Below are 137,447 nucleotides of genomic sequence, written 5' to 3'. Positions count from 1 at the left end.
GGCCAAGTCTCTGTTCAGTGGGTGAATGCAGAGGGCTTGCTGGTGTTTCCAGTTCACACAGAGCACTGGGCAGACTGGTGTGCGGGCAGCAGGCTCTTGTCTCCAGCAGCTTTCAGCTTCCTGACCCCACTGGCTTGTGGTAGAGCAGGGAGAGCTCATCACTTGAACTAAGAATGAAGCCAAGGGCTGATCACGTGCTGTGGTCTTGGGAAGTGACAAACTGGCTTTGTGGCACTGACAGAGATTCAGGAGCAGAGCTGGGTGTGATGGATGTGCGCACTGAAGTTCAGCACAGCTGGGAGGTGCTGAGCTGTAAAAGAGGAGTGATGCTCTAAAGGGATGTGTTTCTTTAGGAGACCTTGGATTGAAGGTAGTTGGATTTTCCTGTCTCCATCTCCATGTGATTGCCCTGTTTGCTGCTGGGAAGTTCATGAGGGAGCTTGAATCCAGCAGTGCAGGGGCAGGGGCTCGAGGAACACATTCATAGGGCTGGCTGCTCCCTGGGAGCCCTACACCCTGCTGCAACATGGTCAGGCCATGGACACAGGCACTGATAGTTCCCCCAGTCTTGCAAAGAAAATAATGTTTATTTTTGAGGCTGGAAAGGTGAGGAAACCAGTCACCAGCCCCACCAGTTAGCAGACACTGGCTGCTTGATTTCTTCCTTTCTCTACTGCAACTCAAAGGAAATCCAACCACTGGAGATGCCAGGGAGGGGCTGTCACTGCCCTGGCCTGGGGAAAAATGTAGTGACCCATCAGGAAGAGCTGTCAGACCAAAGTGTGTCAGGTCCTCCATCACTCAGTGCCTGGACTTTCTCCTTCCAAGGACTCTTGACTCCTCATGAACTGCCCTGGGGTGCCTCAAACTTCCAAAACCCTGGTGTGAGGAAGGAAGCAGAAGAATCTTCCCATGCTGCTGCTTGCCCCTGGAGCTTTCTCTCTTTTCTCTTGGTGCAGGTGGAGAGGAGAGTGACAGTGGTCAGCTCCTGTGTGGTCACTCTTGAGCTGGACCTTTGTCTGAATGTGTTCTCCCAAAAGTGTGAGAATTTGCAGGATTTATCCCTGAATCATAGAATCGAAGACTCATAGAATCATTGAGGTTGGAAAAGACTTCCAAGATCATCAAGTCCAGCTTTTGATTTAATACCACTGTGGCCACTAAACCATGATCAGAAGCTGCTTGTGAGCACCCAGTTTAACCAGTCTCTGAGGCAGCTGGGACCTCGTGGTTTCCTTTTGCCCCTGTCATGAATTGAGGGTTATCACTCTGATGGAGCTGCTGAGTGCACTTGGTGGTACCCAAAATGTCTGTAAATATGAGAGGACTTCCAGGCCCAGGGCAGGTGCTGATGGCAAGGGTAACCAGAGCAGGCTGGCAGGGGAGAGCTGGTCCAGACTGCTGGTGGGAGGAGAATGCTGAAGGTGATGGTGGCTACTGGGACGGCTTTGCTGCCTCTGTATTTTCCTCTGAAGGTGACAAGTCTGGGTTTGGAAAAGTCCAACCTCTGTGCAGGCACAGCTCCCAACTCCCTGCTGCCCTCGACCTTACTCTGGGAGGAAATGTGTAAGGTTTGACTCTCACTTCTTGCTTCCCAAAAAGTGAATCTTGTCAGATTCACCAGAGGGCTCTGGGCACACCGTGCTGTGAATGTGGGGCAGAGCAAGGCTGAGCCGGGGTTCTGCAGGGGAGGATGGAGCCGTGTGTCCGCACACGCAGCTCTGGGGAGGCGCTGGAGGCCAGGAGAGGAGGATGCGAGCAGCTCCTGCTCCAGAATTCCTGGCACGGCTGCGGCAATGCCGGAGGGATCGCGGGTTGGGAGCAGGACGGGCTTTGTGTCCGCGCCGGGGGAGCGGGGACAGCGCGGCTCCGGCCCGAGCTGCGGCGGGGATGGAGCTGCCGAGGCTGGAGCGGGCGGTCCCGCAGTGCTGCGTGACAGTGACGGTGACAATGACAGTGACACAGCCCCGACACTGCCCTCCCTCCCTCCCGGCAGCGCCGGGGCCGTGCGAGGCCGCGGCCGCCCCGGCTCAGGGTGGTCCCGGGGCTCACAGGGACGGGTGTCCCCTCCTGGCTGATGCCAGCTACTGTTCCACTCGGGATGCTGGCGGTGCATTCCCGGCCGCGCTGTGGTGTTATTACATTGCAAGGGTTCTGCTGTCATTATATTGCAAAGGTTCCATATTGCTAGAGTTTTGTACCTCCTTGATAGTTCTCATAGGCAGCTCCTCTAGGCACTGACTCTTCCTTCTTCTCACAGCAGCCCACTGACTCCAGTTCCCCTCAACCAACCAATCCACTCTTTTATAACACTCTTCTTATCATCGGCTACAGCTGTGGCCTGTTAAAATCAGGCCTGCTCCTAATCTTTAATAATTAACCCAGCTGCAACTCTTTAGGGGGTAAAGATACTACCTTTATTTATTTATATTCTATCTCCCTACACTGTGGCACCACAGGAGTGTCCCTGTTCCTGTCCTCAGGCAGGCACAGCAGGGAAGAGGTGACAGGAGGGTGGGATCAGCACCTCTGGAAGGTTGTTTCAAAATCCAGGGGGATTTCACTGCATCTCTTTGGGATTTGCTTGTCGGGGGTGGGGGACATCCCGGGGCTGCTGTCACCCTCCTGATGGGCATGGCCTCTCAGGACCCCAAATCACTCACAGGTCACCCCAGGCACAGCTCTGGAGGTCAGCCCACCCCTGTAGTCACCAGTGTGGCTTTCAGAGCCATTCTCGGGTGGTTGCTCCCCCACTTGTTCTCTGTCTGTTCAGCTTCCCCCATCATATCCCTGTTCTCATCACTCATTATTTCTCTCCAGGTGAAGGCTTTTTAATAACAGCTGACATTTCAGCCATTTTTGAGTCATTTCCTTTCTTCTACTCCAATTTTCTTCATCTTCTTCAAAGCTAGGAAGCCTTTCTTTGTCCTTGGCCAGAGGGGAGGTGGCTGTTATTGCCTCTGTTATCATATTCCAGGAGGTTTGATCGGGTTAATGAAAATCTCTGGGTTTTTATGTGTCACTTCCACTCCCATCTTCTTTAGCCTGGTTTCTTAAGGAAATTAAACCAAAAGCCTTGTTCCATTGTGGCCTTTACTCTCCCCCTGCTTGCTCTTGATTGTGTTGGTCTCTGATGGGGTGGAGAGCTCGAAATGCTCAAAGGTTTGTGATGGTTGTTGGAGAGGACAGAGCCAGGGCACAGCCCAGAGGGACATGGGGCACAAGGCCAGTGGTGCAGGACTGGGGCTCAGTGCCCAGAGAACAGGGCTGTGAATCCAGCCAGGAATATGAGGGACAGCGGGGCTGTATCCCCCAGCCCATGAGCTGGGATAACAGGCCATAGCACTGGGCTCTTTGTGCTGCACAGCAGCTTTTCTGAGCTTAGGAAGGGATTCAGAGGAGGATCCAGCCTCACAAATGCAGGGTTAGCCTGGGATTTGGGAGGCCTAGGCTGTGTTTGCAGGTGCAGACTCACACGTGGCTGTGCTTGAGGGCTTTTCCTGCAGCAGCAGGAGCTGCAGCTGCTTTAAGCTGGTCTCCTGGAGTGTAAACTGCAGTGACAGGGGAGCCAGAGGAGATTTTCTGCTCCTGCCCATGCTACAGCAGGGAGAGGCAGTAGAGCTTTCCCAGTGGCTGCTACAAATCTGATTCCTTTGGTAGTAATGTGTGTATTGTAGCAGCGCTGGTGAGGGAAATCTTGGGGGTCCTGGGAGAAGCACGGTGTGGAGTCAGGAGCTCAGGTGTATTGGTGGAAAAGGACCAAGGTGCTTGTTGGGGTATCCTTGGAGCTTGTTGCCCTTTGCAGCAAGGGATGGGGCACCTGTTGTGTGTGTCCCCTCCTGTCCCAGCCCAGCCTGGGGACAGGGATCATCCCTTCCAGCTCAGAATATTCTGTGAGTCTGTGCCAGGCTGGCGAGGAGAGTTTGCTGGGAATTCATGCAGCCTGGAGAAGCTCTGCCCACACCTCACTGTGAGGGAGCAACGTGTCTGCCTGGCAGTTCAGCTAGGGACTCCTCTGCTGTGCAGGTGAGCCCCTGCTCCTTGGCACCAAATCTGCTGTGGAGCTGCTCTCTGAAGGTTTCCCCCTTCCTTCACTTTGCATCTACCTCTGGTGTTTATTTTGGCAGCCTGTTCTGCTGATTTCTCTTCAACCAGGCCTGGCTTAGCCCCAGGCCTTTGCCCAGTCCCTGCTGGAGGAAATTGGACTTGCCATTTCCACCTCCTGGTCCCTGCCTGGTCCCACCTCCCTTGTGGTCCCTCCCAAGGTGAGGAACCTCCTGGGTGATCCCCAGCATAAGGGCACTTGTAGTCTGGCAGTGGGTCCTTACCAGGTCCCCACAGGGTCCCTTCTGCTGGGGGATCCCCAAACTAGTGATCTCAATAGAGGGGGATGCATAGAGGTAGCTCCATGTCCCAGCTCATCCCATGTCCTTTTCACCTTGCTTGTGCTCTGCTGAGCACAAAGGCCTGGTGGGAAGACAGGTCACATATGATGCAGCTCTTTGGGTGTGGTTTGGAGTGAGGTTTCCTGTCCAGCTGTGAGAGAGACCTGGATAAACAGAAAAGGGCTTGGCAGTGACCCCTGCTTGTACAGGTGCTTCATAGTTCCTCTTTCCAGGAAGCATTTTGGGCTTCCTTTGTTCTCTCCAGCCTCTTTTGTGATGGTGGTGAGCTGGGCTCTGTAATTGAGGAGATCTGAATAATCCACTGAGGAAGCTGCTAATTTGAAGACATGTCTGTAATAATTAAATCATTATCTGGAGGGAAGAGAGAGCAGATACCAAAACGGGGCTAATTAAAATCCAAACCCAGGATGACTTGGGCTCTGGGCCAGAGCAGAGCAGAGTCTGTTGGGGATGTCTTCATGTGTAATTGCTTTTCAGCATCAGTCCCCACCAGAAAACCCATCTGTTTCCCCTCAGGAGACTCAGACTGACCCAGAAACCCTCTTGCCTTGCCCTGTCCCATGTTCCCCTGACCATACACAGCTGGAGGAGGCCACATACTTTGTAAAGGGCAGAGGAGATGGTGAGACCCAGTTTGGGAGAGTGTTTGGTTCTTGAGCTTCAGGAACTGGATTCCACCTTATCTCATTTCAGCCCTCAGAACTGGCTGATGCTCTTCAGAAATTTCTGAGAGCAAGGAGCAAGGTGGGCTTGGATCTATCCCTGCTCTGTGGAAGGATTTGGACATGCAAAGGTGCCAAAGGGACCCAGTGCCTGGGAGGAAGGTGGCTTTGGCTGTAGGGAGAGATGAATCCTGTTCAGGTTCACTCCACATCTGGGGTGGGAGCACCCTGGAGAGGCTGCATGGCCTGTAAGGATGCAGAGCACTGCTGGATGTGAGCCCAGCCCTGGAGCTCCCTGTCAGCTCTCAGCAGGTCCAGGCAGGTGAAGGTGGATCTGCTGAGATGAAGGATGGTGACCAACAACTGTGGTTGTGATGTTGGAGGGGAGAAAGGGCCTTTGGACAGCCCCTCATGCTGTGCCATGAGGGTGGGAGACCTGCAGGGTGGGTGTTAATGTACGTTCCCAGAGCTTCTGGGAGTGCTTTGCCTGTCAAGCCCAGAGTCCACCACGTTTTCAGAGTCCACCATGTTCTTCAGCAGGGCCAAGCACTTTGCAAAGGGCAAGGCACAAAAATCCCACCTCCAGTTACATACCAGTTGGATGCAGGGTAAATTCCATCCTTCTGAGTGCCTGCACTGGGTGCATTCCCAGGGAGCTGCTGCTGCTGTGTCTGCATGGGCTGAAGGTCCTCTTGTGGTGGTGAGGTCTGGAATTGCTGTATTTTGGCAGGGAAGTGATTGTAGCTGTCCAAACCAGGCACCTCCCAGAGCTGGTGAAGATAAGTTGGTGCATTTACCCCGGGAGACAAGGTCAGGGGCTCTGTCTATCAGGTGTTCACATGAGAGCATCACTCAGTGAATGTCTCTGGATCAGCACGACAGGTGAAGGTCACCTCAGGTGGGCTGGTGCCTGCAGGCAGCTCTGAACTTGGGGAGGTGGGAGGAGGGCAGGAGGCTGGGCAGGGAGCCACTTCTGCTTGGGTGAGCATCCCACCAGTCCTGACACATGCTGGTTTTTCTGCCTGTACTGCCCTTTGGGGCTGCAGCTCTGCAGCAGCACAGCCTGGCCCTGCTGAGTGCTGGGGCTCAGGGAGGGCCTGACCCCCCCAGCCAGTGCTGCTGGAGCTGGGCTCTGCCTGCTGCCACATCTGCAGGAACAGGCACTGGGGGGTGTGCAAGGTCCAAAACTGTGCTGTAAAAGAGCCAGAAATTTAAAGCTGTCTGCAGAAATGGTCACTAAACCCTCTGGAAAGCGTTGGCTCGGCTGCTGTTCTTGGGTTGTGTGTGGAGAGAGATTCCCAGCCCCACATGTGTCCTTTTGCCTTGTGAGCTTTGATATGCTCTTGGCTTTTAACAGAAAGCACACAGCATCCTCAGCTCAGGCAGCAGATGTTTTCCAAGGCATTGGGATGTCCCCTTGCCTTCATTCCTCCCCCAAGGGCGTTTAAGGCCCCCATGTTTTTGAGTGCCCACAGGAGCAAACAGGGGGACCAGGTAGAAAACCACCCCACTTGCAACTCTTCCCACCAGTGGTGCACCAGTGTAATCACCCACATTTCATTCCTTTGAAAGCCTGCTGAGCTGCAGATGTGTCCCTCCTCCTCTGGTGATGTCTCATGGATTGGCCACATCCTTCTCTGACCTCCTGAGGTGGTTCAGGGGATTGTTCCTGGGGCTGGGATTGGAGCAACCTGGGATAGTGGAAGGTGTCCCTTGGCAGGGGGTGGAACAGGATGGGTTTAAAGGTCCCTTCCAACCCAAACCAGTCTGGGATCCTGTGAACTCAGTATGCAGGAGCCCCCAAAGTACTGGGAGTGGCAGAGTGCTGTTCCCAGGGGCTTTGGGCCAAAGGGTGAAGTGGGTTCAGTGTTTTTTGGGTTCCCTTTGGGTGTGATGGGTGGAAGCAGGGGTCAGGCTCAGTGATGCCATGGCTGGGGCTCCCCTTTGGGTGAGCTGGGATGGCAATGGGAGCCTGTGGGTGGCACAGGGAGGACAAGGGCAGAGCTCCTGGGGCTCCCATGCCAGGCAGGGCAGTCCCTGGGGACACTGAGGACACTGCACTCGCTGGGCTCCATGGAGCTGACATTTTGAGAGGGAGCAAGTTAGAAATTGAGTTGAACTAGTGCCTGGTGTTGGATTTTGAGATGATACATGCCCAGATGAGAGCTCTGCTGCCATGGGAGAGGGCTGCCACCCCTCTGCAAACCATCACACTCCCTACACTTTCTGGAGCAATTTGGTGGTGCCTCCCTTTGTCTGTTTTATCCAATCCCCAAACAAGGGGAGCAGTGGTGGGACATGGTGATTCCTCTGGTCCCTCCCTCTGCTCATTCCATGCCCTCAGGGGCTCTGCTTAGAGCTCCCTGCTGGATCCAACACAGCTCTTCACATTGATGCAAACCCTGATTTATTCTTCCTGATCTTTTCCAGTACTTGGGATTTCTGGAGGGAACTGAACTTTTATATCCCTTATATCTTCCTTGTGGCCTATATCCAGGAGGAATGAGCTCCAGATGGAGTTTTTCCTTGGCAGGCTATTTTTGAGGTGCTTTTTGTGGTTCCTCTGATGCTTAATCAGGGATGAGCTAATCCTACAATTCTCCTAAAGAGGAACAACTTGAATTTTCCTTCTAAAGCACAGCATCTCCAGGCCCTCCACCTTGCTGGTGCCACAAGTGGGCACATCCTCCCCTGTGTCAGGAGTTGGGATGTGCAGGGCAGAGACTTCCCCAGAAAGTCCTTCTTGCATGAAACAAGGCCTTAAATGCCAGACAGGAGTAGGATGAGTCCTTCCTGCAGCACTGTCACTTTGGCTGTGCCAGGTGTACTGGGTGTGCCAAGTGTGCCAGGTGGTCTTTGGCTGGGGCTCATTTGGGGGCTCACTTTGCACCTGAAGGGTGTGGGTTGAAGATGTGACCCTGCTCAATGTGGATTTGGACAGAGCAGACAGGGCTCCAGTGCCTGAGCCTCGCCCCAGCCAGCCTGTAATGTCCCTGTCCCCAGCTGTCCCCTGGCTGCTCCTGCCAGGCCCTGTGGCTGTCAGGGCTGAGACATTGGGAGCTGACACTGCCCTGGGCTCTCCCTGCACAGGCACTGGGATCAGCACCAGGGCCATTCCAGCCTGGACTGGGGGCTGGTTATCTCCATCTCTGCCTGCTCCTTGCTGGGATTCATCCACCCATTCCAAATCAGCCACAGTGCCAAAGGAGCCTGGCTTGGCAAGGGAGGGCTGTGCTTATCCATGGTGTGAGGGTGCTTGGGAGGAGGAGCAGGTTTCAGTCAGGCAGGGATTTAACCCCACAGTCCTGCCTTGTCCTATGTGGAGCTGAGCACCCACATGTCCCAGTAGGGGTGGAGATGCTTGTGGTAAATCCTGTGAGGTTTCCTTGCCAAACGTTGCAGAGCTGTCCCAGTGCTGGGTCTGCTCATCCTCAAAGCCTGAGTGTCCAGAACTGAGAGTCCCACTGATGTCCCACTGCATCTGGGCAAAAGCTCTTCAGGAACTGGCTCTGCTATCAGCAAAGGGATCAAGCAATTGCTAAAGCCCCTTAGCACAGGCAAGGAGCAACAGAAGGGATGAAAACAAGGGGGAATCTTCCCCACTCCCCATCACCTGAGTTACTGAAACCATCCCAGTCACCTCTGCTTGGGGTCATCCAGTGCCCAAGCCACGATGGAACAGGATGGACTAAAACCTTCTGTGCTTCAGGAGGGTGGAGGAAAGGGGAGCCCTGCCTGGACTGTCTGCAGGTGGCACGGGGAGCACAAGGGGAACTTGGGGCACAGTCTGGCTGCTGTTGTCTCTGTTTGTGTGCTGGGGTGGTTGGTGGTGAATTGCTGAATTCTGGAGGCCTCCCCAGGGCCAGGGTCATGCTCCAGGACCATTGGTGTTCCCTTGCAGGTTGTGGTGCCTGCAAAACCCCAGAGTGTGGTGCAGGGATATGTTCCTGAGCCTGCTGTGGTCCAGCCTGAGGCCAGCAGCACCGGACACATCCCTACTGTGACTCTGAACACCCTCTAACACTTCCTAAATTTCACTGAAAGCCCCATCTGCCTCTCCCCCAACTCCAAACTCCCTTCCTGGGCTCTTCCTCAACCCCACTCATAATTTAGAGTCTGGTGAGGGATGGTTCGCCAGGGCTTGGAGCATCCTGGCCTTGTGGACAGTGTCCCTGCCCGTGGCAGGGGTGGAACTGGTTGAGCTTTCAGGGTCCTTTCCAAAGTGAACCATTCCATGACTCTGTGCTGGCAGAATGCTGGAGACCTGCTCAAGCAGGCCAGGGAGTGGGATTTCACTGTGGGCCTCAGGGAGCTCACTGAGCCCCTTTCCCTTTCCACCAGTCACGGAGTTGGTGGCTGAATTTTACCCTGGGATTGGGCAGATGTGCAGCTGCTGTGCAGGACTGGCTATCACTGCTGAGGCTCCTGGCAGGGAGGGCCTGCTGAGGGTGCGGAAGAGACTCCAGTGGGATGGGTGGTGAGGGAAAACCCTGGATCTTGGGCAAACCAGGCATGGCAGCTCCTCAGGTGCACGTGGGGTTTGCCCCGGGGTTTCTCTGCAAGCACAGCCTCCGCTGTGCCCTGAGCTGGGCACGGGCTGGGCATGGGTGCCAGGGCTGGGTGAGTGGAGAGGCCCCTCCACAGCGTTTGGCAGGGCTCGGGTGCACCCTGGCACAGATTTCCCCAGCCCCCCTCGGAGCTGGTGACTCTTCCCTCGTCGCTGAATAAATTAGCACCACAAGTGCTCACGGGGTGTGACTAAAGCAGGGCAGCGCTAGCGAGGGGGAGGCCCCGGCTCCAGCCCGGCAGGCTCCCAGATGAGATAACTCCTCAGCAGAAGTGCGACGGGGGCGGGAGGGATGTACCCGTGGCAAAACCTCTAGTGAAATCATGGAAAATCACCAGCCATGCCTCTGTGTCTCAGCAAGGATTGAAGCTGTGCCGTGCTCGTGGGGAGACTGAGGCACAAGGCCTCACTTTCCCAAAGGTAAGGGGACTTTGCAGCGATTCTCCCTCTGTGACAAGCACAGGATTTTCTCTCAATGGTTGTGGATCACTTCCCTGTCAGAGGAGTCTGCATCCACCTTGGGCTGGAAACCAGCCCTATTGCTGGGATGGATCCCAGTGCTGTGTTCCCTGGCAGAGTCAGGGGCTGCTTCACCTCCATGTGCTGCTTCTGTAGGGAATGCATTTCCTTCTGCTGCTGTTTAAAGCAACCTTCCTTGAGACAGAAATCAAAGACTCTCAACACCTCAATACGAGGAAGAACTTCCTCCAGAGAACCAGAACAGCTGCCTGGGGAGGGTGTGGAGTCTCCCTCCCTGGAGACATTCCAAACTCACCTGCATGCGTCCCGGTGGCACCTGCTTGGGGTCTGACCTTGCCTTGAGAGGGTGTTGGACTAGATGATCTTCAGAGGTCCCTTCCAACCCCAACTATTCTGGGCTTCTGGGATTCTGTGACTTCAGCCTAACAGAGCAAAGGGCAGGGGGTTTGGTTGCAAAGTCATGGAACAGAAGGATGGATGAGCCATATGACACACAGCAGAGCAGCAACTAGAAAAGGAAATGGTTGTAACCGGAATTGTGGCTTTTTTGTGTTGGTTTGGTGGCTGCTGAAACCCCTCCTTGTCCCTGTGGATGGCTCTGAGTGCAGACCACATCCTGGAAGAGCAATGTGAGCTTGGTCTCATGGATCAGGTGCATCTGTCTCCTCCCTGCCAGAGCACATGGTTGTTTTCCAGCCTCTTGTGCATCAAAGGAATTGGGATTTCTCCAGGATTTCCACAGCCCTGTCTTTCAGTGATGCTGCTGGGTCCAGGTGACTGGAGTGGGGTGTGATTACAGGATTTGGGGGTTTGGTTTGTGTTTTTGCTGGTTCGGGTGAACCCCTCATGCCAACTGGGGCAGCTGTGCCAAAGAGTGAAATCCAGCTTGTGTTCCAATCTCGAGCTCCTCCAGAACACTCCCTGTGCTTCCTCACAGCCCCTGGGATCCTCGGGGCTTCAGCAGCCTCCTCAGACCTGTGGTCCTCCTTGGGATACCCTGAGATCCCACCTTTCCCTGGGGTCAGGGCAGGACATGTAGCCCACTTTGGAAACAGGGAAACTTGAGTCAGGACCCCCGACACAACCCCCACAGCACATCCCAAGGTGACAAAGTCCTGTGGATTCCTGTGGGTGTCTGTGTGACTGTGTTTGGGTGCCAGCCCTGGGGCTTCAGCTCCCTCCTCCCCCCCAGGGCCCGGCGCAGATTTTGGCTCCTCGTCTGACAAGGTTTTGCTGAGGAACAATTGTGTCTCTGCACAATGAGGAGCAGGTGGCTGTCTGAAAATACCCTCTGGAAGTGGTGTGTAATGCCTCCCCTCCCACTGGGAAGTATAAATACCAGTGCAATGCTAGCATTTACTGCTCCCTGCAAAGAAACCGTCAGATCTGGACATTTTTCCTTGTGGATTCTCCTCTGGTTTAGCAACTTGAATGAGCAAGGGTTGAGGTGGGAACTGCTTCATGGGTTTGGAGCAAGTCTTTGGGGCAGAAGTGTGTCCTTTAAGGTAAGATATTGGGAGTAGCTGCCTTTTATTGCTTGCAATGTCTCCTGTCCCCTCTCTTTAGGGGCACCCAGGGCTTCCCAACACCTGAGACAGCTCCAAACCCTGGAGAAGCTGCCTGCATGTCCTGTTCTGCCACTGCTGCATCTCCAACAAGGTTCAAGTTGGGCATTGTCCCACTGGGGGCAAAGGACACACTGCTGCAGGTGTGGGGACCGCAGGAGAGAGAGGAGAGAGGAGGCACCTCTGTGTCTTTGCTCAGGTCTCTGCCACGTTCCCAGCCCCGATCTCAGCAAATCCATCTCACCTTTTGGAACAGGAATCCAATCCTGTGCTGCTCAAAAATGGCACCTTATTTCCAGCCAGAATGCCTCATTTCCCTTGTTATCCCTGGGTGTCCTGGCCACGGGCAGCCCCTGGCAGCAGCCAGGGACCATCTGTGCAGTTCCCTGTTGGTGGCAGGGCTGCGTTAGGGAATTCAGGAGCGCTGTTACCATCCAGGCCCCATGGAAAACTGCATCTTCCTTGTCCCTCTCAGGGGACTGCAGGTCCCAAGAGGCCACAATGTATCCTGGGAATAAATAAGGGGGCCTGGGAGAAAAGCTGGGATGAGGCTGTATCTTTTCCCAACCTCTAATTACCACATCTCTCACTGAGGGTAGGAGAAATGGGCTCTATGGCTTGGTAGGGATGGTGAGGAGGTTCCCACCCTGCCATCCCACTGCTCAGAGGGTCACTACTGACCTTCCCTGGGGTAGGCAAGGGTGGGTTGGTGTCTCAACATGTCCTGGCTGCTTCCAAGTGGTGTCTGACTGCAGTGAGGGTGGGCAGGACTTGTGCTGGGATGTGGCTCTGTCTGCAGGGGCAGTGTTAGGGATGAGCTTGCTGGGAATGCCAGGATGTGGCACTTGCAGCCTGTCCTGGGGTCACAAGTTCCTGAAAGGTAAAGCTAACAGCAAAAGGGCATCAGACTCTGGTCCCTCCTAGATCTGGCAGAGAGGGGTCAGTGTGGGAGGTCAGTGTGGGTGCTGGACCCCGAGTTTGGCCGGTTGGGCAGAGGGGAGGCTGTTCCTGTGCCAGGGAGCTGGGAGTGACGGGTGCTGGTGTGGGCTCTGCCACCCCAACTCTGTGCGTCCAAGGCCAAGCTGGGCAGCTGAGAAGGATTTTCCAGGAGCAGAAAAGATTAGAGTGACATTTTTATGGGATGATCAATCTCTGAGAGCTTGTTGCCTCCAAGGAGTGTGTTAAAGCCTCTTTGCCAGCTGCTTGCTGGGTGATGGTCCTGCTGACAGAGCCACTGAGGCTTTTCTCTTCCTCTTGTCAGGGCTGGGATGGGAGTGGAGCTGTTCAGAGAGGAAACACGAGGCTGTCTCTATCCTCTGTGTGTGGGTAAAGCTGCAGGTGCTTCTCGCCCTAGTTGGGAAGGGAAAGCCAGGGTGCTCCCTGGGACCCAGCATCCCATGGGCAGCCTGACTCACTGCAGAGCTGGGCTGAGCAAATCATCAGCTCCAGGGCAAAAACCCCTTCTGCTCCCCATCAGCTCCTCCACATCTGGGCACCTTTGTGAGGAAGTGGCCTCTCTGAGCAGGCAACATGTGATGGTGCTGTTTTCCATCCCCAAAAGTGGGGAAAGCATCATTTTGGGGTGGAGGGGGGAGGGATAGTAAAGCAAGCACGTTTTCCCTGGCAAGAAACCTGCTCCCAGCAAGCCTGTGCCTGGCAGCCCCATGGGACTAAAAATACCCAGCAAGGGCTGGAGCTGTGCAGTGTGTGTTTGCTCAGCTCCCAGCTGTCTCCTTGCAGCCTCTACCCAATGATTATCCCAGCACTTAAGGCCCTCTAAAGCCAGGCAGGAGCATTTAGGGAGTTCTCCGAGAGACCTGTGAAAGGTTGAGATTTACAGGCACTAATTGGGAGCGAGCTCAGGCCCCTCTGACCTCCAGCAGCACAGAGCTGCTCTGGGTGTGTCCTTGCTGCTGCTGCAGTCACAGCAGAGTGGGGGGTGTCTGGGCTGTCACCCACACTGACGTCCCCAAGGTCCTTCAAAGTCACCACTGGCATGTGTGGTGGGAACTGGGAGCTGCTGAGCTTTGCTGGGGAGGGACAGAGCCTGGGTGTGCCCCCTCAGCTGGGCTGAATGGGAGAGGCACCTGGGAATAGGTGAGGTGGAGCATGGAGAAAAGCCCAAGGTTTGAGGTGGGACAGAAATGAGGGGAGCTGACTCTGGAAAGGAACATCCTGCACATTCCTGCTCATGTGCACATCCCTGGCTGCATGGATGTTGCTGTATCCCTGTGTGCACATCCCTGCACACTCACCTGTGCCTGTTGCTTACTGAACTCACTCCCTGCTCCACAGGCCTTGAAGACAGCAGGGATCAAACCCAGCCTGGTCCTGGCTCCTTCATGTGCCATCCCAAATAAACCCTTTGCATCTGCCCTGACTCTGGGTGTTGGCCCTTCCCAGAGCCTGGGCTACTCCTGGGACTCGTGGTGTTGCTGTGAAAGCTGCAGTGGTCAAATCCAGAAATGATCACTCACAAATCCATGTGGTCACAGAGTTCCTGTGGTTGTTAGAGGAGTGGATCCATGATGGGGATGCTGGAAGCAGCTCAGTGTCTGTCCATGGAGGTGGACAGTCCCACTGCAGTGCAGGGACTTTCCCACTCTTGGATTTTGCCATGGTTCCAGCCAGGATGGGCACATGGGGCTGGATTGTGTCCAGAGCCACACTCAGAGGTGGCAGAGCACCCCCCTGGATTTCCCTGCCAGGGGCCCTCTGGCAGAAGGATTCTCAGAGTGCCACAGCATCCTGGGAGGCACAGAGAGCCCTGAGAGCCCTGGGCTGGCTGTCCCCACCTGTCTGGGGCTCTCAGGCCAGGCCAGGGGGGCTTTGGCTGCTCTCTGGGGTGGTGGGAGGTCTCACCCTGCTCATAGGGCTGCTCCAGCTGCAGGGGTTTGTAGCAGCTGCTGCCTTACACCTCTGCTGGTGTCCTTGGTGGTTCAGGACAAGTCAGTGCAGACAATCCCAGGCCCTGGGCACAGAGGAGCTCGGGGTCACCAACGTTGCTTTGTCCAGGAGAGTTTGATGCTTCACTGGGCATCCTCAGGGACAGGGCACAGAGGCTTTTGGGGACCAGAGGAATGGGATGAGTCCACCCTGGACCAGCTGTGTAAGATCCCTGTGATTCTGTGATCACCCTCCCCAGGCTGAGTGACTGGCTGTGCTCATCTCCCCATCTCCCTGCACAAGCACACAGGAATAACAGGATGTGACTGTGGGCAGGAGCAGGTTTGCAGTGAAACAAAACCCCCCCAGAACAACTCGTGCACGAGCTCAACCATGGGGGAAGCAGAAAGAAAATCAGCTCTTGGATGTAAATCTGTGCCTCTTGCTGCACTGTGTGGGTCCAGCCCCATGGGGGTGTGGGAGGCTGCCATGGCCCTGCTGGAACTGGCATCTGCAGAGTCTCCTCATGGTAAGGGTGTCTCTCCTTTGCAGCTGGGATAAATTTCCATCCCGTCATCGCTCAGGTCAGATTTATGTCTTGGTCATTCCCTGCAGCATTTCCCTTCCCTGAGGGCTTGCAGGGCTCTTCCCTCCCTCCCTTGATTAAAATCTCTTAATTCATCTGCTAATTTCTCCCAGTTCCCCACCAGCAGCTGGCTGGGGGCCATGCCCATGGGGCTCATTTTGCCATTCAAATCGTCCTTAGGAGGTGCCAGACTTTGCCCAGCCTGAGTGTTCCTTCTCCATGCTCATCCCTCAGGCAGAGGCACAGCAGAGGAGGGGGCATGCAGGTCACCTGCTTTAGGCTTTGCACCCAAATAACAGGGCTTAGCCCTGGGGTAGGACTGGTTTCTGCTCTTCTTGGCCCTGGATCTCCCTGGAGTCTGGGACCTCTTAACCCCAGGAAAGCTGGCAGGGAGCCCCATGGGTACCCCTGTGGGTACCCCTGGGGCTGTTCATTAGGGGCGTAGAACTGGAAAGCATTTTCCCTGCTTAATTACAGGGAATTGGATGAGGCTCATGTCCAGCTCAACCCAAGCAGAGCAGGGGCTGGAATAGTCCCTCACTCTGTGCCTTTTGCTCCACCAGCCTTGTTTTTGTGGGATCCCACTGGGATGGTATCCTGGTTTAGGGCAAATTGGGGAGAAAACTTCCAAAAGGGCCCCCCCAGAAAGCAAACCCACACAGCCCCTCCCCACACCTGGTTTGGGAAGGATTCCTTGGAAAGAAGTGGAAAGAACCTGTTTATTTAACAGGGAAAGCACCCCCCAGCACAAAAAATGAACAATACCAGATGACAAAGCTCAATCGCCGCTCTGAAGAGACGACAAATTCAGAAAGTCTCTCCTGTGGATGCTTGCTCTGTTATCAATCCCTCCGGCACTGGGAAAGGCTGCTGCCCAGAGTAGGCCCCCATAGGCCACAAAGTGCAAGCTCTCAGTGCTCTCCAGGTCCCAGTCCAGAGCAGGTTTGAACAGTTCCAAGAAAAGGGAAAGAAAAAAAGACAGTCCAGGGAAAACTCTGCCTCAGCCAGCTAAACCAACTGAAAAGCAAAGGAGGGCTCTGTTCTGCCCTGTCCGTGCTCAGACACCACAGTGGAGTTCTGAGTTCCAGCAGCCTGTGGAGGAGTGAATGCAGTCCCTGATAACAAACTCCGTGCTTCTTCTTCTCCCCACCTTGGCTCTCAGAACCAGTCTTGAAGGCACAGAATAGAATATCCAGCATTAACAGAACACATGATTGGGGATACAAGCATCATAACCTCACCCTAGGACAGATGGGATGTCCTCAGTGCAGTTATCCCATGAATCCACAGTTACCCCAAATCCCAACAGCCAGGACAGAGCATGAACAACCCTCAAAGCTTCAGGACAGTGTCACATGTCCACAACAGGTTTTATCCCACTTGAGGATCCAACCTTGAAGGGAGGGGAGGACACCACCTGTGGGACAGCCCTGTCCTCTGTCCCCTGAAGCTGGCTCAGCATCACACAGGAGGCACAGTGAGGGGCTGCTGCTTTTGCCAGAGCCTCTCTATTTTTAGAGAGTTTTTTGTGTCAAACTTCCTCTCAGCTGATGAGCCAATGTCATCCAAAGAGCAGAGTTCTGATTCCCCTGCCCTGGCAGTGTCTGGTGTGACAAAGGCGCCTCCTCACAAGTGTCACCTTTCATCAGGGCAGGTCCCTGCTGTGCCACTGAGCTGTTGGGCACAAGAGCTTTCATCCCAGCCCAAAGCACCAGAACAGGCTGCTCTGGCCCAGGCCTGTGTGCAGGTCCTTTTTATCCATGTGTGTGGGGGAGAGTTTGAAGGGGAAGTGACACAGAATCCCAGCTGGTTTGGGCTGGAAGGGACCTTAAAGCTTATCCAATCCCACCCCTGCCATGGGCAGGGACACCTTCCACTTTCCCAGGTTGCTCCAAGCCCTGTCCAACCTGGCCTTGGACACTTCCAGGGATGGGGCAGCCACAGCTTCAGATGCATCCACAGACTCAGAATATTCAGACCTATCCTTGAGCATTTCATCTGCAAAGTTTAAAACTGGAGCTGGGCCTGCCCCAGAAGCAGCTCTAGACCAGCACTGCTCACCCTGGGCCTGCCGTGTTGTGTTTTGCTGCTCAGCTTGAGCCTTGCTCATGGTTTGTCCCCTGGCACAGATGGTGACCGGGGTGGGCAGGTCCTCACTGGGGTGGTAGTGTCACACTCACCCTTGCTGCTGGGGACCCTTACCCAGCTGCAGAGGGCTGAAGTTCCCCCACAGGACTGTGAATCCCCACCTGGCACCTTGTCTGGGATGGTTTAGGGAAGGTGGGGCTGTGGGCTCCAGCATCAGCCCTGGGCTGGGTTCTCAGGTCCAGCCATGCTTTAATCCAGCCTATATATTGCCCAAATGCCAGCTCTGCCTCTTCCCTCCAGCCTCTCATCCGTGGTGCTTGTGCTTGGGCAGGAATTTGGGGATGCTGCTGCCTTCGTCCCATGGGAGAGGTTTGACCAAGGGAAGATGTGCTGGAGTTCAGTTGTCACTGAACGGCTGGGCCCAGCACATCTGTCTAGAGGAGGGGGGAACATAAATCCAATCATTCAACTCATTTGTTGCTGTGACTTCCTGCCAGGTTTGGGCTAAAGTCAGCTGGAGCCTGATTTTCTGCAAGCTCCCTGAGGCTGGGGAACAATGGGGCTACAGGGGCCCTGGGCAGCCAGGAGTTCCACAGAGGGCATGGGATCCTGGCCCAGGATATGTGAATGCCAAAGACAGGTGCAGGATTTTGGGTGCCAGGGTTGCTGTTTCCTGCAGCTTGGTACCATCCTGGATTTGGGGTAGTGGGTGCAGGAGGTACAACCTGGCACAGCCCATTCCTGTGGGTGCTGAGCTCAGCTGGTGCAGCTCTCAAGGGTTTGATGGGGGGCAGAGGGGGCTGGGCAGGTCTCTGGGCATTTTGGGGCCAGCAGGAGGGATCTGATCTCTGTCCCCTCTGCCACAGGTCACTGCTGGGTGTTTGAAGAACTGTGCTGCTCAACGGAGACGCGCTTCCACGTCAGCAGTGACACCTCATCCAGCTTCAGGGAAAACATCCTCATCCTCATCAGAAAACAGCTCATCCTCACCAGAGCCCCCCTCAGCATGGCCAGGCAGCCCAAACATTCCCTGGACCCTCCCTGTGCTGGCTTGGGCTCTCCATTGGGACAAATCATCAAGGATCATTTTGTCCCCCTCTGAACAGCCCGGACGCTGCAGCCCCTTGGAAAGGCATCAGGGAGGTGACACACGGGACCCAGCAGAGGTGACACACAGGACCCCAGAGAGGTGACACACAGGACCTAGAAGAGGTGACACACACGGGACCCAGGAGAGGTGACACACACGGGACCCAGCAGAGGTGACACACGGGACCCAGCAGAGGTGACACACACGGCACCCCAGAGAGGTGGCAGCAGGAGCTGGCAGTGACAAGCAGCAAGCAGGGCACTGGTGACTGCGAGGACCCTGTTGGTGCCCAGGAAATCCCTGCACCCTGCTGGAGTGATGCCAGCTGCTGCTTAGCCCACAGGAGGAAGGGATGGGGAGTCCACCTCCTTGAACACCCCCCTGTCCCCTCCCATGCTGGCTCCCCTGGCCCCCGGGAGCCCGCAGTGATGTGACTGTGCTGAGCACACCCCCAGCCCCGTCGGGAGCCTCCCCCAGCCAGCCCAGCCATGATGTGCGAGGTGATGCCCACCATCAGCGAGGGGGACCCGCTGGGCCCCCCCCAGGGCTCGGAGGCGGACGCTGACTTCGAGCAGCTGATGGTGAACATGCTGGACGAGAGGGACAAGCTGCTGGACACCCTGCGGGAGACGCGCGAGACGCTCGCGGTCACCCAGAGCCGCCTGCAGGAGACGCTCCGGGAGCGGGACCAGCTCCAGAGGCAGCTGAACTCGGCACTCCCGCAGGTGAGGACCTGCCCTGGCACGAGCCTGCCCTGAGGCACACGAGGGGCATTGGATGTGGGGTTTAGCTCATGGCCCTGGGGGGTTGGCTTGGTGTGACAGCGGTGATGCTGCCGCGGGTGCTGCACCTCGTGTCAGCAGAAAATCCTGTGGGTTCTCTCAGGCCAAGCCATGACCAACTGGGACATCTCCCCTTCTCCTCTGTACCCTTGCTGGTCTTTGAGGAGGGGTAGGAATGCAATGCCCCTGTCCACATGGGAATGGATTTGGAGAAGGGGCAAAACCTCTCCAAGGACACCCCGGGGTGAGAGCAAGGCAGGTGCAGACCCTTCGCTTCCTATGGGGACAGTCAGTCTGCTGGGGGACAGCACCTGGGGAGCAGATAGCTCATTTTGGGCAGCAGATCTGGCTTTCTGCCTCCAGTCAACTTCTTGGGATGTCAGTAAGTGCTGAGCCCACCGTGGCACTTTAGATGGGGACATTAACCATTCATCAATCGCTCTCCTTCCCCACTGTGCAGAGCAGCCCCACTACTGCCCCTTCCCTCACCAGGAGGGCTCCTTTCCATCAGCCCCCTTTCCCAGTGGGGCAATGAGACTTCTGTGTCTCAATCTTGGTCCTGAGAGGGGACACTGGACGCAGAGCTGGTGCAGGGTGGGGACTGGGACATCTCAGGGAGCAGAGGACAGCGAGGCTGCCAGGGCCCATGCTCAGTGGGCAGCCCAGGGCTTGGGGAGTCAGGGCTTGCCTTGGGGCTCTGCTGGTGCTCTGCTCCTGGTACCTTCACCTGCAGGACCCTCTCCAGGTAGTCCAGAGGCCTGGTCTTGATTTCCACAAAGATATTCAGGCTAGAAGAGGGTGAGGTGGATGAATCCAGTGTCACAGGGCTGTGCAGATTGAGTCTGAGCTGCCCACCATCCCTGTGGGGTCTTTTGAAATAGCACAGTGTCCCAGGGCTCAGACTTGGGGTAACAGGGGTTTGGGGGGGCTGTTGCTTTGTTCCGCTGTGGGTATGGTGTGGGAGGAGCCCAACAGCCAAGGGAAGCAGGAGGCTTCAAATGTTTGCATCTGTTCTACCTCTGCAGTGCTGAAACCTGAGATCCTCCTTGCCTGGGTGTTGGGGTTTGGAGCACCTTGGAGAGATGGGAAATGGGTCAAAAATAGTGGCATGACCTAGGACAGAGCTTGGGCTATTGGCTGGCCAGCTCTCTGCATCCCTGCCTTGTCTGGATGGAGGAAAGCAGCTTGGGAACAGCTGCTCCATACACAGAGCTCAGCTGGTCCTGGCTCTGCCCAAGAGCAAAACACCCAACAGTGCTTCCCAGGAGCTCCTGGGGTCCCTATGGATGAGTCTACCTTCCTGAAAGAGTTGCTGAGACATACCCAGGTGTTGGGTGCATCCAGTCTCACCACCACCTCCCTGTGCCGAGGGCTCGGTCCCTCTGCTCCCGGCTCTGGAGAGAGCAAGCCGGGTCACCCTGACGCTGTGCCCGCCCCAGCGCAGCATCCCGGATTAAGGGATGCGCGGATTTAGCCTCTGCTCCCGCTCCGGGGATGGGCCCTCGGAGCCTGGGGTGTGCTTGGAGCAATCTGGGTCAGCACTCAGGGCCGCCGGCAGCGCTGTGCCCCCTGTGTGCCCGGCTGGGGCCGCCCTGGCCCCTCGGCCCCGGGATGTGACTGGGGCGGCTCCCATGGGGAATCCCCCGGAGCTCCTGCTGCCTCCCGGTCCCTGCGGGCAGGGGGCTCCGGTGCCCCCCGTGCTCTCCCCCGGACATGAGTGCTTGGCATGAACACGGGAAGCAAATCCAGAGGTGCTCACCTGCCCAATGGGATTAATGCCAGCATGTGCATGTACCAGGTAAGTGGGACCAGGACGCGCGGGTCTCTCCCCAGGGCACTGGGGAGCATCCCATAGGTCTGTCCCATCCTCTTCCTCCTTCTCTGTGAGCTCTTTTACCCAGGAGTGGTAAAAGTGTCTCAAACCCCATTGGGAATGGGATGCAAGCTGGATTTCTGGGAGAACCCCTTCTTTGAGGGCAGGATTGGGCACCGAGGCTCATCAGTAGTGTCCCCTGAGTGCAGCCAGGCTGGGGGATGCACTGCCTGCTGAGGCTGGGATGGGTGGCATCTGGGGATGTGGCACTCTGCAGCCTCTCAGGGCACAGTGGCAGCTGGATGCTGCTGTGTTCGCATGGGATCCAAAGGGACAGGCTGGGAATGTGCATCTGGTGCAGATCCAGGCATGGGGCAGGCAGGGGATGTTCCTGTCCAGGGCAAACCCCTTTGCAGGGATGCTCCAGGCATGCTCCTGCCTGTAGCTCCCATTCCCCCTTGCCTGTGCTGCATGGCTGAACCATCCCCACTCCCAATCCATGGGGGCATCCCTCAGCCCCCAAAAGGCAGAACTCCAGGGCGATTTCCTGGGGAGACTAAGCTGCCTTAATGCTTCTTACATGATTTATTTATTCATGTGGCAGTGCTGAATGTGACTTAATCGGGCTGAAAGCTCCAGCTCCAGCCCCCCTGTTCTGCAGGGACTTTGTGGCCGAGGACTGAGCCCTGAGCAGGTTCTGGGTGCTCTCTCTCCCCCAAGGCCCTGGCTTTGCTCCCAGCTGCCTCCTGCCCAGCCCCCAGCTCAGTTTCTCCCGGGGGCAGGCGCCACGAGGGGATGTGACACTCAGGGCTCCCAGTGCATCCAGACGTGCTCCCAGTTCAGAGTCCTGTGTGGGATGGAGCTCCTCCCTGTCCTGCCATGGCTTGGGGGTTTGGCAGGAGTCCCTGTCCCCAGCTGTGTCAGGGGGAGAACACGCTCCAAGATTTCAGCAGGGCTGAGGGCTGTGGGCTTCCCATGGCAATGCAGACCTCCTGCAGTTCCTCCTTCCATGGAGCTCTGCTGCACCTTTGCTGCCTCTTGGGCTGCCTGTAGAGCTGAGATCTGGCCTTTTTGGGGTGAGCAGACCCCCTAAGACTGCCCAAACTCCCAGGAGGTCCCCCAGGAGCCAGGGCAGATCCTGACATCAAACAATCACATATAATTTCAAAGTATATCTCGAGTTATCTTGCAAAGACCAGCAGGTAAATGGGAACCTCAGGAGCCCCAGGTGGGGGAAAACACCCACCGGGAAAGACCCTTAAAGCATCTCCAGATTTTGGGAAGGATGGAGGGATCTGGCAGCTGTGTGGGAGCTGGTTGTGCTCCTACAAGACTAGGATGCTGAGATGTTGGATTCCTGCTTGCCTGGCTGCACAATGCTCCTCCCTGAGCAATCCCAGGTGGAAATACACATCCTGCTGAAGGGAGGACCCTGATTCTCCATGGATGCTCTTGCAGAGGCCCAGTGTTGTATCCTGGAGGTCTGGGAGGTGCCAGTGTCCAGCGCTGGGGGTGGGTGATGGTCGAAGCCCTGGGTTTACCCAGCAGGATTTAATCTGTGTAATCCCATGCTACAACTGCTGGGGTCGTGTTTATCCCCTCATCTCTGATTTGGGGCTTTCTCTTCATTCTGCTCCACTCCTGGGAGAGAAGAAGTGGGGTGGTGGGGCTGCCACACGGGCAGACAATAGATGGGACTGTCCCTCTTGTGCCGAGTCAGCAGCGCTGGTTTCCCAGCGTGGGCATCCTTCCCAGCCATCCCCTGCCGCTCCCTCAGGAGCAATCTCTCCAATTAGGGGCTTTAAAATGCCATTAATCCTACAGCTGGAGCTGGTTTGTCCCCAGGCTTGGGTGCCTTGGAGCAGCAGCAGTGCTCCTGCCACAAACAAGGAATTTTGCTGCCTGTGGTGTGATCCTGCTGCACTCCTGTCTGTGCTGCAGACGGCACTGGGAGAGACACGAGAGGGCCCTGGGCTGAGGACTTTGGCATTCCAGCTTTTCCATGCTACAGGCCTTGGAGCCTTCTCCCCCCAAGCTTCCTAAACCTCTCTGTGCTTTTCCAGCGATCTCCATGCTGCTGGTTCCCGGCCTGCCTCCAGCTCCTTTCTGTGCCTTCCCCCCTGATGCAGCCAAGGAGGAAAACCCCAAACCCCCAACATGGCAGGTGCTGACTAAAGATCCGAGTCCCAGTCCACAGCAACCCACTTCAACACCTTGTGTGGTGCTCCAGGTCTCCCTCCCTGCTCTGAAAACAGCATCTCTATATCCTGCTCCTTCCCTCCATCCTGCTCCATCCCTCCATTCTGCTCCATCCCTCCATTCTGCTCCTTCCCTCCATCCTGCTCCTTCCCTCCATCCTTCTCCCTCTCACCCCAGGACTTGGGGCCAAGCCCAGTCAGTCACTTGGTGGAGGTTTGGTTTTAATCCAAATTGGCCCCTTCCTGAACTGCTGGGCTTGCAGGGCTCCTGGGAACTCCCAGGCTGTGTTTGTCCACCCTTGGACTGGAGATCAGGCACCTCTCCTTCACTTTCTAATCTGTTTATAGGCATCCCTGCTTAGTCCCAGAGCCAATCAGAGCTGTGCAGGCACCTCTGCCTTGCTTGGGGGACTCCTGGCCATGGCCAGGGCAGAGGAAAATCATCTGGATCCTCTTTATCTCCAGTTTGCTGGGATGGAGGGCCATGGCACACCTGTGGATGGGGGTGGAGCCTGCACTCAGTGTGACACTGCAGCCGTGCGCTGGGACAGCCTGTCATGGTCCCCAGCTTGCCTGGTGCCCACCAGTGACCCAGAGCAAGGTGGCAACATCGGCATCTGGCACAGCTGGGGCTCTGGGAGGTGGCTGTAAGCGGGAGCTGCAATGGTTTATTCCTATTTTTTATTCCCAAGGCATCATACTCAGGCCCTGTGTACTTGGCTGACCTCACTGCTGGCCTGGCTCGCCGCAGGGCTGTTGCTATTTTTGATGTAAATGTTCATTTTTGCAGCTTTCCCTGAGGGGGGACAGTGACTGAGGGCTCTTTGATTTGCCATGGGGTGCTCCAGGCCTGGCACAGGATGTGGGACACAGAGCACAGGATGCAGGCAGCATTCCTGTCGGGATGAAGGGCTGGGAGAGGAGCAGCCCTGGGGGAGGGCTGGTGGCAGCTCTGTGCTGTGCCCACCCTGGCTGTGACCCGCTGACCGCCTGTGCACTGGGCTGGCCGCAGCAGGGGCTGCCTCTCTCTCCAGAGGATTTGCTCCCTTTTAATCCCCTCTTTCAGGATGAAATCCTGATTGCAGGAGCATCTGTACAGCCTGGCCACCACAGCAAGGGAATGTAGGGAGAGGAGACCAGGTGCTGGTGATCTCTGTCCCCAGCACTGGCCAACCCTGGGTGCTGGTGATCTCTGTCCCCAGCACTGGCCATCCCTGGGTGCTGGTGATCTCTGTCCCCAGCACTGGCCATCCCTCATCTTGCTGCCTCCAATGCCTTGTCCTACCCATCCCGCACTGCCCTGCTCTGTTCACTCCTGTGGGAAAGAGCATCCATGTCCACAGCCAGTGTCCCCTTCCAGCCAGACTTTGGATCCGCAGGGTGCTGGCCTGGTGCTGGAAAAGCACAGAGCTGATGCATCCCCCACGTTTTCAGCTCGGGCTGCTGGAAGCCATTCCCGGGGCCATCCCAGTGCCAGGATGCTTTTCCCAAGCTCCTGGAGCCCTGCCGCCTGTCTCTCGGCGTGCTGAGGGACTGGGGGAGTGACAGATCCCTGAACCTGTGGCGATGCGCAGGCACCTCTCTGGCACATCTCCCTGCTGCTTTCTGCTCGCCGGCATTCCCAGCCTGGCTCTAATCCGCAGGGATGCTCGGGAGCTGCTGGCAGCGCTTGCATAACGCACGGAACGCGCACGTGTGCCTGCAGCCGGGCCTGATTCCCTGAGCCCGCCGGGATCGGGGTCGGGATCAGGATCGGGTTTGGGGTTGGGATCAGGATCGGGATCGGGGTTGGGATCGCATGGAGATTGGAATCGCACCGGCATCGGCATCAGGATCGCACTGGGATCGGGATCGGGATCGCACTGGGATCACACTGGGATCGGGATCACACTGGGGTCCCAGCGCCAGGCAGGGCACAGCTCCGGGAAGGGCTGGGCTGGCACAGCAGGATCCCACTGGAGCTGGGTCTACCGAGGGTTTCCTGTGCTCTGGAGGCTCTGGGATGGTCCCAGAGCAAGGATGGGATGGGGCATGGCAGAGGTTAGTGACGAGGTTTGGGGTGTTGTGACAGATTTGGGGGAGAACTGGTGGGGAGAAGGGTGATCCCAGGGCTGGAGGGATCCCTGGGGAAGGGATGGGGCCAGGGGTGATCCCAGATTGGAGCAGTCCCTAAGAAGGGATGGGAAGAGAGAAAACTGCAGGGATGGAGTGGTCCCTGGGGAATGGATGGGGCAGGAAGGGGTCTGGGAAGGATCTGGGGACCTCAGGCCCTGGGGCAATGCCAGAGCAGGGATGTGGAGCAGGCATGTGGAGCAGGGTTGTGGGGTGGCAGCTGCCTGAGGCAGGTGACAGGCAGGAAAGCAGCTGTTTCTAGGATCAGTGATTCTTTCTCTTTCCCCTCACTGCAACCTGCTCAGGTCCTGTGCCACTGTGGGGGTCTCAACTGCACCAGTGGCACCAACATCCCCACCAATCCCAGGCTACAAACCCCAGCAGTGGGACAGGTTTGGGGAGGGGAGGGAGAGGGAAAACCTGGCTGGGGCAAGCAGATGTAAAAGCTCTGGATTTCTCAGAGCTTCAGCTGTCACAGGAGGTTTCACTTGGAGCTGAGCAGAGCATTTGGTTCAGCCTAAGCCTCAATGCTTTGCTTCGGTTTGAACGGGTTTTATTTGGTAAACCTGAAAATTAAAGTGAAAAAGAATTTCATGCTGTAAAGCAGCTCTCAACCCCCTCTTGAAATTTGGTTTGTTAATGCTCCATCAAATCCTTCTTGGCTTCTTCTGAAATCCTTTGCCTTTTAAAATTCTTTCCAACACTGAACATGGTGTGAATTCATGGCACGTTCCTGCATTTGCATTTCTCACCCTAAGAAATCCCAGCTGCAAAACCTCACTTAGGCCTGGCACCATTGAAGAGACACTGGGAGTAATGGGAGGTGCTCCTGGGCTCACCCAGGTGCCTGGGTTTCATTTTTTATGGGAAAGGGAGCCCTCCTGCATCGAAGGGACTTCAAAGTGAATTTCCCTTCCCCTCCAACACAGCCACAAGTGTGATTGTGGCTTTCATCCTGTCTCGAGGGATGTGCTGGGTGTGCAGCATTCCTTTGGCATTGCTCTGGGCTTGGCTCTTCCTTGCTGGCTGTCACATCCCTGGAGGAAGCAGTGGCAGCAGCGAGAACTGGTGGCACCTGGCTGTCTCCTGCTGTGCCCCATCCCTCTCAGCTGGGACTCGGGACCTGGGGGTGCCCCATATGCAGCCCACTGGGGCTCCACGTGCTAGACTGAGGCAGCAACCTCTTTTTTGCAAGGAAGTTTTGGATGATTCCAGGTCCTGAGGCCATGGCAGAGGCTGGCTGAGGGCCAGGGGACTCATCCTGACCAACTGTGGCTTTGTGGTGAGTTTTAGCCTGGTGGGATGCTCCGAGGTGGGATCTGCATCCAGGGGACTGTGGGAATGGGAATGTGCTGGTGGTCTTGACTGGGATGCTTTCAATGCCATCAACCACCTCTGCAGCTGTAGAACAGTTTCTTGTGCCATTAGACATCAAACCAAGTGGGATAAATCTTGAGCTGCTGTGTTCTCCTTGTCCAGAGCATGAGGGAAGCCAGGAATAAATCCCCTCCTGGCCTGGCTGTGCCTCTCCACTGGTTTCTCCACATTCCCTCAGTGCTACCCTGGTTGGGTTTGGATGGGAAATGCTGTGCTGGAGGTCCAGCAGGGCTGACTCCACCATGCTCTGTCCCTGCTCTCCGCAGGAGTTTGCGACGCTGACGCGGGAGCTCAGCGCCTGCCGGGAGCAGCTCCTGGAGAGGGAGGAGGAGATCTCAGAGCTGAAAGCCGAGCGCAACAACACCCGGGTAAGCCTGGAGACCCTGCTGGGAGGCCCTCAGCCCTGGGACTGTGGGAGCCCAGGGGCTGCTGGGCCCATCCTGGCAGTGACAGCCCCTCTGTCGTCCCCCTGCAGCTCCTGCTGGAGCACCTGGAGTGCCTGGTGTCACGGCATGAGCGCTCCCTCAGGATGACCGTGGTCAAGCGGCAGGCCCAGTCACCTTCTGGGGTGTCCAGTGAGGTCGAGGTGCTCAAGGCACTCAAGTCACTCTTTGAGCATCACAAGGCACTGGATGAAAAGGTGGGAAAGCTGCTGGGACCTCTCCTGCTCAGAGTTCCTTCTCCCACCCCTCCATTCCCTCTCTGCCACTTTGTGTTGTTAAGGTTTGGCTATCCCAAAGCTGCAGTGAGGAGCTGCTAGGGCTGCCCAGCATATCCTCTGGGTTTGAGGCTGTTGGGGACAGGGAACCCTCCCAGGTCACTCTTGGGGTGGTGGCATTTGACACCCTGGGTCAGTCTTCGTTGGTTCTCCTCATTCATTCACCTCAAGCATCTCCTTCCTCTGCTAGGAGACCTCTCCAGGCTGTTCTGGCCATAGATCTCCAAGAATTGACCCAGCCGGTTTTCTCCAACACAGTTTAACCCCCTGTGATGGCCTGGATGATCCTGAACCTGTGAATCCACCTGAGCCTGGCTGTCAGCCTAACAAACAAGCCTGGGAGCATGCCTAAATCCTGGATACCCTCATCCTGGATAAATAACAGACTTTCCCATTGTTTCACTCACCTGCAGGTGAGGGAACGCCTGCGAGCAGCCTTGGAGCGCGTGGCCACCTTGGAGGAGCAGCTTGTGGATGCCCATCGGCAGGTAAGGGGTACCTGGGCACCTGCTGGGCTGGGAATGCTCCCCATTACCTTGGGCAGTTCATGTGGCATTTGCATTTGGTCAGGTTCTTTGTAAGGCTTTTGTTCTAAAATTGCTGTTTACTTGAAGGTTTGTCTGTATTTAAGGAAACCCTGTAAAGATTCTGAGAACTATTTGTCTCACAGGTGACATTTCCCTGTTGTTTGCTGTTTGGAATTCATGTCACTGACAAAAACAGTCTGAATCTGAATCATTCCAGGGGGCTGAGGGTGATGTGGGATTTGCCCTGATTTGGCAGAGACCCAAACCACGCTGTTACAAGCACCTCATCTTGCATCCCCCATCTTCTTCCCTGCTGGAGTCTGGGGTTGTCTTGTTCACTGTCCCCAACCTCCAGCCGTGGTCATCTCAGAATCCCAGACTCATTTGGGTGGGAGGGAACCTTAAAGCTCATCTCATTCCGCCCCCTGCCATGGGCAGGTATGCCTTCCATTATCCCAGGTTACCCCAAGCTCTGTCCAACCTGGCCTTGGACACTTCCAGGGATAAAGTGTTCTTGAAGAGACATGAACTCTGTTTTCCTTCCTGGAATTTGTGCCCAGCCACTAGTCCCAAAAGGAAGGAGCCATTCTACAGCCTCTGCTGGCCAAATTTTGCTTCTCTTTCCAGCTCCCAGGATAAGTCTCATGGTATTTCCCAGGCTCCTCTCCTTTCAGGGACCATTCCCCACCCTCCTCTATCAGAGCAGGACACAGGGCCAGTGTTTACCCCCTTTCTCCTGCTGCACTGGGTTCAGAATCTGTCTGGCTGTAAACCAGTGAAATGAGCTGGGAGGGAGCCCTGGGCTCACCAGGAAAACCTCCCTCAGTACTGAGCCTTCCCAGCACTTCTGACTTCCTCTCTCTTAGAATCATGGAATCATTAAAGCTGGAAAAGTCTCCAACCTTTGACCTTCCTCTTAGAATCATGGAATCATTAAAGCTGGAAAAGTCTCCAACCTTTGACCAAACACCCCCATGCCCACTGAACAATATTGTGAAGTTTCACATCCACTTGTTTTTTGAACACTTCCAGTGATGGTGACTCCATCACTGCCCTGGGTAGTTGTGCCAGGGACTGACCACCCTTTCAGGGAAAGGCTTTTTCCTGATGTCCAACCTGACCCTCCCCTGGCATAGCTTGAGGCCATTTCTTCATGTCCTGTCCCTTTGTTCCCTGGGAGCAGAGCCTGACTGCCCCCCACCCTGGCTGCCCCCTCTGTCAGGGAGTTGTGCAGAGCCAGGAGGACCCCCTGAGCCTCCTTTTCTCCAGGCTGAGCCCCTCCAGCTCTCTCAACCACTCTTGGTGCTCCAGTCCCTTCCCCAGTTCTATTCCCTTCCCTAAACATGCTCCAGCCCCTCAATGTCCTTCCTGAACTGGGAGGCCCATAGCTGCCCCAGGATTCCAGCTGTGACCGTGCCAACTCAGGGCTGTTCCTCACCCGCTCCCTCTGGTCCCCCCAGCCACGAGCAGGACTCTGGCAGGGAGCTGGTGCAGCCCTGGCTGCAGCAGGACTGGCCTCAGCTCCTGCTGTCCCCAGTGCTGAGTCCCTGTTCCCATGCAGGTGGCAGCTCTGCAGCAAGGCTCTGCCCGGGAGCCTGCGGCGGGCGAGCGCGAGGAGAGGGAGCCCAAGGAACCAGCAGCCAAACTTCCATGGAAGGTGAGAGCCCAGCAAAGCCCTGCTCTGACCCTGCTCAGTGAGGCTGTCATTTCTCCCATCTCCTTGGTGCTGGCTCCAGGTTGCTGAAAACCGTTTTCCCTCTCCTCTGGGTCCAGTCCCATGGGAAATGCCCTTCCTGGTGGATACAGGCCATTTCTGAGTGGGGTGCACTGAATTTGTGCTTGGGTGCTCCCGGGGGTTCTACTTCCCAGAGGTCACAGAATGGTTTGTATGGGAAGAGACCTTAAAGGCCATCTTGTTCCAACCCCCACCATGGGCAGGGACATCTTCCACCAGATGCTCTGGTAAGCCCTCAGCCACCCCTATTCCATCATTCCTGTAAGCAGCCCCATCCCTGGCTTGTGGAGGCTGTTGATGGAGGTCCCAGAGCCCCCTGTTTCTACTTCCACCCCTTCACTGAGTCCCTGCAGGGCCACATTCCCACTTTGAGTAGCTGCAGGCAATGCCACAGCCTGGGAGCTTTGGAGCATCCCAATATCCTCCTCCCTCTGGTGCCTTGCAGCGTCTCTCCAATGGCTCCGTCCACCCGGACGACGAGGCCGGGCGGGTGGTGGAGCTGCAGGAGCTCCTGGAGAAGCAGAATTTTGAAGTAGTCCAGGCCAAGGAACGAATCTCTGCCTTGGCTGCCAGCGTGGCCGAGCTGGAGGAGGATCTGGGCACTGCCAGGAAGGATCTGATCAAATCTGAGGAGATGAGCAGCAAGTACCAGAGAGACCTCCGAGAGGTGAGTCCCTGTCCCCTTGCACTGCCCAGCCTAGGGCAGAGACCTCACAGCTGCTTCCACTGGGCTGGGAGGGGATTGGAACTCCTGTTGTGTGCAGGGTGTTCTCCAAAAGAGGCCACTGCCTTTGGGAAATTGTCCCCAAGTCCATCAGCAGGATTTCCCTGAGGTTACAGACAGGTTCTCAGGTGTGCAGCACACCTGGTGCAGTGACCTGTGTCCTCTCTAGAGGGTTTTCCTGTGATTGTTTGACTCTCCCTTTATCACTGTCCCATTCTGCTGTCCCTCATCCCCGTGTCAAGGGGACTCAGGGTGTCCCAGGCTTGAAGGACCTAGATGGCCTTGCGCTGTCACAGAGCAGGATGTGACAGCCCCATCACTTCCCCAGGCCCTGGCACAGAAGGAGGACATGGAGGAGAGGATCACCACGCTGGAGAAACGGTACCTGGCAGCCCAGCGAGAGGCCACCTCCATCCATGACCTCAACGACAAATTGGAGAATGAGTTGGCCAATAAGGAGTCCCTGCACCGCCAGGTACTGACCCTGGGCCCTGAGTGTCCCCTTGCCTGGGGGCTGGGGCAGGAGGGGTGCTGGGGGTTGGCCATGCCGGGGTGGCAGACACCCTGCTGTCCCACAGTGCGAGGAGAAGGCGCGGCACCTGCAGGAGCTGCTGGAGCTGGCCGAGCAGAAGCTGCAGCAGACAATGAGAAAGGCAGAGACGCTGCCCGAGGTGGAAGCCGAGCTGGCCCAGCGCATTGCTGCGCTCACCAAGGCAAGTGGCAGGGCTGGGGCCGGGCTGGAGGGGCTGGACTGGAGCTGCAGGGGAAGGCAGAGACAGGAGGGAAAGGGAGGAAAGGGATCTGAGAGGGAGGGCAGGGGTCAGAGAGGGAGGGCAGGGATTGGAGAGGGAGGGCAGGGATCTGAGAGGGATGGCAGGGGTCAGAGAGGGAGGTCAGGGATTGGAGAGGGAGGGCAGGGATCTGAGAGGGAGGACAGGGGTCGGAGAGGGAGAACAGGGGTCGGAGAGGGAGGGCAGGGGTCGGAGAGGGAGGACAGGGGTCAGAGAGGGAGGGCAGCACTGGGACCGGGGGATGAGCTGGGTCTGGCCGCCCCCTGCAGCAATGGAGCCCCTGGCAGCCCAAGGCATCCCACTTTGCTTCCCAGCTGTGGCCTCTCTGTCCCCTGCTGTCCCCCCCTTGCAGGGACAAGGCACTGCCTTTAAAGGACACCTCAATTTATCCTGCACATGAGGGGTTTGCTCCCTTCCCTCAGCCCCTTTCTCCAAGGCAGGGATGGCCCTGTCAGTGTGGATGCCCTTTGGCTTGGGTGAGACCACTCTAAGATGAGGAGAAAGAGGAAGCACCAAGCTGGATTTTGGCGGGTGCAGGCCTGCAGGGAGGAATGGATGGGGCCATCCCTGCCCTTCCTGGGTTCTGGAATGGTGTTTAGGTCCTCACAGAGCACCTCCAGTTCCTGTCACTGTGCCAGCAGGGCTGGTTTGGGCTCACAGGGAGTCCTGGCAGGGATGCAGGCAGTGGGAGAGAGCCCTGCATCCCAGGAAGGACTCACATGCAGAGATGGACACCAGAATGCAGCAGGGCCCTCATGGCTTTGGGGAGCATCATCCGAGAAGGCTGCTCTGCTTTTCCCAGGCAGAAGAGAGGCACGGGAGCATCGAGGAGCACCTCAGGCAGCTGGAGACTCAGCTGGAGGAAAAGAACCAGGAGCTGGCCAGGGTAAGTCCTGATCCTTGCCTGGGTGCCTGGGCACACCTGGATTGCAGTTTGGGAGCAGCTTGGGAGAACAGCCTGGTGAATCCTTTCCCATCTGGGATCACTTAAACTTGAGCCACACAGGAGCTCATGGCACTCTCTGCTGTGATTTCCCATCTCCCAGGCATCCAAGACTTGCTGTTAATATTCCACACCCACTCCTCTCTCAGCATCACTCCCTGGGGAAAGCTGGAACCCCAAAGGGTGGAAGGAGAGGCTTCAGCAGCTCTTCCCCTGAGCCTGGATCAGCAGAATGAAAAGGGCAGGGAAGCTGAGCTGCTGTGCCCTGGGCTGCACAGTCCATTCTTCAGCTTCTGTGCTCCTCAGCTGGGGCTGGGCTGTCCATGCAGGAGGCTGTGATGCCCATTTCTCAGGTCACCCGGGTGACATTACAGATGTGGCCCCGGGGAAGCCCCCAGATGTTTTGCCTTAAGACAGATATTTGAAAATCCAGAGTTTCCATATCCAGTGGGGTCTGGAAGGTGCCCCCAGTGTGGGTATTCCTGGCAGACACACAGGAGAAGCTTTCTTGAGGGGCAGGCAGGCATGGTCTCCTTAAATCCTTTTCTCTCCTGTTCATCTCTGGCTGGGAGGTGGCACCAAGTAGCAGGGCCAGCACAGAGGGTCCAACCAGGATTTGTCCCCAGACGCTGGGCCTGGTGGGCCAGCTCTGACACTGCAGCAGGCACAGGAAGGCAGGAGGGCACTGAGCCCCTGTGGATGTGACACTGGTGTCACTGTGTCTGTCCCAGGCGCGGCAGAGGGAGAAGATGAACGAGGAGCACAACAAGCGGCTCTCGGACACCGTGGATCGGCTGCTGAGCGAGAGCAACGAGCGGCTGCAGCTGCACCTCAAGGAGAGGATGGCAGCCTTGGAGGAAAAGGTACTGCCTGGGGCAGGGCTCCTCGGGGGATTGAGGGGTCTGCAGTCCCTCTGTGCCTCATCCAGCCATGGCCCAGGGCTGGAAGTGCCTGTGCAGGGCTGGAGAAATGGTAACATGCAAGACATGGCTGTGCTGGGGCTGGTGAAGCGCAGGGAAATGCTCTGGTCACCTCACTCAGGGAGACCCCCTCCCCACCACCTCCCAACTCCCACAGCAGCAGGATTTGTCCTGCTCCTTTCCCTCACCTCCCTGTCTCTGCTAGTGCAGCCCTGATGCCACCTGTGCCCAGCTGTCAGAGCAAATCCCAACTGCATTTTGCAGGAAAAATTGCAGTGTTCATCCTGTCCCAGTGCCCATCCCTCCACGTGCTGCCTTAAAACTTTCCTGCCCCCAGGTGCAGACTGATTTCCCTTCTCCAAGCCAGGGCAGTGTCCATGAACATCTCCCACCTGACTGCCGGGGAACTGGGTTTCCTGGGAGGAGCTGGCTGGAGCTGTGGCTGCCTCAGTGTGAATGGAATTAACTGGGAGCAGCTGGCTCCAAGCAAGCATCCAGCCAGAGTGCCAGTGAGAGGTCAGGCCTTGGTGATTCAGCTCTCTCAGGGTTCCTGCCTTCAGCAAGTTGGAGCACACAGGTGATCCCCCAGCTGATGCCCCCCGGGCTGACTCTGTTCCCCCACCCCATTGCTCTGCTCCTCCTGTCCTCAACCAAATGTGGCTATGCCAGCATGTCCAGTTATTCAGCAGATTTCTCTGGATAAAGAGCAGGACCCACCCTGCAGGGATGAGTCCAAATCCCACCCGTGCAAGCAACAGGGACCAGAGTGGTGACACGTTTTGAAGGGCATTGCCTGCTCCCCAGTCTGGTGCCAGCACTTGCCCACCCTGAGAGTTCATCCAGGAATTCCATGCACAAAAATGATCCTGTTTGGCTGCCAGCACTTACCAAAAATGAGCACTGGTTCAGGCAGTTATAAACTCTCCCCGGGAGGTTTAGACAGATATTAGGAAAAAAAAAAAAATCAAGGAAATAATTATAGCACTGGAATAGACTGCCCAGGACAGTGGTGGAGTCACCATCCCTGGAAGTGTTCCAAAAACATGGATGTGACACTTGGGGTCATGGTTTAGCTATGAACACAGCAGTGCTGAGGGGAATGGTTGGGCTCAATCTTAAAGGGCTTTTCCAATCTTAACAATCCCATGATTCTGTGACTCTATAAGTACATCTCCTTTCCCCCCTGCCTACTCCCTAGCTTAGATGTAAGGAACATTTTTCCCTTTGATCTAGCTGCTTGAGGAGTGGTTCTTCTCTCAGACATATTTCCTAATCTTCAAGCCCTGTCCACCAAGTCCCTCATCACCCTCCATGGCCATGCTCAGTCCCAGAGTGGGGCAGGAGTTGAGCTGTGGCCACCCTGCTTGAGAGGCAGGAGCTTTGCAGAGGAGAGCTGTGCACAGGCAGGTGAGGAATAGCCCAGGGAGCCTTTTCCAGGTGTTCACTACACAGGAATTCTACACTGGCCATTCTGGGGAGGCCACATGGCCATTTCCTAAATGGTCTCTCTTTTTCTTTCCTGTTTTTGTTTCCTTTTATTTTATTTTTGGTTTTTCTTAAAGAATACATTGTTACAAGAACTGGAAAATACCCAAAAGCAGATAGAGGAACACCAGCATGACAAGGTAAATGTGGCTGCAGGGACCTGACCCAGTGATGGCATTGCCTCACTCCCAACCCCCAGTTAGGGGCACTTGCTTCTCCTAAAATGCCCCAGTTTGTGGGGAGCAGAGCACCCAGCAGCAGGAGGCCGCACACTCACCCACGCAGTGGCTGGATGGAAGCTGCCACCCCCTCCCCAGAGAGCCCCGGGTCAGTTCCCTGCCATCCGTGTTCCTGTCACACTCATCCATCCCTGAGCCCACTGGTGCAGTGCTGAGGCCAGGCTGGCTTCACCCATGCCTGGAGGAGGGCTCAGGCAGCCCCAACCCCTGGCCCCTGAGGCTTCCCCAGACTGGGGGTGCTCTGCCCCGTGCCCAGCTTGCAGGGACCCCGCAGTGTTCACACCCTGCTCTCAGATGAGGCATTTCAGTAGCATCTGCATGAACCCCCAGTGGCCTTGCTAGAGAGCTGGAGGGACATGGCTTTTTGGAGCAATGGGAGCTTTTGGGATGTGCTGCATGTCTCATGCATGGTTTGGGAATCAGGGGGCTACTTTTCCCCTTGCCTGCACGGAGCATGTGTGCTTATTCCTTGTTCTTCCCAGCCGTGGCTGCTCAGGTCTGGGCAGGGCAGAGCTCGGGGACTCGTGTGACACTGCTGGCACTTTGCCCACCCTGGCTCAGCCTCTTTGTCCCCCAGACTGGATCCTGCTGTGCCTGGGAGATCCCTTCTCCCCTCCCTCCCTGTCCATCTGCAGCCTCCCCCTGGCATCTCCCAGCACTGGGTGCGGGCACAGCTTCCCCATGGCGATGGGACTGGGAGCAGGAGGGACAGGGCCAGCAGCAAGTTTGGCTGGGGGGTCCCTCACTGCCAGTCCCTTGCCAAGGGAGCACACACACATGCAGTCTGGAGAAGAGCCAGAGCATCCAAGTGGGACCTGTTTTCCTTCATCTCCCAAAGCAGCATTCCTTGAGCACCTGTGCCTGTCTGTCCTGATCCTCCCTCTGCAGCACCCCCCCCTCATTCCCCCTGCCTGCATGAGCTGTTTCTCTGCTGATGTGCCCAAGATGCTTTAAACCTGGGGTAGGGATCTGTAAAGGGAATGTAAGCATGGCAATAGCCAAGGATGTGGATTGCCCGAAACCTGGCAGCTCTCCAGAGCAAACCCAAGCCCTGCCTGTCTCATCCCCCCAAACAGCGGCGTTTGTCTGACGAGATCGACAAGCTGAGGCTGGAGGTGGATCAGCTCAAGACCAGGAGTGGGACATTTGTGGAGAGTGTGCACAGTAGGTAAGTTCCAGGGCAAACCCCTGCACCCCTGGCTTTGGGGGCAGTTGGCTTTGGGGGCCCCAAAGTGGTGCTGGCACTGGGTGTTTCTGGTGCCCCCAAGCTCCAGTGCTGGGCTGCAGGGTCCTCACGGCAGGGTCAGCTCCAGCTGTGCTGTCCCACCATGGATCTGTCCTAGGGTGGGACATGGACTCTTGAGAATAGCCCAGCCCAACTGAATGGCCCCAAATTTGCTCTTGTTTTTCTGCACAAGTGGCTTAGGACTTATTTTGCTCTGAAAGCTGGATATTCACTAGAGGACGTTTCCCCTGTGGAGTACAGGGGATGGGCTGGGGCAGAAGGAGGAGTTGCTTTGGAGCTGTTGCAGGCAAAGGAGAATGAGGCCCCTCTTTCTCCAATGCTATGGTCCTCCCACACCCTTTCATTTAAAGTCAGCTGGGATATGGGGACATCCCAGCCCAGGGCACCAGGAGCAGAGGTGAGTCCATCAGGTCTCAGCCTCCAGCACTGACCAGGGTACCCAGAGCTGCTCCAGGAAAATGGAGGTGGTAAAGGAGGGTGACAGCACAACAGCCCCACTTGGGATGCCACACCCTGCCCTGAGCACTTCCAGCGTGGGTTCAAGGCAGCAAGGAGTCAGTGGGAGCAACCAGTGAAGAAAATTTCCCTCTTGGCAAGGCTGGAAAAGATGGGGAGGAGCTGATGTAACCAGCCTTGGGTCTGTCAGCAGAAAGGAGAGAAGGCCTGGAGACCCTGTGTCTGTCATGGAGAGAAAAAATGGGGAGGGTGAGGAAGAGCCTGTGAGGATGAAGGAGAGCTGGGTGCTGGAGCAGAGTCTGGAGCATGTGTGGGACCTCTTTGCATGGGTCTGTAAGAGCAGGATGGACAATTTGGTGATTTTTTTATATTTCTCAGGTGAAAACTCAGCAGAAATAGTGAGTTGCAGAATGATCCCCCAGCTGAAATGTCAGCTTTTGTCTAAGGTGTTTTTATCTGGTTTTAGCTGGGCAGCAGCTTGTCAGCAGCTCTGAAATCCCTGGAACTTGGCTTGTGCCTTTGTCTGACACACCAGGCTCCAGCCATGCTGCTCATGGTGCTGAGTTTGTCTTCAGGCCTGTATCTGCCTGACCTCCAGGCCTGACCTGATTCTGTATCCAGGCCTGCAAACCAGGCCCACCATGATGGAAAACCACCATCTGCCTGGGGCTGCTGCTTTTGTCATCTTAAATTCACCATAAATTAAACAAACCTCGAGTCTCCAGTGGCACTGTATGTGGGGAGTAATCACCCTGTGCCCAGGAATGTGCCTGGCTCAGCTCCATGGTTGGGTCTTCAGGGCCAAGAGAAGCAACTGGGCAAAGTGAAGACATGGAATGAGCACCACAAGTGGCTCCAAGTGCCCTCCTGTCAAGCTGCTGCCTTGCTCTGCCTGGTATGGGACTCACCAGGGCCTGGTCCCAGGCACCAGCCCTGGCAAGGAGGAGGAGGAGGGTGAAGAAGTCCCAGCTGGTTCTTGCTGGAAGGTCCCAACAATGCTCATGTCCTCACACCTGGAAGATGTTTCAGGTGGAATTTTATTCACTGCAATCACGGAATCATTGAGGTTGGAAGAGTCCTCCAAGGTCATCAAGTCCAACCTTCACCCAAATACTAGCATTTCCACTAAATCACACCACAAAGTGCCTCATCTACCATTTTTTGAACACTTCCAGGGGTGGGAATTCCACCACTGCCCTCCCTGGGCAGCCTGTGCTGGGGCCTGACCAGCCTTTCCATTAAGAAATTTTTCCCGATATCCAACCGGAACCTTCCCTTGAGGCCATTTCCCCTCATCCTGTCACTCACTGCCTGGGAGAAGAGACTGACCCTCATCAGGGTGTTTTCTCATGAAAATGTTGGAATAAACATGAAAAGGACAAGAGCTCCCTGGCTGGCTCCTGCTGGGTACATGGAGATGGAGAAGACACAAGCGTGTTGGGACATTCCAGCTGCTCTGGAGAGGGAGGGGCAGGAGGGCCCTGTTCAGCCCTGGCTCCACAGCAGCCCCCAGTGCAGGGGCTTTGGGGCAGAACTGGCTGGATGCCCTGATGGGTGCACAGAGAAGGGAGAGGGAGCAGCAGGGGAGGGCCCAGGGCTGAACTTCTGGCAGTCTGGGAAAGTTGGGAGTCTCCAGAAGTCAGAGATCATCAGAGGCTGCAGATTCCTCAGAAGAGGCAGCTCCAATCTCTGCTTTCTGTGAGCAGGGACGGGACCCAGGGAGCAGCTGGAGCTGTGTCAGGGGAGGGTCAGGCTGGAGATCAGGAAAGGTTCTTCCCCCAGAGGGTCCTGGCACTGCCCAGGCTCCCCAGGGAATGGGCACAGCCCCGAGGCTGCCAGGGCTCCAGGAGTGTTTGGGCAGCGCTGCCAGGGATGCCCAGGGTGGGATTGTTGGGGGGTCTGTGCAGGGACAGGAGCTGGACTTGATTGTTGTAGGTCCCTTCCAGCTCAGGATATTCTGTGATTCAATGATTCTGTGAGAGATTCTATGAGTGCATTTCCAGGTCCCCTGTGGGGGAATGGGGCACCTTTTTCCAGAGCCTGGTTTTGCATCCTTTCATGCCAAGCAGGCAAACATCACTGGGATGGGCATCCTGCAGTGTTCTCCTCCTCCTCCTCCTGCTCCTCCTCCTCTTCCCAAGAAGCCTGGGCTGCAAGGGGAGCAGCCTGAGGATGAGGGTGTCCTGCACAGAGCAATGTCCCCCACTGGACTCTTTCTTCCCAGGTCCCACATGGGCAGTGCCACTGACCTGCGCTTCCCGCTGGGAGCTGTGGTCCACGGCCCGGCCGAGCCCTTCGGAGCAGCTCCGGGGCTGCCCCGGGCACAGAAGGGACGATTCAGTGCCCGGAGAGAGGAGCCAGCCAAGGTAAAGCCTGTGCACCCCAGAGTGAGGGTCTGCTCCTGCCCTGCATCCTGGGATTAGGGTCACATCTGGAGACTTGGGGCAGTTTCCTTCTCCTGGTGCTTTGATGGGGGAACATCGGAAGGGTTTCCCGTTCAGGTCACATTGAGATAGAACTCCTGCATGGAGATCACCAGTCTGGCTTTTGGAGACGTGGGAATGCTGTGTAGGACTGTGGCCCTTGTTCCCCCAGGACTGGGAGCAGGCCCAGGCAGGTGGGGTCCTGGCCGCGGGGCCTCACGCCTTCGACAGCGACCCCGACATCTCTGATGTGGACGAGGATGACCGTGAGACGCTGTTCAGCTCCATGGATGTGCTCTCTCCTGGTGGGCACTCAGACGCCCAGACATTGGCCATGATGCTTCAGGAGCAGCTGGATGCCATCAATGAAGAGATCAGGTATGACCATGGCCAAAACCCACCACTGCCTTGTGCAGAAATGGCTCCAGGGGGACAACAAATAGTCAGGAGGCTCTGCTGGCCTAAAATTGGGGCCTTGATGTGTCTTCAGCCAGGGAAGTGGCTCCAAGACATCCAGCCACAGGGATTGGTCCTTCCTGCCAAGTCTCCCTGTCTCTCAGCTGCACCAGTGCTGGCTCAGAGTGTCATTATTTCAAACAATCATATTTCATATCCTCCATGGATATTAAAAGGAATCAGGGTGTGTCTCAGCTCTGGTTTTTATGGATCCTGATGGATCTTGTTGCCATTCTGGGAGACTGGGGCTTGAGGCACAGTACCAAGGTGCATTTCCCCAGGATAGAGGTCCTGTGTCCCTGGGGAGGTGGGGAGCCAGGAGCCCTGAGCGCTGCTGCTCCCTCAGGATGATCCAGGAGGAGAAGGAGTCCACGGAGCTCCGTGCAGAGGAGCTGGAGACGCGGGTCACGAGCGGCAGCATGGAGGGCCTGAACCTCACCCAGCTGTGCAAGAGGGCCTCCATCCCCACCTCGCTGACAGCCCTGTCCCTGGCCAGCTCATCCCCCCCGCTCAGCGGCCGCTCCACACCCAAGCTGAGCTCCCGCAGCGCGGCGCAGGACCTGGACCGCATGGGGATCATGACGTTGGTGAGGAGCCGGGAGGGGCCGTGAGGTGGGAGTGATGCCCGGTGTCCACATGGGCCTGGGGGGGTGGTGTGGGACAATGGGGTGCCCGTGTTTCTGTCTCCAGGCTGGCAGCCTGGCCCCGGGACTGCTCTGGGGGGGTGCTCCATTAACTGCCCCCCTTTCTGTGTCTCTCTCGCTTTCCCCCTTGCAATCAGCCCAGCGACTTGAGGAAGCACCGGAGGAAACTGCTAGTGAGTGGCTCCCATCCCGTTGGTTTTTGTCCAAGCCCTTTTTCCAGCCTGCTCCTGGCTTTGTCCACACCAGGTCAGGGTGCAGCAGGCGCGGGATGGAGCTGGGGACCCCAGGGATTCAGCAGGAGGATCATGGGGATCCCGAAAGGTGCTTGGACATGTTCCCACTGGCAGCCTGGGGGGTCTGGCAGGACATGGGGAGGTTCAGAAAGCCACTGGGTCCTCAAATGTTGTGTCCCCTCTGGCAACAGGGTGTCCTTGGGACATTCCCATCTGTGCTCCTCAGAGCCCTCTGATGAGGGCCAGCAGCTTCTGTCCCCACACCCTGACCTGGACCATGGGGCTGCATCCTCTCACCCCCCATTCCCAGGATCTCAGCCATTCTGCCACATCCTCCCCATCCGCTTGGGCATCTGGAACCATTGCCAGAGCTCTCATTCAGGCCATTCCTGGAGCGTGGCAAAGCCCCAGCAGGGCTCTGGTGGCTCTTTTGGCCATGCCTCCATGGAGCAAGAGAGAGGCAGGCAGCAGGGCAAGGATGGAGCTGGGGTCTGGCCTCCCACCCTCATAGCCTCTCCACTTGTTCAGTCACCTGCAGCTCGGGATGAGAGCCGGGAGGACAAAACCACCATCAAGTGTGAGACATCCCCGCCCTCCTCACCCAGGACACTGCGGCTGGAGAAGCTGGGCCACCCTGCTCTGAGTCAGGAGGATGGCAGGAGGTATGTGGAGACCCTTGGCATCTCTGTTGGTTTGAGGATACACCTGGGGCATACGTGGGAGGGGTGGGCTGGAGTTTGCCATGTGCCCTGCTCAAGAATAACCTAAAGGCTTTGCTCTTCCTGTCCCTCTTCCATCCCCAGCTCACTGGAGGACCAGGCTAGCAATCCCAGCAGCAGCCAGGACTCCTTGCACAAGGGCTCCAAGAGGAAGGGGATCAAATCCTCCATTGGGCGCCTGTTTGGGAAGAAGGAGAAGGGTCGTTTTAACCAGCTGAGCAGAGAAGGGTCCACAGGGCAGGGTCCGTGAGCAGCCCTGTCCCTGTCTGTGCCAGGCCCTCCTCACCCTCTGGCTCTGTCTGCCATTGGGGTGCTGTTGGGGTGACAGGGAGGGGCAGGGACACCCCTGCTGGTGTGGGGATGCTGAGGCCATGGCAGCTTCAGGGAAGTTGGAGCTTTGTGTTTTCTCCCCTTGGCCTTTCTGGCCTAAGCATGGTGTCACCTTAATGCTCTGTCAGAGCTGGGGTGTGGACAGTGGCCTCCTGTCCCTGTATCTCATCTTTAATGTCTCCAGATCTACTTCCCCACCCCATGGATTTTGCAGAGCCCTTTGCTAGGAGCTGCTTTTCCACTCCCAAATCCTTTACTACTTCCATGTTGACCATTGCTGGACTCCCTGATCTTTCTGGGTCCCTTCCAGAAGGGACTGTTCTGTGATTTTGGGATTCTGGGATTTGGAAATAGGAGGGATGGCAGGAGGGGGTCTGCTTGAGCTTCCCGAGGGTGCTGGGGGGCCATGGGGGTGGGTTGCAAAGGGACACTGTCACCTTCTGTGCTGTCACTGTGTGTCCCCCTGGCGTAGGGATGGTGACAATGCCCACACCGGGCCTGTGGGAGGTCACACTGACCCAGGGACATCACACTGACCTGAGGGTGTCTTGCTTGCCCAACAGTGCTGTTGACTGACGTGGAGGGGGGCATCCAGGACCCCCTGGGACTGGGCAAGCTGGGAGCTCAGGCTGAGAAGGATCGGCGCCTACGGAAGAAGTGAGTAAACTTCCTTCCCTACCCCAGCAAGAAACTGATCTACTGGGAAACCATGGCACAGGACTAGGAATTGCTGGGAAATCTCATCTTCACCCTCCCTTGGGCTTTGTTACTTCCTTCACAGCTTTGTATTCCTGCTGCTTGGGGCGTGTTCCCTTCAAAGAACTCTCCCTTCCCCACAAGTCCCCCATAAATCACTCTTCTGCTTCTGTTCCTGCCAGGCATGAACTCCTGGAGGAGGCTCGGAGGAAAGGATTGCCCTTTGCCCACTGGGATGGCCCCACTGTTGTGTCCTGGCTGGAGGTGCGTGCCCATGGAGTGTCCCCATGCTGTCCCCACAGGTCTGTGTGTGCCACAATGTCCCACCACGCTCGGTCCATGTGCACAGCTGGGGCCTGCAAATCCTGGGAGAGCAGAGGAGATCCCTGCGTCCCTCCCAGGGCCTGTGGAATAATAGTTTGAGTAGAGCTTTGGGTTTGAGCACAAGTCTGAGGAGGAGTGGCTGAGGAGCGGGGGGCTCAGCCTGGAGAGAAGGAGGCTCAGGGGGGACCTTGTGGCTCTGCACAACTCCTGACAGGAGGGGACAGCCGGGGGGGTCAGGCTCTGCTCCCAGGGAACAGGGACAGGAGGAGAGGAAATGGCCTCAAGCTGGGCCAGACAAAGCTCAGGTTGGATATTGGGAAAAAGGTCTTCAGTGAAAGGATGGTTGGGCCCTGGCACAACTGCCCAGGGCAGTGGTGGGGTCAGCATCCCTGGAAGTGTTCGAAAGATGTGTGGATGTGGCACGTGGGACATGGCTAATGGTGAATGTACCAATGCTGGGGGAATGGTTGGAACTGATCTTAGAGGGCTTTTCTAACCTTAATGATTTTATGAAAAGCTCCGTGGGTGCTCTCTCCCTGTGCTGTCCCCATCAGGCACAGGGACAGGGGTGCTGGGCCTCCCACAGGCCACCTCTGCAAGGTACAACTAAGCCAAGAATCCCCATGGGGATGTTCAGCTTTGATCCTGGGCTCTAGAGAGGGTGGCCACGGGAGCCAGGGTGGCAGTGCCAGGCAGTCACTGCTGTCCCTGTCCCCAGCTCTGGGTGGGGATGCCAGCCTGGTACGTGGCCGCATGCCGGGCCAACGTCAAGAGCGGGGCCATCATGTCGGCCCTGTCGGACACCGAGATCCAGCGCGAGATCGGCATCAGCAACGCCCTGCACCGCCTCAAGCTGCGCCTGGCCATCCAGGAGATGGTGTCCCTGACCAGCCCCTCGGCGCCGCCCACGTCCCGCACGGTGAGTGCTCCCCGCCCTCCATGGGCTGCACAGCGTGCTCCCTGCCCTCCCTGCCCTCCATGGGCTGCACAGCGTGCTCCCTGCCCTCCCTGCCCTCCATGGGCTGCACAGCGTGCTCCCTGCCCTCCCTGCCCTCCATGGGCTGCACAGCGTGCTCCCTGCCCTCCCTGCTCTCCCTGCCCTCCTTGCCCTCCCTGCCCTCCCTGCTCTCCCTGCCCTCCCTGCCCTCCATGGGCTGCACAGCGTGCTCCCTGCCCTCCCTGCTCTCCCTGCCCTCCTTGCCCTCCATGCCCTCCCTGCTCTCCCTGCCCTCCCTGCCCTCCATGGGCTGCACAGCGTGCTCCCTGCCCTCCCTGCTCTCCCTGCCCTCCTTGCCCTCCATGCCCTCCCTGCTCTCCCTGCCCTCCCTGCCCTCCATGGGCTGCACAGCGTGCTCCCTGCCCTCCCTGCCCTCCTTGCCCTCCATGCCCTCCCTGCCCTCCTTGCCCTCCCTGCCTGTTGCTGTTTGTTTGTGGTCCCTAGGGAGTCCCCCCTAAGCTGTGTGTTCTCTGGTAGCAACAGGCAGGCAAGGAGACTCCACACGGCTCCTGAGGGTGCTGATTAGATGAGGGTTTATTGGGGGTCCCACCCCCGGGAGCAGCATGGTTTCTGAGGGAGAAGGGGGAGGGAGGGGAAAAGGGCCAAGAGAGAGCCTGGTGTGCCTCCCACAGCTTAACAGGGAGGTTCAAAGTGGGCATGGAATAAGCCTTGGGCCAGTGGGATTACAGATCCATGATACTGCAGGGGAGGATCACAGGCTTGCAATAAACCGTACATTTTCAAGGGGTGAGACAGAGCAAACCATTTAACTAAAATGTAACAGCACACTTGCCCTCTTTTCCCTTGGGACCACTGTGGCAAACATGGCAAGGAGGGGTGATGTCCCCTCATGGACTGGTCAAATGCTCATCCCCCAGCACAAATGGGGATTCCCAGCTGGAAGCATGAAGCTCTTTCCAGTTTCAAGGCTCCTGCCACTCACATGGGGTTCTCAGCAGGAGGCCAATCCTGCAAAGAGAAGAACTCAAGGCCTGGCTGCCCTGGAGAGGCTAAAACTCCATCCAAAGAGCAGAAATACAAACATTCCTGATGTTCAGGGCCAGCTTGGTTGCACAAGCCTCTTTCCCAATCATTTCAACACAAGACTTTTCCATCTGAAATTCCTGGGGCAACTCAGAGCAACTGCAGATCCCTGCCCTTGGTGGGATGGAGGGATTTTGTCTTTTCCTGGTCCCCAGAGGCTTTGAGGGGTTAATGGTGGCCAAGTAATGCCAAGACACATCTGTAGACTCGCAGCTGGCAGAAGGAAGGCTGCTATGCCCCTTCAGATGGCTGTGTCTGGGGTCACAGCTGGTGGGGATAGGCCTGCAGGCTCCCTGAGCATCACACTGAAGTGGAAAGGGAGATGAATGAAGGTCCTTGGTCTGCTCTCTGTGTCTGCATAGACAGCCCAGGGTCCCCTTGGGCATTGGGGTGTCACCAGGTTGAGCTGCAAGGATGTGGGGTGTCCCCAGGACAGCTCCAGCACATGGTGGTCTGATCCTCCACCAGCCTGAGCCAGGCTTGGTTCCAGCACAGTTGGTGCAGACAGAGGCTGGACATGAGCCCAGGTGTGCTCAGGTGGGCAGAAAGGCCAAGGGCACCTGGGCTGTGCCAGCGCTGTGGTGGCAGCAGGCCCAGGGCAGTCCCCATCCCTGTGCTGGCACTGCTGGGGTCACACCTGGAATCCTGGGGGACTTCTGGGCACTTGACCACAGAGACCTGGAGGGGCTGGAACATGTCCAGGGAAGGGAACAGAGCTGGGAAGGGGCTGGAGCACAGGAGGGGCTGAGGGAGCTGGGAAAGGGGCTCAGCGTGGAGAAAAGGAGGCTCAGGGGGGCCCTTCTGGCTCTGCACAACTCCTGACAGGAGGGGACAGCTGGGGGGGATCTGGGCTCTCCTCCCAGGGAACAGGGACAGGAGGAGAGGAAATGGCCTCAAACTGTGCCAGGGGAGGTTCAGGTTGGATACTGGGGAAAATCTCTCCCCTGAAGGGCTGATCAGGCCCTGGCACAACTGCCCAGGGCAATAGTGGGGTCACCATCCCTGGAAGTGTTCAAAAAATGAGTGGATGTGGCACTTGAGGACGTGGTTTAGTGCTGAACACGGTGGTGCTGCTGGCTTGGGGGTTGGACTTGATGATATTTCAGCCTTAATAATTCTGTGATTCCATGACTCCATGGTGGTTGTGAACTGAGGCCATGTTTCTGTGGTGGTTTGCTCTGACCCCTCTTCTCTCTTCCCTGCAGTCCTCTGGAAATGTCTGGGTGACCCATGAGGAGATGGAGAACATGGCAACTTCCACCAAGACGGTGAGGCTGGGCAGCCCCAGGGTGCTGGGGGAAGCCCCCGGGGTGTCAGGGTCCAAACAGCTCCAGGTGTGTTAACCCAGAGGGAAGGGGATCCCTCACATGTCAGCTCTTGGACAGCACCCTGCAGCTCTTTAGAAACCCTCTTTCAACCTTTTATGTCCCAGCAATTTCTAAAACCCCATCAGATTTTTTTTCCCTTGTGGATATCTCTGGGTTTCCAGAGCAGCCTGGCTGTTTGGGAATTAAAGACAAAACCCAGAAGTGACCTTAAGACACATAAGATCCCTGAGCCATTCTGCACCCAAGTCATGGTCTAATCCCCCACTGACCTCAGCATACCCAAATATTGTCCCCACCATGTGTCCCTGCCACTGGCTGACAGCTTGGGGTCCCTTGCAGGGATGTGTCCATGCTCCTAAAAGCTCTGGCTCCTTTGGAGAGATGGAGCCACACTCCCTTCCCTGCAACCTGATCACCCCCTGTCTGTGTCTCAGAGCAGGGCAGCATTTCAGATTTGGGTGGGAACTGTGTGTCCAAGGCCAGGTTGGCACACCCTGGGATAGTGGAACGTGTCCCTGCCCATGGCAGGGGTGGAATAGGATGAGCTTCCCTTCCAATCCAAACAAGTTTGGGGTTCTCTGAAATAGGCATTTTCTTGAAGCTTTTGTTGAGTAGCAGGGATGTGCCACTGTCCCTTGGCAGGTTTTGTGAGCTCTTTTCTGGGGAAAACCAGCATAAGTTGGCAATGGAGGAAATAGCTACAAAATCAGCAAATTGGCTTGGGCAGCCCCCTGTGGATCATGACAGATGTACTGAAGCTTAATTCTCTTTCATCCATCTGACCTGGGGGGACCTAAGAACTCTATGTTTCCCAGGAAAGATGAACAAGCCCCAGGGTCGGTGTCGGTGCCATCTCCAGCCCAAGCTTCATCTTCATCTCCTCCTCCTCCTCCTCCTCCTCCTCCTCCTCCTCCTCCTCCTCCTCCTCCTCCTCCTCCTCCTCCTCCACCACCCTGTATTCTTGGTTAGAGGAGGGGTGGGAAGCAGGCTCAGCAGGGTCGGGGTGTCCCCAGCACCCTGGGGACAAGGCTGAGGTCCCCAAGGCATAAGAGTGAGCCCTGTCCCCGTGTCCCTCTGCTGAGGGGTCTCAGTGTGCATGGCAGGCCCTGTTCCTGTGCAGGGCCAGCAGGTACTGACTGCACTGTCCTTTCTGTTGTCATGCTGCGTGTGTCACACTTAGGACACAGAGGAAGGCAGCTGGGCACAGGTGAGGTCCCCGGGTCACTCCTGTCCGTGGGCGGTGCATGGGGTGGTCGGGGGGGACCTGGACATCCCAGGGGATGTGTGGGGCATTGATGTTTACCTACACCCCGTGGCTGCTCCTCTGGGCCATCTCTCAGGTACAGGATGTCCTCCTGGGCCCTCCTCTGCTCCAGGCTGTGGCTTTTCCTGGGACCTCTGTGAGATCCAGAGCCTGTGTTAAGAACCCCCACCTGTGTGACCACCCTGCATGCATGCAGGATTCAAGCTGCACACTTGCTTTTCACCTATTTTGTAGCCCCAAGTCCATACAGGTGATTTTTATGAACCAAAAAGGTGGGAGGAAAGAGTCCTGCTTGGATCCATCTCTTCTGGTTTTATCCCTCTCAAATGTTTTACTTTCCTTCTGATGGATTTTAATTCATTTTTGGACCCAAAATCAGTTTGCAGTAGAAGTTGAATGGGTGGTTTTTTTTTCCCAAAACTGACTTTTTTTTTTGTTGTTTCAAAGTCATAAAATAGAGATTCTTAAAGTAGAGATTCTTAAAAATGAGTTGGGAATGTACTGGAACCTGTTTCTCAGTTGTTTTGTCTTTCAATGAGTGTGCTTTTTCCAGAGGCAGCTGCTCATAAAGTCCAGTTATCACTTGTCATTGCTTTTGGCTATGCTTTGCCTCCTGGGGGCACATGAGTAGGTCACAGACCATGGCCAACAGGACTGTTCCCTCCAGCTCCTTCAGTATCACCCAGGGCTGACTCCTCTGGCCTGGCTCAGGACAGTGACCCTTCTGGGCTGTCACTGATCTGGGATTCTGCAGCTCCACCAAGCCCTGGGTTCTCCCCAGCTTCTCCATATGCTTCTGTGCAGACCTTGGCCTACGGGGACATGAACCATGAGTGGATTGGGAATGAGTGGCTGCCCAGCCTGGGTCTGCCCCAGTATCGCAGCTACTTCATGGAATGCCTGGTGGACGCGCGCATGCTGGACCACCTCACCAAGAAGGACCTGAGGGTGCACCTGAAGATGGTGGACAGCTTCCACCGGTGAGTCCTGGCCCTTGGAGCTCCCCTGCGTGCACATGGAGCAGAGGAGAAGGGGATTTGAGGGATTCTCCCCTGTCTTGGGCAGCCCTGGATCGCTCTTCCAGGCTGGACTCACCACCCTGAGCTGGGGCAGCTCTTGAGGGCAGAAGTTCTCCTTCACCTCACTCCCTGCTGCAGAATTGCAGAGGACCAGGCCTTCCCCTGGCTGTGAAGCAAACGATGGGCAAAACTTCAGGTTCATCCCACCTGGTGCTCCACTGCTGTCTGCCAGCAGCTGAGTGGGAGAAAGCTTGTGCCATCCAAGCCATGGCTCCTGCACTAGGATCCAACCCTGCCATGGGGTTCCCACTGCCCACCCTGACCCATGGGCCTGCCAGGGTCACCTCCAAGGGTGAGCCCTTCAGCCTGGTGCAGCCCCCATGGGCTGGTTCCCCCTTCCCTCTCCGGCAACCATGTTGTGAGCATTGTTTGGATCTCAGGCAGCTCTCAGGCAGCTGGGACAGGCTCAACCTGATGGAGTGGGGAATTGCCATGGAAGGGAGGGACATTCCCCATTGGCCAGCTTTGGGTTCTGTCTGTTCCGACCCATCCCTGGCCTGAAGCATCCTTTGGGCATGTGGGAGCACACAGAGAGGGGGGTTCCTACCCAGGTGCCTCCCAGCCAGGTGTCCAGGAGCTCTGGGTGACCCCTTGTGTCCCTCATGTCCCCTTGTGTTGTTGCAGCACCAGCCTCCAGTACGGCATCATGTGCCTCAAGAGGCTCAACTACGACCGCAAAGAGCTCGAGAGGAGGCGAGAGGAGACCCAGCATGAAATCAAAGGTCAGCACCCCCCATCCAGCTCCAGAACAGGACAGAAACCTCCCAGGAGATATCCAGGGCTGGTCTCTCTTCTATCTCTTATTTTTAACCCATTATTTTGAGCCCCCAGTGCTGTTCTCCTGAGGCACCTTCCTGCTGCTCCAAGTGCCTTTATCAGCTGGCCCCAGACCGGCATGAGGAGGGAGGAGGGGAAAGCAAAGATGCAGCCTGAGCATCCCATGATCTTCTCTGCCCATTTCACTGCTCAGGACATCCTCAGCTTGCTCAGCCTCCCCTTCCTCGTCACTGTTGTGAGATTCCCTGCGCATCTGGCTGCTGCTTGGATTACATCTCATTATTGATAATGCCCCTAATTACATCAGCAGCCGTGGGTTCTTAGGATTAATTTTCACAGTTGTTTTCTGCCTGTTATTTCAGCTTTGAGCTTGGTAAATTGAACTGAGCAGGTTTTGGCACTTGAGCTCCCGGTTTTGCTACTGGCTTGGGAAGGAGAGTCCCAGGATCATCCTGGAGCAAAGAGAAAGGGCCTCAGGACATCCCCAGAGCTCCTCAGCGCCACAAGTGTGTTGTGAGGTGGCCCTGAGCCGTGCCCTTGCTGTCGTGCAGATGTGTTGGTGTGGACCAATGACCAGGTCATTCACTGGATCCAGTCCATCGGGCTGCGCGAGTACGGGAACAACCTGGTGGAGAGTGGTGTGCACGGGGCCCTGCTGGCCCTCGATGAAAACTTTGATCACAACAGCCTGGCCCTTGTGCTGCAGATCCCCACTCAGAACACCCAGGTAGGAGCAGCATCCTTGGGGGATTTTGGAGAAGAGCGGCCAGTGTGGGACATGGCTGTGGTGTGACCACACCTGTGTCACCAACCCAGCTCTGCCTTTTAAAGCAGAGCTCTCCTATGGCATGGGGGCTCTTTCTGTCACACTCAGGCTTTCCTAGAATGGAAGTTTGGGCTGGAAGCCCATTCCCCATTGATGGGGGAACATAATTTTTGGTTAATTGCAGGCTCGACAAGTGCTGGAGAGGGAGTTCAACAACCTGCTCGCCTTGGGCACGGACCGGAGGCTGGATGATGTGAGTGCCAAACCTCTCCATGTCCTGGGACTCTCCATGTGACTGGGGAAGGACTTGGGGGTGTTGGTGGGTGAGAAACTCAATGTGCCCCTGCCACGTGCTCTGGCAGCCCAGAACCCCTCTGTGCTGGGCTGGTCCCCCAGCGTGGGCAGCAGGGCAGGGGGGGATTCTGCCCCTGGGCCCTGCTGAGGTGAGACCCCACCTGCAGAGCTCCCTCCAGCCCCAGGCTCCAATATAGAAGGACATGGAGCTGCTGGGGCGAGTCCAGAGGAAGAGGTCTGAGAGCTGGAGCTCCTCTGCCATGAGTCCAGCATCCCTTGGAGTCTTTCCTGGGACTTTTGTGTTGATGTTTCCAAGGCATCTCTGCAGGCAGGCTGCAAAGATGATCTGTCCCTTCTCTACAGGCTCCTGTAGAGAAGAGACAGATGAGCTGGAAAGGATAAAGCCAATGCCATGGGATCCCAACAAGATGTCCTATGTCCTTTGATCCCACACTTTTCTAGAGCTGGTCACCAAGGACAGGCCTACCCTTGTTAACTCACAGGGCCAGGAGGTGCTGCTGGCACTGACCCTGGCCTGTCACACGCTGTTCCCTGCAGGGCGATGACAAAACTTTCCGTCGGACGCCATCCTGGCGCAAGCGCTTCCGCCCGCGGGACGTGCACAGCATCAACCTCCTGAGCGGCTCTGCCGAGACCCTCCCTGCCGGCTTCCGTGTCACCAGCCTCGTGCCACTGCCCCCTCCGGCTGCTCCAGCCAAGAAAATGCCCCCGGAAGGTCAGTCAGCCCTTCTCCAGGGGGCCCTCTCCCACCCCTGCTCAGAGTCTTAGGGAATGTGGGGAAGGATGGGGAAAGGAAAGGGATGGGGGGGGGAGAGGGAGGAGGAGAAAGAGAAGGAGAAGGAGAGGGAGAGGGAGAGGGAGAGGGAGAGGGAGAGGGAGAGGGAGTGACTTGCTGGTCAACCAAGATGCTCAATCCATATGACCCTGGAGTGGTGGCCTGCTGGCAATGTTTTTCTGAAAGGATTGCTTCAGACCTGTGTGTGAGTTCTTGGTTATGAACTACAAGAACCACTTAGGGGCCAGGACTGTGGCATATAGTGGGATATGTCACCCAGCGGCTGCCAGGATGCAGGAGTCCAGTCTGGGCCAGTTTTCTCCATTCTGGTTTTGGGAACTACCCCCCAAAGGGATGTATTAACTGGCTTCATTTGCCTGAGCTCTCCCAGGGCTGGCAGGACCTGCTGGGACACCCTGCCTGCCCTGCCCGTGGTGCTGGCTGTACTGTTTTCTGTCCCACGATCTGCCCCCAAGAGACAACTCCTTTCTTCAAGGTGTCTTGGTCCTTTCCAAAGCTGTAGGGAGGCAGAAGCTCCAGCCAGATCAATCTGATTTGTCCCCTGGACCAGGCACCCTGGTCCCACTATCCCAAGGCAGCAGCTGCTCCCCACTGGAGCAAAGCTGGCTTCATCAGACTCAGAAATGAGGATGGGAATGAGAATTAAAAAGCTGTGCACTTACCTTCCAACTCCAAACCCCAGATTCAGCTCTTCTCCTGGCTCTAGTTTTGCTCAGATCTCCCAGCTTTCCATCCAGCAGTTTGGGTCAAGCTTCTGTTTGACCTTTTCCACCCCATCCCTGGAAGCTTCGGTTCCCCTCTGGCTGAAGACAGTGAAACCTGGGACTGAATCCCACCCAGACAGGGAGCAGGGTGCTCACTGCCCAGGAGTGGGGATGGCAAGTGGCAATTTCCGAAATGTCCTGGAGCCTCAGGAGCATCAAGAGCCAAACATGGCTCTTCCTCTGACCCTCATCTTCACGTGGCTGCAGTGCACAGTTGCTGCTCAATAAACACAGGATTTGGGGATGTTGGGGGCTAATTGGAGCAGTCACTAATTGCTTTGCTCTTTGGTTCCCTTCCAGTCAGTGCCTCCGGGTCCCCAAGGCTGGAGACGTCCACGGTCCGGACGTACTCGTGCTGAGGGTCAGAGAGATGGGAGCCAAGCCCTGGGTGAGTGCTGGGGACCAAGGGCAGAGCAGGAGCCCCAGCAGCACCCAGGCAGGGGGCTGCCCTCACCAGGGTTTGGCCATGGAGGACCAGGGAGACCTCAGTGGTGGGGGAGGGATGCTCAGCGTCCCACCACGTGTGGTTTGTCCACTCTTGGGCAGACGGCTCCCCTGGGGACCCCAGGATGCTGTTCCCACTTGGGTGAGGGAAGGATGGTCAAGCACTTCAGGGAGGCTCCTCCTGTGCCCTAGGCCATGGTTGCCCTGTGCAACCATGATCCAATGCTGATTCCATCTGGGTTTGTTGGCTGGTGGGTGCACGGGTGGAGCTGAGCCAGCATCCTCACAGGGACTTTCCCACTTTGCTCCTCAGCAAATCCCCATGTCTGTATGCCACGTGCTGGCTGCCTTCCAGGACAAGAGCCCAGCCTGTGCCTGTTCCTCGGCCCTGACCCACAGACTGTCACTGCTGTGGACCGACAAGATCTGTCCCTCCTGCTCATGCACCCCCTGCTTCCCCCGGCTCCTGTGGCTCCCACCGTGGCCTGTCCCCCACTTCTCCTGCGCTGGCTGGGCCATGGATGTGCTCCGGATGCTGTCCTGGCATGGTGCAATCTGGGGAGCAGCACAGACACCCCCAAAGTGTCTCCAGTGTTTGGAAACCTCTCTCCTGCCTGGTTCATGTTGCCAATCTGCCACGGGGCTGCACTCACTCGCCCGAGCCCTGGGCATCGGGGATGCTGCTGCCCACAGGACTTGAAGCCAAGGAAGATTCAGGCTCGTGAAAATCCTTCCTCCAGGGTAGCTGGTCAAGGAGCTGCCCTTGGGGGGGCCGGGGCAGTGACAGGGCTGGTGCTGGGTGGGATGAAGGGGGCCCTGCGTCAGGCGAGGAGGGCGGTGTCTGCCCAGGGCTGGGTGGGCAAGGTGCTGATTTTGGTGCTGTCAGGTGCCCTGTTCGGGGGGGGCTGTGCCTGGGACCGCCCCACACGGCTCATGGGGACGGTGTCCAGCACCCACAGGAGAGGGGACCCTCCTTGGGTGCCCAGGGAGACAACAGGAGCCCCCTCCACCCCTGGGATGTGCCCACCCCTCCCCTCTGGGTGCAGAGGAGATGCTCTCCCCTCCTGCCTCCTGGCAGGGGTCAATCCAGGAGGCTCTTAACTCTTCCCATTTCTTCCATAGGGTAGGATCTCTTTGTCTCCTCATGCCACGTTTGCCTTGTGTGGCCCCTATTTCTGATGTGATATTTATTGATGGCTGGAATGACCTTATACTTATCATGTGCTGTCTGGAAGTGCAATATCTGAGAGACTCTACAGTCACAGCGTCTTTTCGGTGTATCATTTGCCTAATACAGTACTAAATATTTTTTTAATTTGAAGAGTCAGTGAGCCCTTTATATCGATGCCCTATTTCTTTCGTCATACTACTGGTACTGCATGGACTCCAAACCCTGGATCGGGTCAGGAAAGGATGTATGTGTGTTCCAATAAACAGGATTTTAAAACAGTGCTGGCTTTGAGCCTCCTTTGTAGACCCCAAATTAAAAATATCATTAATCTCTAGCTCCCTCAAGATTTTTGGGGTGCAAGGCTGAACTCCAGTTAAACACCAGTGAAATCACTGGTCATTGTAAGGCTAACTGAAGTGTGGCACATCCACTTCCCAACTGAGTGAATGTGCTGCGATCCAGCTGGATTTACTGATATGAAGATCTCCAACCTGGATTTGGGGATTGTGGAACTGAGGAGACCTACACAGGGTGGGACAACAGTAAAGGAAACCCCGAGCTGTCCAAACAAGAATGCCTTTATTTAAAAAAGAATCCAAATAAGTTAGCAAAAATAATAATTAAAAAAACCCTAAATGGCAGCTGCACACAGCGTTCAGTAGAAAAGACAGGTGGGCTCTGGGTCAGCACCACCAGACAGTGGCTGGACAGAGACCTTGGTCAAGGAGCATCTGGAAAACTCAGCAAAGCGAACCCAGCACACATTGGCCCTAAACCTGCCTGTCCCTGGCTGGGCAGTGGAGCAGGGCCTGGCCCTGGGAAGCCCCTCCAGGACCACCCCACCCCTGCCTGTTCTTCTTGCAGCCCGGCAGGAGCGCTCCGAGGAGTGGGGAGGGAGCCGAGTGGTGTCAGCCCTGCAGCCCACAGCAGGAGGGGGGGATGTGATTTCCAGCTGGACCCTTCTGGCATCTCATTCCCACCCCATTACCATTTCAAGGAGCCGCCAGGGTTTGCACCAGCTCAGTTCTGACCCCGCTCCTCCGGGAACGTCACAGCCACGTCCTCCACAGCAATGCTCTCCACGATGGAGGACAGCGAGTGCAGATTGCGCTCCTCGGCTGCCTCGTCGGCCAGGAGGTGATCTGGGGAGACAGAGGGGTGAGGACACTGCTGGGAATGGGATCTGGGGAGACAGAGAGGTGAGGACACTGCTGGGAATGGGATCTGGGGAGACAGAGGGGTGAGGACACTGCTGGGAATGGGGATCTGGGGAGACAGAGGGGTGAGGACACTGCTGGGAATGGGATCTGTGGGAGCAAGGTATGAGGACACTGCTGGGAATGGGATCTGGGGAGACAGAGGAGTGAGGACACTGCTGGGAATGGGGATCTGGGGAGACAGAGGGGTGAGGACACTGCTGGGAATGGGGATCTGGGGAGACAGAGGGGTGAGGACACTGCTGGGAATGGGATCTGTGGGAGCAAGGTATGAGGACACTGCTGGGAATGGGGACTATGTGCAGGAGATGGCTCCTGGTTCTGCTCAAGGGGATGTGGATTAGTGGTGAACACGGCTGGGGGTTGGACTTGCTTATCTTTTGCATCCATAACAATTCATTGATTCTCTTCTATGATTTTATGACCCCATGATCCTCCACATGGCCAGAGGGACCTAGGGACCTGCTGCCAGCCCCCACCCTGGGAAAGGATGAGAGAGCAACAGGGAGTGGGACTTTTGGATCCTTTATAGGTTTTAATCTCCACTGGAAAATGAGATTTAAGTTTCTGCCTTCTGAGGAAAATAACAGGTGGATTTGGCAGGGGCGGGGATAATGGCAAGCATGGAAAAAAAGATCAGCAGCTGCCAAGGGGGTGTAGGGAGGGAAGGGGGGCTGGGGCAGCGCTGGCCAGCCATGCTCAGCTATGCCCAGCCATGCCCAGTGATGCCCAGCCAAGCATGCCAAGCTGAGGGATGGCAACAGATGAAAACCTTGCTGGGGATGAAGGCACCGGGGCCCAGGCTGCTGCAGCTCCCAGGGGTTGGTGTTTTGGTGAAATCAGGGCTCGGAGAACCCTGAATTGCTGAGAGTTGAGCCAAGTAGGTTCTGTAGGATTTCTGAGCTCATCACTCTGCAGCAGGGGGACGGGGAGAGAAGGGCAAGGTTTCTTCCCACTCCCTGCAGAGCCCAGCGAGGCCGTGGGATGCGCCAGGGGGGCGAGGAGGGCGTTACCTGCAGGGTTGGTGCTGAACTCCAGCTGGCTGCTCCACTCGGGGCTGCAGGAGGAGCTGCCGGACCCGCAGTCGCTGGCTGCCTGCAGGAGCCCAGAGCAACCGTGTGTCACCTCCTCTGGCACAGCAAACCCCACCAGCATCCCCAACAACACCCGGGGGCCCATCCCACAGTGGGGGCATGTCCCTCCCCACCTGGAGGAGCCAACAGCACACAGGGTCTCCAGGACCCATCAGGGCCAGGTGCTTCCTTAACCATAAAAGCTGGAAAAACCTCCTTGTTTTGGGACACTGGCCACAGAGAAATGGGGCTCCCTGCACGTAAAAAGGTGTCTCTTTCCCCACTGATTATGAAAAAGGGCTGGAGATGAACAAATGTTCTTGGGCAAAACACCTTTTTACTGAGAATCACCTAATTTGGCTTGTAAAAAATGATACATGGACTGGATGCCCTCAGGCCATCCTGGGAGGGGGGGGATTGGGAAAAGCTTTTGGCAATTTGATTTGTGGATTTGGGGCTGAGTGGTTTTGGAGAAAAGAGCTGACAGCATGAAAAATGAGAGCATTATTCAGCACAGCTCAGAATTTACTTTTTTTGGGTGTGTCTTTCCTGTGAATGGGTGTCAGTTCAGGTAAAACCCCAAAAGTGATTCATATGAGCAACCCCACAGACCCAACTCTTTGTAGCAGACTAGAATGGCACTTTGGCTCTACAAGCTCATGGCAACACAGGATAATTAATTAACACTTGGACTTATTTCCCATTAAAGCAGGAAATTCTTCCAGGTATGATCTTTTTCCCCCAAAATACTGGCTTTTGCATTAGTATGTGAACCCCTGGCTGCACCTGGGAGAAGAAGCAGCTCAGAACAGAAGTGACAAAGGGACAGCTCAGCACAATTTTGGGCACATTCGCAAATCTAAGTGGATTCTGGGAAGTAGATATTAGATTCTGATATCCAAGTGTATTCTGGCATTAAAGTGGATACTGGGAAGTCCCACAAATACTTAGGATGGAGCCTAAATACTTTTTCATTCCATTATTCAGCATTAAATTGGACTCCCTGTATACCTAGTGGTTTGGCCCTTAAATCCTTTAGTCTGGAAGGAGATGTGGGATTCCCTCTTCTGGGCCTCTGATAAAGTCCTCCTGTATCTGTATCTGTATCTGTATCAGTATCTGTATCTGTACCCGTATCTGTATCTATACCTATATATATATATAATCTGTATCTGTATCTATCTTCATCTATATCTATATGGATAGATATATCTATCTCTATCTCTCTCTCTCTCTCTCTCTCTCTATATATATATATATATCTCCATATATCTATGTGTCATATTTATATCCATATCTACATTACCTATTTCTGTATCAATTCATCCATATCTACATTATCTATATCTCCATAATCTGTATCTATAGATATACCTGTATGTCATTTACATATAAATATCTATAGATAATCTATATAATCTTTATCACTGTCTATATTATCTATATATAATCTATCTCTATAATTTGTATCTTTCTCTATAGCTATCATATCCATATCAATTTCATCTCTAATTTGTCTATATGATCTCTGGATCTATAGAACCCATATTATCAATGCCTATACCAATACATAGCCCTACATCTACCTATTCCACCTCTCCCTAGACCTGTAGCTGTAGTTTCAGCTCTCTGTGCATTCACCAATCCAAACCTCAGAGCAGAAGGGAAGCACATAGCCAGCCATCCTGGCTGATTTTCCACAGGAATCAAGTGGAAATACCTCTCAAAAACTTGGTTAAATGACTAAACTCTTGTGGAGTGAAAGGTCCTGACTCTCTGGGGATGGTGACACGACACAACTACTGAGTGTCCTCAGGCAGTGCCCAAATGGGCCCCTTCGGTCCTAGAAACCAGAGCTGTCCCTGTGCCATCCCTCTCATCCCTTCCTCTGCCTGGGTGTGAACAGAGAGTGTTAATTTTATTTTATATTTTATGCTTTATATTTTTTGTATATTTTACATTGGTATTTCTATTTTTGCATTTAGTATTTAATATTATTAATTGTTATGTTATGTTGTGTTATATTTTCATTTAGTTTAGTTCTATGTTGTTTCCTTCATGTTCACCATTCCCACCCCTCCCCAGCCCAGGCCCACGTGCCACGGCCCCAGTGCAGCCATTCCCAGGGTCAGAGTGGCAGTGGCCCCTTTCCCGCAGGGATGTGAGCACTCGGCAGGGTTGCATCATTGTCTCTGTGCCCCCGTGCAGGACACACATCCACCAGTGTCCCAAGATGGCAGTGTCTGCCCCACCCCAGAGCTGGGGTCCTGTTCCCCCCAGCAGGACCCAGTGCCCCAGAGCTTCTGCTTGGGGTTACCCCCACAGGGCATCACCCCATAAAGCCATGTCCCCATACAGAATCACTCCCCTGTGGCATCACTCCCATAGGCCTTAACCCTGAAATGGCATCAACCCCTTAAAGCATCCCATAATGCATCACCCAGGTAGAATGGACAGCCCAAAATGACATCATACCCATAGAACCTCATTCCCATATGGCATCAACCCCACAGAGTGGCATAACCTCCATAGGGCAGTGTCCCCTTAAAGCATCTCTGCCACAGAATGGCACTCCAAAATGACCCCACATCGGGCATCACCCCCATAGAGCATCACCCCTAAATGGCACCCCCCTATAGAGCATCATCCCATAGAGCATCACCCCATAGAAAGTCACCTTCACTGGGCATTGTCCCCACTGAGCATCAGTCCCCACATGGCCCTTCTCCCATGGAGCATCCCCCGAAATGGCATCACGCCCATAGAGCGTGACCCCACACTCATCACCGCACGGGGCACCCCCTCCCCTCCCTCCCGGGGACACCCTCGGGCACCCTCGGGCACTCACGGCGGGCTGGGCCCGGTAGCGCAGCTCCCGCTGGTCCCGCTCCTGCTGGTTGAGGGAGCTGAGCAGGCTCTGCAGCCGCTCGATGTACTGGATGGCGCTGCGCAGGATCTCCACCTTGGGCAGCCGCTGGTTGGGGTTCAGGAGCGTGCTGCGCTTCAGAGCCTCGAATGCCTCGTTCACCTTCTTGAGCCGCCGCTTCTCCCGCAGCGTGGCGGCGCGGCGCCGGTCCATGGACACGGATTTCCTCTTGCACACCTTGCAGGCCCAGGGCAGGCACTGCCCGGGACAGTGCTCGGCCAGCGCCTCCTTGTCCTCCAGAGCCGCCCTGCCCTCGGCGCACAGCGCGGCCTCGGCGCGCTCGGGGAACGCCGCGGGCTCGAAGGCCTGCAAGCGGGAGCCCAGAAAGTTTTCCCCATCGTAAAACCTCTGCTCCGGGAAGAAATACGGGTTGGTCTCGAAGAGCTCCATGGGCGGCTCGGGGACGTGTGTGCGGCTCGGCGACGGCTGCTCCCTCTCCCCGCGCCAACTGCTTGGTGCCATTTAAACCCCGGCGCTGGCATTAAATCACGGAGATAAATATAGAAAACCCAAAGGAAACCTGAGCCCACCCTAAGCTGCTGCCTCACATCAAAACTTGTCTGTCTGATTCTATGTGCTCTCCCCACGGGGATTACAGTGCCCGGCCCGGCGGGGCTGGGGGGGCTGGCACGGCTCGGCTGGACCCGAACAAGGGCTTTGTGTGAGCCCCGAGGTGCCGCTGGGGACGGCGGAGCTGCCAGCTCCCCCCGGCATTCCTGCCTCATCTGGTGCCTTCAGTTACAGCCGGGCTGGGGGGGTCGTGGTGGCCTCGTGGCCGGTCTGCCTGACCAGGGCACCCCCATCCCTTCACGCTGCCCCCCTGGATCCCACGGTATCCCAATCTGTGCCTTCCCTGCGGTGGGACTCAACACCAGCACAGCATCGTCCCCTTCGCAGCCCTTGCCACCTCCCAATCCTGCTCTCCCCCATATTCCTCATGGTCCCATCCTGCCGGTCCATATTACACTGATCCCACTTCTGCTGAAGCCTCGGGAAAGCCTTGGAATCCTGGGCCCCAGTCCCGTCTCTATGGACACCCCTCTCCGTGCTCACCAGTCCTGGTCCAGCTGCTGTGCCTGCTGCCTGTCCCACAGTAATGGAGCAGACAGGAGCAGGCAGGACAGAGCCAAAGCCCAACCTTTCCTCTGCTGTGGGTGCCCAGTCAAATTCCTTATAACATTTGTGTCACAAAATCCACATTTGTGGCTAGTGCCATGCACCAAACCCAAAGGACACCTCCTCCCATGTGTCTCCGGGTTCCAGCAGAGCCAGGCTGGGCTCAGCCCTCTCCCAGCTGGCACTACCTCATCCCACCTGCTCTCCTGTGCTGGCCTCTGTACCTGTGGATAACCAAAGCCCCAAATGCCATCCTGATGCCCGCCTCTCCCAGAGAGGGCACATTGCTCCCGTATTCCTGATGGGGAAAATGAGGCTCACCCAGCAGCAGCAGCATGAGGGGGATTTTAACTCATCCCCATCCCTTCTCTGCTGACTCAATGGCTTGGCTATATCTCTCCAGCTTTGTCTTTAATTCAGAGGTTTGGTTTTTTGTTTTTTTTTTCATCTGGAACATCACAAACCATCTCCCATCTCATCCTATTCCTGCTCCAGGCCAGATTCCAGCTGAGGGATTGGTCAGTGGAAAGAATGTCAGCAAAGTGCAGGGCCAACCCTGCTGGGATTCTCCTTCCCCAGATTCCCCCTCCTTGGAGAGGCTGTGCTGTGGCACATTCCCTGTGCCTACTATCAGCACCCTTGCTCACTTGGGATTGATTTCTGGCCTTGTTGGAACCTGTCATGATGCTCTTCCCTTGTTGTGATTTCTTTGTGGCCAGGAGCTTTCCAACACCTCCTCACCCCAACTCCTACTCTCCTGGGGTCCCAGCCCTGTGGATTTGCTGTCCCCATGCTTTTAACATCTATGAAAGCCTGCACTAAGGAAAGCAGGACCTGCAGCCTTGAGGTTCACCCTCAGCACAGCTCCTGTGCTTCCCACAGTCAGTCAAACTCCAAAATACTCAAGAAGGAAAGAAATCAGAGCATCAGCTTGGCCCTTGCCTAAAGAAAAAGCACTAAAAGGGTTGGGAAGAGGCAGGATTCATCCCTCAGGTGTGCAGAGGTGCCCGTGGCAGGAGTGAAGGCTTTAGGAGTGGATAACCTGAGCCCGAGATCTTCATATCAGCCCCATACCATCACATCAATCATCTTGAGTCACTCATGGGGACCTTTATCAGTGGCACTTGGTGGACATGACCCCAGTGAGCCTCTTGAGCTGCAGCCGCATCCCTTGGTGAGAGGTGTCAGGTATAAATGGGTGTTTCGGAATTGCAGGAGCATGTCTGGAGGGTGAGAGACACAGTGGTGACATAATGGCCTCCAGGGCCACGTGGCTGATCTGCACAGGAGAGCAGTCAAGCATTTGTCAGTTCATAAACAGGGACAGCACTGGTCGGGCAGCACCAGCCATGTGTCCCCGGCTGCAGAAGTGGCACAAGCCAGCCCCAACAGGGCCACCGAGGCCACTGGTGCCCATGGCTGAGTGGGCAGGGGAGGCAGAAGGCAGCGTAAGGAGATGGGGAGGAAAGGGCACTCAGTGCCAGTGTGGGGTGGACACTGGGGAGAGGGATCCCTCTGGCAGCTGCACTGCTGCAGCTCCATTTGGGGGTCTCACCCAGTGATGTGGGAGCAGGGATAATGTTGTGCCCACCCAACTGCAGCTCTGCAGCTCCTTCAGCCCCTCCATGCCGTGGATGATCCCTCCTGAACACGGAGGAGGGGCACAGCAGGGTCCGGGGTCTGTAGGTCCAGCAGTCTCATCCTGGTGAATATCAAATCATGGATAATGAATCCCATGGGACACATAGCCATCATCAAGGCACCCCGTGTCTGGGCTACAGGGGGGCTCCCATCATGGCACCTGCTGGGTTCGGGCGAGCCCGGCTTTTCCTGGTCCCGTGGGTGCCCACGGCGGCCGAGGCTGCGCCCCGGGTAATTGGGAGCCGAGGGGGGATTAGGGCTCTGCTGCCGGCTGTCAGGTTATCCCGTGATGGATGGTGGCGGCTGGGAGGCAGCACAAAGTGACGCTGTGTGAGCCCCGGGCAGAACGTGCTGCGATCCGTCACGGGGTGACCTTTCCCCGGCCGCGGGGGCCTCGCGGGGACGGCTCACCCCGACACAGCTGGCGGGGAGGGCAGCCACGAGCCCAGAGCTAAAAATACCCATCCATTGAGAAAATCCAGAGAGGAGCGTTTGTCCTTGCTCCTCCGGGGCAGCTTCCCAAGCTGGTGGCTGGGGTCACGGAGAGACACCCAGGGGCTGCCTCCGCTATTTTGCTTTCCCACCACGTCTGATGGTCTGGATTTGCTGAGTTTTGGGGACACACGTGAGCGTGTTGCAGCCTGGGGAGTGTCCCTCCCAGTGCACAGAGCCTTAACCAGTGCATGTCCCTGTTCCCTGCTCAGAGCTGCACACACGGGTTGCCCATCTCTGCCTGGGGCATGGAGCTGCGCCATGCCCACGCTGAACCAGCGATGGTGGGGATGGTGCCGGCCAGCTCCTACTGGAAAGGGCAGAAAAACCTGGGTTTGTGGGCTGGTGAAGAGATTTGGATGCCCCAAGCAGCATGTACAACCCAGGGTGCTGGGACCATCCCACTGATGGGGAAAAAGGGGGAAAGCCAGGGATCCCTCTGGGGATTTCAGCACAGGAAGGAGACTCACCAAAATGTGACTTCCAGTTGGACCCACCCTCCCCCCTCCACAGGGCACCCCACTGGGCACCCCACCGTCCCACATCCCCTCTCCTTTCCAGGCTCATCGACATCCCTTCCTGCCGCCCTGACAAGTTGTAACATATTTGGGAGCAGCTGCAGGCGGCGGGGAGATGCTTGGCCCTGTCCCCACGCTGGGCCGAGGAATGTGGAGCAGAGCTCTCCTCCGACACCCGGGATTTCCGACGTGTTTGGGACGGCGACAGCTGCTCGGCCTGGATGCGGCTCGGCAGAGCCTCCCTGTTCAGCCCCAGCCCGAGGCTCTGCACATCCACGTCTGGTGCTGCTGGGGATTTGGGGTTAGTTTGGGGTCCAGCCCGTGGGGAGCGATGGGGGAGGATGTCCTGCTGTCTGTGCCGGCAGGGATGGCAGCAGTGGTGACAGCACCAGCAGACAATCCCTCCCTCACCCGTAAGTGCCAACTGGCCCAACTTCAGCTCCCTGGTGGGACAGAGCTGCTCCTGCAGCTCTTGGGTCCCCGTGGGGCTCAGCACCCTTGGTGCCCCCTCACTCCCCTGCACTCTAGGTGCCCCACTTTCCCTATAAGGAAATCAGGGATCATGATGGAGGTCTAAAATCTCTCTGGAGAACAGTTTTATTTCTCTTATTAACTGTCTTTGTCAATCCCTCACCTCCCTCCCAGGTCAAACCTACAGAGAGGTGCTGGTGGCTGAGTAGCCCCCAGCCCACTGGATCCCAGTTTGGGGACAAGACTGGTTGCCCCAGCATACCAAGCCCTGTCTATGAATTTCAGTGGGTGACCTGCTACAATCACCCTGTGTGCCCTGACCCACCAGGATCCCCATGTGGGGACAAAAGCAGGTACCCTGACCCATGAGTTCTTAGTTGGTTCTTAGCCCAGGGACCACACTGGGTGCCCTGACCTCCCTCCTTGCTCACACGGATCAGGGGATGCTCTGCCCCACTGCAGCACTAAACCTCCTGTGTTTCTGCCCCTCCATGGCCTCCCTTGCTCCATAACCCCATGGCCTGGACATGACCCTTCCCCTTCACAGGCCCAAGCCCCACATTACAGCTGGAGGAGGGATTCCCCCAGCAGGACCCCCACTAGTGAACCCCACAGCAGGGTTTCCCTTTTGGACCCCCCTGCCACCAGGCCAGGGGCATCCCTGGCTGCTCCATCCCCTGCAGGGTGGCACTGGCTGGGCTGTCCCCACATGTGTCACCAAGGGAGGAGCAGGGGGGACTTGGGTTGTCAACAAAGGGTTGTTTTCCCTGGAGTGGGACGCTGTGGCAGGAGCAAGCTGCAGGACAGGTGGGGGTTCAGAGGAAGACCCATGAATGTGAGGGATTCAGCAGTGACACGTGGCGGCTGTTTGACCCCAAGAGGGGACAGCTGTCCAGGCAGGGGAGGGCGTGAGGCCCGGGGATGGGACCTGGGGACAGCAGTGTCCCTTGGCAGGGACAGCAGTGTCCTTTGGCAGGGACAGCCCTGGCATGAGATGCCTGGAAGCAGCAGGGAGGGCAGGGAGGGATCTGGGTGACTGCCAGCCAGGTGTCCCGGGTGGGTGACCATCAGCTTGCCCCGTGGTGGGCATGTCCCCTTCCCTCCATGGCCTGACTGGGGCTGATGCTGCAGGACCAAGGTCTGGTCAGTAGAGGAAAAGAGCTCGTGATGCTCATGTCGAGCTTTCCTACACCAGTGACTCCTGTATTTTTCTGCTCCCACCCCAAGTGACAGCAAATTTTGGCACAAGGAGGGGTGACACTCAGCCTCCTCTCCTCGCCATGAAGGGCACCCCATGGGAACTCGGAGAGACAGGGAGGGAGGGTTGTGACGATTTTGTGGCTTCAGCGTGGGATTCCCCGGGGGACAAGGGTCAGCAGACTCCCCCCCTTGACATGCCAGCAGTGATGCCAGACGCGCCGGTCCCCAGGGAGGGGCCCCCAGCCCTTCCGGAGGGGCCCCACCCTGAAAATTCCCCTGGCAGGGGCAGAGCTTTCCGTGCCCCCCTCCCCGATTTCCCCCCTGTCCGGGGCGCCTCAGCAAACCCCGAGCCCCTCTCGCATTCCCAGCTGTCGCCGCTCGGGCACCGCTCCGGGGCTGCAGGAGAATCCCGGCCCGGGGCCGGGCGGAGCTGCTCCCCGGGGGGGTCCCTGGGCCAGCCCCGCCCGGGGATGTCCCGCTCCCAAAGAGCCGATGGAGCCGGAGCACTGGCGGGGAGAGGAGAGCCGGGAGGATGAGGAGGGATTGGGAGGGATGAGAAGGCCAGGTGGGTTTTGGTGTAGGGAACAGAAACGGGGTAGGTGTTTTTGGGGTGCTCCCCGTGCCCCATTTCAGGGGATCAAGCTCCTCCCAGCCCATCTCAGCCACTGAGGAAATGCAACCCCTGGCTGCCTGCTAGGAAAAATGCCTTGAAAGGCAAAGTCGTGGAACATGAGGTTGTGACCGAGGATAAACCCTCCATTCTTGTCAGGTCGCCCGAGGGCCCCATGAGACCTGGGAGGCTCAAGGTCTGCGGCTCCGTGCAGGAGGAACGGCAGCAGGAGGGAGGAGGGATGGAGGAGGGATGGAGGAGGGATGAAGCAGGGATGCAGGAGGCATCAGCCACCGCAGCTGGACGGGAGAGGGCACCAACAGCCCGCTTATCCACAGCCGAGTCCGGATTTAGGGACGCACACCTCAAGCCAGAGCCCAAAAGCATCTCAGACCCCTTTGGATTCCCCTTTTTTAGGGGGAACCCGCCCTTCTCCCCCAGGATCCAGGGTGGGGCCTCTGGCGGCTGAGATGGGGGACCAGGATTTGGAAACCGTGGGGTGTTTCCCTTGTATCCAGATCCAGTTCTCCAGCAGGATTGATCCCAGCTATTTATTTCCGACCCCCCATGGGAGAAAATCTCGAGGTTTGTTTTTTCCCGCGGCGTAATGACCCCAACAGGTGCTTTTCCTGCCTGACGGCCGAAAATAGCTCCCAGGGTTTGGCTTCCTGCAGTTCCTGCTCCAGTCCCAGTTCCCTCATTCATCCTTTGGGCCAAAACATCCTAATCCGGGAAGGGGAGGCTCCAGGAAAGTGGAGGGACTCCCCGGAAACACTTTCCTTTGCATTTTCCTGCTCATTTGTAGATGAAATTGTCCTGGAGAAGGAATTTTTGTCAGCTGAAGCAGACACATTTGTCTCCCAAATGTGTCTGCTTTGGGATGTTTTGGGAGCAGCAGGATTTGATCCCATAGGGAGGGACAGGAGTGTGATTTAAGGGGTTCCCTTGTCTATTTATTCTGCAGCAGAAATATAAAATAATATAAATAATATAAATAATTAACAATAAGACATATTATTATTATTATTATTATTATTATATTATAATATTTTATTTATTTTTCTATTTGTTCTCTTTCTTCTTTGTCCCTCACGGGATGCTCTTTCCCAGTGCCCGTGTCCCATCTGGTCCCTTTGGCTCCATGGATTTAATTGCCTTTGGGAAGTGCAATGGCTGGGGTAAGGGGGAGCCCCTCAGCCACCAGAGTTCATGTTGGTCTCTGCCCTTTCAAAAGCATTTATTTAGGGATATGAAACTGGGAGCCCCAGTTGCCCTGGGGATGGGGAGGTCCCTTGTCCCCAGGAGGGGTCCCTGGGCTTCTTTCCCAGTTTCCCAGTTTCCAGTGTCTGGGTGCCTTTTAATGCCAGAGGATCCCCAGAGGTGCAACATCCCAGCTCCCGGCCCCCTGGAATGTTTTGGGAAGGGTGAGCTGGTGTGGGTGTCATGGGCACGCATCGGGAGGCTCCTTCCCTGCTCCATCCCCACTGCCCAGCCCGGATGGAGGAGATGGACATGGATGGCAAACACTGCTCCAGACAAGGCTTTTCGTGGGAAGGGCTGCTTCTGTGGTGAGGAGAGGAAATTTGGGGTTACTGCCTTCACAAGGCCTGTCTGGGTCTCTGCCTTTCAGCCTGGTGCTTCTCGCAGCCTTTCCCAGCCAGGGATACGCGGTGCCTGCATCCCCCCGCCCCACCCTCTGCTCCCCCAGAGCTCGGAGTCAATTGGGGGATGTCAGCCCCCCAAACTGCCGCCGCCCAGCTGACACCCCTCCTTCCCTCCCCTGCAGCCCCGAGCCGTGCCGGGGCACCGCTGTGCGACACGTCCGGGGTGAGGCTGGGTGAGGCTGGGTGACCCCCCGGCCCTGCCCGGACCCCCGAGCCTGGCCGGGAGCGGCGGGAGGCAGCAGAACCCCCCCGCCCAAGGGAGCCGAGGCACCCCGAGCTCCTGGCAGGGACTCGTGGGCCCGCGTTCCCGAGGGGGCTCCCAGCTGTGGGAACGTCTCCCCGCTGGTCCCGGCTGCTGCGGGGGCACTGCGGAATGTCCCATGTCCTGCAGGAGCCATTCCCCGGGGATCGGCAGGGCCGCTGCTCCAGCCGTGTTTGTGCGCTCCAGGGCCGCGGGGAAAACGATTACAGATGGAAGAGAAGTGGAACGAGGCAGGAGGCGGATCCCCTGTGCTGATAAGAAATTTTCCACATCTTCCATAGGAATCTGCAGGTTTAGGCATGTGGGAAGGGTTTGAACAGCTTTCCCTACAACACAGAGAACCTACTCAGTGAATCGCTGTCCTGAATTAATTTCTGGATACAAAAGAATTTGCCTTAAATTGGTTGGAAAGCAATAATTCGGGCAGCAGCAGGGTGCAGGGCTCAGAGGCTGCAGGGGCTGGGTGGAAGAGCTTTCCTCTTGGGGGGTGGTGAGATGGTTACAGTCTGTGAGAGCCTGAGTGGGGGGAAAGCTCCCTTACCAAACCCGAGAGCTGTAAGTGACAGCTGGAAGCTAAAAGCAGGGAATTTAAAAATAGAAATATGGGACAAAATGCTGAAGTGAGAGATATGGGCTTGGGGAGCAGCAACCATGGTTTCTTTTTTGCCACCTCTTTCTCCTCACTCAGAGCCACCGATCCAGCCCAGCCTGGTCCTCCTTGGGCATTCCCACTGTGGCTGTCACTGCTTCATCCCAGTTTTTTCCTTCACCCCAAATCCTCATTTTCCATCACCCCTATGGTGTCCCCAGGTGTCCCCAGGCCATCACAGGCCCAGGTCTGGGGGTGGCCCTGGGCTTTTCCAGCCACAACACCTACTCAGCTCTCCGTCCCCTCCCCAATATTTCCCCAAAGATCAATCAGAAAATTATTTTACCATCTCTGAAATCCATCAAGGGAAGTGGTTCCCCTCATTCAGCCCTTGTAGCAACTCACATTTTTCCTTTCGCATTTTTGTCCCTCACAGCCTTTTTTTTCCCTTTCTTGAGCAGTCACTGTTTCATGCCAGTCTCTGCCCCAGAAGGATCTGTCATCACTGCTGGGTGTTCCAGAGCCCTCACAGCACCGGCCCCCCCCTCCCTGCCCACGGCACTGTCCTGCCCTTCCACAGGCTACTGCAACTGAAACCAGAGGCCAAACAGTGCTGGGTTTGGTCCAGGGGTGGCCCTGGAGAGGGGGCAAAGGATTTGAACCGTCCTCAGAACTGCTTAGCAGCATTGGAAAGGTTTAACCCCCTCCTGCCCTGCAGACACGGCAGGGAAGCGGTGGCAGGAATAGCTCCTGGCCCTCAGCCTGGCTCAGTAACACCCCCGGGGCTCCCTGGGGAGTAAAATAACCCCAGTGTGGTGAGGAAGAGGCAGCAGTGCCGAGACAAAGGGCCCGCATTGGGCTGTGGGGGCGGACCCTGGGAGAGACCTCTGCCCTACCCCACTGCCCTGCCAGGGACAGTGCTGCCAGAGCTGCCTGGGCTGGGATCAGTTTTCTCTTCCACCCAGTGATGTCTCAGCAGTTCCTCCCTGACAGGGCAGCAAAAAAGCCTGGCAATATCCCGTTGTGCCAAGGCACAGTGACCCAGCAGCCTGTGGGCAGCATCTGGCTGGAATCTGGCAGGGATCCGAGTGGGGCCTGACCCATTTGGCTGCTGTGGGAATCTGCAGCATTGTGGATGGGGCATCTCCCCAGGCCAGAGGGAACTGGGGCACATCCTTATGCCAGCTCAGGGCTGATGGATCACAGGCACCTCCCAGGATTCATTTTGTCCCTCGGTGCACTGGTAGCACTGCCAGCCCTCTTCCCAACCTGCTCTGAGTGACAGGACTGCTCTGTGGGAATGGGCAGTTCACAGGAAAACAGCCTTTCCTTCATTCACTCTCTGAGACTTGCCCATTTATCTTCTGGGATATTTTCTGTGCTGTGTCATTGCTGCTGAGCATCTCCTGCCAAGTCCAGAGAGGGGTGCACCACCCTACAGAAGTCTGGGGCTCCTTGCTCCCCAGATGGGTTCCCAGGGCTGTGTATCCCATAAACGGGAGAGAAACTGAGCACAAATGGAGACCAGCGGTGTCCTGAGTGAGGTCCCCAGGGCTCTGTGTCACTGGCACACACAGAGTGGTGGCCCCAACAGTATAGGGTGACCATCACTCCAGAACATCTCAACACAGTAGAGGCCTCCTTGGAAAAGCTCCAGGGTTTCCCTTTGTTTGCTGCTTCTCTCTTTGCCTTGTGCCATCCTATGTGGACCCACCAGACCATGGCACTCGGGGGGTCACTCGTCCTAATTAATGTCTCTCAGAGCCATCAGCCCTCCAAGCACACATCCCTGTGCTGCTGGCACCAGCCACACTCCTAATCAGCTTTCCTAGTGAAGAAGCCCCTTTCCATGACCAGAAGTGCTGTGGGATGGTCACCATGATGGAAGAGGTGGAGAGATCCTCAACTTCTCCTGCCCTCATCACCCAGAATGGCACCATGGAGCTGTTCTTCATTCAGCTAAACTAAGGCAGGAGAGGGAATCTCACACCCCAGAGAAAAGCTGAAGAAAGATGGGCAGAAATGAGCTGCCCATGCCCTGACTTGTCTCCCTGGAAAATCATTTCTTGGCTGCTGCCAAACCCTGGGGGTTCAGTCAGGGTTCGCTCTCATCAACCAGCCCCGACACGCCACAGCCCCGGGTGCATCCCACTGGCATCAAGCCAGACACCAACCCTCCCCTCCTGCCACAGCCACAGGAGCTGGTGCAGGAAGCCACACCATGGCCCTTGTTTGTCCCACTTCATCCCATCTCTCCCTGTGTGCCAAAAGTATTTATCCATGGCAGCATCATCCAACACTGGGATCTCCACAACCCATTGCAGCTCTCAGGACATTTTTCTCCTTAAAACCCCCAGAAAGAGCCTGGAAGACCTGAATAACTTTCCCAGTATTTGACGCTCACCAGAAAATTCTTTGTCATGTGTTTTTAAGGAATCCCTGACACTCTTCAGACACATCCCCAGCTTGGTGTCAGGAGAATGAGCTGATGATCCCTCTCTGTCAGGAATGGGCTCTGTATCCATTTGGTCATCCCATCCCTGCAGCCTTTGCCCATGCCCTGGGCTGGTGAGAGAGCTCAGACCCCCTCTGGCAGGTTCACAGCCAGCAGATCATTCTTGGCATAACATGGGGGGTTTTAGGGGTGCTGCTAAAATTGAGCATTCAGGGGAACGAATCCAGGGAGGGAGAACAAACTGCAAATCCACAAAGGAAAAGGAGTGGTTTTAATCTCTGTTTGGGCGATTTGCATACAATTAGGCCGGGCCCTGCCTGTGTTTGCTTCCGCATTGCACTCCCGTGAGGAGCCTGCTGGCTTTCCTGCCCTGCTCCCAGCCAGAGGTTGATTGCAAGGACACTCCTCCTGGGAAGGTGGTGGGCGAGGGGTTTTGGGCTCTCTGGAAATGCCCTTTTCACTCTCAGTAGCCCATCCTGAGCACCCCCATGCCACCCCCTACCTCTGGATTTATGCTCAGCCATAGGGGGCATCACTTTCCCCTGCAGTGGAGGAGGTGTGAGGAGATGCTGCAGGATGCCAACGCTCCATAAATAGTGCTGTGTTTACAGGAGCCCACGAGCCTCGGTTTATTTTTCTCTCTGCACAGCAAACAGATCATTCAGACCAATCTGAGCTCACCTCGCCCTGCTGCTGGCACAGCCCAGTGCCCAGAGGTGGCACAATGCCACAGTCCCCAGACAGCCCTGGGAGGCTGGGACCCCCAGCTCTTTGCTGGCCACTTGCCCAAGGAGGAGAGCAGGCACCCCATGGGACATCAGCTGATGGAAAATCAGCCCTGGATTGGGATGGTCCCACAGCTGATCCCATCCTGCTGTGGGGTGGGCAGGCTCTGATGAAAAGAGGGATGAGGGGTAGCCACAGGGGGCAGATCCAAGGGTTGGGACATCTGTCACGAGGCAGAGCAGAGCAGGGGACAACTCCAGCCCGAGTCTCACTAGAGGAGGGAGAAAGGACTGGGAGAGGTGCAGATGGGGGTCGGGAGAGTCCCCTTGTCCCACATCTGAGGTCCTGTTCCTTGCAGCATTTGGATAAACCAGCCGCACTCCTGGGAAGTGATTTATGTAAGATGAGCTTTGCAGGTGCCTGGTGCACATCCGGAGGTCCCTGGAGGGATTGGGGGGTTCAATCCATCAGTGAGATTGAGCCCCCAGACCCGTTTTGTCTGTTCTGCCTGGCCCGGAGAGGGGAATTGGGGGGTGACCATATTCCAGCAGCAGTTCGGGGCCCCCATTTCTCCAGACGCCTGTGTGGATAGAGCCTTCCCCTGCCCCGGGGACGCAGCCCCTCCGCAGCCCGGCGGTGCAGTTCGGAGGATGAAGAGCGCTCTCGGGGTTTCACCCCCGCCCATCCCAGCAGTGATTTTGGGTGAGGCAGTGCCAGCCACAGCCCAGGTGAGCACCAGAGCTCCTTGAGGCCGTTCGGGTCTGACTTGGGGTCCCGACGCCGTCCCGGGGCACAGTCCCGAACAGCGCTGCCCGTGCCCGGGCCGGGCCGGGTCCTCGCCCACCCCAGCTCAGGCTCTGCCTCCCCTCGCCGTCCCGATCCTCTGCTCACACCCGACCTCAAAAACCGGTTTTAGCGTTAAATCCGGAGCCCGACTGGTGGCGGCAGCGTTGGGGCTGGGACTGGCTCGGCTGCTCCCCCCGCTGCCGCCTCTCCCCGCTCCGCCCGGTCCCGCCGCCTCCGCCCGGCCCCCGCGCACCCCCCCCGGTCCTTCCCGGTGCCGCGGCGAGCCCCGAATCGGGTCAGTCGCTCTTTAAAGGCTGGAAGGCGGCACCATGTGATGCTTCGGCTCCGGCGGGGAGGGGGCAGCGCCTGCGGGAGCCGAGCGGTGTCGGGCACCGGGGACCGAGCGCAGCCCCGGCGGCCGCGGCCAGCCCCGGTCCCCGGCGGCCGCAGGGTCCCCCCGGCCGCCCCCGGCATGAGCCCCGCCTTGCCCTGCGGGGGGACAGCGCTGGCTCTCTGTGGGTGAGAGCACCCCAAAACAAGCCCTGGATTTGCAGGACAAGGTGAGAGGGGTCGGCTGCCGGGACCCGGGACTCGGGTGGCTGCAGGAAGCAGCGCAGAGCAGGGAGGGGATCCAGGGATCAGAGACAGAGGGAGCCCCGAAAGGCTCCGACAGCGGCCCCCGGGGCGGCCCAAGGGGCGCGGGGCTCTGCCGCTCTCCCGGGACTGACCGGCGGCTCCCGCTCCCTCTTCACGGCCGGGAGCGGTCGCGCTGCCGGATGGAGATGGGTGCGGGATGTGCGGGACGGAGAAGAGTGCGGGATGGAGAAGGGTGAGGGATCGAGATGGGTGCGGGATGGAGGTGGGTGCGGGACGGAGAAGGGTGAGGGATCGAGATGGGTGCGGGACGGAGATGGGTGCGGGATGGAGGTGGGCGCGGGGTGGGTGCAGGATGAGCTCGGGGCGGGGGTGGGGGGGCCCGGAGTCCCGGGGGACGGCACAGACAGGAGAGGAGTTTTTCCCACCCCCTCGCACAGGCTCCATCCCGCTCGCAGCTCTGGCAGCGATGCCACTCTCTCACCGTCTCCCTGTGCGTTTGCAGGTGACCGAGGACCCCCACGGGAGCGGGGCGGACCGGAGCATCATGGCACACCCCATCTCAGCCTTCCAGGCTGCCTACATCTCCATCGAAGTGCTCATCGCTTTGGTGTCCGTGCCGGGCAATATCCTGGTCATCTGGGCTGTGAAGATGAACCAGGCGCTGCGGGATGCCACCTTCTGCTTCATCGTCTCGCTGGCAGTGGCAGACGTGGCCGTGGGGGCTCTGGTCATCCCCCTGGCCATCATCATCAACATCGGACCCCAGACGGAGTTTTACACCTGCCTCATGGTGGCCTGTCCCGTCCTCATCCTCACGGAGAGCTCCATCCTGGCGCTTCTGGCCATCGCCGTGGATCGGTACCTGCGGGTGAAGATCCCTGTCAGGTAGGAAAAGGCGTCGGAACCACCTCTGCTGTGGAGGTTAAAAGGGACTGTGGAAACCCCAAATTCTTGTAGAAACACTGGGAGAAAGGACTCTACGCTGCCATCCCAGACACATCTGGCTGCAGCATAAACCGGGGCAGGCTGGGCAGGGGGGTGTGTGTGTGTGGGGGGTGTCCTGGAGCCTCCAGCAGCTTCTTTTGGGGGCTCAGGGGGTGCTGGGTGTGCAGGCAGAGATCACACTGTGGCAGCTAGCTGGCAGTGAGGGACAGCCATGGGATGCCCATGGCCAGGACAAAGTGTGACCCCACACATGGGACAGCCCCAGCCAGGTGCTCCGGGAGGAAAGCAGGTGACAGCTTTGCCTTTCACCCCAGCTCTTCCCTTGCCATGGGGAGCACGGGGGTGGCTTGCTGTGGGACACAGCTTTGACAGTTTGAAGAACCAGAGGTGACAGCCTGGCACATTTCATGGGGCAGCCTCACCCAGGAGAGATCCCAGCTACGGAGTGCCCCACAAATTACTCCTTTCCCCCTTTTGCCCCTTCTGTATCTGTTCCCATTCCAAGCCCAGAGCAAGTGCCTCGTGGTGTAAAGGAGGGAGACACTTTATTTGAGCACTTTGTTCGAACTCTGACGCTCCAGGAGGAGATAGTTAACCCTTTATGCCCCACTCCCTTCCCATGGTGGGGCCATGCTGGTTTGGGGAAGCATTTCTGGGGTGCCACGGTGGCTGTGAGTGGGGCTAGAAGGGGACAGGACACCCGAGCTCGGTGTCCCCAAGCAGAGACAGGCTTAGCCCCTCACTGTGAGTCCCCCTCACTCTGTGGGGATGCCTTTGCCAGCCTCATCTGCCCTGCAAGGCTCCAGATGTGGGAGCATTGCTGGAAAACAGCCCAGGCCAGCTGAACACTCATGTCCCCCCATTACCCCTCAGCAGCTGAGGCAGTTGGCTGGAGGGGTCCCAGACCCTCCATCAGCACAAACACCCCAGAAAGGCACCCCTTGTGTTGGTGCTGCCCAGACCCCAGCAGGTGTAGGACCCTTCCTGGGGCAGGGAGACAGGGACAGGAGGCACCCCAGGTGTTGGGGATCACCTGACTGCTCTGGAGTGCTCAGCGCTCCCAGATCCATGGGGTCAGGCCAGAGATGTGCTCCTTTGGGCTTTTGCTGCAGCCACCACCAGCAGAGGTGGAGAGGAGGAGTGTAAGACAGAGGAGGGGGCCCAGGATAAATCCACAATCCCAGCCCACCCCCTCCCTGCCACACATGATTTTCACAGACTGTTCCTGACTTCCTCCCTAGGTGTGATTTTCCCAGTCACTGTCTCCCAGCCCGCCGGTGGCGCCAGAGTGATTCCCACCCTGTCACTGCTCCTGGAGCTTTTTTGGGCTTCGCACATCCCCTGCCTGTGGGGAAGGCTCTGCTGTGGGAGTTCTGCGGCTCCACAGGAGCAGCACAGCCTGTCAGGCATTTTCCTAACAAACCAGTCCATTTTTAACTCCTTGTCTGCCTCTGAGCATCAGATGGGCCTTTCAGGGGAGATTCCTGCCCTGATCCCAAGAGCTTTCCTGGGAGCAATATAATATTAATATTATGCTGTACACAGTTTGGGTGGGTTTTTCTTATGAAATTTCCACCCTGAATTTTGTGATCCCATTGTGTGCCCAAGCACTCAGCAGCAAGAGATTTTCCTTTGTCTTTTCAGAGCCTATTTTAATATTGAAAAGCTTTGTAACCTCATCAACTTAATAGATGCACTCAAGTGTCTCAGAGATCTTTCCCAACCTTAAAAAGATCCTACAGCTTCATGAATTCCTGGCAGTTGGCACATGTGGAGATTTTAGGAGATGTAGTGCCCTGTATATAGCACACAGGACAGGAAACATCACTAAGGAATATTTTCTGAGTCTGAAATACCTCAAGTTTCTCCCAGTCTGTTGGAGGATGCTAAGGATGACAGGGATGGCATTTTTGCAGTGCTCATGGCTCTTGTGGTGTGATTCCTGACTGTGACACTGAACCCAGCAATGGCAAAGTGAGAGCCCAGAGCACCTGGCAGGACTCAGGGCCCTGGGGAAACACGTATGGCCACTGTGCTGGGAGAGCTCCAAGCATCCCTGGAGGGCTGCAGGCAATGATGGCAGCCAGACCTGAGCAGAGATTTGCAGGCAGGGGTGGGGAGTATCTGCCTCAGGCTTATCCCTACGGCAGCCCCTCCAGCCCAGGCATGGACAGTGTGCTCGCTGCAGCCCATTCCTGTGCCAACAGGACTCCTCAGACAAGCCTGGCACAGGCTGGATCCTCACCAGTGTGACCTGCACGAGGCTGAGGGGGTCTCGGGGGCATCCCAAACATTCCAGCCCTGCCCCTCATCCACAGGCAGCCCTGGTGCTGCCGAGGCTCAGGGAGAGGGAATGCATTTCACAGAGCCACAGAATCCCTGGGAGGTTTGTTTGTGAAAGGACCTTACCCTGTCAGGGGCTGGGACACCTTCTACTACCCCAGGGTGCTCCAATCCCCTTCCAGCCTGGCCTTGGGCTCTTTCAGGGATGGGGCAGCCACAGCTGCTCTGGGCAACCTGTGCCTTCCTCACAGGGAAGAATGGCAGGGAGTGGGGAACATGGTGCATGGCAGCTGGTTCCAGCTCCAGGCTCCCCATGGACACCCCAGTCCTTGGACTGCAAGTTTGGGAACTTGGTGTTCCCAGGGGTGGATATCTCCTGAAGAAATGGTGCCTTGAGACATTTGGGGTGTCTCTACATGGCAGTGGGAGATGTCAAAGCAGCATCCAAAGCTGCATTGCTCCAGTGGCCACTTCCCATGGACACAGAAGCACAGAGGGATGTGGGCCACCCCTGCAAAGCAGATTTTATCAGATGGAGATGGGTCTTGCTTGGATTTGAGTTGGCACGTCCTGTTCTTCCTTCTTCACCCAGCGTGGTCAAGGGACTGGGATATCCCACCAAACCCTCTCCATTTGCCCCTGGGGATGATCCCTCCTGGCTGCAGGGCCCTGAGGGATGCTTCCTCCCCCCTCAGGGGCCTTGCCTTGACTTTGGAAGGATGCAGGAGCATCAGTTGGGCTCAGCAGGCTAGAGCAGAGGGTCCCCCACTTCCCAGCCCCCACAGGAACAGCTGGAAACCACCTAAAATAGATTTGCTGGTGGAAAACTCCCCCTCCCCTCTCACATCCTTCCTCCCTGCCCGGCAGCCAGGCAGGACCCCCAGCCTGTGATCCCCCCGTCCGGGCACAGCGGGGTCCCTGAGCCCAGCCCAAACTTCCCTCTCACAGCCGTGCTTGGGGAGAATGAAAGGAGTTCAAAGGGAGGGGAAGCACCAGCTGGGGGTGTCTGGCAGGAACCGGCCCCTCGGCATCCCGGGGCAGGCAGGATGCTGGAGGAGACGGGGCTGCAGGAATGTTTTGGGGGGATGCAGCTCCTTCAGCGCCAGCCTCTGCTGCCCTGGGGGCCCTGTCTCTGCTCTGTGTTTTGGGCCTTTTGGACAGGGCCATAGCAAAAGGAGCTGCTGTCCTTGGGATGTGCCAAACCACCCCTTGGCTGGGGATTCTGAACGTGTGGATGCAACCCAAGCCTATCTTGAAATGTCCCTGAGGGTCCTCACCTTGTGCCCTCACCCCAAACACTTTGAAATGTCTCAGGAAGGAAAAACCTGCAGGAATCTGATATTTGCAGGAGCCCTCGTGTTGGAGTCTCTCTGTCCACAGCCAGGACCTCCTCCCTCTGTGCCTGGGCCTCAGCATTGGGGTCTCCTCCTAGCCCTGCCCTTCCCAGCCTGCAGCATCCCAAGGAACATCCCACCAGGGAGAGCTGCCTTTGGTGCTGCTGAAGGTTTGGAATGCGCCCCTGTGAGGCTGCAGAGCCATGGAAGTTAGGTCAGAATGGTTGGAACTCCCTAGGAAATGGGGGCCAGGAGGCTGGAGCACAGCAGGGGAAGAGCTCAGGGTAAAATCAGTGTCAGGAGGTGGCTCTGTGGACAGAACTGGCATTGTCTGGTGGTTCAAGAGTGCCTGTCTGGAATGAGATAAAACAGCTCAGATGGCAGGAACATCCCTCAGCCCTGGAGTGCAGTGCCTGCAAGGCAGGAAGTGAGGGAGATGTGCAGGGGACCTGTGAGCTCCTGGATGGACATGGAGGGGGAAGCTTCCCCTTGGACTCCCTGTTTCCAGCCTCTTGCCCGAGCTCAGGCTCTTCCTGGGATTGTAGCGCTCTTTCCCCTTCTCTCCAGTCCTGCCAAGGGCCACAGGCATGGGGCCAGCTAGGACTAGGTCATGGTAAGCCTGGGAAGTCTTTTTGCCCTCAGCCAGCTGCGTGCTAGAGCAGGACACATCTGAGGGGCTTTTCCCCAATGCAGGGTGCCCAGAGAAGCTGTGGGGTGGCTGCACCACCCCTGGAAGTGTCCAAGGTCAAGTTGGATGGGGCTTGGAGGAACCTAGGATAGTCAAAGGTGTCCCTGCCCATGAGTGGAACAAGATGGGCTTTAAGGTCTCTTCCAACCAAACCATTCCATCACCAAGGGTTCATGGAGGGGAGTGATGGGCACCTGCTGCCATGGGATGGGTGAGGAGGAGAACATTGGGATGCAAATTCCCAGCTCCCAAAACATCAAAGGGCCCACGGGACATCTTTCCAGCACTCTCAACACTTAGTGCCAGGAAACCTTCCTGTCCAGCCAGGCCAGTGAACAAGCCAAACCACAGCCCTTCCAAGGCCCGTTTTACATTCAGAGGAATTTCAAAAGCATCCAGGTGACTCAGAGCTCTCACCCTGGAGCTCATCTATTTTCTTTCACCCTCCACTAGTCAATGAAAAGATGCCATCCATCCATACAGGCCCAGCCCCCGAGAAAGCACATTTCATTTCCAAGGAGAATACTTCCATTTTCCCTAACCTGGAGGAATTTTGGGGACTGTAGGTCTTTGCAGCCTCTTTTGTTTCTTTCCTTGCTGCCCTTCTCCAGGTATATTTTTAGCAAGTGAGAGTGATCTGTAGAGACCTTCATTCCATGGAACAGGCAGCTCTGAACCAAGGATGGAGATTAAAATGCAGGAATTACAGTCCAGGGAGGTTTCTGCAGACTGGAGGCTGTTTCCAAGCCACAGTTTCCAGCACACTGCACCGGCTCAGCATGTGGGTGCTACATCAGAGCCAGCATTTCCCACCGAGCTCTGCTCCAGCCAGATCTGGCTGCAGGGACGAGCTGTGCCAGGGCAGCACCAGGAGATCAATTCCAGTATCACCAAAATCCCAGAGCCCTTGAGATGGGCAGGGATTTACCAGCAGGTTATGTTGGATTGAGATCCTGGTAAAGACCTGTAAATACCCAGGTGAGCTGGTTTTCAGCCCTTCTCTCTGATCCACAGAATAATTTTCAGCCATGAACAGGCTAAGTCAGGGATCAAAGCCATGAGGGCTCTTCCCTCAGTGAGGGGATGCCTGGATTAGGCTCACTGGGAGCTCACACAGCTGCTGCAGCAGCGCCACGAGATCTTGGCTGGCAGACGCAAAATCAGGTCACTCCCAAAAGCTCCAGACACTGTCGTGAGTCTGCAGGGAGACAAGTGGGGCTGTCTACAGCATTCCCAGCTCCTGGAATGGCAGGAAAAATCCTGGGGCTTGGGGGTGTCAGCTGGGGATGCAGTGAGGGGCTGAGTGTGGGATGCTCCATGGCCAGTAGAGTAGAGGGAAGGGGAGGAGAGCCCTGAATCCTGTGAGGGGATGCTCAGAGCCTGATATTCGGAGTTATTCACAAATTCTCTGAATCAAAAGGGCAAAGGAAGTGAATGGCCTCAAGAGATGCTGTGTGGGCTCCCTGACCCTGTCCCCTCCTGGTCCTTGTGTCTCCCAGGAGGGCGAGGTGTGGTCCCTGTGCTGGGTAATCGCTCTGACCCCAATAGCAGTGTCACATCTGTCCCTTCACAGACCTCACATCTGCCAGGGCTGTGCTGCAGGGCCATGAGTGAAAACCTACTCCTTCCTGGTGCTGCACCCCAAACCCCTGCTCTGGGAATGTTTTTATTGGGCTTTTTACCTATTTCTGTTGATTTTCAGGGTAAGGAATTGACCCTTAGCAATGTCTCACCAGTAAATCTGAGGGCGTGTTCCCGGCAAGGGCACATCTGCAGATGGGGAAACTGAGGCACTGAGCTGCACCATGGCTGGCTCAGGGTGATCTCCCAGGTGAGGGATGGAGGCTGGAACAGGGAAGGTGTGGAAGCTGAGATTTCTGGGACAACATGGCCTCTCTGTTCCTGCACTGGAGTGCTGCCATGACTGTGCCCAGGGCTCTTGAGCCAGGATCCAGTCCCAGCCCTGCTGGTCCCTGCAGGAGTAACCCCATGAAATTAAATTGTTTCTCTTTCACATCCCAGGGAGTACCACAGCATGGGTTTGTAGCCTTATGTGGTATTAAAACAGATTGAATGTGTCTTCAATGGGCCAGGTTGGCTCAACCATAGGACAGGACAAGGAGCAATGGGTTCAAACTGAAAAACCAGAAATTTCGGTTCAATACTGGGAAGGAATTCTTCCCTGTCAGGGTGGTGAGGCCCTGACACAGGGTGCCCAGAGCAGCTGTGTCTGCCCCATCCCTGGAAGTGTCCAAGGCCGGGTTGGACAGGGCTTGGAGCAACCTGGGCTAGTGAAAGGTACCCCTGCCATGGCAGGCATGGGGCTGGATGAGCTTTAAGGTCTCTTCCCACCCAAACCACTCTGGGTTTCTGGGATTCTGTGGCTCCCCATGAACTCGTCCTACAGGGAGCAGACACCAGACCAGGTGGGGATGTGTGGATGGAACCCAGCAAGGCTCTGGTACCTCCATGGCCATGGTTCAGGTGTGGTACCATCAATCCAAGAGGATCTACTCTACCAAGCTGGTGGGACACAGCCAGACTGTGTTCCCTCATCCTGTGGCAGCAGGGAGGGTCCACGAGCAGAAAGTGAGGAGCATCCACAGCCAGGACCACCCAGGCAAGGTGGGACAGGCAGCAGGGCCCTCACTGGAGCTGAGACGCTCCTGTGTCCGGGGCACAGGCCTGTGGATGAGTGGCAGGGCCCCAGAACTGCCTGGGAACACCCAGACATGCTGTCACACTTCCAGGAGATGGGTGACATCTGACATTTCCCTTTCCTGGAGTGGCTGGGCTGTGTCCCAGGGCACTGGGCTGGTGGAGGTGACAGTGATGTCCCTCGGGGCTGCGTGTCTGAGGGCCTGTGCAGCTGCTGGCACAGAGACAAGGCACACACCCCGGCAAGGAGGCTCTGCCAAAGCCAAAGCTGCTGATTCAGCTGCCCTGGGCCTGCAGGCTGGGTGTGGGGCTGAGTCAGGCCCAGCTCACTGGGCTCTGGGCTGAGCTGGCTCAGGGAGTCAGGAGCCCTTTGATGGGGTCCCGGGTCTTCCCCCACCCCCGGGATGCAGGAATGTGACTCCATCCAGAGGAGGGGCCATTATCACCTGACATTCACCAGGCCAGTCCCACCTCTGGTTTCACCTTCGCCAGAGCAGGTGACAGGGCAGGAATAAATGACTCACAGGGGTTGCAGAGAAGCTCAGACATCACTCTGGGATGCAGGCTGGGAGTGCAGAGGGGCTCAGCTGCTCCTCTTGACCTGGAGCCTTCCCCACTGAGCAGCTCTGAGCTCTGGGCTGGTCTCTGTGCCCTTGCCCAGCCCTTGGCACAGGCATGTGGCCTCTGTCTTGCTCTTGTTGGACACCTCCCATGTGGCCACCAACAGCCAAAGCACCCTCAGCTCCTTCTACACCCCCAGGTCAATCACACCAGGGTTTTTTAGTCCATTTGTGGTGTCAGAATAAGCTTAACTGTGTTGTAAAAGGGCCAGATTGGCTCTGTTGACCAGGAAGGGGATTTTGGCCACAAGACATCTGGGACAAAGCCCACCAGCCTCCACTTCCAAACTCGGATCTGGAGGGAGCCTTGTGAGGCCAGACCCAATGAAATCTCCTGTCTGGCACACCTCAGAGCAGCTTGTACCCAACACCAGCCACCGCTGGCCGTGGGGATCTGCTCTGAGGGGACCTTTCTGGGTGGCCTGGGACATGCAGGCCCATGGGTGTCCAAGGCAGAACAGGCAGGGCCGGACAGAGGATCAGGGATGGGCACAATGGAGCTCCTGCATCCCAATGACTGTGCTTGAAATCAGCCTGACAGCAGGGAATGGCTCATCCAAGGGTCACAGTGCTGCACTGGCAGGTCTGTGTCCTGGGGTGGAGGCAGGGGGGAGAGAAAGGTCATAGCAACACAAAGAAGGATGGAAAAAAAGAGGAAAATATGTGGGAGGTACCACAGTGAAAGAACCTGAGAGGTGAGTTTCATTGTGACACACACCAGAGTCATTTCAGACTGGACAGGAACTGATGGGCTGGAAGAAAATCTCTGTCTGGAAGGACAGGGAAAAGCCCTGAAGGATCTTGCCCACAGGGGTGTGAGGAGAACCCAGACACAGCTTGGGGAGGGTTGTGGTCTCTGCAGACAGCAGGACATGGAGCATGGAGGGGACCACAGGAGCAAGAGATTTCTGGGAGGGATGGGGACAGCTTGAGAGGCTCATCCCCTTGGGGACAACAGTAGTGTCTCAGCATGGGGAAATGACAGCCAGCACAGCTGAGCTGACAGAAACAGCATTAGATTGTCCTGGAGACAAATGGATGATTTTTCACAGGAATCCTCCCAAAGCAGCAGGGATGGACACAGCAGCAGAGCCCCTGCTGGAGGAGTGTCCCAAGGGGCTGGTCCTTTTGGGACACCTCTCACCCAAGGTGACCTGAACTGTCAAGGCCATGGAATAGGAAAGATGCTGTCCCAGAGGCTGCCTGGGCTCTAGCAGGGAGTTGCTGCTCTGGAAGTGCAGCCACCCAGCTGCTGGGGCTGGCTCCTGCATGGGATGCCCAGTGGCAAGAAAGAACAATTGATGCTCTCTCAGGCAGCCACAAAAAGCCCACAGAGGCAGCAGGCTGGCTTGCAGCATAGCAATGAGCTGAGCACACAGGCAGTCCCACTGCACCTCTGGCCCTGCATGGAGATGCTGTTCCCAAGGGTGGCTGGATGGGCAGGGCAGGGGGAAGGGGAGACAGCACTGGTGATGCCACCAGTGAGAGAGGATGAAGTAACCCTGAAAGACTGAGATCTTCCTCCTCACAGACTCCTTTGGGCTGAGGGCTGGTGGGCAATGGGGACAAATAGAGGAGGAAGGGCTACATTTGGTGATGTAGGGAGGAGCAGAGCAGGATCAGACACGAAAGATTTGGAGCATCTGAGTTTGCCCTTCTCTGCCCTGTGGGACCCAACACCTCCCCTGTGCACCCTCACCCTCCCTCTCAGTGCATTTCCCATTGTTCCCTCATCCCTTCCTTGCTTGGGCTTTGCCCCACAGAACTGAGCAGGCAACTCTGATCAGCAGCTGTCCCAGTCTTGGGTGGTTTGGTTGGGTTTTTGTCAGGTACCAAGGCCTCTGATCACAAAAAAGAGCTGGAGGAGGACAAGAGATTTCTTCCCCAGCCTCTTTCCTGTGTGTCCCTCGCCAGCCTCCCTCTGTGCTATCCCTGGTCCTCTTGCACACAGATCCCAGGTACCAGCCAAGCCCAGCAGGACTGTGGGGACACAGAAGTGACATCCCCCTGTCCCACCCCCTGCCTGGGGTGGCAATATCACCTCTCCATCATTCCTCTAAGGAAGGCACAGAAGGCTGGGACGTTGCTGCCACGACAGTATATCCACCTTCTCCAGGCCATTTCTCTCTCTGCAGCCAGAGATGGGGATGATTTTCTTTGGCCTCCTTCAAAGAAGGGAAGTGCCAGCTCCTGGCACCAGGGATGTTTTCTCATTCAGATTGGTCCATCTTGGCAGATCACAGCTCCCCTCTGCGACTCAGTCTCCCCATCTGTTCACAGAGAGAGTGATGCTCTCTCTGACAGCAGCGAGGGGCTGATGCTGAGAAATGCTTTCTCAGACATGCCAGAATTAGCACAGTCCTACAGATTAAATTATTCCTCTTTTTTTTTCTGCTCTGGTAACAACACTCAGTGCCTTTACCCGTGGAATACACAAATGAAACACTCATTTCTCTCAGTGTGAAGCCTCCATTCTCCACTGAGTGCTCCCGACTGGGAGAGGCAAGGGCTCAGCCTGGGTCCAGATGGACTTGGCAAAGCCTGAGCAGAGCCAGCATGGGTGCAGCTCAGATGGGTCTAATCTCAGGGAGCTCATTCCCCACATTCAGCACTGCTGGGACACAGGTTCTTTATGAGCTCAATGAGGTTTGTCTGCTCTAAGGAGCTGAAAGTGCTCCAATAGCAGAAAACCTGGAATCCCAGAATCCGGGAGATGCTGCAGTCAAATTTTCTTGGGTTGAGGATGGAGCAGTCAGTGACACCCCTTTTCTCCAGGGGATCATGGAATCCTAGAATGGTTTGGATTGGAAGGGTCCTTAAAGATCATTCCACCCTCTGTGTGACCCATAAATGAGGGGGTCTTGTGGGGATCCTCCACATTCCAGCCCTGCTCCCCACCCACAGGCAGCCCTAGCTCTGCTGAGGCTCAGGGAGAGGGAAATGCATTTCCTAAAGTGCCAGAACCCCCAGGCAGGTTTGGGTGGGAAGGGACCTCAAAGCTCACCCAGTCCCACTCTGTGCCATGACACCTTCCACTATCCCAGGTTGCTCCAAGTCCCATCCAACCTCTGTCTTGGACACTTGGAGGCATGGGGCAGCCACAGCTTCTCTGGGCAACCTGTGCCAGGGCATCCCCACCCTCACAGGGAATAATTCTTTCCCAGTATTCTATCTAGCCCTGTCCTCTGGCAGTGAGAAGCCATTCTGCTTTGTCCTGTCCCTCCATCCCTTGTCCCAAGTCCCTCTTCGGTTGTCTTAGGGTCCCTTTAGGCACTGGAAGGGGCTCTAAATTCTCCCCAGAGCTTTTTCCTCTCCAGGTGAGCACCCCCAGCCCTCCCAGCCTGGCTCCAGAGCAGAGGAGTCCAGCCCTTGGGGCATATCCATGACCTCCATCCTGCCTGGTCCATGTGTCCCTCACCTCCATGAGCCAGCCAGGCTGCCTTGGCAGCCTCTGGCTGTGTCTGCCCATTGTTCCTTGCTGGAATTAAGACCAGAGTAATTAGGAACATGCAGAGGCTGTAATTTAGGCCCAGCTGAGACATTTCACTGCAATACCTGATCTTGGGTCTCAGATCTCTCCACCATCCTGATGGAAATACTGAGCTGCTTCCCCCCAGGGAACAAGGCCCCTCAGTTTTCTTCCAAGTGAATAAATAATCTTTTAATCTAAATGAGAAAACAGAGTGTAAATAAACTTCAGGTTTGCTTTGCATTTGCACTTTTTATTTGTTTTCCTGTTTTCTCAGAGGTGAGGGAACATTTAATTGTGGTGTTAACTGGAGTCTTCACTTCCAAATTGGTATTTCATTTGACTGACTGAGATATGGATTCACTGTTCAGACTCATTCCAGGATAAACAACTCAATGGCTTTACAGTCATGTCCTCTGCTCGTTACTTCTTCCATCTTTATGGTGTGTGGAGGGGGTAATTACACAGGTTTTACTTAAACTTTGTGGGGAGTTGTGTTTGGACAGAAGTTGGAAGCTGACTGTAGCCCAAATTGGTACCTCCAAAAAATTATTTCCCCCAGCTGAACTACATATAACCAACTCATTGAAAAAACCTTAAATGAATCCAGCTGCTTTTGCATTTGAAATTGATCTTTTAATCAGGGGAAATATGCATTGGACAGAAGGTGCTGGACTGGTTGTTTTGGGTTACTGTGTCCTCTGAGGTTTAGAAACAGTAGATCTCATCAGCACTGCTAATTCTCCTCTAGGCATTGGGTGGAGAAAACAACCTCCCTCGCTTTGGGAACCTCCAGCCAATTTTTCAGTCTTCAATGTCCTAATCTTTGAACTGGGTTAAGTGCAAGAAAGGAAATGTTCCCTTTGCAGTGACAAATTCTGCCATGAGGATCCTGATCCAGTAACAAGTTGCAGCCTAAGGAAATCAGGAGTTTAGTTGTTGACTGCAAAATCAGGAGTCAGGTTAGCAAGGGAAGTGTAAAACTCAAGAAATTAAAAGGCAGCCAATACCAATCTCTTGTTCCAACTGTAATTTAGGATATCTCTTTTTTTCTGATGAGTCCTTCTGCACTGGAGAGATAAAGACCCACCTAAGCCTTGCTCTGAGGCTTTCTTGGTGCCTTTCTTAATCAAGATTCTATCTCCAGTTTCCTGCCTCCCATTTATCTGGGAAGCAGATCTCAATGTCCTGTTGAATGCAAATACAACCACAACAGCAGCTCTCAAGACCCCCCTCATTTCCCTTCTCCTTGGGATCCCTGATCTGCTCCTATCTTTTAATGGCTTTTGATGCTTTCCAGCCCCCCCTGGCTGGAGCCCTCCCCTGGAGACCCAGCTCCCTTTGTGTGGCAGTGGTGGTGACAAGCAGAGAAGGGGCTGGCACCGGGCACTTCCCCAGCTGGCACCTCCCTCCCAGCACAGCCTTTTCCCTCAGCAGCTCAGTGTTTTGTGGGATGGACTCTGAGCCACAGAGCCCTTGGGAGCCCAGTCATATCAGGTACTTTATATCTGCTGTCCCATTTCCATTTCCCAGAGCCACATTTGTTGCATTTGGCATTTAAAGTGGGTTTTAGAGCTACTTTCTTTCTTCGTCCTCCCCTCTTCCCTCTCCCTTCTAAATTTTGAGGGCTGACTTTCAGAGGCCTCGTTTCAAAGAGTTTCTTTTGCATAAAGAATCAAAATATGCAATGCATAGAAAAATCAAGTGCAATACAAGCAATAATTAAAAACCCACTGCTTTTATCCAGCCAAGCCCTGGATTTGCACTGAAGATTGGCAAAAACTGCCTTTTATCCCTTCTCCTTTGTACTCGGGGAATGCCTCACCCTCACTTATCCAATCACACAGAGACTCTGCTGAGCTGGGTCTGGACAATCAGCTCCTGGCTGGTTGCTGTGGCAGGGGCAGGGCTGTTGTGTGGCACCCCTGGAGGTGGCCAAATGCACAGGGAGGTGGCCCAGCACAGCAAGGGAAGATGACCTGAGACTCCTGGCCAAGCTGATATCCTACCACAGCCCTGGGTGAGAAACAGCTCCAGCACTGTCATAGAATCATGGAATGGTTTAGATGGGAAGGGGCCCAAAAGCTCATCCTGCTCCATCCCCTGCCATGGGCAGGGACACCTTCCCTAGACCAGGATGCTCCAAGCCCTGTCCAGCCTGGCCAGAGGGAGATCACATGGGGATGAGTGGCTGCACCTGAAATTGTCTTCTGCTGGAGGTGGGGTTGCTCCCACAGCACATGGGGGCTCATCCCTGTGATGATGCAGTTGTGTGGGAGCCACCCTCCAAGGCAATGCTTACACAACAAATCCCTATTTTTGACAACAAAACTGTTTAGACACTAAAAATGTCCAGGAAATATATTGCACAGGGGCAGCACCAGAGACAAGCCTGTGGTGCTCATCAGATTGTCCTGCAGCTTTCACAACCTCACCCCATCTCTTGGGGACCAAGCTGTCCTTCTCTGTGTGTCCTCATTCCTAAATTCCTGGGTCTATAAAAGAATCTCAGCTTCTGCTTCTTCTTCTTCTTCTTTTTTTTTTTTTTTTTTTTTTTTTTTAAAGCACCATTTCTCACACTTTGCTTTGCTCGAAATCTTGTTGCCTGAAAGCAGCAGCCAAAAGACAAGAACATCACATTTTTTCAGAGAACATCACCAGTTCTGAGATTCTGCAGGTCGTTTCATGATTTTGCAGCCATTGCCAAGAGTGTTAAATCACTTCCCTCCCTTCCCTCCCTCCCTCCCTCCCTCCCCCCCCCCCCCCTCAGGGTCCTGGAGGAAGAAGCCAGAAAATTCAGGGGTCCTGGAAGGCCCTGGCCACACATGGTAGAGCTGGGAGGGAGCCCCAAAGCTGCCTGGGTGCAAAACTCTGGCTCAGTGGGACTCGTGCCCCACTGACCAGGGCCATTGGGTGCACCCTCACACTGTCCCATGGCAGCAGGAGGGTGATACACCCAGAGCAGGGCCACTCCTCAGCACCCTTGGAGGGACTTGGTGCTGCCCATGGCACCAGGGGTCTCACAGCTCCTGTTTTGGGCATGAAGGGTCTGCCTGGGGTTGGAGGGTGGTGCTCACTCACAGACACAAATTAAATTGTCATTTCCCTCGGGCATTGGATGGCCTGGGCATCCCAGCTCCCTGCTTAACCTCCACAAACACATTTGGGATGAGGGGCTGAGCATGGGGTGAGTGGTCCTTGCTGAGAATCTGCTTGTGCGGTGACAGAGTCCACATCAGGCTGCAGCCTCAGGCTGAAAACCAAGCTCAGTTTGGAAACAATATTAGTTTTCTGAGCAGAAAGGATTGATATTGGCTGCTGGGGTGAGGGGTGCTCTGGAGGATGTAGGAAAACCCTCTCTGAGCAGAGGGGATGACCAGCCCTCCTTCACCTTCCTTGGACAGCAGCCGCATCTCCTCCACACCAGGGCAGAACCTGAAGGAAGGATGCTTCAGTGTGAGCTCTCTGTGCTTTCCATCCTCCCTCCCAGAGATCTCCAGCCCTCCCGTGCTCCCCCTTCCCCTGCAGCCCCTGGTCACAGTGGGAGCCACAGGGATACCCCAGGGGAGCTGTGGGTGCTGCTCTGCTCTGGGTGGAACGCTGTGGTTGCTCACCCCACACCTCTGAGCTGAGCACAGCTGGGCAGGGGATCTGAGAGCAGCTCTGCAGTTCCTGGAAGCCTGAGCTTTGTTCCCAAGGCTGTGACTCATTGCCAGAGCTGGGGCAGTGCAGCAGCACAGACACCCAGGGGAGGCTGGATCCAGCTCCAGCAGGGCTGGGAGCAGTCCTGGAGGGGCTGTGGGGAGCCCAGCCAGCCTGCTGGGATGTTGTGGCTGTTCCCAGGGACCAGAGGTGTGATAGGATAAATCTCCTTGGCTCTGCAGGAAAAGACATGATCCTGTCACTGGAACCTGAAATAGGGCAGGTTTAGCTCAGAACCAGATGGGCACTGTGGGGTGTGTGGGGATATGGGGGAGCAGGGAAACCTCCTGGGGCTCTGGGTGATGCCCACACAGGAGGTGCCAAGCTCAGGCTGGGCTGATCTCTGGCGTGTGCTGTGCTTTGAGGTTTGGTCCTACTGAGACTGGTGGCATCGGGGGAGTGGCAGAGTTGGGGGACTTGGCTCTGTGTTGATACAGGCTGGAGCTGGGGGTCACCTTTTCCCACACCCCTAACCACCATCTGGGTGGGCATCCCCAATGGGCCCTCATTTTGGTACTGCCAGTCTGGGCTGAAGATAACCTGGCATGGCCAGGCCGCCCCATGGAGGCCTCATTCCCACTTCCAACCATTTCAGCACATAAAGCTCTTTTCTACTTTATCTCCTCAGCTTCTTGTGGGGATGTTTGTGTCCCTGGGGCTGCTTTTGGATGTGCCCACATCCCTCTACAGTCCTCAAGGATTCCAGGATGCCTCCAAGGTCCTGAGAGCTGTGTCAGGGCAGGCTGAGCCCACATCAAGACTGAACCCACACCAAGGCAGCAGCATTTCCCCAATCCCTGTTTGGAGCCCAGGACATGTTCCAGGTCTCTCCACAACATTCTCTGACAAGTTCAAAGCACAAAATCCCCTTTTTGTGTTGTTCTCTTGCCATTTGCTGGAACTGTGACAAATTCCAGCTTCTTCCACCACTGAATGAAGCCCTCACCAAAGTTCTGGGGGCTCCATGTTTCCGTGTGTGGGGACCAATCAATTTTGCAGCATGAATTTGTTCTCCTCAGCCTCATAATGACCCTCACCCACATCCATTAGAGAATTACTGGCTATTAGAAGTGATTGCAAACATCCAGAGATCTTGCCAGATGCTTTGCCTGGCTGGAGTTCTTTGTGCTTTGCAGGCACTCATTGCAGAATGATTCCTACACTGAATCACCTTTTAGGGATGGTAAAACCAAACCCTGAACACGGATGGACCAGGATGGTCAGCAGTGGGATGCACACATCCACCCTTTCCCCTGCCTTTCTCCTGGTGGCTCTGGGGGAGGTTTGCATCAAGAAGCCTCCTGGTGTGGAACCACCTTCTCATGCTGCAGTGGAGGAAACCCAAAGTGTTTTGGGAGCAGAGATCCTCAAAGACACTTCTCATGCCCAGGTGGTCTCTGGGGAGGCAGGAGTGGCTGCAGCTCCAGGTCACCATGTGTGGGCTGAGCTGCCAGTTTAGGATGGTGTCAGCTGCTCCCAGAGCTGGGCCAAGCAGAAAAGACACCATACAGTGAGAAAATCCTTCCCTGTCTCTCAGTGGGGGGGTCCTAGCTGGGCTTGGGTGCCCTGCAGGGCCAAGTAATAGCCAAGAGTGCTCCAGTGACAGCCACAACCTCTGGAATCACAGCTCAGAGCACACAGGGACAGAGGTGTGGGTGGGAGGACCCAGCAACTGTGGGGAACATCCATCCCTGGACTCCTTCTCACCTTTGGACCTCCTGTGCCCTCCTCTCCTTGCAGCACATGGCCCCGGGAGCCCCAGGCCCCCTGGGCTGTCCCAGTGCCAGCCCCAGACTGGGACAGCTGGTGGAAATGGGAGCAGGGCAGCCCTGACCTGGGCTCAGTGGTTGCCAGAGAGGTTCCAGGTACAGGTTTGGGATGCAGCCCCACGCATGTTAGTGGTTGGTAAAAGGTTCCTGTTGCCATTGCTGCCTCTCCTGCCCTGGGAACCTCCAAAAGTGACACCCGTAGGAAAGTGATCATTGTCCTCATCCAACTGTCCCTCAGCCCAAGCACACAGACATGGGTGAGGCACCAGGGAGAGATTTTCCTCTTTTCCTCCTCATCTCCTTTTAAATCAGGTCCCCAGGGCAGAGTCTGAGGCCAGGATTCCATGTCCTGACCCCCTGGCCATGCCCTCCCACCGTGTTTCCCACTCCCTCTTGTCCCAGGGAGCTGCTGGCACTTCTCAGATTTCTCCCACAGCTCAAATCTCTTGCAGACCAACCAGCCAGAGGTGCTGGGAAGGGAAACACACAGGGTGCTCCAGGTCCATTTGGAGCAGGGACACCTTCTCCAGGAAGTGGGAAGGGGCTCTGTGGTAGGATGAAGGTGTCAGGCTGGAAATGTTGTGCTTATGGAGACTGCTGGGCTACTTTGGTACAGGACAGGGGCTCCAGCACCAACAAACACCAATGTCCTTGCTGCATGTCCTTCTGGCTTGCCTGAAAGACCAGACCATTTTTTTATGCCTTTACTTGCCACCTGGGTTTTAACAAACAATCAGTCTGGGATTTGGGGATCAGGACAGTCCCCCATGTATCCTAAGGCAGTGCTGACAGGACCAGTCTCTCCATTCCAAGCATTTGTAGGAGCAAGCTGTAATATCCATCCAAATACCAGCTTTGACTGATATTGGTTGACCTCTATCCCTCCCAAGGCCACCACTAACATGGTGAGACACCCACCTGTGGCCACAAACCCACATTTGCTACCATTCTGTGGTTCCATGAGGAAGGAACCAATCTTTCCCTTCCAAGATCATAGTGACAAAGGCTCTACGATCAGAGTTCTTTCTGCACCATTTCCCACTTTGTGTGAGTACCCAGGGACCCCCTTGTCCCAGCCCTGAGCTGTGGCTGACCTCACCCTTGCAGAACCCAGACACCACTTTGCATTTCTCAGGCTCTCATTCCAGAGCAGTGCTCCAAAAATGCAAAAGCAAAGCTTTGAACACCAACAATCTGAGTTTTCCCACCCAGCAGCCTCCAGGACACTGAAAGATCTGAAGGGAAGATACAGCCAGGAGAAAGGAGCAGGAATCCAAATCCTCTGAGATCAAAGCACTTTTGTCTAGAGACCTTCAATTAGATCAGGACATGGTCTGGCTGCTTTTTCTTGCTGTGTTCATCGTGCAGATGAGCTTCATGTCAGCTTGGCCTCCTTTCTCCCTGCCACATTGGCTCCAGATTCTTTTCATTAGTAATGGTCTGTCTTCATTAGTGAATTAATTTCCCAGGAATTGCACTGCAATAAACTCTCCAGAGCAAAGACCAGCAAAGCCACATCTTGGCACTGGCTGGACAACAGCAAGTGTTTTGTGGACAGGAAAACTAATCACAGAACTGCTAAAAACCTTCACATTTTATTCAAACCAGGCCTAGAGCCTTTGAATCTTTTTCAAACAAAACAAGAGATGTTTGGTGAGTGTTGGGTTTGGATTTATCTCTGGGTTGGGATGTTGGAAATGAGCCCTCATCTCTCTCTTGGGGAAAGACCCCAAGGCAAAGGTGAAATCCATGAAAGCAAAGAATGCTCTGTTCTCCAGGTGAATGCTCTGTTCTCCAGGTGCTTTCAGACATGCCCTAATATCTGAAATGGTCACAGGGCCTTTGCCTACCCAGGGCTGGGCACCTCCAGAGCAGAGCCTGGGCTGAGCTGGGCTCCCTGGGCTGCAGCAGAGAGGGTTGCAGAGGTCTGGACACATCAAGATGTGGCAGAAGAAGTTGAATTTAGTCTGGGAATGAAGACCAAAGGGAAAGGAGGGTGGATGGTGTCTTCAGAATGATGGCCAGGGGGCCATTACAAAGGTCTGGAGGGACAGGACAAGGGGGGAATGGCTTCCCACTGCTGGAAGGCAGGGTTAGATGGGATATTGGGAAGGAATTGTTCCCTCCGAGGGTGGTGAGGCCCTGACACAGGGTGCAGAGAGAAGCTGTGGCTGCTCCATGGCTGGAAGTGTCCAAGGCCAGGCTGGACATTGGGGCTTGGAGCAACCTGGGATAATGGAAGGTGTCCCAGCCCATGGCAGGGGTGGGAAGGAGATGGGATTTAAATCTCTTCCCTATCAAACCATTCTAGGATCCTATGATCTTCATGAGAAAAAGGGTCTCAGTGTCTGCTCCATCCTCAGCCTCTCCTGGAGACAGCATCCTGCCCTGGAGAGCTGCTCCCTGTCTCCCTGCCAGCTCTGTGCAGCCTCTGGGGACAATTTGTTGGCCTCTGCCTCCACCCATCACCTATTCCCTTCCCCTGGGGAGCAAACAGCTCTATCAATAATTGCCTTTTTGCCTCTTGGCATTATCTTCCAAACCCTCAAAGGCAATTTTGTTCCACACCATAGTTCCTGCCCATCCCTTCTCATGATGAGTCTGGATGGTCATGGGTCCTTTCTCCTCGACTTTGCATCCAAGAGGGTTTGGGTCAATGCCCATCCCTGTGGGGATGGGATGATGCAAAAACCACCACTCAGGGAGAGCAAGGGGAACATCTACCAATTATAGTCAGGCTCAAACCCCCAGGGGAAAAGGAAACAAACCCAAAGTGGATGAGGATGGGGGTAATGATTACCATGGATGTTTTAGTCACAGCTGTTAATAAAAATAACAGCAGTAATAAAATTGCAATGATGCTGGTAATTGCTCTGGTGCTGATGAGAATAATAAGATTATTTATTAACTATGAGCCATTATCAGCATTTTCTAGTGCTTCTGCCTCCCATACCATCCCAAACTCCAGCCCTATCATATTAATGCAAAATGAGACAAATGAGAAAATATTTTCTTTATGGCATAACCAAGAATAATGCTGGGAACAGCAAGGTCTGTCCCTGTCCCTCTGCTAACTGTCCTCCCACCATGTGGCCGGGGTTGAGAATTAGGTAGGATCTTGCATTTCCACCCTTTACAGAATCACAGAATCAATTAGGTTGGAAAAGGCCTCTGAGACCATCAATTCCAACCTGTAACCTATCCCCACCTCATCATCCAGCTCAGAGCACTCAGGCATTCCTTGGACATCTCCAAGGAAAATAGAGTGTAAAAGGAATTGAAGTTGGACTTTGGACCAGCTGAGCCCCATGAGAGCTCCATGAGAGCTCCAGTGGATGGATGGGCCTGGTGAGCTGGAGGGAGGAACCTGGAGCAATTTTACAGCTTTTGTCATTCTCCATGTGGGGCTGATGGAGACAGTGGACACAGGTGCCTGGAAGCATATTTCCTGCAGCTGCCTCTGCCCTTGGCTTGTTGCTTGAAGAAGAAAATGTGGCTGTTTTCTATGGGTTTTTGGTTCACCCACTTTTCTGTGACCATGTCACACACAGGCTGGAGGAGGATGTCCCGGCTTCCCCTGGCTGCTTCTGCAGGTGCACCCTCAAACCTTGTGGGGCAAAGGGAAGGCAGGAGCTGGGAGAGGCAGGTCCTGCTCCCAGGCAGTGTCAGAGCAGTGACTGCAGCACAGGGTGAAGATGGATATGCACCATGGCAGAGAGATGGACATGCAGGGAGGAGGGATGGATATGGACCATGGGAAGAGAGGGGTGTGCAGTGAGGAAAGATGGACCCTGTGTCTGGGTGGTGGCTGCCAGCCCTGGGACCATATTTGGGGGCCATGGTGACACCGCTGCTGCTCAGCAGCTTTGTCTCTTGGGCAAAGGCTGCCACACAGCTCTGCAGGTCAGGGAGCACCCCGAGTGGGAGCATGTCCAGTAGAAGACCCCAGAAACCCCCAGGAGTGAGAAATGGGGCACAGCTTGCAGGGGTTGCAAAGAGGGAAGGAGCTGGGGCAGGGGGTGCTGCTGCTGTTTCTGGTGTCACTCCCCAAGCTGTTCAAGCCTGGCGAGGTGGCAGTGGGGTGTCAGAGCTGGAGGGCACATCAGCCCCCCGCCAAGGACCTGCAACCAGACATGGGGTGCAGGGGTCAGCACACAGCCCCGCTCCCAGAGGGAGTCTCTGGCATCCCTCTGCCACCCCCTGCTCCCTTGGACCCTCCTTGCCATTCCCTTCACTTGACCCCCAGTGCTGGTTCTTTCCCACCACCCCTTGCCCTCCCTGTGCCCCAGCTGTCCCTGCCCTGAGCCTTTCTCAGGGTCTCCTGCCCTCTCTCCTCCCCACAAGGAATAAATCACCCTCCAAAGCCAGCCTTGGCTCTCAGCGGAAACAGCTGCCCACACTGTCACCTCTTTCCCATGGGACCTGGCTGCCACCAGGATGTTGTGAAGCTTTTCCCAGGGCACAGGAGGTTCCTTCAGGAAAGCTGTTGGGGACCAATGGCTCTGGACCCTCTGGACTCACAGGGACTGAAGTCCTCTCCTCCAGCCTGTGCCACTCCAAGCACCCACCTTGATGCCTTGCCCATGAGAGGGGTCTTGAGAAAGGAGAGTGGGTTTGGGTCCTTGGCTGTATAAAAAACGCCCAAAATGATCAATTTCCATCACAGGTAAAGGCTGCAGACCTGCAGTGGAGAGTTCTGAGCAGCAGGATTGGGAAACCAGGTTTGCCAGCCACCTCCACATGGTCCCCATGGTTGGGTTAACACCAGCAGCACTGAGAGACCCAGCAAACAGTCAGGAAAACATTCTTTATTCAATCCCCTTTGGTGGAAAGCAATAACTCTTGGGCTAAGAATCTTCTCAGCATCCAAAGAAAAGCTTTCTGGAGAGCCAGGGGAAAAATCAATCCAGCAGACTGCACTTCCCGCTTGCAGAGCTCTGGAGAGATGAGCCCAGCCCTGGTGGCTCCCCAGGGGCATCAGGGAGGGAGCAGAGCCTAGCCAGAATACAGCTCTCCTCCTCCTCCTGCCCCTGGCATCAGCCCATCCAGAAAGAGTGTTTTGTCAATCCAAGCGCATTAGGAGAGGAACAGGCTGTGCCCAAAGCTTCCCCAGGGGTCCATTAGCACCTGCAGATCCTTCCTCCACCCAGCACATCCCAGGGGATGCTTTTGCTGGCCATTTCCTCCCCAGGCACAGGGCAGTTGTCTGGGACAGTGAGCTGGTGGGGTTGGTGCGTGGCAGGAGGAGAGGGTGACCTCCTGCTCTGGGTGCAGGTGCTTGGATGGGAGCTGGGCATATGAGCATATGAAATCCCTCCAAATCGTGAGGGTTGGACACTCAGGCCCATTCCAGGTGCTAATGCATTCCCTGGCTTGACATCATCCCCTGGAGCTCATGGATTGTGCCTGGGGTCTCTGCCATCCCAGGACACAGGCAGGGAAACCAATCTGTGAACACAATTTTCAGAACAGGCTGTTAGCCACTTCCAGGGGAGGGAAGGAGGAGCATCCTCCTACCTCAGCACAGGCACTGCCACCCCACCACTACCACTCCACCTGGAGCTACACAACCCCCAAGCAGAGCATCCTGCCCATGTCTAACTCCTTCCTGTGGCTGTTGTCTCTCCCACAGGTACAAGAGCATGGTGACACCACGGCGGGCAGCCGTGGCCATCGCCTGCTGTTGGATAGTCTCTTTTCTGGTGGGACTTACTCCCATGTTTGGGTGGAACAACCTCAACAAGATGCGAAGGACTCAGGAGCTGAACAGCAGCCACACGGAGTTTGTCATCACGTGCCAGTTTGAGACAGTCATCAGCATGGAGTACATGGTGTACTTCAACTTCTTCGTCTGGGTCCTGCCGCCCCTGCTGCTGATGCTGCTCATCTACCTGGAGGTCTTCAACCTAATCCGCAAGCAGCTCAACAAGAAGGTGTCTTCCAGCTCCAACGACCCCCAGAAGTACTATGGCAAGGAGCTGAAGATCGCCAAGTCCTTGGCGCTGGTTCTTTTCCTGTTTGCGCTCAGCTGGCTGCCTCTGCACGTCCTCAACTGCATCACCCTGTTCTGCCCGTCCTGCCAGACCCCGCACATCCTCACCTACATCGCCATCTTCCTCACCCACGGCAACTCGGCCATGAACCCCATTGTCTACGCCTTCCGCATCAAGAAGTTCCGGACAGCCTTCCTGCAGATCTGGAACCAGTACTTCTGCTGCAAAACCAACAAAAACGCCACCAGCACCACCACAGCCGAGACAGGCAACTAGGAACTGGGAGAGGGCAGGGAGGGGCATCTGTGCCCACCCAGTCCCACCTGGACGCTGTTCCTGCTGTCTCAGGAAGGGGTAGCAAGGACCCAATGGCTTCTGAGTTCAGCGGCCCCCTGCAGTCCCTACAGCCACCCCAGGGGGTTATTTATTCACAAGCATTGTACTGTTTGGATATTGTAGCCTGCACTGTTCCTTTCTGGTTTAGGATTTTTTCTCCCTGATTGTTTTTGTTTTTCATTTTTTTAAGCATTGCCAAGTATTTAAGGAGAAATTGTACAGACAAATACGCAATTTATCTTCATGCAAATAAAGTCCAGTGATCCAAACCACCCAGGAGGTGCTCTGCCATTGATGGAGACCCTCAGCTCCATGGTGTTGGTGGTGCTGGGGGCACCTCACGCTCTGGCCCCATGTCCATGGGGCCATGGGGGTACCTGGGCACTGGGACAAAGGGGTGCCCTGTGGGAGTGAAGGTGCTGAGAACCAGGAGAATCCAGGGCACTGGGATTTTGGAAGAAATTAAGTTTGAAAGCCCTTTCTTTCCCCTCTGCAACCAGGGAGAGGTGAGCTGGGCTGACACATGGGAAGAGATAGGAAAAGTCTTCCCATGGCATTGCCAGCACCCATAGGGTAGTGAACCCACTACCCCGCAGAGCAAAGGGTCAGTCTCCAGCTCTCAGTACTACCAGAGAGGTAGGCAGAGGTGGGTGTTGGTGAAACACTTAAGCATAATCCCAGAGAACTCTGCAGAAACTGCTTTTGCTTCCCAAATGGTTCCCCATGGGTCCCAGCAGCACCCACCACCCCTGTGAGCTGTACCCAAGGGAGTGTATCCTCTCCACTTGTCTTCTCTCTCCTTTTACTCTGGTTTTTGAGTCATTTTCCCTCCTTTCTCCTGGCTCTTTTCTGTGAAAAGCAGTAGCAAATCTCTCCCAGGCTGTTCATCTCACACCTCCCATATTGTTCCCTCCCACCCTTTCTGTGCAGCCAAACTCTTTTGACTCAAACATTGTGGGTTAATGCAGACACCTCCAGAGCCCAGGAGGCAGGGGAACATGGACCCCTCTGGGAGCAAGTGGGGGACAGCTACAGGCCACCATGTGAGTGCTGATGTTGCCACAGGGCACTTTGCCACCACTGAAGTTCAGCTGTGGAGAGATTTGAGGAGGGGTTGGCTGGACGGACTATCCCTCATCCAGCTCTGGTCCTTCTGGAAGTGCCAGTTCCTCCTCCAGGGCTGAAGCGGTGGTGGAAAAATTTGAGTAGATTTGGATTCTTTTCTTATCAGCATCCCTTGTTCACCAGGCTCCCATTGGAAGCAGATCCTGTGGCCCTGCCCTGCCCCAGCAGGGTCGTGCTCCTCAGAGGGGACGTCAGCAATGAGCAAAGTGACTGCAGCAAGTTCCCACAGAGACTGGGGGTGCAGAGGGGAGAAGGACCTTGGATGGGTGAGATTTATGGGTGATTTTTAGCAATATTGGGAGTGTGCAGCACAGGCATTGGGGCAGCCAGGAGTCCCTTCTCCCACTGCTGCAGCCAGCTCTATTTAGCTCAGAGGGATGAGGAGGGCAGCAAGGAAGAGAGGAGATGAAAGGCTCAGCCACCCACATTTTGCGGGGGCCTTGATGTATTTCCAGGCTCCTGGCTCAGACAGCACTGGGGACAAACGGAGCAGAGCAGAAAAACAATGGCAAGGACAGGAGAAAATCCTTCCCTTAGTCCTCATCACAGTAGAGGGGTCCTGAACACCCTCCCAAACTTCCCATGGTGTAGATGGTTCTGTGCTGCTGCTGAGCCCTTGGGAACAGCAATTCCCCACAGACTTCAGCCCCCACCCCCCTCCCAGGCATCACCAGGTGCCCTGGGGCCAGCACTGAGCCTCTCACATGAGGCTTTGGCTCACCCCATATCTGCCCAATGCTCCTCTGCCCAGTGCAGTGACTCCTGTGCCATGTCCTGTGCCAGCTCTGGCCGGAGCCAGCATCTCCTGGAAAGGGCAGAGAGAAGAGCCTCAGGTCTCATGGAGCACCAATATCAGTGGTACCTGAGGATGCTGCAAGCCCAGGTTAGTGAGGATGAGAGAGGACCCCAGGCCGAGGCCGTGGTCCCCTGGCTCTGCAGCCTTCAGATCAGTGCTGCTGTTTGCCCAGCTCTGACTCCCACTTGCATCTTATTTCTGCTGCTTTTCTGGAACTGACCCTTTGGCCTGATCCTTGCTAAAGAAACCAGGAACCTGGCAACTGGGATGCTCATAAATTAAAGGGCATGTGAATGATTGCTTCATTAAAAATAGCATAAAGTGTATTTTTCCACTCTGTGCTCTCCAGACCTGTCCCTGTGGGGGAGCCCTCACTAAAAGTGGATGTTGTCACCCACCTCCATCCCCTGTGGGATTACAAACAGGTTACAAACCCAGTCTGTGCTCTGTAGGACTGAAATAAGGGCCTGGAAAGGGCACAGCATGCAGCATAACAGAGTCCTGGAGATCAGCTCACAGCCTGCTTCCAGACCCTGTCCCTGAAAGAATCCCACTGGCCAAGGCCACGTGCCCAGGTACCAGGGACACCAAGGGGACAGGACACCCCCAGCAGTGTCTAGGCTGGGTATGAGCATGCTGGGGAAAACAAGCTCTGCCCTTGCCAGCTGGGACTGCAACCTCTGCTCTGTGGCATTACCACCAGTACCTGCCACCTCGAAAATCCATCCTGACCAGCAGTGGGATAAAATTAATCCAACAATGCCCTCTGATGGTGGAAACAAACAACCCTGGTGTGAACGGTGCTGCACCTGGCATTACTGAGCCTCACAGGACTAGTAACACTCCCTGGATTTCATCTTGGGCTGTAGGTGCCTGGGAACAGATGGGGACAAAGCAGAGGGGCTGCAGGAGAGATGGTGCAGAGAGGGGGTTGATTAACCACAGGCACTGCCCAGCTTTGTTCTCCATGGCACCAAGGGTGGGATGGGCTCCGATCTGTGGCTGCCAGGCTGGATTTGCATCTACACTGACAATTCCAGGGCCAGCCAGGACACAGGCAGGACGTGAGTCTGGGCCCATGACAGAGCTGCCACACAGCTGGGAGAGCTCCTACCCTCGTGCCCCAGACTGAGGGGGGGGGCAGTGCTAGTGGAGAGATCACCCCACGCCACTGGCCCCAGGTAACCTTTTGTTCCATGGGTCCATCTGGGCTCTGGTGACCCTCAGTGTCTGCCCCAAGCTGGCCCAGAGCTCAAGTGATGACTCACCCTGCGCATGAGCCACCAGCTCACAGGGATGAGTCCCCTCCTCTGGGTAAAACATCAACATGTCCTGTCACTTGGGGAGGTGAAAGCTCCTGGCTGGATCATTGCCTCACTGGTGTGGATAAAAAAAACTGTGCTTCAATAAAGAAGCATTAAGATGCTGTAACATTGATGTGGCATTTCTTTTTCCCCAGCCAGAATCATTCCCCTGCTCCAGAAGGAAATCTTTCTGCATTCTCTTTCTCTTTGTTGGGCTCCTTCTGGTTCAGTAATCTCTCTATGTGCTGGTCCTTCCTTTCCAAGCTCAAAACCCATCTCCTCTATCCTTGGTTGGGTGGGATCCCATATGACTCTAACAGCAGCTCTCCAACTCCCTGGCAGCTCTCCGCATCTCCCCACCCAAGCCAACCCCACAATAAGCAGGACAGAGGCGTTTGGTGGCTTTTATTAGGACCAAATCCCCTCAGCTGGGTTTGTTTTATTGTCACAGCTAATGACAGGTTCAGAGAGGGCCATGCCATGGCAGGCTGAGGTGCAGCCCCCAAAGCACTGCCAGGGAGGGGCAGTGCAGCAGGCAGCAGAGACCATGGCCAGGGGCACAGCACCGGCCCCACCATGCCTGGCACCTGCAGGATCCACCTGGGAAAAGGAACGAGATCCGAGTCCTGCAAGGGCACCAAGAGAGCCCTGGTCAGGGATGTGTGGGAAACACGTCCCTGCCACAGCTCTAATGCAAGACAAACCCAGCCACGTTTACAGCCCTCCCTCCACCTCACCAAGGGACAGGTTTCCCTCAGGTTCATCACCCCACCCATGCATCTCCATCCATGGGACAAGGAAGACCTGAGCTGGAACTCCATCATCAGGGCTAATCCAGGACACTCAGCCCACTCCAGCCCCCTGAAGGGATCCACCTTCCCTCCATCCTGGTGCCCCAACCCAAACCTACCTTACTCTTTGTCTTGTCCTCCAATCCGTCCTCACTTTGGCACTGTAGGAGCGCACAGGAGACAAAAACCCCTTGAACTCCCCTGGTCTTACTCTTCTTTTGACTCCCAGAAGTGCTGTGTGCTCACCCCAATGTGCACCAGCACATCTCAACCCTGCACACCCCATCCCTGCACACACCTACTACAAGCAATCCCACACTCCACCATCCCTGCCTGCTCCTGGCCAGTGTTCCCGAGGTCCCAGCCTGGGTGACTCCCAGGTGTTTGTGTCCCCAGCACAGTGCCCAGCTCATCCTCCTTGGCCAGATGGGCTGATCCCCCAGGGGGGCAGCAGGGGAAGGGGGATTCTGCCCCTGTGCCCCACTCAGATGAAGCCCCACCTGCAGAGCTGCCCCAGCCCTGGGCTTCCAGCACAGGAAGGAGCTGGAGCTGCTGAAGCCAGCCCAGAGGAGACCACAGAGCTGCTCTGAGGCCCTGGAGCCCCTCTGGGAGAGCTGGGGGTGTTCACCTGGAGAAGGGAAGGCTCTGGGGAGACCTCAGAGCCCCTTCCAGTGCCTAAAGGGGCTCCAGGAGCACTGGAGAGGGACTTGGGACAAAAGCCTGGAGGGACAGGACAAGGGAGAATGGCTTCCCACTGCCAGAGGGCAGGGATGGATGGGAGAATGGGGAAGGAATTGCTCCCTGTCAGGGTGGTGAGGCCCTTGCCCAAGTTACCCAGAGAAGCTGTGGCTGCCCCTGGATCCCTGGAAATGTTCAGGGCCAGGTTGGACAGGGCTTGGAGCAATCTGGGCTAGTGGAAGGTGTCCTGCCCATGGCAAGGGGTAGGACTGGGTGAGCTTTAGGTCCCTTCCCACCCAGATCATTGCTCTGTTGAGAGCCCCTGCTCAGCTGCGCTGAGGATGTGCCTGTGGGGCCACAGGACTGGGGCCAGCTGGGTCAGTGCTCCCGGAGGGTCCAGAGCAGCTCGCACAGAGCTGAGCACTGACCCTGTGCCACACCAACAGCTCTGGAGCTTCCACAGGGACTGGGGTGCTGGGGTTGCCAGATTGGAGCTCTGCCTGTGTGGGAAGTGGGGCAGAGTGTGTCTGGGGGCAAGAGTGTGCTTGGAAGCCACAGGAGAGGAAATTTAAGTGTTCAAGGACACCCAGCCAGCGCAGGAACACACAGAGGGTGTGTGGGCAGTGATCCTCCTGTGGGCCAAGCAGGAGCTGTGGGGAGCAACACGGGGCAGGTCTGCTCTGGATGCTCTGCTGAGGCAGGGAAATGTGAGTGGGAAATGTGGGCAGGATGCCAAGACATAAATCAGAGCAGCCCAGATGCAGGGGAGGAGGTTCACAGACACCCCACACCCCCCACCCCGCCACTCCTGGGACAAGAGCAGGGGCAGCCAGTGCTGGGCTTGGCCCCCAGCAGCTCTTCTGGCTCTGCCATTTCTGATTTCCTCCCCATATTTTCCCCATGAATAAGGAAAGGTGATTTCAAGATGCTTCAAGACCATAAACCCAAGCAGCCCAAAGGTGCAGCTCCACAGGGCTGTCCAGTGTTCTTAGACTCCCTCACAACCAGGATCAACCCAAAACAGGGACAAACCACAGCACTGGGAAAGTGAGACCTGGAAAAAGCAGGCAAGGGTTCCTGCTCCTCCTTCTCCAACCCACTCTCACCTTTCACATCCAGTTTGCAGTCTACTGAGGCTTCCCCCAGGGGGTTCACAGCCTTGCAGGTGTAGACGCCCCCATCAAAAGGGCCAGGCTTGCGGATTTCCAGGGAGCACACACCCTGATCAATCAGTGCTATGTATTTGGGATCTTCCCGGATCTCCATCTGATTTTTCAACCAGATGATTTTGGGCTGAAAGTTTAAAGCAAGGAGAGAAATGAGAAATCTAATTGTCCCCAAAATACAGGCACCTGTCTCTGCTTTTGCCTTGGCCCTGCCTGAAGCTTGTGGCCATGGTGGGATTCACAGTCAGAAATATTTTGAAGATCCAAATCTCCCACTTGTGAGCCCTAACCACTGCTCCACCCTTCCTCCCCCAGCACAGAGGAAACAGGACATGGCTTGATTTAGGACCAGTCTCCCATCTCCATGCAGAAACACCCAAACGTGCCCCAGTTTAACTCAGAGGGCAGCTTCAGCTCCTTAACCTCACCCAACCCTAATCCAACAGCACCAACCATATCCCAGATGGTCTCCCACCTCCAGCCACCTTGCAAACCCCCCCAGGTGTCCCCAGGAAAGGTTATGGTGTCCCTGGAGGAGGCACTGACCTGGGGGAAGCCCCGCACGGAGCAGAAGAGGTGGGTGCTGTAGCCCCGTGTGGTCGTTCGGTCTGTCAGGGGCTGCGTGAACTTTGGAGGCTCCATCATGTCCCGCTGGGGGATCTTCTCTGGCTGGTAAGTGGTTTCTAAGGAAATAATTAATTCTAGCTGAGACCTCAGGCTCCCAGGCTGACCAACACAGGAATTCAGCACAAGGTACCCAAACCCACTTCTGTTCCCTCTTGTAGGAAGCAAGATGTCACCTGGCCTGACCCAAGGACCTAGCCCTCAGCTCAGAGCAGCCCTGTTTCCTCATCCAATCATGACATAGCAGTGCCTAGGCCCTGCAAGTAACAGGGGGGATGTCAACCCCACTGTGACACATCCTGTGTGCAGCAGGTGAGACCCAGGCTGGGCACACTCTGAATCTCCCACTCTATCCCCAAATCTCATCCACAGAAATAAGAGTTGGAGGGAAGCTCTGCAGATGGCAGAGACCCTAGGTCACTGTGTGCTACCAGGGAGCAGGATAGAAATAGATGGAAAGAGAGCAGGGCTGGTTGGAGATTTGACCCTGAGCTGTGGACGAAAGGCCAGGGCTGGTCTGACTCTTCCCAGCTCCTGCTTCCATCTCATCCCAGGGATGTCCATGTCTTGGTTCTTCCAGGGGGCTGAGCATGGCACAAGCTTTCCACAGAGGAGAAATGAGGTGCAGAGAGGGGGCTGGGAACCTCTGGACCTTGGGGGTGCTCAGCCTCACCCCTGCTGGTCTTGTCCTGGGGACCAGCCCAGCAGCATCAACACAACTCCAAGGAAACCCCAGTGGCCCATTGGTCAGGACCACTCTTGGACAGCACCCTCCCCAGCCCCTCAGCCAGGGACATGTCCCCACTTGTCTTCTCGATGTGGGCCACTCCAGAGGCCACAGCAGCGCTGTCACTGAGCCCACAGATGTTCTCGGAGAACACTCGGAAGGAGTAGGTGTTGCCAATGATGAGGTCGGAGATGGTGCAGCTGGTGCGGGTGCAGCGCTCCAGCACCGTGAACCATTTCTGGAAGGAAAAAAAGGAGGAAAAAAGAGAGCAGTGAGGAAAGACAGGCTGTGATAAGGATGGAGAAGGTGTGGGGTGGGGCAGGGAGTGCAGCAGTCCCTCTCCCATCAGGGCATCACCAGCAGCAGGAGTGCCCAGTCTCACCCCACTCTTCTTGTCTGACTTCTGCACCCTGTAGCCCTTGATCTCAGCATTCCCATTGTCCGCAGGGGGGGTCCACTCCAGGGCCACATTAAAGCCCCACACATCCACCAGCTTCAGGTTCTGGGGAGGGCCGGGTGGCTCTGCAAACACAAACACCCTCAGGGTGACATCCCAGTTTGTTCCCCCCACATTCTGTACCTTGGCCATCCCTTGACCTTGCTTTTAATCTCTTCTCACCCTGGTGCAGCACACAAGGGATGAGAAGCTGAGGGGCAAGGCTGGCAGAAACTCTGCATTCCCACCCAGAGAAGTTCACATGCATGATCCTGTTGAGGATCCCACTGTAACAGGGACTCCGGAGTCCTTTGCCTTGTTGCTATCACATCACATCCCACCCAGAACAAGACCTACCCAACTAAGGAGGAGAAAAGAGCTCCAGAGTGATCCTGCAGGGTGCCATCCTCAGCTTACCAACCACCTGGATGTCCAGGGTAGCCTTGTCCTCGGCGCCGTTGATGTGCACGGTGAGCTCGTACTTGCCCGAGTCGGCGCGCTGGGCCTGGCGGATGTAGAAGATGGTGTCCCGGGCCGTGGTGCGGATGTTGATGTGGCTGCTGTCCAGGGGCTGCCCTCCCTTGCTCCAGCTCACCTCGGGCTGCGGCTTTCCCTGCAGACACAGGCAGGTCAGCAGCCACTCGGGCATGGGTCCTGCTGGGAAGGACGGGTGGCAGAGCCACTCCCCCTGTCCAGGCAGCAGCAGCCCAAGGGCCACCTCTCCCATCCAGCAGGAAAGAAGCTGATTCCTGCCAGACTCACTAATGGGAAGCCATCAGGCTCCAGGGATGAGGTGGGAGCATGCTGGCTCCCCAAGGTCCTCATGGAGCAAGCCCAGCTGTACTTGCCAGGGCACAGCTGTGCTGAGCCCAGGCTCCAGCTTAGCACCAGGGCTTGAACTCAGCATGCAGGGAAAATTCATATCTGGAGCATGGCCAGCACAGAGTCTGTGAGGCATGGCATGGACAAGCCCCTCAGTTCAGGGGCCTCTCACTCCCTCTGCTTGCCCAACATGTTTCAGAGCCAGCTGCCACTACATCTGGTGATGTCCCAGACATGATGAGAGAGATTGCTGAGGAGACGACCTCCAGCCTAGCCCACCACTGTCAGCATTGCTCCACCATCACACAGCCCTGGGCCTGCCCTCCTCCAAAGGCAGCTGGTCCCCTCCAGGGACCTCAGTGCTGTGCTATGGGGTCCCAAGGCATGTGGCCAGATCCTGGCCAGGAGCACGAGCTGAACTGGACTTATTGGCTGAGACAGCAGCAACAGCCAGTCCATGTCCAAATGTGTTTGGGGCTGTCCCACTGTAGCATCATCAACAAAGATGTAGCAGGGGGAAAATGGAATCTGGACAGGAAGAGGAGAGAGATTCCCAGCCCATCACTCACCCTTGGCCCATAAGACACAATGACCAGGCCAAGCCAGAGCACAGTTGGACCCATAAGCTAACCTGCAGGAGCTAATCTGGAGTGAAATGCCCAATAGATTAAAGCCCAAATTGCCCAGGTACCTGAAAGGGGATCATGATGTTCACAGCATCCCCCACACGCCTGATGTAAGTCTCCCGCAGGTGCCGAGGCATGCGGATCTTCGGGAGCTCTGGGGACAGAGTTCACATTGTGAGACCAGGAACTCCCATTCCTCAGCTGGCTGGCCCTCTCCACACATACCCTGCTTGGTCACCAAGAAAATCCACCCCAACATGGCCACCTTCTCCCTCTCCTCTCCTGGACAGCTCTGCTACCCTACAGGGCTGTGCTCACCTGTCCCACTGCCCGTACCCCAGAGTGACAGCTGTCCCTGAGATCCCGGTCACCAACCCAGGGGCAGCATTCTGATGGACCATTCACCCCTCTTCATTACTTCCTGGCCATGGACACAGCCTGGCCTCAACCAGAAGAGCCACAACACAACTTATATTGTAACAAGGCAGGGAACAGCATCTCCCAGTTGGGAAATATTTCTCCCCCTGACCTTCCAGAGGCATACAGCCCAACTTTCAGCAAGGACAAGGCTCAACCTCCACCTTCCCTGTGCAGTCCAGGCCTCTGAAACACCAAGGAGGTGCCTGGTCATACCAGAGTTGTGAAAGGCAAACATCTCCAAGGAAACACAACAAAGACAAGCAAAATGCCCACTGGAGAATGCTCATGGAGCGTGTCCCCTTCCCAGGGCAGAACAGGAGCCGAACAACTCTGCTGGCTCAGTGATAGCCAGGGATCCCTCTGGAGCCCCTCAGAAGGAGCTGGGAGTCTCTGCCCGGGTTAAATGTGCACGAGCTGCACCCTGGGGAGGGGGCCCAGGAAGAATAAACCAGGCCTGAGCCAAACAGCTGTGAGGGCTGGGGAGCAGGGACAGGCCCTGCCTGACAGCTGAGACCGTCCCTGCTCTGCTCGTGCTGCCATTTCTGCAGGGATCCATCCCCCTGCTGCCACTTGGGCTCATCAGTCTCAGCAGGGGAGGGAAACCTGACCTCGGGCAGGAATGTTAATTCATGGATGTTTTCCCCAGATCCCCAGTGCTTCTCTCAGAGGGACTGGGCTGGCCAAGGTCAGTGGCCACAGTGACAAAGTGCCATGGTGGGAAGGCCTTTTTTCCTGCCCTTGTTCCCGGGAAAATGTGACTCCCATACTGATCCTTCATCTGGTTTCTCCTTGTCTCTCTCCACCTCCCAAGCCCACTCATCCCACCTGTTGTTAAGCTCCGTGCTGTCCCATTGCTGCTATTTAAAATCCCCTGGGGTGCTATAAATGAACTGGTGAGATGCACAAAATGCAGGCTGAGAGAAAATGTGAGGGCCAGGAGGCAACAGATGGAAGGGAAGGGAAGGGAAGGGAAGGGAAGGGAAGGGAAGGGAAGGGAAGGGAAGGGAAGGGAAGGGAAGGGAAGGGAAGGGAAGGGAAGGGAAGGGAAGGGAAGGGAAGGGAAGGGAAGGGAAGGGAAGGGAAGGGAAGGGAAGGGAAGGGCCCAGTAGATCAGGTTGTGTGGGGGTCTCTCAGCTTTTTGGGTTTTACACCTGTACATGTGCCTGGAACAAAGCTCGGGCAGCAGGTACAGGGTGTGGAAAGCATGAGCTGTACATTGACCATCTCATGCCAGTCTCTCACATCCCAGTTTTCCCAGTCCTATGAGGTCTGGTGGGATGGTTTTGAGATCAGAGGTGAGCAGGTGCAGCCACCACCCCAAAGCCAAATTCACCTCCTCCAAGCACACTAAGATGGACCCTGCAGGACCCTTTCCATGGGCTGATAGTTTTCTCCAAGCCTTTTCTTATGAAAAGCTGGTAGTTCCAGGAATAATTTTTCTTAGTATTTCTATTTTTAAGCAGCTGAAAAATCTGATGTGCTAAATAACAGGAAACCTTGAGCATTAATAATTCCTTCTAGAGGGAAAATGATTCTGTATTTGCTGTTTTCTGGGTGCAAACAGGCCCTGCCCTCCTGCATCAGTCTCTGCACATTGGCAGCACCCCGAGAGGAATGTGAGTCTTGCTAAGCATGGGAACAACTCATTCATTAGCGAGTTCAGCATGATTAAAGTTCCCATGCTCCAGACAACCAGCTCTTGACTTCCCTGAGCTAAATAAACAAAGCTGTCCAATGTGTGCCGTAGCATATTTGGGATGTGACACTGCCAAGGGGAGGAGACATGCTCAGGGGAGGTGGATTCTGAGCTCTTGCCATTAAATGGGAAAATGTGGCTCTGCCTTTTGAGTCCTTCACCCCAAAATTTCTACATCAGCAAGATTGGAGAGGTCAGCAGTCACTGAGAATAACATCTGTCAAAGACTGGATGAGGACCCGTGAGAGGCTGCTCATGCTGCCTCCAGGGATGGACAGAGCTTTGGCACAGAAATTGTGCCCTCAGGAGCAGTACTCACGGAGGATCTCCCTGATGAGCACGGGCTGCTCCAGCGTGGCCGGGGCGCTGGTCCCGCTGGCACTGACGGCCACCACCCGCACGTGGATCTTGTCCCCAGAACTGAGGTCTGGGACTGTGCAGCGGGTGGAAAGAAAAGGCTCCTGGTTCACAGCTTTCCAGTCTGAACCTGCAACAGACCCAGCACAGCACTTTGGATGTGCCATGGATAGACAGACACACCCTGAGCAGCAGGATCAAGGCCCAGAAGGTGAGACCCAGAGGCAAAGAATCCTTTCCTTGGAAATGGGGAAGGATTTGGAGCACCAGCAGAAAAAGGAGCTTTGGCAAGGAGGTTGGCCACCCCTGCCAAGGAGTGTGGGGTATGAAGTGCTGGCAGGAGCTCAGCACTGGAGCACGAGGACATTTGCAAGCAAGAAAAGGCATCGGGCCAGCGAACACGTCCCTGCTGACCAGGTGCATTTCTGAAACGAAAGATCCTTGGAGCTCCCTGCCAGGCACTCTGATCCTCTCACTGCCCCAGGACAACACTGGGACTCACCATGGCCTCCACAAACCCCTCCACACCGATCAAGGTCTGCTCAGGACCTGCCCCGGCCAGATGGACCTCTCCTAGTGTTCTTCCCACTTGTAAGGGACGTCTCAAACTCAACCCAGAGTCCAGCCCCAGCTAACCTGGCTTTGCCATGTGCCAAACCTCTCAAGATGTTTCTCACTTAGAAAATAAACTGCCCCAGTATCCCAGGGAGTGAGTGTCCCAAGTGGGCAATGAGAGTGACCCACAAATGCCAGGGTCCCCCATGTGCACCTTCAGAACAGGAAAGTTTTCTTGTCAATGCCACTGGAGCAGCCAAATCCCATCAGATCCTCTTTCCCTTCACCACTGGCATTGCCCAAATCAGCCCTCACTCAAAGCTCACCATATTTTAGCCAATCACAGTCTTGTACCCACCCAAATACAGCAGGCCCGTGGCTCCTGGGTGATGACAGAGGGACTGGAGTTCTCCTGTCCTGAAGCAGACCCAAAGCAAGCCAGGAGAGCACCCAGATTGGGCCCTTTGGGTGGCTATCAGACAGATCCCTCCAGGAATGGCTGCATCTTTCCTTGTCCCATGCAAAGACCTCCTCACGCATCCCACCCAGTTGTGGTAACCTCTCCACCTGCAGCCCAACAGTGGGAGCCTCCCACAGCCAAGAATGTGTCCATCATGTGTGCCACAAGCTAAACAGCTGAGGATCAAGTTCCCTGAGGTGCATGGGCCACCTGGGTCTCCCAAACTACTCCAGCCCAGCCTCCCCTTGCAGATCCCCCCATCCACACAGACCCTTCAATCTTAGCTGAAAGCCCAGCAGGGCTTCAAGAGAGTGCCCAAAACACAAATCTTATCCACTCACCTTGTTCCACCTCCCAGCAGTACAATTGGAGAACCATGGACAATTGCTGGACAACTGCTGCCACTCCCAGCCCACCTCCATCCACCACAGCCACCCTCCTTCCAGACATTATCAAGTCTGCTGATACATTCCCTTCCTCATCCTCCCATTTTATCCCCATTCCTTCCATGCTTCATTTTGGGCAAACATGGGAGGGTTGAACTTTTTCCTCCTGTTTTCTTGAAATGCCATCCCAGCCCCGGGTCTCTGCGGCTCTGGAGTTCATCAGAGACCATCCCCAGAGGGTGTGCTGGTCTCTTCTCCCTCCTAGATCTGGACACAGCAGTAACTCTAAACCTGCTCCAAGCCCCTGCTAAAGTCACCGCTACTGTCTGAAGGCAATGGGATTCCCTGTTCCTTCATGGAAAAACAATAACCATTCAAAATGGATCCATTTGGGCAAAGAAAGGGAATTGTTGCTGGGGGAAATACTCTGCTGGGATCTACCCAACTTCATCCCATCCCACAACCATGCACCACCTCTCCATGCTCATGAGGCAGGAAAGACCAAACCTACTTCCATCTTTGCAGATCTCCACCACATATCCATCCAGGCCTGCCCGGCCCATCTGCTCCGGGGCTTTCCAGGTCAGCGTGAATGAGTTTTCACTCACTTCTTCCACAGCCAAGGACAAGGGGCAGCTGGGTGGCTCTGTAACAAACCCACAGTGGTGATGGCAGGGCTCGACTACCGGGGCTCTTGGAGGGCAATCACTCAACCTCCAGGTCTGTCTTCAGTCCACCTAATCCCCAGCCCTCTCCCACTGCAAAAATATCCTTGATGACTTCATCCCCCCCTCCCTTCTCCCCGGCACATGCCCCCTCCCAGCCTTGCTTATGTCCCCTCCCCATTCCAGTGTTCCCCACTCACCTTCCTTTGGTTTCTCCACTTCAGGTTCAGGGGCTGGGGGTTCAGCTGGGGCAGCTGTGGAATCTTCTGCAGGCGCTGGAGTTGCTTCTGCTCCAGCTTCCGTGGGGATGGGAGCAGATTCATCTGTGGGAGCTGGGGGCTGCTCCGGGGGATGCTCGGGGGCTGGGGGCTCTTCAGTAGCTGCTGCTGGGGCTGGGGCTGCTTCTTCCTTCGGGGCTGCTTCTTCCTTTGGGGCCGCTTCTTCCTTCGGGGCTGCTCCTTCCTTGGGGGCTGGTGCTGCCTTTTTCTTGGCCGCGGCCGGTGCCGGTTTTTTGGCTGCCGGTGCAGTTTTGCCAGTCATGGCTGCAGAGCGTAGGGGCTGGGCGAAGGGATGTTCTGGGGTCTCTGCTCCGGGGTGTCTTCTCTGTTTTGGGGTTCCTGCTCCAGATAAAAGTTCTCTCCTCCGGATCTGGGGTCTGGACTCTGAGGTTGGGGTCCCGGCTCAGGACCAGGTGTCTCCACTCTGGGCCAATGGTCTCTGCTCCGGCTGTGCTTGGAGGGGGGAACCAGGTCACTGAGCCAGAACAGGGGCTGGGTGACTTTTATAGGCTTTGGCTGGCACTTGTCACCTCCCTGCAAACCAATCTGCCTGCGCAGGCGGGGCTGCCAGGAATAGCCACCCGGGACCTGCACATTCAGCAGCCCCAGCTGCCCCCTCCTATGGGATAGCAGCACATGGGCCCGGCCCCCCCAGCGGCCCCCTTGGGCTCACTCAGACTGGGTAGGCCAGGGCCAGGTCACCTTTCTTTAGGGACATGGCTCCTGTCCCCAGCATCAGCACCCCTCTGGCTAAGCGCTTCCCCACCCCCCACCACCTCCTCAGTCACCTACTGCCTCCCAGTCCCCACAGAGTCTCCCTGGACCCCCTCATCCCCCTTGCCTTCCTTAGCCCCTGGATTAACATCAGAACCACCTCAAGCCCTCCCTGTTAATCCTGCATTGACCCCCCTACCCACCTGCTCCCCCTCAGATCCTCCCACAGTCCCTGTAGCCCCAGGCCCCTCTGGTTCCTCTGCCCTTCTTCAGCCTCATCCCCAATCCCACTGGGGTGAAAGAGGTTGGAAGACAACCTTTGAGTCAACTGGACCAACTCAGCTGCCCACACCCCTAACCCACATTTCTGAGGAAGATAAATCACTCACCAGCCCTATGCCATGTTCTCCAGCCTTTGTTCTGCTCAATCAGCCATCCTTGTCCATGGAGCATGGAGACAAGGTGTGTCATGTCACCCCAGAACTCATGATCAGCCACCCTACTGTTACCCCCAAACTCAGATTCACCCCAAATCCCCCCAGTGACCCAGGAAAGCCCCATTAATTCTATGGGTCATAAACTACTCACTCTCTCCTTGCTCCTGTTCCCTTATTTGCCCTCATGCTGTGCATGACACTACTAGAAGTGTCTCTGTATCACTAACCTTCCTTCAATTAGGGTTGAGAGAGTGTTTTTCCCATTTTCCAGCTAATTCTCATCTCCAGGGATGCTGCTCTGAAGTAGCCAAGCAAGCCTGGCTCTCCTGGGTGCTGGTCCATGGGCTCACAGTTCTGTGGTCCCCAGGAAACATCTCCAGACATGGACATGAGGGCCAAGAGGCATCTCCAAGACAGCCAAAGCATGAGGCACGTTCTCTGCCAGGCCAGATAATCCCAGCTTTGCTAACAAGGGGCTGGTTTTCCAAGTGGGTGGAGCTGTGATCACCCAGGAATGGGAGGGAGAGAAACAAGAGCAAAGCCCCATTGGCCAGGCTGGTCTTTGAATGCATGGTGAGATCCCAAAGAAGAGCCTGAGGGGTGCACCCCAGCTGGAGCAGCATGACCCTCCTGCTTCAGGAGGGATATTGTTTTTGTCTCCTGGTTATTTGGCAGCAGGACAAAGCCAGGATACCATGAGATAATGTTGGTGCCTCAGGGTGGGTCTGTTTGCCCCAAACTGTGTGATAACCCAGATGTTCCTTGATTATTTCCCCAGTGAGGAGGAATATGAGTAATAAAAGTTCTGCATTACCCAAAGTTCCCTTGGAATGCCTGAGGGATGAGACCCTTGAGGCAGGAGAGAGTGATATGGGGCTCCCAGGCATTTCTGGTGCCTGCATGAATGGATCCTGACAGTTCCTCTTCTGCCCAGAACACCTTGGAGTGGCTCAAAATTGCCAAGAGGGTCATGAACCAGAAAATTCCCTGCAGCTGCTCTAGCCAGAGAGAGGACAAGTCCTGCTGCCCAGCAGGGCAAGGAAGGGCTGGAGAGGATCATCCATCCATCCTGCTCCAGCTGTCTTTGGCTCCCAGGGGCCAAGTGGAGAAGCTCTGGTTTCTCCATACCTTGGCCCACCAGGATTTCATCGTGCTTTGGATGACCTTGGCCCCCTCCTTGACTCCTCTGCTTGACCCCTCCACATGGGCCATGCCTTGATGACTCTTTCCATCAGCTCACAGGTGGCCAATTCCAGACTCCCCCAAACATCTGCTCAGGCATCTTCCCTGTGCCTTTCTCAATCATGATGTCTAATCTGAACAAAAAAACCCCACTTCATCGCAAAAAAAAAAAAAAAAAAGGGCTTGTTTTGATTCTATGTTAAGATAAGTAATTTAAAGAGCTCAGAAAGAAAAATAAATCAATACCAAAACTCCATTTCATAAGGAAATGAGCACTCAGATTTCTCTCTGATTTCTGTTTGGGGGAGTGCAGCTGAAAATGAAATACTTTCCCCAGGAAAAATAAAGAACATCAATGCAATAATTTCACTTGAAGCTCTCAATTTGAAAGAAACTTGGGTCTGTCAACCTGCTCCATGATGTCTGGATGCTTCTGCTCTCTTGACTCAGCGGGTGACTAATAGGATATGAGCAGATGAATCAACATGGTTTATCACCCACTCTTATCTGGGCCATGTTACTAGAGTTTATTGGCATCTTGTTTATTCACATGTTGGGCAAGTGCTGGGTGCTGAGCAAACCCCAGCAGGGAAACACTGAGGAGCTGCTGCTGTTGATGGCAAAGGTCCTGATTCCAAGTCAAAGGGTTTCCCAAAGGCTCCAGAGGTGGGATTGACCTTTCCTTGCCCACCACAATGGCTTCACTTGTGGATTCACAATGGGGATGGAGAAACTGCTGCCAGGAGATGATTTCACCTCAGGTCAGGAGTGGGCTGTCCTAGGCCCCTGTATTCAGTGAGGAAGCTCAAATTAGTCTGGTGATGGAAATGAAAATCACATGGAGGGGGCTGCTCCTACAGGCAGCTGGGAGAGCTGAATATTAAAATTTTAGTGATAATTTAAATATCAGAACATTTTTGCCTGAAACTCGAAATATTTCAGGATTTAGCTGAAATACACGTTATCCATGTCTTCCAGTGAGAAAAAGATCTCTTCCTACAAAAACTGGTACTTTTATAAATTGGCTTTGACCCACATTTCCAGCCCACCGAGTCACTGATACATTTCCTTACTTATTTTCTGAGTGAGTATAGGTCTAAATATAGGCAATATCATTTATGCCAGAAAGGATCAGATCCTCCTCATGCCACTGTTATTCCAAATCCCCCTGATTATGCAGCACAGTGGTCGATCATCTTCCAGCTGTATTTGCTTGACAGGATCTCATTGCAAAGAGGTGAATTTGTTCCCCCAAAACATCAGATCGGCCCATCCAGCCATCCAGCCAGGACTCTGCCAAGCTCCATCCTGAGCATCCCTGTTCAGCTGAGAGCAGGTAGGACCAGCAGGATGTGCTGCAGCCAGACCTGCCCCAGCCCTGGCTCAGGAGAGCAGAATTCCATTGCAGATGGGATGGGAGAGGCCTCAGGAGCGCTTTCCCCACCACAACAGCTGATGTGCTGGTGCAGGGAGAGAGAAGATGCCTCTGACAGCTGGGGTAAAATCATGGAGGCTTCCAGAGATTAGGACCATCCCCTAAACAGGACTCCAAGATTCGGCAGGAGGTGGTGACACCTTTCCACTTGCACATCGTAAAGCAAAGGGAAGATGCCAAAGGCCTGGAGTAAACAAGGAGCTCCCTGAAGCTGTCACATCTTCTGTGCTCATCCCCTCCTGTCCCTGTCCCCATGAACATCCCTGGAGATTCTGGTGGCCTCTTTGCACCCCAGCAAGACTGTGAAAGCAGCAGTGGATGTCACACCTGGGCCACCACAGGCTCTGGGCATGGCATCATTGAGTCCTTGGCACAGCCATGGGTTTGGCCAGGGCAGAGTACAGAGCACCAGGGCATCAGTGTGGGTGTCAACAAGCAGAGCCACCCACGGCCTGGATCAGGGGATACCTGGGACTGACAGGGCCCCCACTGCCAACCCCAGTGAGATAAATTCAAAGTCACCCAACAGGACAGAGGAGAACCATGTGCCCTTTGGCCACATCCAACCCTGCACACATTGTGTGGACTGTGAGTCCATGGGAGACATCACAGAAGGCCAGAAAAATGCCCAAATCTCCTGAATTTCAGCAGAAAGGAGGTGTCCAAGCCCCGTCAGGGAGGCTATTGCTGGTGGTTACTGGAGCTGATTCCTGTGTGCCCTCCCTTCAACTGCTGTACCTGCCTTTGCCTGTCCCCTTTCCAGGGTTAATTCAGATCTCCATAAAACTAGGGAGCTCATCTGGAAAGCACACAGTGGTCAACCACAAATGCCAGCAGGTTTTTAGGTAGGCAGGCTCAGTGCCCTACCTACCACCTCCCGAATCCCACATCCCTGCTCAGCATTTCCAGCCTTGCTGTCACTGTGATATTCACAGAGCACTGAGTCAAGCAGTCGGGGCAGGCAGCAGGTGGGCTGGGACCAGGCTAGATTTCCATTTGTCTGTCACACACAAGTGGACACTTACTTCATCCCAAAGCAATGACTGCAGGCAGGGGCTCCAGCCCTGAGCTGGGACACGGCCCCAGTTCCCCTCCCAAAGCCCCCCAGGAAAGGGCCTGTCTAGGTGTCACCCTCGGAAAATAATTTTAAGCAAGTATTGCTTTGAAATATCCTTGTCTGGTCCAGAAAAGTCAACCAAGTAATAAAGGCACATCAGCAGGAGCATCTCTGAGGTGCTGAGGGGGCATTTCTTGCCTGGTGGACATCCCTTGGTGGGCACAGGGTTCTAACAGCCACTGGCTCCAGAGCTGTCCCTGTCACTGGGTGCAGCCCAGCTCACCCCAGCAGCACTCAGCAGCATCAGTTTGATTCACTGACTCTCCAGTAACCCTTTCTTCATGGAAAAAGTTGTTCAGCCCTGACACAAGCTGCCCAGGGCAGTGGTGGAGTCCCCAGCCCTGAAAGAGTTCAAAAGCCATGTGGATGTGGCCGATGAAGACAGGGGTTAGTGGTGGCCTTGGCACTGCTGGGTTAAGGGTTGGACTCAATGATCTTACGGGTCTTTTCCAACCTAACTGATTGTCTAATTCCATGATCAGTCAGGGTTCACTCACCTCCAGGTCCCCAACATCAGCTCATGGAGCAGCAGGGTGGGTGCCCAGACCTGCACTGTCCCTGCTGGGATCAGGAGCTGCCAGATGCAGGCAGGGGATGCAAACACCCAGAATCAGTTTTTGGGCTGCTATTTTGGGGCTGTAATGGGATCATTCTCCTCCAAGATGGATGAGGTAGAAAAATAGGAAAACTCATGCAGAGATGTCCTGATTTTGCCCCGTGACTTGCTGGGAGCTGAGCCAGGGAGCTCCGTGTTCCCTCCAGCCTGAGACAGCATCGCAGTGGAAAAACCATCACAGAGAGGCATCAGCTGCTGCCCACAGCCAAAATGGTTTCCCCAGGGCCACCTGTGGGGCCACCACAATTACAGTCACCGCAGGAGGGGACAGCAGAGCCCGAGCAGGAGCTGCAGGGCAGGAGCTGCAGCAGCTGCACCCAGGGCCAGCTGGGCCTGAGCGTGCCGGACCAGCAGGAGCCCTCACGCACCTTGGCACCACAGCTGTCACCTGCAGTGCTCCCCGGAGCTGTGCAAGTCCTGGGGCAGTGCCAGCCCTGGGACACTGCTCTGCCTGGGGTGGGTTTTTTCCAGCCCTGCTTTACTTCTGGAGCTGCCAGCAGGAGCTCACCTCGGACAGAGAGCCTGCAGGGACAGGGCTGTGTCAGCCCCTCTCTCTTCAGTCTGTGCAGAGTCACCTCTACCAAGGCCTGGGGACAGCAGCTGGAGATGCCAATAAGGCTCTGTCACCACCTGTCCGGGCTGGCCCTGCCCTGTGTCACGGAGAAACTGCAATTAGCAGCTCAGGTTTTCCTTCTTCATTAAAACTAGGAGCTCAGGAAGGCCTGAATTGTTTCAAAGCCCCTTTGCTGGTTTATTCTGAGCATTTGCACCCAGGGACCAGAGCCACACCAGCTGCTTCTCTCCCCTGAGCAAGGAGCTGGGAGGCTCTGCAGAGAAGGGGGAGGGAACAGCTCAGCCCCAGGCTCCCCCAGCACCAAGGGCAAATTTCAATATGGATTAGAACCAGCAGGGAACTCAGTGTTTGCTCTGCACAAGGACAGGCACCACTCCTCAGAGCCTGCTTTGCTCCTCTCCTCGCTTCAGTCCCAGGCAGGACCAGGCACTGCTGCTCCCCAGGAGGGTGTCCAGCCCTGCCCTAAGGCCTGTGAGAGACTGAAACCCCTGCCAGGATGCACGGTGACATTGGCCAGAAACAGCCCAGAGTCAGACACTCATTTGACCTTCAGCATCCCCTTCATCAGGTCCCTGTTCCTCCATCAAGGACTTAAAGGCCACCTTGAGTGTCTTCAAGGCCAATGCTTCTACCTAGTCCCTCCTGTAGGACTAACACTGGTGTTTCCACTTCCCCTCCCAGATCTTCCCATATTTCCTCACATCCAACACCTCCTTTCCTTGCCTTACATGCTTTCACTGGCACCCTCACCTTCCTGTGCTCTCCCCATCCCCTCCTCCCCCCTGCTCCCTTCAACACACTCCTGGTCCCTGCAGGACTCTGCCAAGCTCCATCCTGAGCATCCCTGTTCAGCTGAGAGCAGGTAGGACCAGCAGGATGTGCTGCAGCCAGACCTGCCCCAGCCCTGGGGACACTGGAGCTACTGGGACCAGCCATGTTTCAGATGGGGCACTGATATCCCAAGGCAGTCCTTGAGGCCAGTGTGGTGGTGGCCACAAGGGCTCCTGCACCTTGCCGTGTCCAGGGTGTTTGGGAAGGGCTGTCCCTTCCCAGGATTCTTGGAAGCAAATGGGATCTGCTCCCTTGTTGGGACAACATGTCCTGGCCCAAACCACAACCCTCCCTAACCCAATGTCCTTTGTCTGAGAATTTCCCTACTGTTTCCCCTTCCTGGGAAGGTTTGCTAGGTTGGAGGGGCTATGAGAGGGTTTGGAGCATCCCCAAATCCCAGTGACTTCTGCCAGGTCCCAATAAACTGGGAATGCACACCAGTTTGGGTTGTCCAACAGGGCCCAGCTGCATCCTTTCCCTACTGCCACCAGGGAGCATCGTGGGGACATTCAATCCAGCTGTCCCTGTGCTGGGTACCGCCAAAATCCTGCAGACAGTGAAATTCTCCCAGCCAAGCTTTGGAAATGCCTGGTCCTTGGAGCCCCTGGTATACCCAGAGCCAGCTGTGGCCCAGCCCTGTTCGAGATGTAGGGGCTTGCACCCAGAAGCTGCTCCCTGCCCTGTTCAGCACAATGTGACAGCCCCGTGCCATCCCTGGGGGAAGCATTTCCCAAAAACACCTCCAGAGCAGCTGGGCCAAGAGATGGTGCTCAGAGAACAACGGGGGGTTGATCTGTGGATCCAATAACCTGCAAAGAAACAGCCACAGAAGCTGCTCCAATCTCATCCTCCTTGTCCATGAGCAAGTCAATGCCAAAAGGACACTTGGGTAATTGCAGGGAAAGGCCAAAACCTCCAGCTGGACATGACCAAGGACAGTGAGAGCCAGGGATGATGAGGCTGGAGGTGGCTTTGGCTCTTACCCATCTCCTGGCAGAGATCTCAAGGGATTCAGAGACAAGAGGAAGAGATGGGGGATCTTCGGCCTCCCAAGTGCTGTCTCTTAGGAAGGAGGAGAAATTCTCAGTCACACAAAATCTGAGAGCAGCCCTGGGAGAAGGGCTTGGGGTGTTGGTGCTCAGTGTGCCCCAGCTGTGTGTGCTGGGTCTCACAAACCCCCCAAGCCCTGGGCTGATCCCCCAGGGGGGCAGCAGGCAGGGGGGGATTCTGCCCCTGTGCCCTGCTCAGGTGAGACCCCACCTGCAGAGCTGCCCCAGCCCTGGGCTTCCAGCACAGGAAGGAGCTGGAGCTGCTGGACCCAGCCCAGAGGTGACCATGGAGATGCTCAGAGGGCTGGAGCCCCTCTGCTCTGGAGCCAGGCTGGGAGAGCTGGGGGTGTTCACCTGGAGAAAAGAAGGCTCTGGGGAGACCTCGGAGCCCCTTCCAAAGCCCAAAGAGGCTCCCAGAGCTGGAGAAGGACTTGGGACAAGGCATGGAGGGACAGGACAAGGAGGAATGGTTTCCTACTGCCAGAGGACAGGGATGGATGGGCTGTTGAGAAGGAACAGGGATTCCACCTGTGAGGGTGGTGAGGCCCTTGCCCAGGTTTCCCAGAGAACCTGTTGCTGTTCCATCCCTGGAAGTGTCCAAGGTCAGGTTGGACAGGGCTTGGAGCAGCCTGGGCTAGTGGAAGGTGTCCCTGCCCATGGCAGGGGGTGGGAATGGGATGATCTTTGAGGTCCCTTCCAATGCAAACCAGTCTGGGATTCCATGGCACAGGGAGCTGGATGAAGGGACCCAGCCCCTGCTCTGTGACACAGCAGACATGCCGAGGGAGCCATCCTGGGGCATTTCCATCCTTTCTACAGGCTGGAAGTGCCCCAGGATCCCCCCAGGTGGCTGGAGGCATCATTCCTCCCCAGTACCTGTAAAGCCCTTGGGATCTCTTGGGGTGCTCTAACGTTGCAGGAATGCCAAACGATGCGCAGGGTTGTCACCCGCCCCTTCTGGCACTGAAGGTGAGAAGCTGATTTATTTTCACAACCTGCAAAGCCCTGGGGAGGTGGACATGGCCAGGCTCAGCACCAGGGTTGGCTCTTTTCTGTCCCTGGCACTGTGACTTCAAAGTAGAGCGTTGGGACTCTCCAAAAGTTCACATCCTCCTGCAAGCCAGGACACAACCCAGTCCCATCCCACCACCTGCACAAGGAAAAACACCTTTGCTGGTCCCTTTTTTAATGCTGCTTGTGACCATGGTTGGCTCTTCTTTGGGGTGCAGGAGAAGCTATGCTGTCCTTTTGCACCCCAGCACGGCAGCCAGGAGTGGGGGACAGGAGGGAGCTGCCAGGAGCAGTTATCTGATCCCAGCAGCTCCAGTGTAAACTTAGCATGGCCTTTTGGAAAATACTTGCTGTGGCAAAACACGCAGTAAATCACTGCTCTGAGTGCCAACAATATCTTGAGATTAGCAAATCTTAAAGCTCGCTTTAGGGTCGTGGGTTGGAGCCCTGCCAGTGTAACTGGGGGGGTCTTCCTCACCTCACACCCTCCAGCTCCCAGGGATTGCACCAAGCTGCAAATCCTTGCTTTTTGAAGAAGATGGGATAAAGTCCAGGGTCAGCAGTGGATGTGGGGTCCTGCAGCCCTCTCCTGTGGATTCTCACCCTTTGCTCCCTAGGAGCAGAACTGACCCTCTGATTTCTTTGCCTTTTCCTTTCCAGACTACCTTGGAAAATCCCCAGTTTCCTCTCTTATTTTATCAAACAAACTCAGCTCCCGCCAGTTGTCCCGACCCTTTCCAGCATCATCCTGTGCTCCCCGGGACAAGTCACTGTGACCTCCAGCCCCATCACCCTCCTCCTCCCTCCCCAGTGTCCCCAGAGCCCCCAGCACTGGGCTTCCCACAGTGCTTCAGGGTAAGAATGCCCAGGATTTAAAAACACCCGGGAGGTGGGACCCTGGTGCTTCCAGACATGCCACAAATTGTCCAAGCTCAGCTGAGGGCTCATTCAGCCCATGAGACAAAAAGAAGGGAGAAGCCCTTGGAACTGAGCATGAAAAGGGGCATCAAGTACCTGGGAGCCCCAACTAGGGGCATTCCAATGGAAAATCACCACAGGCTCTGCATCCTGCAGGAGATTGACCCTGAAACACCTTCCCAAGGACAAAGTATCCTGGAGATGGCATTTTAACCCAGGATAAATCACTGGGTCATCACAGGAGGTCCTAGGGAAATCCCAGGCTACACCTGAGAGTTCTGTGGCTCGACCCTTTCCAGGCCATTTTTTAGTTTGGATGCAGCTGTCTGTGTTGAGAATGCCATGGAAGAAACCACTTCAATCCAGAGCAGCATTCCATCAAAGTTCGGGAGGAATGTGGGACTGAAACCCCAACTGCTGCTGTTCTTCCATCCATGCTGTTTGAGTGAACACCCTGATTTATTTCAGGTTTAGAGCTCCTGTCACTGAATTCTCAAAAAGATTTGTGTTGGTCACAGGTCATTCCTGTTTGTATCAGGGAGAGCAGAAAAAGTTGCTTGTCAGAAGGACATTGCCAGCTGAGCTCCTGTTCCTTGTGGAAATATTACAGAATAAAAAGCTGCCAAGGTCAAGTGCAACAGGAACACAGGCTGATATTAAAAATAATGTTCCTGCTTATTGGCATTGTGGGACAGCTCCCACCTGTGATGCTGTATGGAACTGTCCTCAGAGCGCAGGCAAAATAATTCAGCAACAGCAGCACAGAGCTGTGTCAGGGCAGGCTCAGGCTGGGTATCAGGAAAGGTTCTTCCCCCAGAGGGTGCTGGCACTGCCCAGTTTCCCCAGGGAATGGGCACAGCCCTGAGGCTGCCAGAGCTCCAGGAGTGTTTGGACAATGCCCTCAGGCACCAGGTAGGATTGTTGGGGGGTCTGTGCAGGGCAGGGGTTGGATGGATGGTCCCTGAGAGTGCCTCCCAACTCAGGGGTTCCTGTGATTCTGTGATCTGTGGTTTCCCATGTGCCAACAGCAATGCCAGCCCAGCTGGAAGCCTGTAAGCTGAGATGTCCCCTGGCCAGAAAACAGCCTTGGAGCACTTGCCCTGCACAGTATTTGCAGAGGGGCTGCAGCCCAGCATGAACCTAACCTGCCCACCCAGCACTGCACAAGCCTGTCTGCCCATCACCACGTCCATGAAATCCCAAAGGTGGATTGAAATATTTGGGGTTAAAACCATGAGGTGCAAGGAAAAGTGGCCAGACTGTCTTTGTTTTCCAGTGCCTGGGAGCTTTGGAGCCTCCACTGCAACCACCATGGAAAAATTGGGCCCAAATCTTTTTCCATGCAAAAATGGGCCATTTTTGGGTGTGTGACTTTCACATGGGGGTCTCTGCACCCCAGCAATTAGAACATGGAGGGCTTTGGGCAGATAAAGGATGTGCCTTATTAAGAAATTGTGATTTTGGTGTACCATGAGGGCTGACATCTCTTTTCCTTGCCCAGTCTGGGCCTGATATGCTCCTGGCTGTGGCTCAAAGTGAGTCCAGCTGAGCCCCCAGCAGGTCCCTCTGCACCCACAGGGAAGAGGAGCTGGCAGAGAATGCTCCATGGCTTCCTGTTTTGGGGTTCTGGAAGGGACCATGGAGCATGGAACAGGGCAGAGAGCTAAGCATCAGTGGTAGGAACAGTGCAAACAAGAGTGTGTTGAACCCACCCATCCTCAGCCCGAGCACAAACGTCTCGGGAGCCAGAAAACCAGGGGGGTAAAGTCCCTCCAGTGAAGGTCACCTCTCCCAGAGAGATTTCTTTGCTCTAATGCCGCCATCCAGTGGGAGAAATTCCCTGGCATGGAAAGGCTGGAAAAGAGGGCATTGGGTTCCCCACCATCCTCGGGCTGCCCTCGGTGGCCTCCCTGCCGGGGATGCTGCGGCTGCACTCCACCCTCCGGTTCAAAGCCCCGATGCCAGCCTGGGTGCCAAGTGGGAGCAGCGCGGCCGCCCCGGAGCTCCTGCGGCACCCAGCGAGGGGATGGGGAAGGAGGGAGGATGCGCTGGGCGAGGGCGAGGGCGGCAAGCCCAGAGAAGGAGGAGGAAGCTGAGGTGCAAGCAGGGTCCCTGCAGAGATGAGGCCACCCCAGGGCGGTGCGGGCACCTCCCAGCGCTCCCGTCCCGCTCCGGTGGGGTATTTGCAGTCTGAGCACACCGTGCCTGCAGAAAGCCGAATTCCAGCGCGTATTCAGCAGCACCGGGACTTCAAGGAGGGAAAAGCAGCCAAACACAAAACTCTCTGGGGTTGATCAGGGCAGCGAAATGGCTTTGGCAGCGGCCGAAGAGCAGCGCGACGGCGAGCGGGGGAAGAGCGGTGGCCCCAGGATCCCACAATGCGCCCGTTTGTTGTCCCCATGGGCGGCCGGATTCCCGCAGAAAGGAGCTTTCAGTGGGAATATTCAAAAGTTCAACCTCTCTCAGCAACGCAAGGTTTGCTGGATTGTGCAATGGCACAAAGGGACAGTGTTTCCTCAGGAGCGGGAGGTTCTGCGGCTGGAACGCGGCTTTCACTCCCGCCTGAGCGGAATCGCGGCGTTATCGAGGCGGGATCTCAGTCAGAGACTTGCCTTAAAGGGAGAAAGCAGGAAAAAAAATTCTGCTTATGGGTATAAAATGAAAGCATTTCGGGGGTTTTCTTCTGGCTGAAAGCAGCAGCTGTTTTCCTAAGGTGGCGCCAGTTTCCAGGAAGCAGGCGTATTTCTCCAAAATCGAGGGGAAACCCCCTAACTTTTTCTTTTCCCTTTGTGCCAAGAGGGAATTTGTCCTGGGAACAAGCCCTGTGCACAAACAAACACACTGTCCTCTCCTCCGAGAAGCACAAATGCTTTCCCACCCACTCAAAATTAGCCAGAAAAATGACTCCTGGACCAGCAATTCCCTGATAAGCTCAATGAGGAGGCAGCAGCCTGGTTGAATCAGAGGCACGTGTCCCGGTGGGGATGAATTTTGGAAGCATCCACCACCTCTGCAAGCTGGTGAAGGCCATTCCTGGCGGCTGCAAACCCATCCTCAAGCTCCAGCCCACACTCGGCAGAGGAAGAGGAGATGTTGCAAAATAAAAGAGATGAGGACATTTGGTGTAGGGAATCTGCTCTACAGCCGCAAACGGCCTCACGCCGGCACTGGGGCTGAGAACTGTGCACAGCTCATCACACCTGCAGTCTGATAACCCATAGCTGTGCCCAAGGTCCCTCTGCATGTTTAATTAAGATCATAGAAGATATTCATTACTTCAATTTTTGGATCAGAGAATTGTTTGGTTTGGAATGGATCTTAGTTACTGCATAAGCACTACCCAAAAACAGCAGAGGAAATACCGATGGATAGGCTGAGAATGGGAAACCAGGATTTTTCTTTTAAAGATATCATTGTTTTTTAAGGGACTTTCCCTGTTGGTGTGTGCAGAGCAGTGAAACCACCCAGCAAAGCCGAGCAGCTCCACAGTGTCCCGGCATGCCCAAGACAGGGAAACCCCTGGATTGCAGCACCAGGACACTGCTCTTCCTTCCTGCAATGAACGCAGAGGGCAACTGGCCTCAGCCCCAGACCTGGACACAGCACCTCTCAGTACCTCTGGGAGGGAGGATAAATCTCTGACCAGTGAGGAAACGCCAGCCCAAGGTAAAGCACACCCCAGCTGCCATGCCTGAGTGGTCAGGACGAGCTCGCAGCCCACGGCGGGGGATTAAAGCACGGTGGAGTCACTGGAGCGGGTGATGGGCTGGCTGCAGAGTGAGAGACACCAAACATCTGTACCCTGGAGACACATCTGAGACACATCTGTACCCTGGAGACACATCTGAGACACATCTGTACACTGGGGGGGTCAGTGCCATCTCCGACCCCACAGAGGCTGCGCTGGGCACTGGTCCTGGCACTGCTGAGGTCCCAGAGAAAAAAGGGCTTGGAGGAGGCTGGGAGGCAGGAGCAGGGTTTGGGCAATGCTGTAGCACTGGGGAATGAGTGTTCTGTCCTCTGTGATGCATGGCAAACCTTGTTCCAGGTGTCCATGCCCCGATTCCCACCCTGTGCCCCAGCCTAGGTCGGCTCCCCACTAGGATGGCCAGCCCCGTTTGAGGGGATGCTCAGCTCCTTCTGTGTCCGGTGCTCCGGGTGTCCCCAAGCCCGATTCTCCTGGATGTCCCATGTCTGGCTCCTCCTGGCATCCTTATAACTGGGGTGTTCCCAGCTCCCCCATTCCCGCTGCCTCCACGGCCATCGTGCCCGCTCAGACACAGATCCCAGTGCTGCCTGTACCCCTGTGCCCGGCGCTCCTGCTCTTCCCGAGGCTCCCAGGACCCCTGCATCCAGGTTCCTCCCAGGACCTCCGTGCCAGGCGCTCCCGACTCGTCCTCCCCAAGGACTCTCATTCTCAGTTCTTCCCTTACCCCCATGTCCTGTACTCCCGGATCCTCCTGACATCCTCGGCTCCCTGCTCCCCTCATTCCCGATGCTCCCGGGCCCCCATGCCCGTTTCTCCCGGTTTCCCGGACTACCCCGTCCCCAGTGCCCGCTCTCCCCGGACGAGTCTCCCGTGCCCGGCCGGTGCCAGGTGTTGCCCGGTTCCCCGCTCCTCCTCCTCTCCGCCCCGTGCCGTCCCTCCTCCCCCAAAGAGGCAAAGCGAAAGCGCGGAGGGCGGAAGCCGAGCCCTCCGCGCCGGGCCGGGCCGGGCCGGGGCTGCACCGGGACCGCGCCGGGGCCACCATGGCTTCCATTGGCAACTTCTTGCGACGGAGCCTGCGGCGCGCCGGCCGCAGAGGTGAGGGGCGGGAGGGGCTCCGGGAGGTGCCGGTGCCGGTGCCGGTGTCGGTGTCAGGACAGGTCCATCCCCGGTGCCGCGGCTGCGGGAGCCGACGGCTGTCGGCGGAGCGGGGACGGTCTCGGGCAGCGCCGGGGGAACGGCGGCAGCGGCTCTGTCCCTCCAGCCCTGCCCGTTCGCTCCCCACCCCACGGAGCACAGCTCGGGCCGGCTGCCTCGGGACTCGCCGCATCTCTTGCTCCGTTCTCGGGTGTTCAGCCCATCCCGAGAGCTGCACCCCATCTCCCGGGAACCCACCCCTTCCCAGCTGAGCCCACCCCAGCCAGCCGCAGGGATCCCCAGCCCCACAGATCCCCTGTCTCCCCACATCCCCGCTGAACGGGGATCGCAGGGCGTGCCGTGGCATCTGGGACAGCCGTGAGGGGGACCCACGAGGGAAACGGGGCCCCTCAGGACTGCTGGGTGTTGCAGAGCCTTCAGAAGGCGCTGCGGAAATTGGTCCTTTGGGATTTGTGATCTTTTCCGAGATACCGAAAGGATCATCAGAGTTTTCTGGCTGCCGTATCTCAAGGCAGAACAAAGCAGGTTGGAGCAATCCATGGATGGGGGGGCTTACTGCGCTCCCTTCCCCGTCTGTTTTGTGCTGGCTCCGGCTCCGCAAGACTCGGTGCTGCCCGAGGTTCGCTAAGCCAAAGCCGTTTCCTCTCCGCCGGGGCGGGTGGGCAGCTGGGCGGCACGGGAGGCTGAGCTCCCCCGCAAACCAGGTCGGGAAACCTTGGCACACCAGAGGTCGGGAGTTTTCTGGGAGGAAAGAAACCGGTTGTGCCACAGGCAGAGCGGGGCTGAGCGCAGCCCTCGGCGATAAGGAAAGCCCACGGCAGCCTTTGCCCTCTCCGTGCCCGGTGGATGGAAGGTGAAGATCCACGTCACCGGCAGCCACTTTCCATCCGGGAGTTGCGAGAGCAGCCCTGGCCACCCGCCTCCTTCCCTTCCTCGCAGGGGATACTCCCACCCACTGCTGGGGGGCTGGGGGTGCTCCCCGAATCTTCCTGACACGGGCTATGGGAGAGTCATTGGCTCTTGTGACCTTGGCTTACGTTCCTGGGAGACACTGTGAGCCCTGCCGGTCTGAGACAGCGCAGGGATCTCTGATGCCACATTCAGCCTGCCTCACAGTTCACTCCTTACATCCCTGGAGCTCATCTTCCAGCCCAGGGATGGGAGTTGAGGTCTTGGAGGGATTTAGGCTCTGCCAGTGAGGGCTTTGCAGCCAGACCTGGCACTGCTGGGGGATCCACACTTCCACGTGAGAGAGGCAGAGTTGTAGCCTGGCAAGGCCAGGCTCTCCAGAGCAGCAGGTTTGGCTTGTTTGCTTCTAAACCCCATGGACAAAATGCAAATGCAGTCCTTGCTGAAGAGCAGATCTGTCCTTCTATGAAATCAGAATGAGACTGGATTGGCAGGAGTTAACTGCACTTTCATCTTGCCCTGGTGATGGGAAAACAGCCAATGCCAGTGTCCAGCGTGGATGGGGGACACCAGCAGCCCTCCCATGACACAGCCTTCTTCCCTGGGGTCCCCCCAACAAGAACCCCCTGCCTGGGCCACAGCTGGGAGAAGACCAAAGCCATTGCTGGAGCACCCCAAGGAAGAGCAGGAGAAGCAATGCACATCTTGTGAACATTTTTCCTGGCCTGGAGCACCTCATTGGGCAGGTCCAGGATGATGCCCAATGAGGATAAACCAGAGGTATCCTCAGCCAGGTCTCATCCTTCACCTGCTGCAGAGGGTCCCCTTCGGGATGAATTTCACCTTGCCAAAGGGGAAGGATTTTGTATGTGGAGGTGGGGCAGCCCCAGGGTGCACAAAGGGGTGGCTTTGAGCATCCCCTCACCCCAAGATGGGAAAGGAATTTCTGGTCCCTGGGAAGGAACATCCTGTGATGGGACCATGAGCGTCACCTCCTCCTATGAGCCTTCTGTTCCCATCAGCTCCCAGTGACCTGGAACAAAGGCTGGAGAGGTGATTCCAGACTAAAGGAGGCAGCTCTGGAGCTGGAGGGACATGTGGGCAGGATGTCCACCAGCACTGCTTTTGGAGGAGGATGCCATACATGGAGAAGGATAATGGGAATAGCTGATCACAGCCATGCCTTGCCCTAACCAGCTGTGGCACAACTAGAAGAGCTCAGGGACAAACTCTGGGGTCTGGGGACAAACTGCAAGAGCCAGTAATCTCATCCAGCCACATATTTATTTTCCTTGATGTTCCTAAAAAAGCGGTTCAACTTTTCTGCTCCAGCTCCCCACCATAATCAGAGATGGGGCAGTTTCTGTACCAAGAACAAGGAAACAAGGTATAAAGGGAGGAAGAAGTGGCCTCTGGTAGAGGGAAGAGCTGTGGCCTGGCCTGGCTGCAGCCTGTGTCCAGCATTCAACTCCTTTCCAGTCCTCGGATCTCACTGTCCCACTGTGGTCATCCCAGGGCCCTTGGAGATGCTGGATGGGGCTCTTTTCCCTCCTATTCCTGGTTGTTCAGGGTGTGCCTGCTGATGCTTCCCAGCTGCCCTCCCCAACCAGCCCAACAAGAACTGGGGTGTAATCTCCAGGAACTGCTTTGCTTTGGTTTAGGGAAAACCCTCCAGTAGCTCATTTGCAATCAGCAGTTCCCAGGACACCTGGCAGGGAGAGGCTGGGATTCATCTGACTGGAGCTTTAGGAGGTGCTCAAACAAGATCTGGGCTGTTTACTTGTTGCTGCTTACTTCTCCTAAGAGAATTAAATTAACTGCTATAAACACATTCCCACACCTCCCTGCCGATGTTTAATGCAGAGCCCATCTGCTCTCCTCATTCCTTGTGTCTGCTTTGCTCTGGGCATCCTTCTGCCCTCACTGGGCTGGGGCAAAGAAAGGCTGGAGGTGTCAGGATTTTCCCTAAAAGACTCATAAAAACCATTTCTCTTTCCTTTTCATGTCCCCATTTTTGGGGGCCAAAAGTCCTGGGCACCAGGACCTGGTTCCCTTCAGCCAGTTCACATGTAACTCTGCAACTCCTGCCTTGCCCTCAGACCTTTCATTGCACTCTGATCAGATTTTTTTTGGGATCTTTTTGGCTTCAGAAGGAAAAGATGGGGCCTCTGCTGCAGAAAACACCCCCCCACAGGTACCACAGGGGAAGCAGGCGGAGCGGAGCTCAGTCTTCTACTCTGCTGGACAGTTCTTCTTTGAGTACCTGGTGGTGGTGTCACTGAAGAAGATGCCAGATGGACGTTATGAACCCAAGATAACCTACCAATTCCCAAAGGTATTTAGCCCTGTGTTTCTGATAAGATTAGTTTTCCACATTTAGAGGAGAAAGGGGTGTTGTTCCTTCCCCATCATTAAAGCTATGGAAGAAGAAAGGTGCCCCATGCTCTTGAGTCACAGTCTCAGACCCCAGGGCTTTGCCTGCCCTGGGTTGGGGTTGCTGGGACCATCTGTCCCTCCCCATGATCCCAGCCCAGGGCCACACACCCCAGGAGGAAACTCCAGGGGCTCTCCCTGGCCTCCTGTCCCAAAAAGGGAGACCACAGTGGGGAAATCACATCTCAGGGAGGTGGCACAGGAAGGGATCACATTTGCAGAGGGTCCCTTTGCTTTGCCTCACTGTCCATGGGGTGAAAGTCAAAATTTGGATTTTTGGGAGGTGCTTGTCCAGACATGAGCAGGCCCCTTCTGCATCATTCAGAGGCAGGGGTCGCTTTGGGACAGACCTCATTCCACTGAATCCCACCCCATTCCTGGTGACAATGGGGACCCTCCATCTCCCTGACTCTTGGCATCACTTCCATCCAGCGTGAGAACTTGCTGAAGGGCCAGAAGGAGGAGGAGGAACGTCTCCTTCAAGCCATCCCCCTCTTCTGCTTCCCCGACGGCAACAACTGGGCACCTATCACTGAGTTCACCAGGTACACTGCAGGGTCTGGGCTGGGGTCCCCACCCCTGTTGGACTCCTGAGGGCTGAAGGAGCAGCCCAGCCCAGCCCAGTTTTCTCACAGCCCCACGTTTTCTCTCCTTGCAGTGAAACCTTTTCCTTTGTCCTGACAAACGTGGATGGCAGCAGGAAGATTGGCTACTGCAGGCGGCTGCTGGTGAGCCCTCCCCTCCCCTCACCCACTGGGGGTGTCACTGTCACCCCCCCACGGGGGACACGTCACCTCCCGCCAGGCCCAGAGTTCAGCTCCTCAGAAAGCCACCGGCCTTGACCACAGTGATGAGGAGCAGCAAGAGGGGACCCAGAGGGGTTGTTAAAGCTCTCTGCTGAGGCACAACTCAGATGTTGGATGGAGGAAACAATGAGTGTTCACAAAGCCTGTGGATGTGGCACCTGGGGATACAGTTTAGGGGTGGATATGGTGGTGCTGGGCTGCTTTTGGACTTGGAGATCTTGGAGGGTTTTCCAAACTTAACAGTTCTGTGATTCCCCACTGGCTTCCACAGCTTCCCTGGCTCCTTTCCCATGTCTGCAGTGGTCAGGATGGCTGCAAATCCCACTTGGGATCAGGATGGGAATGTCAGTGCAGCCATCTAGGTACCAAGGAGCTAGGAGCCCTCAGCCCCATCCCCAAAAGTTGCATGTGAGCAGTGGCTGTTTCTCAACTCATGGGTTTGACCAGCTCAGGGGCTCTGAGATGCAATGGTCTTCCCTGGCTGCTGCTTCGAACAGGAACATAAGTCCAGGAGGACATCCCTGTGCCACAGCCTGGGCAACAGCTGGATCCACCACACCTTCATCCTGGTGCACCTTCCCATTTCAGCATCCAGGGATGAGCTCAGGCTGTTGGAACTGGATGTCTGGAGGGCTGAAAAGAGCAAACAGACCCAGGATAATCCAATTGGAAAGGGAAAAAAAACCCAAAGAACTCATCCCAGTGGCCCCTGTTGCAGCAGGAGGCAGGATTAACCCCAAGGATGGTGGGGCAGGGTGTCTTGGAGAATGTGTGCCTGGGTGTGAGGACAGTTTGCAAATATGCCAAAGGACTTTGCACCAAAATAATTAACAGCCTAGGCACCCAAATCACCTTCTCTGGGCACCCCCTGCTTTTCCAGCATCAGCTGCATCACTGGCCTAGGCCATAGCTTTGAAAATCTCCCAGTGAGTGACTGGGAACTTGAGGGGAGCAAGTGAGGATCCCTTTTGGAGAGTTTGGTGCAGGGGGCTGGGAGATGCTCAAGTCCTTTTCCCACTCTTTTCCAGCCATCCGGGCGTGGTGTCCGACTCCCCGAGGTTTTCTGCATCATCAGCTGCCTGGGCTGCTTTGGGCTCTTCTCCAAGGTAGGGATGTGGTGGCTCTGGCCCAGTGGTGGCCCTGGCAACTGCTCCTTTATCTGCTGGGGATTTCCAGCTCACATCTTTCTCACCCAGATCCTGGACGAGGTGGAGAAGAGGCGCCAGATCTCCATGGCAGTGATCTACCCCTTCATGCAGGGCCTGCGGGAATCGCCCTTCCCCGCCCCAGGGAAAACTGTCACCATCAAAAGCTTCATCCCCGAGTCGGGCACAGAGGTTGGTGGGGGACCCGGGGGCACCTCCTGGTCTACACCTGGGAGCATCCTCCAGCCCTGCAGCACCCAGGGGTGCTGACCACAGCAGGGCAGGGTGGGTCAGGCTGCCGGGGGCCTCATTGCTTGGGAAGATGGGAGTTACCTCTCTCCTGATCCAGGAAGAGAGCAGTGAGGATGAGGATGGAGCCCATCCCCCTTTGCAACCTCTGCAGCTCCCCCAGCCTGAAGCTGGAACTGCTGCACAAAAACCTCTCCATATACTGTGTTGGGACTTGCCTTGCCCTGATGCCAGAGCAGGATGTTGTGCCAGGGGCTGGGAGCTGCTCCTGAGCCAGCGCCTGCTCCTCGGGCAGGTTGGGGAGCACAGTGGTGCCAGGGCTGGCTTGGGCTGCAAATTTCTTCCCAAAAGAGGTGGTCAGGCACTGGCACCGCCTGTCCAGCACAGTGGTGGAATCACCATCCCTAGAAGTGTTCAAAACACACGTGAATGTGGCACTTGGCATGGGGTTGGTGGTGAACATGGAGTTCATGATCTTAGAGGGCTCTTAGAGGGCTTTTCCAGCCCTGATGATTCCATGATTGCATGATTATACCCTTCTCCATACCACTCTACTCAACTTCCAGTCTTGATTCCTGCCTGGTTTAGCCCCCAGGCAGGTGCAGGTGTCTGACAAGCCCAGTCTTCTCATGTAGAGAAAAGATCTGATCCAGGCATGGATGAGATGATCTCATTGCACCCACACACAGCCCAGACTCGCACAGGCAGAGCTTTTTAATTTGCTTTTTCTTTTCTAGTGGCAAAGCCAAACTGGAAAAATAGGTAAAATCCACTCTGGCACTGGGCAAAATTCCTCAATGCTGAGCATCCTGTGGATGTGCCAGGGAAGGCCTGAAAGCAGGATCCCTGCTCTCTAGAGCAATTTAGCAGCTGGTGATCTAAGCGATTTCTTAATCCAGGGAGCTTGTGCAAGACTTTGCAGGTTGCTCAATGCTCTGTCCCAGGGCCATGGTTGGAAGCACAGCCTGGGCTGCCAGAGGGAGGAGGAATGAGGATGTTCTTCGAAAGAGCTGCACTCTGGGGCTCTGGGCAGGGTCTGGAGCAAGGAGATCACTGAGACCAGGAAAGGAGGGGAAATAAATTCTGGGTACCGCATGGGCTGAGGTGGGGATGGGGCAGGATTTGTGATGGAAAGGGGCTGTGGAGCCCAGCCAAGCCTGATGCTGCTGGCTGGGAAGATGCTGCTTTGGTGGGAAAGCATGTGGAGAAGGGGATTTTCATCTTGAAGGATGGGGAGAAGGGCCAGGACTGTGTCATGAGCTGCACAGTCCTGTTAACCCTTCAGTACTCACCAGGTCTGGCTGCCATGGGGATTGATGGAATTGGGAGGCTCATGGGCAAATGCAGCTGAGTAGCCAGCCTGCCTGCAAATATCTATTAGGTTCCTCACTTTTGGGGCATCTTAGCCAGGAATTGCCAGGCTGACCCTGCCAGAGAGACTTTAGAGGAAGGTTTTGTGGCATTTGTAGGAGTCATACCCTCCCCACTCCTCCCTTTCCTGGCAGCTCACAGATGACCTCTCAGACACTGAGATGGGACATGTCCCTGCCACCCTCTGCCAGGGACTTGGGAGCACTGGAGAAAAGAGGCATTTGGGTTAAAAATCCAGTGCCCAAATAAAGAGCCCCACAGTGCTCATCACTGATGGCTTCCCTGAGCTCTCAGTGCTGCACAGGCTGAATCTCCTGGCAGGGTGAAATGGAGTTTTGTTCCTTCTACATGGACACGGTGCAGATGCTGCCACACTGGGTTATGAATTGCTTCCAAATCACCTTCTCAGGAGGCCAGGGCAGGATGGGGGAGTGTTGCCCCTCCTAAGCTGGGGTTCCATGGCTCTTCCTTGGCAGCTCATTGAGCTCACACGGCCTGTGGATGCCCACCTGGAGCACGTGGAGTTCCAGGCTCTGCTCCAGCGACTCAGCCCTCACCTCATCCTGCACATCTTCGCCTCTGCCATGTTGGAGCGACGGCTCATCTTCCTGGCTGAGGAGCTGAGGTGGGTCCTGATCTCTTGGTTATAAAAATGCCCTTGAAGTGGCACAGGGCACAGCAGAGCTGGAGGTGGGATGTTCCCTCCTCCCTGCCATGGTATCACTGCTGGCTGCCTGTCCCACAGTGTCCTGTCCCAGTGTATCCACGCCGTGGCTGCTCTCCTGTACCCCTTCACCTGGGCTCACACCTACATCCCCGTGCTCCCCGAGTGCCTGCTGGACACCGTGTGCTGCCCCACACCCTTCATGGTCGGCATCCAGATGCGGCACCTGCAGCGGGTCCTGGAGCAGCCAATGGAGGAGGTATTTCATCTGGAGGGGAGGGCAGCTGGGTGGAGCCATCAGTTCATCCATGTCCCCAGGTCTGGCTTGGCCCTGGGGCTCTGATTGTACCCTTTTCCTATCCAGGGAGGCTGGAAATGAGGGTGTCCTCCATGTCCCCTCCTGTTGGCACTTGGGGTGTTACCTCCACATTCTCCTGGGAGCTGCCCTGCCCCTGTGCTCCAGGAGCTGCTGTTAGGGAAATCCCAGTCTTGAAGCAGAGGAAAGCTGTGTGGGGACAAGCCACCAAACCTGCAGCAAAAATTGTCCTTGTGGGAAATGCCCTGATCCCCCTTGCCCAGGTCCCTCCTGCAGACAGGGGCTGATCCCTCTCCTGCCACCATCACGGGCTAGTGACACACCAGTCCCATCCCAAACTGGGTGGGAGGAAGCCCAGGTGCCTTGGCAGGGCTAAAGCCGCTCACTCCCTGCTCTCTTTCAGGCTCTCATAGTTGATCTCTGTGAAGGGAAGATCATCCGCGCGGTAGGTCCTCCCTGCCTGGGTGTGGGGCTGGGGGCGGCCTGGATAACCCCAGGAAGGGCCTTTTCTCCTTTGTGTCAGCTACCTGGCAGCTTCCACATTTTTAAATGGCTTCAAACTGCCAGAGGACAGGGTTAGATGGGATTTTGGGAAGGAATTCTTCCCTGTGAAGGTGGTGAAGCCCTTGCCCAGATTGCCCACAGAAGCTGTGGCTGCCCCTGGATCCCTGAAAGTGTCCAGGGCTAAGCTGGCTAGAGCTTGGAGCAATGTAGTCTAGTGGAAAATGTCCCTGCCCATGGCAGAGGGTGGAATGGGATGAGCTTTAAGGTCCCTTCTAACCCAAACCTCTCTGGGATTTTGTGGTTCCATGATTTTGGGGGCAGAGCCATCTTCAGTGGCACCCTCCCAGGGGGAACATCCCAAGTGGGGATGTCTACAGCCACTGCTCCTGGCCTTTGAGCCAGAACAGCAGGGTCCATGCACTGGATATCCCACACCCACATCTCTGCAGAGCATTGTGATGATGAATAATTAATGAGCTTTGAAAGCCCCTCTGATGGGCTGCACCAACCCATGGCTGAGTTGGATTCTCTCCAGTGCTTCACGGCCCCATTGCCTTCCAGGTGGGGGATGAGGAGGAGATCCTGCCTGGAAAGCTGCAGAACGAGATGCTGATATCTCTGAACAGGCACAACAACAACAACAACGTGCACAGTAAGGATGTCTGTGATGGTAAAAGAGCCCTGATCTAGAGACTTCAGCCAAGGGATCTTCCTAAAGTCACCTGGTCTGGGATGTTTCTGCCCCTATTTCCAGGGGTAATCCCTTGGGTTTTCCTCTGTCCTTTTAAACACGAGAGCAGGAACAGATAATTCTGCTGGAAAAATGGATTTTTGCTAATATTTAGAACATTAAGATGCTGCCACCCTGGAAAGCAACACCCTGGAAAGCCAGGGTTCCCTCAGCAAAATTAGTCTGATCCTTGATTAGTGGCAGAGGAAGGCTCTAAGCAAGTAACTCCTGGGGATGCAGACACAGGCCAGGTTAACAGAAGGCCATGCTGTGTGTTCAGAGGTGTCATCCCCACCTCTCGTGCTCTGTGTCCCCTCAGCCTCGGAGCAGGTGAACGCCCTGGTGTCAGAGGCCTTCGTGCAGTTCTTTGTGCGCCTGGTGGGGCACTACGGCTCCCACATCAAGTGGGGCAGGAGTGGCTCTGGCAGCTTCCAGGAACGAAACTTCTGCAAGGCCATCACCTCCAAGAGCTGCCGCCGGCTCCTGAAGAAGTTTGTGAAGACAAACATGTTTTCCCTATTTATTGAGGAAGCGGAGAAGAGCAGGATCCCCCAGGAAGGTAATGGTCCCATTTCTCATCCCTCCCCTGTCGGGTGGGCTCTGTGGAACCCTGGGCTGGTTGGTTTAGGGGCAGAGATGCCTTGTGCCTGGTGAGGGGTGGGATGCAGCCTGAGCTGAGGGTGCTCAGGGCACTGAGCAGATCCTGTTTGCTCTCAATGGCCTCATTTCTCCATACCTGTCAAGCAAAAAAAAATCCTCATTTGTGACTCTCCATCCCTGGAAGTGTCTAAGACCACTTTGGATGAGGCTTGGAGCAAACTGACCTAGTGGAAGGTGTCTCTGCCCAGGGCAGAGTTTGAAACTGGATTACCCTTCCAACTCAAACCAGTGTGGGATTCTGGACTCTATGATTCATTTTAGATCTTGTCACTCACCTGGAGCTGGGGCTGGCTCACTGAGAGCTCTGTGTTGAGGCAAACAAGTGGCAGCAGCACCAACATTTGGCTTGGGCACAGCAGCAACTGCCAGGAGCCTGACTCAGCTCAGCCCCTAGCTCCGTGGCAGCAGGGCTGGTCCTTCCCCCTTCCCAGGGATTTACAGGGCACAGGGCAGAGCTGAGCCTCTTCCCAGCCTGGCACACGGACAAATGGGCAGTGGAGGTGGAGCAAACCACCTAAAAACTGTATTTCTGGATGGAGACATCCTAGGCTGGGATCTGCCACCCCACCTGGGGGACTCCTGCTGGTACTGCCTCAGGTGCTGCTTCTCTGCCCTTTTATGTCAGACCTTATGGGGCAAACCTGGGGAGAAACAGAGGGACAGCACAGTGCCTGTTTTCTTATTGTATTCCTAGTCTACATCACCATTCTGGTGTTTTGCTGGGTCTGCTGCTTTCTCCCTTCCTTGCTGGTGGGAAACACAAAACTGAACAGGAGTGAACACATGGGTTAAAACCTCTGGCTAACCCAGCATAATAAAGCCTATTTTGGGTGAGAGAGATGGGTGGCATTGCAACCACCCCCATTTCATAGACTTACAGAATCCCAAAATTCCAACCAACTGGGTTGGAGGGACCTTTAAAGGGCATCTGGTCCCCCCCCCGCCATGGGCAGGGACACCTTCCACAATCCCAGGTTGCTCCAAGCTCCATCCAACCTGCCTTGGGCACTTCATTTCCACATTTGCCCCAGGTCCTCTGTGGGTGCAGGTGTCCATAATGCAGGATGGCTTGGGACACAAACACTTCCCAGGATTCAGGCTGGGCAGCCTTGTATCTCCCATTCCAAACACCAGCACCTCACCCATGACCTTTTTTCCTCCACAGCATATTTCCAGAAGAAAATAATAGAGTACCATGAACAGAAGAAGCACAGAAGGGACTCCTGAAGTCCAGAGTGGGAGAAGGGGAGCAGGACTGGGATTGACACATCCCTGCCAGCAGCACCACACTGGACTCTGTTCCTGCCCACCTGGGACTCCTGAGCTGCCTGGGCAGCACTGAGCACCCTTTCTTTCTCAGGGCATCATTGCACTGGAAAACTCTTTGCACAGGACCAGCGCCAGGCTGGGATTTCCTTCCCACTCTTGGTCGCTCCAGGGACAGACTGTGACTCCCAGTGCTTGGCCCTGCACAGTTCTTGTCCCCCCAACATCTCACACAGAGCGAGGGCAGCCAGGGCTGGCTGCAGGACAGCAGGGGTTTGGAGTAATTATTAGAAGGGAGAAAAAAAGGGATGAGTAGGAAATAGTGTTACTTCTCATTAAAACAAACCAGGGGTTTGCAAATAAGGAACATCCCATTCATTGCACAGTTCCTGAGGGTTTGTTATTAACAACCGGTTTATATTGTTTTAATTTATATTGTTTTATTAAGCCATTGTTGAACACCAGCAGGAGCAGGTGGTGGGGAGGGGGGGGATGGTGTTAGTGGTTTCCTTTCTTGCAGCTGCTGCATCACTGGTGCCACATAGAGCCAAGTCTGGCTTTCCAAGGAAACAAAAATACTCATTTCCAGCAGGTTATTTATTTGTGCTGGAGCAAACTGTGAAGGCCACATGGCTGTGGGGTGTCAAGGGGAAACAGCTGATCAACAATTTTAGGGAGGGAGGAAGGATTTGTTCCATCCCAGAGTAAAATGTGTCACCATCCTCCTTGGGTCTGATTTTGGTGCCAGCTTCTCTTAAAACTCGCAATTCCTCTCTGAAATGTGAGGCCAGCAGCAGATTAAAGCTAAATGACAGTTCTCCTTTCTGAACACACTCACCCAGGAAATAAATATTGCAGCAAGGGAGGCTGGGCTGGGGCTGCAGATCTGACTGGTCCCGTCCACAGAAACTCAACCCAGGTACTTCTCCCAGCAAAGGCTGGGAATGAAGGCAGAGCTTCATTCTTCTCCTCTCTGGGATGTTACAGCCAGGCTGTCACATCACTTGGTACGCACCAGGCATCAAAATATCAAAAATATCCTGGAATCATGGAACCTCAGACTGTTTTGGGATGGAAGGGATGTTCATGATCACCCAGTCCCACCCCCTGCCATGAACACAACTTCCACACCTTTCACTAGCCCAGGTTGCTCCAAGCCCCATCCAGCCCAGCCTTGGACGCTTCCAGGGATCCAGGGGCAGCCACAGCTGCTCTGTTGTGCCAGGGCCTCCCCGCCCTCACAGGAAACACTTTCTCCCCAATATCCCATCTAACCCTGCCCTCTGCCAATGGGAATCCATTCCCCTTGCCCTGTCACTCCAGGGCCTTGTCCCAGTCTCTCTCCGTCCTTCTTGTGGTTCCTTCAGGTACTGAAAGCACACATTTAGGTCACCTCAAAGGTTCTCTTCTCCAGACTGAGCAACACCAATTCTCAGCCTCTCCTCACAGCAGAGCTGCTTCATCCCTCTGACCACCTTGATGCCTCCTCCCCTGGCTCCAAATCAGTTTAATACAATTTCTGCAGTGCTACTGGAAGCCCCAGCAGGGGATTTAGCACAAGAACTGAAATCCACCAGGCTGCCAGTTGGCTTTTACTCTCAGAACTGGGCAACATCCACCCAAACAAGAGAGATAAAGGATATCTATTTTTGAACCCTTCGTCCAGTCAGGCACAAATCTGACAGAAACACAGCTGGACATAGGCAAAAACAGCAGTGAAAATCTCCAGCCCTGCTGAAATCAAATTGTCAATTTGTTGTTCAGCCTCCACATGTGTTTGGAGGGGGAGCAGGAATTATTTGTTAGGAAAAAAGGGGATTTTTGGCACTGGAGGTGTCTTCTCTGGCTCCACAAGTTCCCCCTCATGGGTGGAGATAGTACACGGTTAACTACAGGAAACTAAAGGTTAGTGGTTTTTTCTGGGGGTTTTTTATCATATTTATTTTTCAAAGTTCAACTGACAGCAGAAAATGGTGTGGAAGATCAAGGGTACATATCACAAACAATCCCTTTGGAAAAGGCCACTTGCCTCACTCTTCTCTTGCTTGTTCATTATGTTGTGAGGAGATGTCAAACCTTTTGTTTGTGAAACCAAACACCATCTCATTGAGAAATTGGGAAGTGGTCATCGTTTTTGGAAGTAGTTCTTTTGGAAACAGTTACAAATCACCCAAGGGACTGGACTGTGTGATTGCTCAATTCCTTCTGGAGAAAAAACTGACAGAAAGTTATTTATTCCTCAACTGCTGAAAACAGATAAACAAAAATGCATCCTTAAATCAAAAAATATATAAATTTTCAAATGCAGTCAGTGCTCCAGCTGCTAGGCTAGGGTTTACTTCAGCTTCAGAAGGGCAGCTGCCTTAGAAACATCAAGTCCCAGAAAGGTTTGTGTTGGAAGGGCTGTTAATGATCACCCAGTCCCACCCCCTGCCATGGCAGGGACGTCTTCCACCATCCCAGGCTGCTCCAAGCCCCATCCAGCCTGGCCTTGGACACTTCCAGAGATCCAGGGGCAGCCACAGCTGCTCTGGGCACCCTGTGCTGGGGCCTCACCACCCTCACAGAGAGGAGTTTCTTCCTAACATGCCATCTAAAAACCTCCTATTTTAGTTTAAATCAATTCCT

At 55.8% G+C, this 137,447-nt stretch overlaps 5 protein-coding genes across 10 annotated transcripts; 3 read left to right on the top strand and 2 right to left on the bottom strand.

The window, feature by feature from the left end:
- The first annotated feature begins 18,217 nt into the window (after window positions 1-18,217).
- PPFIA4 (PTPRF interacting protein alpha 4) lies at window positions 18,218-53,244 on the top strand. Of its 4 annotated transcripts, none has more exons than XM_071450444.1 (31): window positions 18,218-18,406; window positions 18,478-19,055; window positions 26,879-26,980; window positions 27,088-27,252; window positions 27,744-27,818; window positions 29,419-29,514; window positions 30,038-30,259; window positions 30,645-30,791; window positions 30,895-31,033; window positions 31,914-31,993; window positions 32,782-32,913; window positions 34,533-34,595; window positions 35,771-35,862; window positions 38,621-38,762; window positions 38,992-39,197; window positions 39,622-39,862; window positions 40,057-40,092; window positions 40,681-40,814; window positions 40,956-41,113; window positions 41,765-41,858; window positions 42,080-42,161; window positions 42,940-43,140; window positions 45,468-45,530; window positions 46,771-46,797; window positions 47,659-47,834; window positions 48,558-48,655; window positions 49,262-49,437; window positions 49,661-49,729; window positions 50,329-50,506; window positions 51,652-51,739; window positions 52,109-53,244. In XM_071450444.1, exons 2-30 carry the CDS (start codon window positions 18,819-18,821, stop codon window positions 51,708-51,710), a joined length of 3,690 nt encoding a protein of 1,229 aa, XP_071306545.1. In that variant the 5' UTR covers window positions 18,218-18,406; window positions 18,478-18,818; the 3' UTR covers window positions 51,711-51,739; window positions 52,109-53,244. The 4 variants fall into 4 exon arrangements, with proteins under 4 accessions (XP_071306545.1, XP_071306544.1, XP_071306548.1 ...); XM_071450443.1 differs by having other exon boundaries at window positions 18,218-18,429; XM_071450447.1 differs by lacking the exon at window positions 34,533-34,595 and having other exon boundaries at window positions 18,218-19,055.
- A 663-nt stretch (window positions 53,245-53,907) lies between these two features.
- MYOG (myogenin) lies at window positions 53,908-71,922 on the bottom strand. Its single transcript, XM_071450045.1, has 4 exons — window positions 71,791-71,922; window positions 58,101-58,657; window positions 55,197-55,274; window positions 53,908-54,108 (listed from the first exon to the last, which is right to left on the bottom strand). Exons 2-4 carry the CDS (start codon window positions 58,642-58,644, stop codon window positions 53,987-53,989), a joined length of 744 nt encoding a protein of 247 aa, XP_071306146.1. The 5' UTR covers window positions 58,645-58,657; window positions 71,791-71,922; the 3' UTR covers window positions 53,908-53,986.
- LOC139601216 (adenosine receptor A1) lies at window positions 71,854-95,378 on the top strand. Its single transcript, XM_071450044.1, has 2 exons — window positions 71,854-72,194; window positions 94,410-95,378. Exons 1-2 carry the CDS (start codon window positions 71,854-71,856, stop codon window positions 95,044-95,046), a joined length of 978 nt encoding a protein of 325 aa, XP_071306145.1. The 3' UTR covers window positions 95,047-95,378.
- A 3,347-nt stretch (window positions 95,379-98,725) lies between these two features.
- MYBPH (myosin binding protein H) lies at window positions 98,726-112,634 on the bottom strand. 2 transcript variants are annotated; one of them, XM_071450286.1, is made up of 12 exons: window positions 110,397-112,634; window positions 108,941-109,466; window positions 108,587-108,721; window positions 106,637-106,804; window positions 104,267-104,355; window positions 103,171-103,366; window positions 102,700-102,839; window positions 102,396-102,555; window positions 101,513-101,649; window positions 100,907-101,093; window positions 99,242-99,283; window positions 98,726-98,957 (listed from the first exon to the last, which is right to left on the bottom strand). In XM_071450286.1, exons 2-11 carry the CDS (start codon window positions 109,278-109,280, stop codon window positions 99,273-99,275), a joined length of 1,563 nt encoding a protein of 520 aa, XP_071306387.1. In that variant the 5' UTR covers window positions 109,281-109,466; window positions 110,397-112,634; the 3' UTR covers window positions 98,726-98,957; window positions 99,242-99,272. The 2 variants fall into 2 exon arrangements, with proteins under 2 accessions (XP_071306387.1, XP_071306386.1); XM_071450285.1 differs by lacking the exon at window positions 110,397-112,634 and having other exon boundaries at window positions 108,941-109,731.
- A 10,705-nt stretch (window positions 112,635-123,339) lies between these two features.
- On the top strand, window positions 123,340-135,544 carry DENND2D (DENN domain containing 2D). 2 transcript variants are annotated; one of them, XM_071450221.1, is made up of 12 exons: window positions 123,340-123,706; window positions 126,870-127,010; window positions 127,541-127,653; window positions 127,767-127,836; window positions 128,943-129,020; window positions 129,111-129,251; window positions 131,156-131,304; window positions 131,425-131,602; window positions 132,063-132,104; window positions 132,725-132,815; window positions 133,213-133,452; window positions 134,719-135,544. In XM_071450221.1, exons 1-12 carry the CDS (start codon window positions 123,398-123,400, stop codon window positions 134,778-134,780), a joined length of 1,614 nt encoding a protein of 537 aa, XP_071306322.1. In that variant the 5' UTR covers window positions 123,340-123,397; the 3' UTR covers window positions 134,781-135,544. The 2 variants fall into 2 exon arrangements, with proteins under 2 accessions (XP_071306322.1, XP_071306323.1); XM_071450222.1 differs by having other exon boundaries at window positions 123,546-123,706; window positions 126,826-127,010.
- The last annotated feature ends 1,903 nt before the right edge of the window (window positions 135,545-137,447 follow it).

This window comes from Agelaius tricolor, unplaced genomic scaffold, assembly GCF_023055355.1.
Source record: "Agelaius tricolor isolate 1412-34295 unplaced genomic scaffold, bAgeTri1.0.p SCAF_30, whole genome shotgun sequence".
NCBI classification, from domain to species: domain Eukaryota; kingdom Metazoa; phylum Chordata; class Aves; order Passeriformes; family Icteridae; genus Agelaius; species Agelaius tricolor.
The sequence above is the reverse complement of the archived record's forward strand: the minus strand, read 5'-3'. Positions and strand labels throughout refer to the sequence as shown.

What these genes read in the sequence shown, in the direction of transcription:
- MYOG (XM_071450045.1), bottom strand. Translation starts at nt 58,644, where the DNA reads ATGGCACCAAGCAGTTGGCGCGGGGAGAGGGAGCAGCCGTCGCCGAGC. An exon ending in CCGGGCCCAGCCCGCCGTGA is followed by an intron (nt 55,275 to 58,100) that starts GTGCCCGAGGGT and finishes TCCTGCAGGCAG; the next exon opens with CCAGCGACTGCGGGTCCGGC. An exon ending in GTTCAGCACCAACCCTGCAG is followed by an intron (nt 54,109 to 55,196) that starts GTAACGCCCTCC and finishes CTGTCTCCCCAG; the next exon opens with ATCACCTCCTGGCCGACGAG.
- PPFIA4 (XM_071450444.1), top strand. Translation starts at nt 18,819, where the DNA reads ATGATGTGCGAGGTGATGCCCACCATCAGCGAGGGGGACCCGCTGGGC. An exon ending in ACAAGGCACTGGATGAAAAG is followed by an intron (nt 27,253 to 27,743) that starts GTGGGAAAGCTG and finishes ACTCACCTGCAG; the next exon opens with GTGAGGGAACGCCTGCGAGC. An exon ending in TGCTGCGCTCACCAAGGCAA is followed by an intron (nt 31,034 to 31,913) that starts GTGGCAGGGCTG and finishes TTTCCCAGGCAG; the next exon opens with AAGAGAGGCACGGGAGCATC.
- LOC139601216 (XM_071450044.1), top strand. Translation starts at nt 71,854, where the DNA reads ATGGCACACCCCATCTCAGCCTTCCAGGCTGCCTACATCTCCATCGAA. An exon ending in CGGGTGAAGATCCCTGTCAG is followed by an intron (nt 72,195 to 94,409) that starts GTAGGAAAAGGC and finishes TCTCTCCCACAG; the next exon opens with GTACAAGAGCATGGTGACAC.
- DENND2D (XM_071450221.1), top strand. Translation starts at nt 123,398, where the DNA reads ATGCTCCCGGGCCCCCATGCCCGTTTCTCCCGGTTTCCCGGACTACCC. An exon ending in GCGGCGCGCCGGCCGCAGAG is followed by an intron (nt 123,707 to 126,869) that starts GTGAGGGGCGGG and finishes ACCCCCCCACAG; the next exon opens with GTACCACAGGGGAAGCAGGC. An exon ending in AAGGGAAGATCATCCGCGCG is followed by an intron (nt 132,105 to 132,724) that starts GTAGGTCCTCCC and finishes ATTGCCTTCCAG; the next exon opens with GTGGGGGATGAGGAGGAGAT.
- MYBPH (XM_071450286.1), bottom strand. Translation starts at nt 109,280, where the DNA reads ATGACTGGCAAAACTGCACCGGCAGCCAAAAAACCGGCACCGGCCGCG. An exon ending in AGTGGAGAAACCAAAGGAAG is followed by an intron (nt 108,722 to 108,940) that starts GTGAGTGGGGAA and finishes GGTTTGTTACAG; the next exon opens with AGCCACCCAGCTGCCCCTTG. An exon ending in GGAGATCTGCAAAGATGGAA is followed by an intron (nt 106,805 to 108,586) that starts GTAGGTTTGGTC and finishes GGTCTGTTGCAG; the next exon opens with GTTCAGACTGGAAAGCTGTG.